A 116,750-nucleotide genomic window follows, 5' to 3' on the forward strand; every position below is an offset into this window, starting at 1 on the left:
GGGCTGGTGGGGGGAGGGGGGAAGGCTTCTTTACCCAGCAGCCAATCTTCTAGTCATCATAGGTGGTAAACAGAGCTGGAAGGTTCCACAGAGAGCCTCAAGCCTGATGAATCAGCAGCCCATCGACTAAGAGAGATTTCCCATAGGCCACTTCCTGGCAGACTCATGGCTTACTCAAGACATCCTAATGGCCCCTGGGGGCATTGACTATGAAGTCAATTCCAAGAGGAGATACCCAAACCAGAGGGGAAAACTGTAAAAAGCATCCTTGGGAAGGCAGGAGTGGAATATTTCCGAAACTCCCTTTTTTCCTCCCTTGAAAGGACTAACCCGACAGAGCTGGCCAAAGGTCTGGCTATTATATCCCTCAGAGTGGGGAGACAGTGTGGTATAATAGATTTGGAGTCAAAACATCTGGGCTCGAATACCATCTCTGCTACCTGTTCCTGTATCACCTTGAACAAGTCACTGCCCAAAACTGGGACTTAATTTATTCATCTGTATAATGAAAGGGTTGGAATGAATGACCTCGGAGGTCCTTTCTTTGACCAGTAAAACATGGAAACAGCAGCTATTATAATGCCAATTAAAAACACCCACAGTCGATTTTTTTTTAGACAAATGAAGTAAAGTTGACTTTCCCAGGGTCACATGGCTAGTAAGAATTCAGATCTTCTTGATGCTAAATCCTGTGCTTTGTCCACTTAGCTGCCAGCTAGAAGAGAATAATGGCCTTTGGATATCCCCATCTTTAGGAGGCTAGAAAAGGTAAGAATAATAAGTGCACCTACTTTCCAGGGTTGTTGCAAGGATAAAATAAGCCAATATGTATAAAACGCTTTACAAACCTTAAAGGGCTGTAGAAATGCTAGTTGTCGTTGTTATCATTGGATATGGAATACTGCATATACTGTCAGACTTTTCCCAAATGCTGCTTGGTGGTCTTTTCCATCTTTTTTATTCTTTATTATAAGGGATTACTCTCTGGGAGGGAGAGAAAGGATGGATGCCTTCCTTCCAACCATCCATCCTTCCATCTATCCTTCCATCCTTCCATCCATCCTTCCTTCCTTCCATCCATCCATCCAGTTTGGTGATATGAAACAAAAGCTATTAATACACATTGACTTTTTCAAATATTGATGGAGGCAGATCCCAGCTGCCAGTTGGGATATTGATCAAGTTTCTTCAGCTCTCTGGGCCTCAGTTTCCTTACCTGTAAAATGAAGGGATTGGACGACATGCCGCTGGGGAAACTTCCAGCCTGATCTAGAGCTATGAGGTGAAGATGCATTCCTCAGAGGACCCCTCCCCCACAGGAGTTTCTGGGTCTTAGTCCGCTCTCTGCTTTGATTTTCACGAAAGATCAATGCTACCCTTCGAGCCCAAGGGAAACCATGGTGATTCAGGTTCTCAGAACTCTTTCTTGAGGGGGTTTCTTGGCATGGCCCCCCGACGAGGTTCAGAGGCCCATTGGCTCTAGAGCTATGATCCCACCACCCTAAATAACTGAGGCAGAGAGTGATTACGTGCCTAGCGTCACATACCAAGTGTCTAAGGCAGGATTTGAACCCCAGTCTCTCTGATTCCAAGGCCAGAGTCTATGTACTACTACACCATTCGATCAGTCTCATCTTGGCCTCACTGGCATCTAAGGTGTCTTGCAGGTCTAAATGACCCGGTGGTCTTCCTCTAAGAATGACGTTTTTCTCTATGTTCCAAAGGTGCATTCGCTGTTCCAGGCCAGCCCTACCACAGAGAGATTCAAGCCCCTGGAAAGCCAGAGCGATCCAAACAACTAGCCCCTCAAGGAGCCAGGTACCAGACGGACCCGTTAGGGATTTGTTTTCTCACGCGGTCTGGTCAAGATAGCGCTGAGAAAAAGACTTTCACGCCGAGCTTGGGCCCGAAGCTTGTTCTCGCAACATTGTGGCCAGGACAGTGGTGGTTTCCCATGGTACAGAACATGCGGTCGGGGGCGGCTAGGTGGCGCAATGGATAAAGCACCGGCCCCGCATTCAGGAGGACCTGAGTTCAAATCCGGCCTCAGACACTTGACACTTAGCTGTGTGACCTTGGGCGAGTCGCTTAACCCCCATTGCCCTGCAAAAAAATAAAGAAAGAAAAGAAAAAGAAAAAAAAAGAACATGCAGTCTCCCTTCTCTGAGACTGCACAGACTGCGGCCCCCGTTCCGGTCGTATACTCCCCCCTCAGCTCTGCCTTTTGGAAGCACTTGCTTCCCGTGAAGCACAGCTCAGGCGCCAAGCCTCTCCTGATGCCCCTCCCGTGGTAGCGCTCCCTCCATCTTGAAACGACTTTGTGTTTAGTATTTTGTGTTCATGTAGGACAGTATGCATTCAGCGCCCGCGGGAAACGTTGCCTTAAGTTAGTGGAGCCTCAGCCCCTGGGAGTGCGCTTTCTGAACAAGCCACAAGGTGGCGCACCAAGTTCGAGTTCTTCTAGTGGAATCCTAAACCAAGGAGAGCAACTTCAGGACGCCACTCTCCCCCAAATTAAGGACTACCAACTGAGCGTGCTCAGGTCACAGCCAAACAGAGGAGTTCTTTTTTTCTGGTGGCAATAGGGAGCCATTGAAGTTTCTTAAGCAGGGTACTAAATATGGAGAGGTACTGGATGGGGAGCCAAAGGTCTTCCCCAGCAGCCCTGGCAATGTCATACAGAAGAAAGGGAACTTATCCCATAGGCAAGAGCAGACCCTCCGTTACATATTACTTAGGTGTCCTTAGGACTCTCTGAGCCTCATTTCTCTGTGAAATGGATATGATAATCCTTTCACTGGGGGTCTGGAGTCAAAAAGATCCGAATTCAAATCTAAAAAGTCTAAGACCCTTACTAGCTGTGTGACTTACCTGTTGCCTCAGTTTCTTCATCTGTAAAATGAGCTGGAGAAGGCACTCCAGTATATCTGCCAAGAAAACCCCAAATGGGATCACAAAGAGTTGGACACAAGTGAAATAAACGAACAATAGTCCTTTCACTTGGTGCCTTATTTCCTAGGTTAGGTATGGTTTTACTGCAAGAAACAGAAAAATAATAAAATGTGGTCCAGAGAGCCCCAAGCAGCACCGGAACTGGTAGAGTGAAGGATGAGGCATCCCCATGACTGGGAACAAGGCAGCGTCATTAATGACAGAGGTCACATATTGTCTCTTCCCAAGGAAACAAATATTCTCTCTTTGAAAACTTAAAGCAACACAAATACAGGATGATTGTTGTTAATAATTATCGCCATCATTGTTGTTGTTGTTATTATTATTATCATTAAAGCATCCCACACTGAAACAACTTACATTTTCCCTTTGAAGCAGTGTTATTAATGGTGGTGAGGGCAAAGGCTGTTTTTCCTTTGGTCTTTTGTGTCCCTTGTGTGTAACAAATGCTTGTTGATTGGCTGCTTGATTAATATTAATACTTCAGCTTGTGGTGGTAGTGGTGGTAGTGCAGAGCTGTGATTTTATTGGTGTAGGGACAGAGTGAGGAAAATCTCCCTTCAGACCTGAAGTCGGAGGGAATTTCAGAGGCCATCCAACTCATCCCCCTCATTTTATGGATTAAAAACATTGAGGCAGAGAGAGGATGTGATTTGACTTATCAAAGTCATACAGGTCTGTTATTTGAACCCACTTCCCCAAGCTGGTAGCACAGGGCTTAGAATGCCAACTGGACAGAGAGTAGGCTGAGTAGCTATCCCAGCAACCCCCTTTTTCAGTGTCAATGTTGAGTAAATCCCCCAGCCAGTGGAAGACACACCTACCCTTAACCAGGATAAGCAGATTTTCTAGAGGCAGCATGATGTGAATTGAGTGCTTGGGCTGACAGTCAGGGAGATGTGGGTTCAAAGCCTTTCTCTGATACTTCCTTTCCGTGGGATAACTGGACATATCACCTCACTGTCTTGGGCCTCAATTTCCTGATATCAGGGGCTGTGCGGGGCTTGCCTCGTAGGGAAATAGAATAGACATCTTTAGACTTCATTCTGCTGGGAAAGGAAGCAGGAAGACTTGCGGCCAGAGCCTAGTCACTCTACTCCCCTTGAAGAGGGGGGTTCTAGGGCTCTAGGCTGTGATGTTTAAAAAGTTCAAGAGAGGGAGCAGCTAGATGGCGTAGTGGATAGAGCACTGACCCTGGAGTCAGGAGTACCTGAGTTCAAATCTGGCCTCAGACACTTAACACTTACTGGCTGTGTGACCCTGGGCAAGTCACTTAACCCCAATTGCCTCACTTAAAAAAAAAAAAGGTCAAGAGACACAGTAATTAATCATTTTGTTAATAACACTAGCATGTTATTAATAAAAGGAGTCAGTGGCACTCTCAAATGCCAAAGACCAATCATGGAACCTACTCAATGTTTGGAAGAGTGGGTGTTCCTGAGGCTGGCAATTGACTCTGATTGGTTAACAAGTAATGAGAGAATAAATATAATGAGATGTGGACCTATTCTAATGGGGGGGAGAGGGGAAACTGTGACTTTGATCACAGTCATTTACTTCCAAATCACCCCCAGATTTAAACAGTTTAATCAAAGAATTTATTTCCACCCAGACCTAAGTAGAGCACAGTGGGCTTCCCCATTTGGGTGGGGTCTGGACAAGATTGTTAAGAAAGTTATCAGCGATATCTTCCAGAGACTGACCAATCTACCGGCTTCTGAAAAAAAAGTCCTGGGCCTAATTCAATAATTGATTATTAATATGAGAGATAAATAATCATTTCTCTCAAGGCTGATATGATATCTATTGGCTCCCTTAAATATTCTTAATCTAAGGATGTAATTCTTAGGTGCAAGGATCACTCTTTCATTCATGGGGAAAGGAGACCCCCCCAAGCTTTATATGTAAGGTCTTACTTCCCACCAAATGCCAATTCCACAATGAACACATATAGTAAATAGGAAAGAATTTATCCAAGTTAACAACAAAATAGAAATCAGAGAAACTATACATCTGCAGATATCTACCAGACAATACAGAGTGATGGCGCTCTCCCATTGGGATTGAGGTAACTGAGCCCAACCAAGTGAGAGAATCCCAGATCTCATCCAAGGGGGAAATTCCTCAGCGGTCTCTGGTATAGCAAGCTGGGGATGGTGACATATGGAAACTGCTAACTCTTCTCATGCTGGCTTCTTCCCAGGGTCTATTTTTCCCTTTAGTGTCCTGAAGAAGGGTTGGCATCGACCATCTTCTCTTTCAAAGCTGGAAGCCAGAAACACCCAAAGAAACTGAAGAGGCAGGATCTCTCTTCTCTCTAAGTCCAGCCCACCCCTCATGTGGGACACTGATCTCCACCAATGAGGAGAGAGCCCCATACAAGTGGGCTTTGGGGCTTGGGTTACACAAAGGATGAAGTGGTCTGAGATTCCATCCAACTCTAGACATAAGACCCTATGGTCTCACTTTCCAGCTATGTGAGCTGGGGCAAGTCGCTTCACTTTTAGGTGCCTTGAGTTCTCTCTTAAGTCCCAGATGACTTGAGGGATCTACATTAGTAGTAAAGAGAGTTTCTACACTGGGTGCTACTGCTTTGCTACTTTAAAGTACCGCATATATCTTGAATCATTCGAGCTTCACAGTTTCATTTTGTTTTGGTTTTTTTGTTTTTTGGAGGGGTAATGAGGGTTAAGTGACTTGCCCAGGGTCACACAGCTAATAAGTGTCAAGTATCTGAGGTGGGACTTGAACTCAGATCCTCCTGAATCCAGGTCTGGTGCTTTATCCACTGCGCCACCTAGCTGCTGCCACAATTACATTTTAAAGGGAAACACAACAGGTATTATCGTCCCTTACAGAGGTCAAATGTCTTGCCCAAGACAACACACCTACGGTCATGGGATTATAGATTTAGGTCTTGAAAGAATATTATTGGAGGTCAACAAGTCTAACCACTCATTTTACAGATGAGGAAACCGAGGCACGGAAAGGTTAAGTGACTTATCCAAAGTCACACATAGCCAGTAAGTAAAAGAGGAAAAAGTTAAACTCAGGTCTTCCTGACTCCAAGTGTAGCTATCTATCCATTAAAAGTTCCTGCATTTACAGTGATGGGGGGGAGGGGGGAAATGATGAAAAGAGGACAATTTAAACCTGGCATAAGGAAATTTGTCCCTAGCTTCCCAAAATGAAATGTGCTGCCTCAAGGGGTGAATTTCCCATGGCTGGAGGGCTTCAAACAGAGGCTGGAGGATGACTTCTCCAGGGTTCTACTGAGGGGTTGAGATCATCAATAAATGATAAATAAATTGCGATCGAAAGATGTTAAATGAATTAACCAGGGTCACATAATTAGTAAATATCTGAGGTAGGATTTGAACTCAGATCTTCTTGACTCCATATCCAGTACTCTATCTACTAAGTCGCCTAGCTGTCTCTAAGATCCCCTCTATCTCTATCTCCAGAAGTGGCTTTCCTGTAATGAGGGGATCAGTTATTTGCACTTGACACATTCCTCCAAGCATACCACTACCTCCAGATGGGAAGCTAGCATTTCTTAGAGGCAGCTAGATGGCACAGTGGATAGAGATCTGAGACTGGGGTCAGGAAGACCTACATTCAAATCCAACCTTAGATAGTTACCAGCTGTGTGACTCTCTGGTTATCCCAGGGGCTCTCATGTGACTTGATGGACCCAGGTAAAATTGGGAAGAACTTAACAATTCTTTGGCTTGTTGCCTCTACTCGGACAATCTGGGAATTTTACACCCCAAAAGCACCCAGGATATTGTCACTGATTCTTCTTACAAGCACATAGATCACAAGACTCAGAGAGTGAAAAGGTTACTTAACAGAGGATTTTTAGGGAGGATCTTAGATGATAGAGTAGCAGGAAGAAAAAAAGGAAACTCACCCACCTGTACCTCCAAACTCCTCCAAACAGATCTAGAAAATGCTCTGGAGAGCAATTTGAAACTATGCCCAAAGGGCTATAAAATTGTGCAAACCCTTTGACCCAGCAATACCACTATTAGGTCTTTATCCCAGAAAGATCATAAAAAGGGAAAGGGACCCACATATACAAAAATGTTTATAGCTACTCTTTTTGTGGTGGCAAAGAATTGGAAATGGAGAGGATGCCCATCAACTGGGGAATGGCTAAACAAGTTGTGGTATATGAATGTAATGGAATACTATTGTGCTGTAAGAAACGATGAACAGGAGGAGTTCAGAGAAACCTGGAAGGACTTAGATGAACTGATGCTGACTGAGAGGAGCAGAACCAGGAGAACATTGTACACAGTATCAACAACATTGTGTTTTGATCAACTGTGATAGACTTGATTCTTCTCAGCAATACAATGGTCTGAGATAGTTCCAAAGGACTCATGATGGAAAATGCTCTCCAAATCCAGAAAAAAAAGAATTGTGGAATCTGGATGCAGATCGAACTATACTGTTTCTACTTTTTCTTTTTTGAGATTTTTCCTTTTGTTCTGATTCTTCTTTTACAGCATGACTAATGCAGAAATATATTTAATCTGATTGTACATATATAATCTATATCAGATTGCTTGCTGTCTTGGGGAGGGGGAAGGAAGGAAGGGAGAAAAAATTGGAACTAGAAATCTTATAAAAACAAATGTTGAAAACTATCTCTACATGTAACTAGAAGATAATAAAATAGCTTTTTGATTTAAAAAGTGAAAGAAAGGGGCAGCTAGGTGGCGCAGTGGATAGAGCACCGGCCCTGGAGTCAGGAGGACCTGAGTTCAAATCCGGCCTCAGACACTTGACACTTACTAGCTGTGTGACCCTGGGCAAGTCACTTAACTCCAATTGCCTCACCAAAAAAGAAAGAAAGAAAGGAAGGAAGGAAGGAAGGAAGGAAGGAAGGAAGGAAGGAAGAAAGAAAGAAAGAAAGAAAGAAAGAAAGAAAGAAAGAAAGAAAGAAAGAAAGAAAGAAAGAAAGAAAGAAAGAAAGAAAGAAAGAAAGAAAGAAAGAAAGAAAATGCACCTGACTAAACCCTGATTGGGAAATCCAAGAAAAAGTCCCAATGAGTCATTTTTCCAGTCCTGATCATTATAGGGAAACAGAGAGGTTTATGGCTGCTGGGGATGGGCTCTGACTGGGAGCATCACATTGAGCACTCCAGAATCCAGAAACTAGAAGAAGACCTAGGCTATGCACCAGGCTTAGATGAAGTCATAGACGTACACCAGACCATGGCACCTCTTGCTGGATGTTGCAACAGGTGCCAATTGGCAGCTCTGTTGCTCACAGTTCCCGGTCACAGATCCAGGAAGGACTGAAGGGGAATAGGATCTGGGCCAAGGGTAAGGGACCATTCCAGGGTAAGGAACCCTTGTAGGACCTACATTGTACTGATCTAGGAACAAGCTCAGAACCAGGCAGCAGAGCAGGGTCTCAGTTCCTATTTCTAGCCCATTCTGAAGCCTACAGAAGAATAACCAGGGCAGGAATCTAGACCAAAGAGAAGCCTCTATTTCCATCGCTCTGAACCAGCAGCAGTCTTTGCTGGAGCTCCAAAATGGGCAAGCCCACAAGCCTGTTATTCAAACTCAAACCCAGGTTGGGAACTTGCAGAGTTCAGAGCTTGGGGTCAGTACTCAGACTTGCCCCAGATCAGACCATTTGGGGAGCGCTAAAAAGCTTGCAGGTCCCCAGGCTGAGCTGTCCCCAAGAGCCTGGAATAAACACAGCACCTAGTACCCCAAGAAAGCAAGAGCAGGGTCATCCCCGACATTTCCTCTGACCCTAGCGAAAAATCCAAAGGCAGGAAGCAGGCTGCAAGAATGAGCAAATTTTTTAAAAAAGAAAAAAAAGAACCCTACCATAACAAGCTATTGTGGTGACAGGGACATTCAAAACACAAATGCAGAGTGTGCGATAGAGGGATTCCTGCCAAGAGAATTTGAGTCGTTTTGAAAGGATTCTGGAAGGCCCTCCTACATGCAGAGCAGAATAAAAGCCCCAGGCTTCAGGCCTTGATAGTCTGACATAGTGGGGTGGGTCGTTACCATGCCTAATTCTTCCTTCATGGTGGACTTCAGAATCCCCAGGGAGATGGGGGAAAAGATGGAGTCAGTGCTGGCAGGGTGGGGGCGGTCTCTGGCAAGAACTTGAGCCACAGATTCTGGGTACCAGGATTCTTCCATAGACTATAGCTGCCTTTGTAGTCATAGATTTGGCAGGAAGCCTGTTCTCTCTCCTCTCCATAACTGAGCTCATCATCTCAATCTGCCAGAGACAAGCTAACGTGGCAGCAGAAGGGAGTTTCACGTGAGAGCCTGGGCCCCTGTTTCCCTCTCCTCAGCAATCCATAGCCAGAAAAAGCCTCTGCTCCCCGCCCCCAGGCAGCACACCAGCCCCTACCAAGCACTGCAGGAGCCTTCATTTCTGAATAGAGCTGGGGGACAGGCAGCAAGATCACAAAATCAGAGAGTTTCAAAAGTTCAAAGGTGCCCCAGACTCATCTAGTCCAACCTGAAAAGAATCCCTGCTATCACCTAACCAACATGGGCCAGGCAGCTCTCTATGAAGCAAGTCACTACCTGCTAACTCATTTCACTTCTGCCCAGCTTTCATTGTTAGGAAGCTTTTCCTGACATCCAGCCTAAATTACCTTCTTTGTAACTTTCCCCACTGCACCCAATTCTGTGTGTGTGTGTGTCCGCGCACGCACACACGTTCTTCCCTCCTTTGATTAGTTCAGATGAGAGAGTGAGGTTCAAGTGTCAGCCACTCATTCCTACCCCTTTCTCCAGGAGTATAGACATCTGACTAGAGCAGACCATTATATAACAACCTTTTTCTTCCTTTCAGCCTAGTGTACTTCTCTTCCTCTCCCTTTCCATTCTTCTCCTGAGACCATCAATACACAACAGAACCACTCGCAGTCCTTCTTTCTCATTTGTTGTAGCTGTTGTTCAGTTGGATCCGACTCTACGTGACCCCATTTGGGAAAGGCAAACCACTCCAGGATCTTTGCCAAGAAAGCCCCAAATGAGGTCACACACAGCGAGTCAGACACGACCGAAGAGTGACTAAACAACAACAAAAATCGAGCTCACCTCAAAGTGTCCACAGAAGAGGATAAAAGGGTCCCTACTTCCCCTGCTCTCTAACTCAGACCTAGAATGCGCATATGGCACAAAACTGACCAGATTCAGAAAACGCATAAAGGAATCCAAGGAAGAGGTCACTTAACCTCACTTACCCTCTCAATTTCCACATCTGTAAAATGGGTTATGATAAGGATTATACACGATAATGTATGGAAAGTTCTATATAAATGTGAGTGATTATTTCACTCCCAGGAGGCCACTCTAGAGACCTAAATCAGCCTTGATTTGGGGGTATTTGGGTCTATAATGACATGTGTGACCTTAAGTAGGTTGGAAAATAAGATGTTTGGGGTTCAAATCCCAATTCTGCTTTTTACCACTTAAGATCATGGAGCTAGAGGTGGTAGGAGCCTCAGAAGTTATTTGTTCAGGGGCAGCTAGGTGGGGCAGTGGAAAGAGCACTGGTCCTGGATTCAGGAGGACCTGAGTTCAAATCCACCCTCAGACACTTAACACTTACTAGCTGTGTGACCCTGGGCAAGTCACTTAACCCCAATTGCCTCACCAAAAAAAAAAATTTTTTTAAGCAAAAAAAGAAAAAAGTTATTTGTTCCAACCCATCATTTATTTATTTTTTTTTTTGTGGGGCGATGGGGGTTAAGTGGCTTGCCTAGGGTCACACAACTAGTGTCAAGTGTCTGAGGATTTGAACTCAGATCCTCCTGAATCCAGGACTGGTGCTTTATCGACTGCACCACCTAGCTGCCCCCAAACCCCATCGTTTTTTTTTTAGTGAGGCAACTGGGGTTAAGTGACTTGCCCAGGGTCCCACAGCTAGTAAGTGTCAAGTGTCTGAGGTCAGATTTAAACTCAGGTCTTCCTGACTCCAGGGGCAGTGCTCTATCCACTGCGCCACCTAGCTGCCCCACATGTATTGGTTTTTCCTTTTTTGTGTGACAACCCCATCTTTTTAAAGATGAGGAAAAGTGAAGGCCAGAGAGATGATGGAATTTGCTCAAATTAACACAAGTACTAAGTGGCCAAACCAAGATTCGAACTCACATCCTATAACTCCAAGTTTAGCAGGAAAGTTCATTACTCTTTCCTGTGTACCAGATGCCTTCCCATGTGATCTTGAGATTCCCCCTTTACAAAGAGATCTTCAAGCCACAAAAATGAAAAATGAAAATAAAAATGGACCACTTATCAGGGTTATATTTCAGAAAAGGTTCTCAATCAGATACACTTTAGACTAGATGATCCTCAAAGCGCTGCTTTACAATCATCCCCCTTCCTGCGCTTCAGTTTCCTCTTCTGTAATAGGAAGAAATAAATGGGATGATCTCTGAGGCTCCTTTTAGTTCTAAATAGAGGATCTTAGGAAAACCCTTAATCCAGGTTGTACCTAACTTTTTTTTTAGTGAGGCAATTGGGGTTAAGTGACTTGCCCAGGGTCACACAGCTAGTAAGTGTTAAGTGTCTGAGGCCGGATTTGAACTCAGGTCCTCCTGAATCCAGGGCTGGTGCTCTATGCACTGCGCCACCAAGCTGCCCCTTGTACCTTACTTTTTTTTTTTTTTAATGTATGAGGTATTTTATTTTTTCCGTTACATGTAAAGATAGTTCTCAACTTTTGTTTATACATACTTTACAATTTCAGATTTTTCTCCCTCTCTCCCCTCCCTCCCCCCTCCCCTAGACAGCAGGTAATCTGATATAGGTTATATCTATATATCTCTATACATATACATATAGATATATATATATACACACACACATATATATATATATACACATAATAACATTAATCCTATTTCTGCATTAATCCTGTTACAAGAGAAAGAATCAGAGCAGTGATGCAAAACCTCAAAATAGAAACAAAACCAACAGCACCCAAAACAAAAGAAATAATATGGTTCAATCAGCATCTATACTCCACAGTTCTTTCTTTCTTTTTTTTTCTTGGATTTGGAGATCCTCTTCTATCATGAGTTCCCTGGAACTCTTCTGTACCATTGCATTGGTGAGAAGAAAATAGTCTGTCACAGTAGGTCAACACTCAATGTTGATGATACTCTGTACAATGTTCTTCTGGTTCTGCTCATCTCACTCATCATCAGCTCACGTAAGACCCTCCAGGTTTCTCTGAACTCTTCCTGCTCATCATTTCTTACAGCACAATAGTATTCCATTGTATTCATATACCACAACTTGTCCAGCCATTCCCCAATTGATGGGCACCCCCTCAACTTCCAATTCCTTGCTACCACGTAAAGAGCAGCTGTACCTTACTTTTGATGGAGATGTTCAACATCAAAGACTCCCAAGCTCGCATTTGACAAAGAACAAACTTTTAAAAGGGGTTAGTAACAATTTATAACCACTGTGACAACTGGCTTAGGTGGCTGATGCTTAAGCCTCATCAGAATATGCCACAACTCACAGGATTGCTAATTAAGCATTTTACATTTCACCTCAGCTCTGTACTGTCCAAGCAGTGCCTCATACATACCTCCTGGTAAAACAGCCAGGCTTGGTTCAGTCATCTTTCCGGTGGCTGTCTTCTCTGATGGAGAAGCTTCCCCTATAGCCTGTCATCTCCAGCCCAAAAGAACTAAGTCTAGACCTCTCAGACTCACAAGGAGGCCTTTAAGCCTGCACACATCTATTTCAGGATAGTTGCATATTCACCTAAAATCAGGAAAGATAAAGAGGCAACACAAATTCAGGCTGAGTCTTGCTTGCCTGGGCAGAACATGTGTTTTAAATGCCATGTGCTTATGGCCTCATGGAGGTTGGGGCGAGGGATAAGAATAAGTCATCCTTCTTTCCATTTTTCTTTTTCAGAAGAAGCCTGAAACAATCTTGACACAGTTCACAGCCAGAAAGGAAGAGAGAGTGAGGGGGCTGGTAGCCCTTTTTGAACATCTATGAATTTTTAGGTCTTCCTGATCCACAGCCAAAAAAGAAAGGCTACATTATCTCCAAGTGTATGCTCCTCAGGGATAAATCACGTGTGTCCAGAAGCAGGCCCTCCAACGCTACCATGCAGTTCCCTTAAACCAAGATTGCATGTCCAGAGTTTCTCCTGTGGGAGAGCCTCAGAAACTGCTGTAGCTCTAGGAATTTTTCACCTTGCTACTGCCTGGCATTGCATCCCACAATCTAGCACTACCCTACATCTCTAACCTTGTGCCCAAGCACCTTCAGGCTGGTTAAAATACCTTCAGGCCACATGGTAAAGCACGTTAAATGTGAAACAGAGGCATTTATGTGTCATCACAAAGGCAATAGGGAACCACAGAATTTTCTTGAGCAGGGGAGTGACATGCTCAGGTAGTGGAAAGAGCATCAAAGTCAATAGATACCAATTTTTTATAATTACTAGCTTTATGATATCAGGCAAGTTCCCTCTGTACTCTGGTCCTCAGTTTTGTCTGGTGTTTTTTAAAAAAAAAAACAGGGCAATGAGGGTTAAGTGACTTGCCCAAGGTCACACAGCTGGTAAGTGTCAAGTGTCTGAGGCAGGATTTGAACTCAGGTCTTCTTGAATCCAGGGCCGGTTCTTTATCCACTGCGCCACCTAGCTGCCCCCTGGTCCTCAGTTTTTTCAAGTGTGAAAGGACATAATAGAATACACCTATTGCTTTTACTTCACAGGGTTGACTTTTGTATGGACATGATGTGGTCAGACCTGAAGTTTAGGAAAATCACTTAGGTGGCTGTCTGCCAGTCAGCAAACATCTTAAGTGCCTACTATATTGGGAAAGGCATACCATCAGACCCTTTAGAAAGGAGGAGCTATAGCAAGCCTCTCCCCATAAAACTACTCCACCCACTAGACCAAATCCTCATCAGGATACCCAAGAAAAAGTCACCGTGAGTTCTATTTTTAACCTGAGTCTCCATAGAGACAGACAGAGGGTCTATGGGTACTGGGCACAGAGTGCCCCAGCCAGGGGCACCAAATGGAGCATTGCTCCAGAACACAGAGCACTGTGACCTCATGCAGGATGCTGGGACAGGTACCAACGGGCATCTCTGTTACTCACTCCCTAGTTGAAGGTCACAAAGACAGAGAGGAATGAGGAAGGGAGCCATGCCTAGGAGCAATGTTCTGGAGTGAGAGATCCCAGACCTTGGCTGTGTACCAAGCAAGGAGCAAGCTCAAAAGCAAGCAGCAGTTGTGTGGTTCTGACCCAAGGAGCAGAGAAAAGTCACATCCAGGACAATCTGAAACCTGCTGGGGAATCACTACAGCCAGAATCCCAGACCAAAGGGAAGTTGGCAGTTCTGTCTCTCTGAACCAACAGAGCTTTAAGATGGAGGATAGTAGCTAAGGACAATAGCAACCCAGCTGAAACTCTAACCAGAGGCAAGCTGTTACTGTGTATAATGTTCTCATGGCTCTACTCATTTCACTTTGCATCAGTTCATGTAACTTTTCCCAGGTTTTTCTGAGAGCATCCTGCACATCATTTCTTATAGCAAAATAGTGTTCCATCACAATCATATACCACAACTTGTTCAGCCATTCCCCAGTTGATGGGCATCCCTTCCATTTCCCATTCTTTGCCACCACAAAAAAGAGCTGCTATAAATATTTTTGTGCATATAGGTCCTTTTCCTTTTTTAAAATTTCTTTGGGATACAGACCCAGTAGTACTATTGCTGGACCAAAAGATATGAATGGTTTTATAGCCCTTTGGAATAGTTCCAAATTGCTCTCCAGAATGGCTGAGTCAGTTCACCATTCTACCAACAATGCATTAGTGTCTCAATTTTCCCAAATGCCCTCTAACATTTGCTATTTTCTTTTTCTGTCATATTAACCAATCTGATAGGTGTGGAGTGGTACCTCAGAGGTGTTTTAATTTTCATTTCTCTAATCAATAGTGATTTAGAACATTTTTCATAGGATTATAGCTTTGATTACTTCATCTCAAAACTGCTTGTTCATATCATTTGACCATTTATTAATTGGGGAATGACTCATATTCCTATAAATTTAACTCAGTTCTCTATATATTTAAGAAATAAGGTCTTTATGAGAGAAACTTGCTGTAAAGATTATTTTCACAGCCATGATTATTGTGTATTTCCCTCCATCCTTTTTCCTCCTGTTTATCATACTCTTTCTCTGTACATCCACCCTGTCCATTCTCAAAAGTGTTTTACTTCTGACTACAGCCTCTTTCAATCTGTCCTCCCTTCTATCTGCTCCCTCCCCTTCTCTTCTCTCCCTCCACTCCTAATTTCTTGTAGGGTAAACATGCCGAACTGAGTGTGTATGTTATTCCCTCTTTCAGGGAATTCCAATGATAGTAAGGTACAAGAGCTCCCCCCACCCCTTATCTTCCCCTCCACTGTAAAAGCTTTTTTGTCCCTCTTTTATGTGAGATCATTTACCTCATTCTACCTCTCCCTTCCCCCTTCTCCCAGGGCATTCCTCTTTCTCTTCCCTTAATTTTGTTTTTTTTTATATTATCCTGTCATATTCAACTCATCCCTATACCCTCTGTCTATATACATTCCTTCTAACTGCCCTAATATTGAGAAAGTTCTCAGGAGTTACAAGCAGTTTTAACTTTATTGAATCATTTTGATTTATCTTTCCTGTTTACCTTTTTGTTTTGGGGTTGTTGGTTTTTGTTGTTGTTGTTGTTGTTTTCAAGGCAATGAGGGTTAAGTGACCTGCCCAAGGTCACACAGCTAGTAAGTGTCAAGTGTCTGAGGCTGGATTTGAACTCAGGAACTCCTGAATCCAGGGCTGATGCTTTATCCACTGCGCCACCTAGCTGCCCCACCTCCAATCCTTTAATGTAGAAGTTCTAAATCTTGTGGTATGCTAACTACAGTTCCATAATATTTGAATTATTTCTTTCTGGCTCCTTGCAATAGTTTCTCCTTAACCTGGGAGCTCTGGAATTGGACTATAATATTCCTGAGAGTTGTCAATTTTTATCTCTTTCAAGAGGTGATTGGTGAAAAATTTAATTTAAAAAAGAGGTAATTGGTGAAAAAAATAATAAAAAGAGGTGATTGGTGGATTCTTTTAATTTCTGTTTTACCTTCTCGTTCTAGAATATCAGAACAGTTTTCCTTGATAAAAATTTCTTAAAATATATGATGTCTCCATGAAGCATGAGATTAAGTATTTTTCTGAGAGGGCAGGTAGAGAAGATAGCATGGGTGACTTGAGGAGGGAAGAGAAGGTTGGGAACAGCCACTGTGGTGAGTAGGATGTAGAATAAATTAGAGAAGAGTAAATGCAGTGAAAGCCCAGTTGAGATAAATACATAGTATACCCCATCAGTACAATTGAATGTGTTCTTCCAGCTCTGTTCAATAGCACCTGAGTGGGAGTGGAGAAGGCAGGTAATAGGAGTAACGTAAGACTGGGGTTTATCCAGGTGGGAACAGCAATAGACAAGAAGTGGGGGATTTGAGCAGGGAAGATGGTGGGGAGTTTAACTAGTTTGGGACTGTTACGGTTGGGGAGGAAGGAGAGCAGAAAGGCAGCAGGGGTGATGGCCTGGGAAAGTCCTGAGAGGTGGAGAGAATAGAGGCACAGTGACAGTCAGGAGTCAGGCTAGAAGGAGTGAGGTGTAGGGAGAGATGGAACGATAGGAGAGGATGATCAGATAAAAGGCATTTCAGAGTTCCCCATCAAGGAAGTGGAGCATTAGTGATGATGGCCAACTCAAGGGTGTGCCCATCCCTTTGGGTGACTGAGGTGGAGTGGAGAAGTGAGTCATGGAATTGGAATAGATTGAGGAACTGGAGGCTTAGAGTATTTGACTGAACATAAATGCAGGAAGGTTGAAGTCCCCTGTTATGAGGGCAAAGAAGTGGAGTAGAGAGGAAGACTGAACTTGTTGAGAAAGGAGGGAGAAGGTCCTGAAGACTGTTGGATAACAGCCAACAGGATCTAGGAGCTATGGCCACAGATAGTTCAGGAAGCTTTCTTAGACGCAGAAACACCCACACCCTACCTTGACCCAGGTTTCTTTCACCTCGGTCTGGGAGTTTAAATTTGCACATATTTCATAAATGCAGTGTCATCTGAGGAGACGAAGGTCTCTGTGCGTGCCAGAGGATAGAAAGAACACAAGCTGAAGAGGTCTAAAGTGAAGGGAAGCTTGTTAATTATGGGATAGGAGTTCCAGGGAGCACAACATAAGAGGCAGGAAAATATTGAGTGAGACATTTTAGGGGCAGTGTTGAACTGGATGGGATGAGAGAATGGGAAATGTGGGTTGGGGAAAGGTGTGGTTACTCTTGAATAGTCAAAGATTCAGTATAACTGGGATTGGGAAAGTAGGAGAGGAGTGGGAGTTTGCTAGCCATTTGAGGATAAATCCAAGCAGAGGATCGGGAGGTGGGAGCAGCCTCACTGAGAAAAGTGCATGAGTCAAACAATCCAGGCCACAACTCCATCTCAGCTCAGCCGTGACCTTGGCACGGTCATAAATTTATCACAAATTGGCTCATAAAGTTCCCGTCCTATTAAGATTTTGATGTCCTTCCCAACTCAGCTTGACCCAAAAGGAAAACGCATTCACATCTTTGTCTAAAACACATTCACTGCATGAAATCAAAATCACAAGGATACAGTATTCAGCCCCTGTAACACTCATCATGTGCAAATGATTTGTTATGGAGCCCTCCTGTGCCCTGTAGATGGAGAGTCCCAAGGAGGAATAATGGAAAGAGTCGGAGGCCCGTCGGTGTTGTTGCTCAGCAGTTTCAGTTGTGTCTGAGTCTTTGTGGCCCCATGGACCTCTACCCATGGGATTTTCTTGGCAAAGATACTGTAGTGGTTTGCCATTCTTTTGTGTGTGTGTGTGTGTGGCAATGGGGGTTAAGTGACTTGCCCAGGGTCACACAGCTAGTAAGTGTCAAGTGTCTGAGGCTGGATTTGAACTCAGGTCCTCCTGAATCCAGGGCCAGTGCTTTATCCACTGCGCCACCTAGCGGCCCCCGTGGTTTGCCATTCTTTTCCCCAGTGGCTAGAAGTTAAGTGACTTGTGCAAAGGCATGTAGACAGGAAGTTTTGAGGCCTTCCTGACTCCAAGTCCAGCACTCAATCTACTGCACCACCTGGATGCCTCAAGAGGCTCCTAAAATCATGGAATTAGAGAGCAAGTGATCTCAGAAACCACCTACTCCAACCCCCTCATTTTACATATGAGAAAACTGAGGTCCACAGTGATTAAATGACTGTTACAAGGTCACCCAAGTAGTAAGTGGCAGAGATTTGGACCTGTGTCCTGTAACTCTAGTGATCTTTCCATCGATCCACTCTGCCTCTTTTTTTGGCAAGAGGAAAGGAGCACCCAACCAATTCTCTCCTTAACATCCACTCCTACACCCACAATTCAGGATACAAGCTCACCACCAAGATTATATCTCAAGTGAAGGTTCCCATCCTCGCAGTAGCAGCAGTCTCTGAGCTGCCAGCCCTGACCCATGGGTCAGACAGACAGACAGACAGAGGAGAGGAGAGAGAGGGAGGAAGACAAAGATAGAAGAGAGGAGTGAGGAAAAGAGGGGGGAGAGAGAGAGAGAGAGAGAGAGAGAGAGAGAGAGAAATCCCCTTGGGTTTAACTCCTCTACCAGGGGAAAGATTCTGCAGCAATTCTATTTCGGGACTTCCTCCTAGCCCCCGTCTTGGGTCCTTGTAGTGTGAGGTGCTGTGGTCGCCAGAGACACGCAATCAGCCAGCCCTCACCAACGGATGCTTCACTAAGCCCACAGAATGGCAGATTGCAGGGAGAAGGCTCTGGTCCCTGTATTTGTTCAGTTTCCTCTGCTCCAATGGGGAGGAGACTCCAGCCTGGTTTACTTGGCTGTGACAGCCCAAACCTGAAGGAAGAGATTTCCAAGAGTTGGCAGATTTGTCGTCGAGCCTCTTCTGCTTGAGTCTTCTTGGCCCTTGCGATGGCAACAGGCATCCATCGCTCCACCCAGCTGCCAAAGTACATTTAATCTCACATGGATCCTGGGATTAACCTCTCTAATGGAAAACGGTGCTTGGTGTCGTGTTTCCATCCTCTGACCCACAGTGGACTACAGAAGGCCCTTGGGGAACTCTTAGACGGCAACAGACAGCCTTTCCCCAACTACCCCTTCCAGCTCCTGGGGTAGATGCCACCACACCCTTGTGGTCGGGCAGGGAAGAGGAAACCCATCATCGTACTGTATAAACTGTATCTGATTGCCTGTTGTCTTGGGGACTGGGGGAAGGGAAGGGAGGGAGGGAGAAATATTTGGAACTCAAAGTCTTACAAAAACGAATGTTGAAAATTATCTTTACATGTAATTGGAAAAAATAAAGTAAAATACTATTAAGATGAGAAGATAAGGGGCAGCTAGATGGTGCAGTGGTTAAAGCGCTGGCCCTAGATTCAGGAGTACCTGAGTTCAAATCCAGCCTCAGACACTTAACACTTACTAGCTGTGTGACCCTGGGCAAGTCACTTAACCCCCATTGCCCCGCAAAAAAAAAAAAAAGATGAGAAGATAGCTGTGTGACTCTGGGCAAGTCACTTAACCCCAATTGCTTCACACACACACACACACACAAAAAAAAAAAAGATGAGAAGAGGAAAATCTCCTTCTATCCTCAATATTTTTATCACTTCCCTCTGTTCCATTCAGTCAGAACTAAAAAAAAAAAAAGCCTTTATTAAGTGCCTATCACATTTACAAAAAATAAAATTTTAAAAATAAAATGAATGGGGGCAGCTAGGTGGCGCAGTAGATAGAGCACCGGCCCTGGAGTCAGGAGGACCTGAGTTCAAATCCAACCTCAGACACTTAACACTTACTAGCTGTGTGACCCTGGGCAAGTCACTTAACCCCAATTGCCTCACTAAAAAAAATAAATAAATAAAAATAAAATGAATGTAAAAAAAATTAAGTGCCTATTGTGTGCAAGACACTGTCCTGTCCTGGTTGCTGGCAGCAAAGACTATAGAAAACCTACTACTTCCCTCCAGGAACTTACATTTTACTGAAAAAAATACATGTGGGGCAGCTAGGTGGTGCAGTGGATAGAGCACCAGACCTGGAGTCAGGAGGACCTGAGTTCAAATCCGGCCTCAGACACTTGACACTTACTAGCTGTGTGACCCTGGGCAAGTCACTTAACCCCAATTGCCTCACAAAAAAAAAAAAAAAACATGTACAAAAATAAGAAGATAAGGCATAATTTTAAGTAAATTTGAGGGAGAGCTCGATAACCCTTGAGGGGAAGGGTGAAGAAACGACTCCCAAAGGAAGTATCACTAGAACTGAACCTCAAAGGAAGCTAGAATGAAGATGAGGAAGGAGGGCATTCAAGGTCTGAGGAACAGCATGTGCAAAAGTGAGGAGGTGGGAAATGGAGAGCAAAGCTCAAGAAACAGAAGCTAGGCCAGGTTGGCCAGAACGTGGACCACACGAAGAAGAGAGATGGACAATAAACCTGAGAAAGCAGCAAGGAGCCAGATTGTGAAGGGTTTTAAATGCAACGGGAGCAATTTGTCTTTGATCCCAGGGGCAAATGGAATTCCAGGATCTCCAGTGGCTCCCTATTACCTTTCAGGTTCACCCTGTCCTCCTGGGCCGACTGGCCCTCACAACTTTCTCTTGTACCAGTTTCTGTTTCCATTTCTGTTCCCACAGGAGGTCTCTTCTTGTTTCCGTTATAACAGACTCCTCTACCAAGCTCTGTTCTTCTACAGAGGTTATCTTGTCTATGGACAATGCCCTCCTAGTCTCTCTCCATCGATTTGTGTCCCAAACGTCCTTCAAAAACCTGCTCAGGGCTCTCCTCTGGGAAGCCTTCCCGGAAACAGACGGGCTCCGGATGAATGCTTGTCGGATTGAACTGGCTGCTGGGAAGATTATTGGATTTGGAATCAGGGAGGTAAAGCTCCCAGGAATACAGAGGTGAAAGTCCCACCATCTTCTAGCCTGGTCCGACCACACCTAGAGCCTGTCTTCAGGTTTGAACCTCATCATTTAGGAAGGATGTTGAGAAGATGGAGAGTGGCCACCTGAGAATCAAATAAATAAAATGAAAGTTCCTTGAGGACAGAATTAGTTCATTTGTCTAGCATTTTCCACGGGGCTGGGATAACTGTCTGTGTGTGTAACAAGGACCATCCTATGGAGTGTGTTGACAGTTACCCTTTCCACTTCCAGCCAGCTCAGCTTTGGGGAAGACCCAACCATGCCCCAGCTCAGTGCCAGCAGACACGGGTGCTTTGAAATGATGACTGGATCCCTTCACTGGCTGCTGGGGCAGAGGAGCCAACGACTCAGTGATTGAGCTTCCAGCTCATTCACAGCCAGGAGCTCTCCCAAACTGGTGAGTCCTGCTTCTTGTGTCCTTACTTCCCAGGAGCAGGGAGGGTGAGCATCACTCCCTCGTTTTGGAGACCCCCTCGCATGGCGCATGGACTCAGCCAGGCAGCCTTGTAGAGTCATTCCCATTCCTGAGTAGGTGACCAAGCACCCCTTTCTAGGAGGTCAAGTGCAGATTGGGAGGAGCTCCAAAGAGCAGAGCTGACTGGTGTCTTCTCCGCATCAGGGAAAACAACCACTGCTGAGAGGAGGCGCCCGAGCCATTGGCTTTCCTGACAGAAGACATGGACTTTGAGGAAGATGGAGTAGCATCAAGGTGAAATATAAAATGCCCCATCGGCTACCCTGAAAACTGCTTTATGTCCCAATCTTAGAATCATAGAAATAGACTAGGCACCAGAAGGGACCTCAGATGCCACTCCTCTCATTTTACAAACAAAAAGCCAAGTGACTTCCCCAAGATCACACAGGTATTCATTACTAGAAGTGGGATTGGAACCCAGTGGATAGAGCACCCAGCCTGGAGTCAGGAAGACTCATGTTCCTGAGTTCAAATCTGGCCTCCAACACTCCCCAGCTGTGTGACCCTGGGTAAGTCATTTAACCCTGTTTGCCTCAGTTTCCTCATCTGTTAAATGAGCTGGAGAAGGAAATGGCAAACCAGTCCAGGATCTCTGCCGAGAAAACCCCAAATGCGGTCACAGAGTTGGGCACGACCGAAATGACTGAACAATAACCTCTGGCTCTAGAGTAGGGCTCATTCTGCTATACCAAAGTGCTGAATCAAGCAGAGAGCAACAGTGGTTATTAGTTAAATGACTGACTGATGTTCTAAGTCATTCTGTCAATGTGAGTTATGAGTCCCTTGGATCTTTTAACATTTCACTGAGTGGAGGCATTTGGGTTTAAAGGCATAGTCAAGTAATTCCATCTGAATCCCAACGGGCTTTATCAAAGCCTGGTTTTTCAGAACTATAGTTCAAGAAATCGATTGGTTGCTGCCTTGTGGAAGGGGCAAGGAAGGAGGGAAGGAGAAAAAACTGGAATTCAAAATCTTATAAAAATGGATGTTGAAAATTATCTTTACCTGTCACTGGAAAAGATCAAATACTATTAAGATCAAAAAATAATTAAATAAATTAATGGATAAATAGATTGATGATGCTGTTCTTGTTTGTTGTTGGGGTTTTTTGGTTTTTTGGTTTGTTTGGTGTTTTGTTTTGTTTTGTTTTTTTGCAGGGCAATGGGGTTAAGTGACTTGCCCAGGGTCACATAGCTAGTAAGTGTCAAGTGTCAGAGGCCATATTTGAATTCAGGTCTTCCTGAATCCAGGGCCAGTGCTTTATCCACTGTGCCACCTAGCTGCCCCCAATGATGCTGTTTTTAAAAAAAGAAATCATAAGTGAAAACTACATGAGACAAAAGAATTGATTGTCCCAGGTTTTTTCAGAAAAAAAAAACAAAAACAAAACCCAAATCACTTCTGGCTTTCACTGATTGACCAATCAATAATTGGTTACAGCCCAAGATTCACTCGCTCATTGTTTGGGTTTTGATGGCTCAGAGCCAGCGTGAATAGCAATTGTTTCTGTTCTGGCCAGAAACCCTAAGGGTCTTCCCCTCCCAGACTGATTCTTTGAAAAAATCCAACTAAGCCATCTTTTGCCTTAATTCTTACCTATCCTTCATCACAGAATGGGTGTTGCTACAGATAAACTGAGACCTGGGAAAGACCTTAACCTAAAAAGGCCAAGGTCTCCCACTTCCTTGAGTCCATTTCCAGTCATCCCGATCTATATCCTGCCACTAGATTCCGAATGACTCTGGAGGGGAGAGTGAGGCCGGGTGACTTTGCACAGCCCTCTCTCACTTAAGTCCAATTCACTCACCTGATGTCATTGTTCCTCTTCGAGAATAAACGACAACAACAACAGGAGTGGGAAATATCTGTCACACACCTGATTGCTAAGGTACGCTGCATGCTTTCCTGCTCCCCCTAGCTGTCCTTAAGTCCTGAAGCTCACTGCAATGGTTCCTTGAAGTTAAACTGGTATATGAAGAGCTGTCCTATGGAGGAGGGATTGATTAGCTTTGCTCTGTTCAACCCCAGAGAGCAGAATGGGGGTGGCAGACAAGTGCAAAGGGCAGATTTGGAGATTTGTGTTAGATGGTAAGGACAACGTTCTAATGAAGTCCAAAATTCAGAAATAACTGCCACGGGAGGTAGGGAAGTGACCCCTGCTGGAGATCTTCAGGCCAAAGCTATATGGCTGCTTGCCGGGTATGCTGGACAGGGCGCAGGTTGGGCTCTGTAGCGGCAGTCTAGTAGGCCTGGATCCAGTTAGGGATACTCTGGCCTCTACCACCGTGAAGAAATAGGGTTGATCACCTTGCTGGGGTCACTTAGAGACTGCTCTTCTCCTGGAAAAGCAAAGTAGTTAATTAACCAGCTAGTGGTTAGTCCAACAGGTAACAAAGCCAATGTGTCACGGACACCCAAAAAGCCGGCTGCCTCAAAATTTATAGCATGAGCCCAACTGGGAGCCAGCTGTGTTTGCTGTGCGATTAGGACCAGGTAGTGACAAGAATCTCAAGTTAGGAATGTGGCCTATTTACCATTCCACGTATCCCACTCACCAATAGCTAGCATCCTCATTCCCCAAACAGCTGTAACTTTTCAGTCCTAAGTCCCTCCCCCCACTCCCTTCTCTCCTCTATAAAACTATCATCTTCTCCTTTGGGAGCTAAAGTTGAGACTTCTTCTCCCTGACATACCTCTCTGTGCCAAATAATAAAACTTTTTACTTAAATTTAGATTGGATCATGTGTGCAAGTAATTCTTTGATAGAGGGATATTTTCAGATCCAGTTTCTCAATGTCAGGCTCCATGGCCTCAGAGGGCCCTCTCGGGTTTAGATATAATCTGATCCTCATTACTCCTGTATCCTGTTTATCAGCATATGTTGCTTTGGAAATGTTCTTGGAACCACTCTCCAATAGATAAAGGGCAAAATGGCTAATATGGGAATTTGTTTGCATGACGATACATATTTGTGATGGGTTTTTGTTTTCCTTGCCTTCTCAATGGAAGAATTCAGAACTGAAAACCAAATTGAATTTTAAATTTAAATTTTTTTTCTTAAACAGATAAATCATCAAAGAAGAGGAATAGGCAGTTTTCAAAGGAAGAAATTTAAGTTATCAACAGAACGTGTGAAAAAATGTCGCATATCATAATAACTAGAGATATGCAAATTAAAACAACTCTGAGGTTCCATCTCATATCCACCAGATTGGCAAATAAGACAAAGGAGAAAAATGACAATGAAGGGAAGGGATTTGTCGGCACATTAATGCACTGTTGATGGAGCTGTGAATTGACCCAGCCATTCTTGAGAGCAATTTGGAACTATGCCCAGAAAGCTACTAAACTGTGAGTACCTTCTGACCCAACAATACCACTACTAGGCCTACACCCCCAAAGAGATCAAAGAAAGAGAGAAAGGAGTCATGCGTACAAAAATATTTATAGCAGCTCATTTTGTGGCAGCAAAGAACTGGATGCTAAGAAAGTACCCATCCACTGGAAAATGGCTAAACAAATTATGGTAGGTGAATGTTATGGAATATTACTGCGGCACAAGAAATGACAAAAGGGATAGTTTCAGAGAAAACTAAAAAGACTTCTATTAACTGAAGCAAAGTGAAGTGAATAGAACCAGGAAAACCAGTGATATACTAACAACAGCTGTATAAAGATGAATGACTTTGAAAGACTTAGGCACAATGGTCAACCATTGATATGATGAAGCCTGCTAGCACCTCCTTTCTGAGAGATGATAGGTTCAAGATGCAGGATGAGACATAATTTTTTGACACAGTCTGTGGGAATTTGCTTTGCTTGACCATCCACATTTTGTTGTCGAGGTTTCCTTTTCCTGTTTTAAATTTTTGTTCAATTAGGGAGAGAGGTGGGAGGGAGAGAAAATAATGCTTATTAATTGCAATAATTAATTTATTTTTTTCAAAGTAAGAAGGATTGCTGGTCCTTTCAAACCACGAACCTTCTGAGCCAGGAGGGATCTTAGAGACAGAACTATCCTCTTTTCAGGAGAAGGAAACTGGAGCCCAAAGCAGGGACATGGGAAATAAAGATGACACACTCTGCACTTCTCACATAGTTACCAAAAGATTCAGCAGAGGGAACAGAGAGAAATGATCCTTAACCAGCACTGACCAGACCAACATGACCTATGAATGCACGCACACACATGCATGCACACACACTCATACACAAACACACACATGCATGCACGCACACTCATACACACGCGCATGCACCCACACACATGCATGCACACACTCATACACAAACACACATGCATGCATGCACACACACTCATACACACACACACACACACACACACACACACACACACACACACACACCCTCCTCACCTTTCTTTCCTGGTTTCCCTAATGTTCTCTTCCCACCTACCCCTCTTGTGTGGGTCACACCAGCCCCATGAGCTGTGCCCACTTTAGCCCCTGAAAGTCTCTGCTGATAAGACCCACAGGGTGGTTGTAAAGGTTTCCTCATTTGCTCAGCCTGTGGCTGTTTGTGGGTCTGGCTGGCTGGGGGTGGCATGCCTGCCTGCTTGCTCTTTGGGTGATGAAGGCAACAGAACCCACTTCCCCAAAGACCTTCACTCCCCTCCGGGTGTGTTGTTGCTGGTCCTAAAACCAGTTTTTGGTTGGCTTCCCACTGAATGTGGAGTCCACACATGTGGGTTGGTCAAATCCTTTTGGGGCAGCAGGCAAAGGAGTTCCAAGGGGCTGGCTGGAGTCATGACTAGGAGCAGAGTAGTGTCCAGTGGGTCCCATCTGCTCACTGAAACTTCAGCCCCCTGTGATCCCTGACAGCCTCCACGTGTGCACCTTCCCCCCTCACCTTTCTATCTTCTGTGATGCACAGATCCTCTGGAACAGCCACCCAGTGTGCCAGGCACCTTTCTGCGACACCGGTTCCAAGCCTGGGCTGCCGGGCCATTCCCTCTCCTTCTGCCTCCAGGACCCCCCCTCCTCACTTTCCAAGAACTCCTCTCCAGGGCACTCTCTCCCCACCCCCACGTCTTGCACATCTCCGCCATGGGTCTCTCCAACCCCCTAAGGGCCAGAGAAAATTCGAATTCCTCAGGATTGTGCTGTTTCAAGACTCACAGCACTGAAATTATTGCATTTTGACTGCAAAATCTCAAAGGTTCACGGGTGGGCTTTCATTCCCAGAAACAATGAAGCAAACTGCTCCCAGTGCCTGGCACAGGTCAGGGTGGTATCCTGGAGAGAGTGCTGGTCCTGGGTTCAAATCCCAGCTCTTTTACTTGCTGACTTGGACAGTTGGTCAGTCAATAAGCTTCAATTAAGCTCCAGCCAGGTGCCAGGTACCACGTATGGTACTAAGTGCTGGGGATACAAAGAAAGACAAAAACGGTCCCTGCCCTCAAGGAGCTGATTGGGAGAGACACATGCAAATAACCATGCGCAGTTGTAGGATAAATCAGAAATAATTAACAGAGAGAAGGCACTGGAATGTCGAGGGGTTAGGGAAGGTCTCCTGTAGAAGATGAGATTTTAATTGGGACTTAAAGGAAGCCATGGAGTCAGAGGGGAGGAAAGAGAGTGACTCGGGCAGAGGGATCAGACAAAGAGAAAGCCTGAAGCCGAGAGAGGGAGGCTCTTGTTTGTGGAACAGCCAGGAGGCCAGTGTCACTGGATCAAAGGGTATGTGTCAGGGAGTAAGATGTAAGAAGACTGGAGAGGTAGTGAGAGAAAGAGAAAAAGTCTCCCACCAGAACAATGCTGTTACCTCAGAAAACGAGACAGAGAAGGAGACTAGGTAAGAAAGGAGGATTGAGGCAGCTAGGTGGCGCAGTGGATAGAGCACTGGCCCTGGATTCAGGAGGACCTGAGTTCAAATTTGGCCTCAGACATTTGACACTTACTAGCTGTGTGACCCTGGGCAAGTCACTTAACCCCAATTGCCTCATTTAAAAAACAAAAACAAAATAAAAAACATGGTTCCTGGCTGACTGACTTCCAAACACCAGTTTACTTACCCCTTTGCTCCATGAGCTCAATACCATTTGGGTATCAAGTGGACTCTGTATGGTAATTGTGGGAGAATGTGTCCCAGACCCTTGGGACACATGTACCCACTGCCCACTAATTTAGTAAATATCTATTTCTAAAAGAAAACCAATTAATATCAACTGATAATGGGGGAGCACACCGATGGGGGATTATAGATACCAGTATCAGAAAACACACACCCGCTTCTTGGAGAACCCTGAGGAGATAAACATTTAGCTGACCTCTGGGAACCCAATCTACTAGTCTGAATTGGCTTGGAAGAGTGAGCCCAAACCCTCTAAACTATCTATAGAAATATAAATATAATACATAAAATATATTATAAATATAAATATAGTATGTGGTATATAAATATTAATATAAACATGAATCTATTCTATATAAATATAAATCTATATATGTAATAAATGAGATACGATCCCTTGCCTAATTGAACTCAGGGTTTCAGGCTTCCCCAGGAGCCTGCAGAAGTTCTTACTCAGCACTCCTCCATAACTAAATAGGGTTAGACAGCTAGATGTTGTGGGTGTCCTGAAGGAGAAAGACCAGAAGATTAGACAGACCATGGGACAACAGGTTGTTATACTAACCCAGCATCTTCCTGAGGGCCTGGGGTGGTTCCCACTCCAAATATCATATGACTCACACCAATAGTTATTGGGAAAGAAACAGGACTGATATCCTAGAAGTACAAGCCAGGCTACTTCCAAGACAAAGACCTGGGTCCCTCCCATCCCACTCATCTTTCTGGGAAATTTCCATGTAACATCCTTCCAGCAGCCCTGAATAAAACAACCAAGCTCTCAAGGACAGCAAGAGAACCAAACGTTGGCTTTGGGTGAGGGTGAATCGAGGTCAGAATGAACTACAATGAAAACCTGAAAATGACTGTAAGATCCTGAACTATCATCTACCGACCTGTAAAAGTGACCCAATCTATACAGTCTGTACACTGGCTCCCTATCGCCTTGAGGATAAACTATAAACGCCTTAGTCTGGCATTCAAAGCCCTCTACCACCTGTCTCCAAGTTACCCTTTCAGCATTATATAACTCTGTGTATTACATATTGTGTACATGACACAAGCTAGGTGGCACGGTGCATTAGAGCACTGGGCCTCGACTCAGGAAGAACTGAGTTCAAATCCAGCCTCAGATACTTACTAGCTATGTGACCCTGGGCAAGTCACTTTGCGATGTTTGCCTCCATTTCCTCATCTGTCAAATGAGCTGGAGGAAGGGGCAGCTAGGTGGCACAGTGGATAGAGCACTGGCCCTGGAGTCAGGAGGACCTGAGTTCAAATCTGGCCTCAGACACTTGACACTTACTAGCTGTGTGACCCTGGGCAAGTCACTTAACCCCAATTGCCTCACTAAAAATTAAAAAAAAAAAAAGAATTCAAATGAGCTGGAGAAGAAAATGGCAAACCAGTCCAGGATCTCTGCCAAGAAAACCCCAAATGGGGTAACGGAGAGACAGACAGGACTGAACAACCACTAAAGAAAAATGACACAAAGGCTCTAGGCTCGCTCTGTGGAATTTCTCATTTTCTGGTTCTTTGCCCCTACCCAGAAAATTGGGGGAAACAACTACTAAGCCCCATACTCCTTTACAAGCAAAGAACAAAGTAACAAAGGAGATTTCTGTTTAGTGGCAACTGGAAGCCCAAACCAATTCAATTCAACAAGCATTTTCTTTCTTTTCTTTTTTTTAATTATAAAAGTATTTTATTATTTTCCAGTTACATGTAGAGATAGTTTTCAACATTAGTTTTTATAAGATTTCTAGTTTCAAATTTTTCTCCCTCCCTCCCCTCTCTCCCCCACTCCCCAAGACAGCAAGTAATCTGATATAGGTTATATACATACAATAACATTAAGCATATTTCTGCATTAGTCATAAGAGAAGAATCAGAGCAAAAAGGAAAAACCTCAAAAAAGAAAACAACAGCACCAAAAACAAGAGAAATAGTATGGTTCAATCTGCATCCATATTCCACAGTTCTTTTTTTTTTTTTCTTTCTGGATCTGGAGAGCATTTTCCATCATGAGTCCTTTGGAACTATCTTGGACCATTGTATCGCTGAGAAGAATCAAGTCTATCACAGTTGATCAACACATAATGTTGATGATACTGTGTACAATGTTCTCCTGGTTCTGCTCATCTCACTCATCATCAATTCATGCAAGTCCTTCCAGGTTTCCCTGAACTACTCCTGCTCATCGTTTCTTACAGCACAATAGAATTCCATTACACCCAACTTTCAACAAGCATTTTCTAAGAACTGTACAAGGTATTGGGGATACACAAAATGAAGCCACCCCTGTCCTCAGGAAGCTTACATTCTGCTGGGAAATAAAAAAGGTCAAAAAGCAAATCTGTACCTCACCAGAGTAAATTTTTCTCTATCATTGAACCCCATACCCACTGACTCTAGGGGAAAAAAATCTCGAGAGCCCAGCTTCTTAAACTGTGGGTTGCAACCTACTATGGGGTCGTGTAACTGAACGTGGGGATGGTGAAAAATTTGGCAACAGTAAAAGGCCATGTTTCCCTATTTTATATATCTATATGCCTGAGGTCATGAAAAGTTTTCTCAAGCAAAAGTGGGTCACAAGTGGAAAAAGTTTAAGAAGCCCTGATGCTGGTGTGGTAGTGTGAGAATATTATTACCAGGGATGTTTAGTTTTACCCATCACAGTATGTTAGGAGACCCAGTTTTTCCTGGGCCACAAATCTAGTAAAACACCACCAGTTAAGAGAAGAGGCAGTGTGATAACAGAGGTTTATCATATTATAACAGATGGCACTAGTTTGGGAGTCAGAGGTCCTGGGTTCAAATCCTACCACTGTGACTAACTGTGACTTTGGGCAAATCATCACATCACCTCAGTTTTTCTTTCTGTAAAATGTCTTCAATGATCTTTGGTTTTCCTTCTAGCTCCAGATCTATGATTCTGCCTCTCGCTGAAGCCACTGCCACCCCTTCGACCTTTGGTTTCACACACTCCTGCCCAGGAAGGAGGAACCGTTCATCTGTCTTAATATCAGAACCATGCCAGCTTTGGATGTGATAGCTTCAGGTCTGACTAGACTTTCTCCCTCAGACACTTGCAAGGGGGCATGGGTGTTCCCACCCAAATAAAGATTCAGAACTTCTTAAAGCTCTGACAGAGCACCCCAAATTAATAATTAACCAGCCAACATTTACATCATGCTTTAAGGTATACAAGGCACTTACAAATATTGTCTCATTTTTAATCTCACAACAACCCTGAGAGGTGGGTGTTCTCGTTCTCATTTTACAAATAAGGAAACTGAGTCAGGGAGAGTTTAAGTGATTTGTCCAGGGTCACACAGCTAGTAAATTCCTGAAGCTGGATTCGAAAGTAGGTGTTCCTAGACAGTGCAGACATCTAGGAGGTGCAGTAGATAGAGCACCAGGCCTGGATCAGGAAGACCTGAGTTCAAATCCAGAAGCAGATATTTCCTAGCTGCGTGACCCTGGGCAAGTCACTTCACCCTGTTTGCCTCAGTTTCCTCCTCTGTAAAATGAGCTGGAGAAGGAAATGCAAACCACTCCAGGATCTCTGCCAAGAAAAACCCCAGATAGGTTAGACACCCACTGAACGATAAAAACTTCCTCATCCCTCAAGGCCTCTTTACTCCAATTTCTCCCTAATTATCTATTTAAATCCTGCAGAAATGCAAGAAGAAACTGCCTGTGATTATTCAAATCACCCTAAGCTATATAAAGCCATATTTCAAATGAACGAAATGGGGAGGAGAAAGGTCCAGAGGGAATCGGGGGTGGGTTCCAACAGGAGCAAACCTCAGAAGAAAAAAGGAGGGAAAGATGGTGCAGACCCAGTCCTTGGCAGCTCTATTTCTTCCACCAGTGAAAAGATTTGCGTTCCCTACACCCTACACCAAATCCTAGCTATGGCATAACACCTACATTTCACTCCTGTAGCTACTGGATTGTATGTATGCTCGTGTGTGGTAGATGCCCGAGGAGTGATTCGATCACTGGTGGGCCATCCTTCAAAAGCAGCATACTGCTGGGTGGCCTGTAGCCACCACCTCCACCCCACCTTGGTATCATCCCTGATCATTACTTCAGGGCATCATAGACGTTCCAGGCACGGGGAATCATAGATTGAGAGCAGCTTTGGATCTTGGAGACCATCTGATCCACCTCCCTCACTTCACAGAACAGGACTTGCCAAGGTCACACAGACAGAGAGGGGCAAAGTGGGGATTTGAACCCAGGTCACCTGATTCTAGATCCAAAGGGGGGTGATGCTGTCCGAATTCCCTCTCTTGCAGGGCCGTTGTGAGAATCGGGTGAGATCATGCAGGCCAAGCGTTTGGCAAACCTTAAAGTGCTCTAGAAAGGGTGTTTTTTCGTGGTATTAATCACGGGGACAATGACAGCTGCAGGATAAAGTTAATGCCCTCTCCATAGCTGGCACCACGGATGCCTTCAGGGAGTCTACAGAGAAGGAGCCAGCATCCCAACTGTTTTATTCAACTGTAAGAAGGTGGTTATTTGATCCACCTGTGCAATAAATAGTCCATAAAACACTGAATATCAAGGAATTACCACGAAGCAGAAGATGGATTTCTCCCAGACCTGTTTCTATCTAAGCCTCTCATTCAATCCTCCCCACAGCCCTGCGAGGGAGATGTTATGATTATTACTTTCATCTTACAGTTGAGGAAACTGAGGCAAATGGAGGTTAGTATCTGAGGTTAGATTTGAACTCAAGACTTCCTGACTCCAGACCCAGCTCTCTATCCACCGCACCATCTCACTGCCTCCAAAGAGCTTTGTGGGCTTTGCCCAGGCCAGCGGCTTAGAAATGGTCTCCTGAGCTGTGGACACTGGGCTCAAACTGCTAAGGCCAATAGAGGGTGCAGTGGATGGAAGGCTAGTCTTGGAGCCAACAAGAACAGAGTTCAAATCCCACTTTGGGCCCTATTAGGCTGTATGACCCTGGGCAAGTCACTCGGTTTCTTCATCTGTTTCAAATAAAGACATGTCTCTCAAGGTTGTCACTTGCTTCCGATAGCTCATCATCGTCAAATGCATTTGTATCTCTTTTATTTGAGCAGATTCTCCACTCTGCATCCACTGCCCTGCCTGCTTTCAACTCCATCCCCCACCCCTCCCACTTTCCTGCCTCCTCTTGTGTGTCTCCCCCCATTAGACTGTAAGTTTTTTGAGGGCAGGGCCTGTCTTTTTATTAGTTGTATCCCCAGCGTTTAGGACAGTGCCTGGCATAAAGTGAGTGCTTTAAAAATGTTTACTGGACAGGAGTGGACAATATGTGCAAAACGCTCAGGAAATAACGAGGCTGTTCTGGTTCCAGCTGCAGGGGACGGGGCTAGAACCCCCTTTCCCAAGTATTGTCCTAAACAGCAACAAGGACACCTTGAGCTAGCAGGTGGTGACAACTCCCCTGTGGCTGCAGGACCACCCCCACCCTCCAGGGACTGACCGGAGCCAAGCCAAAATTATCCCTGGCTGCCTGCAGGACTGACCTGTCCTGAGTAGCCCAAGCAGGCCTGTCTGCTGGGTCAGCCACACCAGGCCCTGAAACCTCCAGCCACAAGGCCCAGGCCCCTGGGGCCTAATCAGCCTTCTTGCTAGCATGACACACCATCTCCTGTCTCCATGCTTTTGTCCAGGCTGTCCCTCGTGCCTGGAGTGCCCTCCCTCAGCACCTCCACCTCCAGCTTTCTGCCAAGGCTGATCTCCCCCATCCCAGCCACCAGTGCCTCCCCTAAAAAAATTAAGTTGTATTCATTGTGTATTTGTGTGTTTTGTATGTTGTATGTCGGCCCCACCCCAGAAACTCTCCAGGCTCCTGGTCAGGGACCCACGTTTGCCGCTCCAGCCCCTGCTCCCTGCCCAGGAGGGTTTGCAACCTGAGCCAGGGTGAGCATTAGTCTGGGCCTCATCGCCTGTGCTTCCTGCATCTCTCTGCCTTCTAGACCTCCTCCTGCCTGGCTCCCAGGACAGCCTCTCCCAGACCCTGCCTTGGGGGCCATGCACAACAAAGGGGTGCTTCCCCCCAAGTTCCCAGGGCCAGATGCCCGGGTCTCCCAAGGAGCCAGACCCCAAGGCAAACATCCCTGAAGTGATGGGCAGGGTGATGGCCTGTTCTCCGCAAAAAGAACTTTCCAGCCTCATCCTTCCACCCGGCTGCCATTGGGGACATATCCTGTGCCTCATTTTACAGCTGAAGAAACTGAGGCTCTGAGATGTTAAGTGGCCTGCAGATAGTTCGTGGCAGAGCCAGAACTTTAACTCAGTCCTTGGATGCCAGATCATACCCTCGGTGCCCCCTGTGCCCCCCTGTGCCCGAGGGGAGCAGAGGCCTCTGACCCCAGGAGTGAAGGCCCCACTGTTCCCTTCTAGACTCAAGGCCTTTGGCTGGAAGAAGGTCCATGGTCAGCAGAGGGCTCAGATAAAACTTCCCCTTTCCCATCACTTCAAACATCTGAGAACATCCCAGAGCCAGGACATCCCTGCCCTGCCCTGCCCTACCCTCTGCAGAGCCCCCTTCACACAGAATAGCCAGGCCTGTGCACCCCCAGCTACAGAATGCCGCCCAATGTCCCCAAGTACCAGACACACACACACACGGGCACACACGTGCGCACACACATGCACACGCACACGCACACACACACTCCACAAAAGAGAACACACAACCAGACATTGGGATGGGATTTTTATTTTGAAGTCAAAGGCACGGCCTGGACCGGCTGAGGCAGTGACCAGATAAGCAATGTGGGAGCCCCCTCCCACCAGCCCAGCAGCACTCCCCCACCCTCCCCAGCACCCCTTCCCCCAAGCCTGGGGAAGCTGCGCAAAAGCAGGGGGCAGTGTCAGAGGGTAGGACCCTCCCCCAAGAGGGACCTTCTTCCCCACGTCCCTTCAGCTACTCCAGGAGGGAGGCCCACCCAGCCTGGTGGGGGAGGGGGAAAATGGGAGAAGGCCCACTGGGGGGCTGGGATAAGGAGGGGGTGGGGAGCTCACAGTGACTCTCAGCACCCCTCTCCCTACCCGGGGGTGCAGCGGCTTCCACGAGACTTTGAGTCTTTGGTGGAGAGAATTGCACAGACGCCCCATAAATTGACAGTTTTGGACTTGGGGCAACATCCCCTTCCGAACAACAGGGTCCCCACATGACCTGCTCCCCAAGCAGGCAGGGAAGGGGAGCCCCGGTCCTCACTATGGCCACTCAGCTCAGTGCTTGGAGAAATGGGAGGGGGGAGAGAGGCAGGCCTAGGCTCATCAGACAGAGAAGCCTCACACCTGCCCCTCTCTCGGGCCCAGGCCTGGCTGGCTGCAGGCCAGGCTGAAAAGGAGCCGGAGGAGGGCAGGGCTGGCCAAGCACACCCACCAAGCAGGCTGCATGAACAGCCTGGCCCGGCCCCCCCAACTCCGAAGCTGCCACCACACCAGGAAGTCCTGGCAAAGAGGCAGAGGCAAGAGGGGGGACGTCAGCAGTCCCTACTGCCCCTCAGCTCCCCTCAGAATCCCTGCATCACTAACTACCTGGAAAGACATAAAAAAAAGTTCTGTTTATAAAAATACTTCTGTCTCAGTCTCTGGGAGGGGTGGGGGGCTCAGTGGGGGAAGGAACAGGGACTGGGCTGGGAGGGCCTTCAGGGGCAAGATGGATGGGAGGATGCAAAGATGTCAAGGAGGGGGGAAGGAGCAAGATTGGTTCTGGAGGAAATGGGGTGGGGGGGCAGGGCAAAGGGTGAGGGTGTTCCCCCCATGCAGCTCCCCCAGACCCAATGCAGAGTCACATCCCTCCTGCTTCTTCCTCCCAGGTCAGTTTCCCTCCCCTTGGAGCTGACCTCTCCAACCCCCAGTTCACAGTGGACCCCAAGCAGACGGCCTCCCTCACCCAGCTCCTGTCCACCCCACTAGGAGGGAGGGAGGGGGCCTTGGCTCGGCGAGGAGCCCCCTTGGCAGGTGGGGCTCCTCGTCCCTGGGTGGAGGGGGCAGGGGCCGGGGGAGGGGGCCGGGGAGCCCTTGCGGGCTGGCTCGGAGCTGCCTAGCTTCATCTTCCGCCGTTTGGGCCAGGGGGGCGTTCTCTACGCTCTTCAGAAAGAAGCCCTCCCTTCTTGCCCCGGTTGAAGCCTGGTGGAGAAGGGCAGGAGAGAAGAGATGAGTCAGGCGTCCCAGAGCAGGCGGCACCCTCATCCCCAGCCACCGCCTGGAGGCCAGACGGCTCTTCAGGTCCCCTTCCCCTCACTTCCTCGTTTCATATCCCTTCTCCCCTCCTTCAGGCCAAAAATAACACCAAGTCACAACAAATGGTTTCTCCTCCATCATGGCGGCAGCCCTCTGCACTGCCTGTCACACTGGGGATAACTTCATTGCAAGCATTCTCCCGAGAGAGAGAGAGAGAGAGAGAGAGAGATGTCATGCCTGGGAACCAGAAGGGGCCTGCAGACCTGGCCTCCAGCCCCGACTCCACGCACCATGCATGACCTTAAGCCAGGGACTTCCTTCCTCTCCCTAGTCCCCAAGCAAAAGAAAGAGGAAAGAGTTGGAAGAGATGATCTCTGAGGTCCTGTCTAGCTCTGAGATTCCGAGATCTGAAGGAAGAAGAGAAAAGCTGTGGCCGACTAGACTTCCTCAGATGGAGTCTTGCTGGTAAGAGGATTCTTGCCTGAGACCCTCATGCAGCTGACAGCCCGGGGAGCCCTGTTCACTTCCCTAGTTGGTATCTGCAAACTCTGATGTTGAAGAGTGGAGAAGATAGGAGCTACCAGAAAGAAGGACAAAGGGCTGAAGACCTCACTTCACAAGAAACTGAAGAAAGTCTGCTTCATCGATGTTCACGCCAGTACTGAACAATCAGCTTTGCTCCTAGAGTAGAGTGAATGTAGTGGTGTGTTGGGCCAGCAGGTAGTGCAGTGGATAAAGCACACAGCCCTGGATTCAGGAGGACCTGAGTTCAAATCCAACCTCAGACACTTGACACTTACTAGTTGTGTGACCCTGGGCAAGTCACTTAACCCTCGTTGCCCCACAAAACAAAACCAAAAAACCTGTCAAAAAAAAACTGTGCACATGATACCCTTTTAAGTTTAGTTTGCATTAACATTCCTCCTTCATCCTTTAAGCCTATATGACCAACAAACGATAAATCAAGCCCTGATTTATAACACTTGCTGATTTCCAAAGTATAAATGCTCACAACGAACCTTTAACAACAGTTTTTATAGATTGTAATTTGATACAAGTTGGCTCCAGTATACCTCTGGTGGAATGCCTATTGTACTAAGGGCTTCGCAATTATCTTATTTGATCCTCACAATAACCCTGGGAGGTAGGCGTTATTATTATACCCATTTTATAAAGAAACTGAGGCAAATAGAGGCAAAATGACTTGCCCAGAGTCCATAGCTAGTAAATTTCTGAGGTACATTTGAACTCGGGGTCTTTCTGACCTCACTGCTAGCACCCTGATGACATCTTGCTCACAATGAGGTATTCCTTGATGGATGGATCAAATGAGATAAGATATGCAAATTGCTATGTAAACCTTAAAATGCTATATAAGATTGTTGTGCGAATGTTAGCTGTGAACGTGTTAAGAAACTCTCCTGCTGATCCATGAGAGGTCAAATTATACCCTTCAAAAAAAACCTCACCACAGTCAACTGACTTTGATACATTTGATGAAATTCAAGGCAAGAAAAACGAAGCCCTTTGTGGTATTTTTGTTCACGGCTGTCAAGTGAAGACAGGGGCTTCCAGAGGGGAGAGAGTTCAGGCAGTGAGCGCTGGCTAAGAAGACAGAATCTTCAAGGACTTGGATTCCGGGACCCGCCTAAAACGTAAAAATGACAAGCTCTTGGCCGGGGATAGGGTATCCTAATGAGGGTGGAAGAGTATTCCCTGGAATCTTAAAAATCTGACAGAGAAGGCTTTAAACTGAAAATAGAAGGGAGGGAGGCACGGCTCACATACGTGCCATGAGCCAACCCCCAATTCTGGGAGGAACAGCAAGCACAACAGAAGACAGGGAAGAAGAAGAAAAGCCCGTTAATTCATAGTCACAATACTCAAGAGTCCGTCACAAAACCCTTGGTTTTAGATGTCTGCACACAAATGCACAAGGCGAGGCATTAGGCTGGGTAAGCCACCCACCCCAAGGCAAAGAAGCAAATTTGACTGAGCCTGGGAGAGCCCAGACTCCTGCCTGGAATCTGGTGATGGTGAAAAATGACGTCAATGAAAACATATCACAGCCAGCCTAGGAAACCTCGGGGTGAAGCATGGAGGAGAATTAGGTGAAAGTCAATGGAGGAGGAGGAGGAGGAGGGAGAGGTAATACTGCTCGGAACAGACTAGAGACCACTGGTCCAGATGAAGGAAACAGACCACAAACTGAGCCCAAAGCACCAGTGATTATGATGGGACTTTCAACCCTCCAAAACAGAGCCCTTAATCAATTCCTAATCTGCCTGAAGGACAGTTTTCTTCTTCAAAGGGGGCAGGAAATGACAAGAGAACTGTGACTGGGGACCTGAGTCTCAGCAGCAAGGAGGAACTGAAGCTGAAGTAGAAATGCTGGGAATCTGAGAGGCTAAGGCCCCTCCAGCTGAGAGTCCGTGACAGAGAAGGAAGAGAAACCTGGCAGAACAAAAAGTTGGGGGAGGGCAGCTTGCAATTGGTTCTGAGAAAGAAGCAGAATCCCAAGCCAGGAGGGACTGGAGGCTCGCAACTATGGAGTTCTGAAAACCCAAACAGGTTGAGATGCTGATGAGAGAGAACAGTCAACAAGCATTTACTAAACATCTAACTATGTGCAAGCATGTGCTAAAAGGGGGGGGGGCAGCTAGGTGGTGAAGTGGATAGAGCACTGGCCCTGGATTCAGGAGGACCCGAGTTCAAATCCGACCTCAGACACTTAACAATTACTAGCTGTGTGACCCTAGGCAAGTCACTTAACCCCAGTTGCCTCACCAAAAAAAAAAGAAATGCTTTGGGGCAGCTAGGTGGCACACTGGATAAAGCACTGGGCCTTGGATTCAGGAAGACCTGAGTCAAATCCACCTCACCAAAAAAAAAAAGGAAGGGGGGATATTTTACATTTCAGTCAATCTAGGTGTCCAGAAACATCAATTGAGATTCCCAGGAACAATTATCAATTTAGTTTTTCCTTTTTGTTTTGTTTGGTTTGGTTTTTTTGTTTGTTGTTTGTTTGTTTTGTGAGGCAGTTGGAGTTAAGTGACTTGCCCAGTGTCACACAGCTAGTAAGTGTCAAGTGTTTGAGGCTGGATTTGAACTCAGGTCCTCCTGACTCCAGGTCTGGTGCTCTATCCACTGTGACATATAGGGATGGAAGCCAGGGCAAAAAGTTAAAGATCAACCAATCAAAATGCAGTTATAAGCTCCTATTGTGAACTAGGCAAAGATATAAAAATGAAGCCGTCCCTGCCCTCACTACTACATTCTACTGGGAAATAAATACCAAAGCTAGGAGGACATAGTATCAGAAGGATGGTTTTGCGAGCATTTAGAAAGGGAGGCAGCGATCCCAACGAGACAATCCACTTCATCAATAACAGGATATACTAGACCGCTCACAGTAGATACAGCTTACCCAGATTTTAGCTGAACATTTGACCAAGGGTCTCTCACAATCCTCATGGACAAAATGCAAACAATGTGGGACAGATGGTTGTATGTTAAGTATATTCAGAAGTGGGTGCCCAACTAAACAGTAAGAGCTAGAATGAGGTGATGCCAACTTGGAAGGAGGTTTCTGGTGAGTATCCTAGGACCATGAGATTTAATGTTTTTATCAAACACATAAATGATTTTATCACTTTTGCAAAGAACACAATCCTGGGAGGCACAGAAAACAAACCAGATGAATTCAGAATCCAAAGTGCAACATTGCAAAGCTGCAATCCTGGCCAAACGAAATCAGATTAAAATGTAACATACTTCACTGGAAAATACTATGTTTGGGGTCCAAAAAGCAACTTCACAAGTAGAGGAAGAGATGTGAGTAAGTAGGAGTTTTATGTGAAAAATGCCCAAGCGCAGGGCAGCTAGGTGGTGCAGTGGATAAAGCACCAGTCCTGGATTCAGGAGGACCTGAGTTCAAATTTGGCCTCAGACCGTGACACTTACTAGCTGTGTGACCCTGGGCAAGTTACTTAACCTTTTGTTGCCCCCCCAAAAAAATGTCCAGGCATTTTAGTGGACCCCAAGGTCAAGGAATCAACTCCCTACCAAAGGGAGCAACAATGCTAATGGATGCTTTAAGAGGGGTGCAGCCAGGGGCAGCTAGTACAAGTGGATTAAGCACCAGTAGCTGGATTCAGGAGGACCTGAGTTCAAATCTGACCTCAGACACTTGACACTTACTAGCTGTGTGACCCTGGGCAAGTCACTAACCCCCATAGCCCTGCAAAAAAAAAGAAAAAGAAAAGAAAAAAAAGAGGGGTTCAGCTTCCAGGACCAGAGGGATGGAGATGCCACTGGTTTCTCCCACCACATCTGGGTTTGGCGCTCATAGGCCACCCTCAAGAAGGAATTCCAGGATAAGGACAAGCTGTGAACACATGCAGCATTGTGAAGGGCCTCAAGACCAAGCCGCATAAGGATCAGTGGGAGAAACCGGAAAAGTCTGTCCAGGAGAAGACTGAGGGGCACCTGAGAGCTGCAGGGTGTCCAGTAGAAGAGGAAAGAATCAGGCACAAGGGAGGAGGTAGGGGAAGGTGCAGAGAGCTGGCTTCAGGATCAAAAGGCAAAAATACTCCACAATCAGCTCCCTCAGGAGGTAGTGAGATCGCCCATGACTGGAGGTCTCCAAAGAGAAGACTACACGACCCATTAGTTGGACAGTCACTTTTCAGGGATATATGGGCTGGGGCAAGGTGATCTTTGAGATGCTTCCCTCCTCTGAGAGTCTCAGATGCTGTATATGACACCTCCCAGCCACACACACACACACACCACACCTTTCAACTGGCCTGGCCATCTACCCTTAAGCTCCACCCCTTTGTCCTGGAGCTCCCTCACCATAAAGTGCATTGACCCCGTAGCGCACAGCAGGGCCAGCAGACTCTATACATCAGTGGGTCCTGAGGGAGGGGAGGAGCGGGCACTACATCCTGCAGCCAAGTGCTGCCCGAAGGTCAGCCAGCTTCAGCCGCTTGGCGGGGGTCCACGTCAGGTCAGTCCTGGGGAGAGGAGAGGATAGAGTCGCTGTTGGGAAAAAAGGGGGGCTCGGGAGGGGTGAGGTGGGGCTAAGGGCCTGGGGTGGAGGGAAGCCTTGTCTCTGCCCCAGAGGAGCCTACAGTCTAGTCTGCCCCCACCTTCCCAGAGCCCCCATAGGCTGCTTCAAAGCAGGCCTAGCCCATGGCCCCTGCCAGCTCCCAGCCCACCCAGGGCCTCCCCTGCCCTGCCACCGAACCTCGGACCAGCTCCTTGGCCTCCTCTGAGACACCCTCGCCAGGCTTCCCCATCCAGAGAGAATCGGCCCTCCCGGATCTTCCGCATGATCTCAGCTGCCTGGCTCTGTCCCCCCCGTCCAGGCCCTCCTTGGAAGGGGGACCTGCCCTGACAGCATCATGTACTGGGGAGAGAGGGGGCAAAACCAGGTCAGGTGCCCTCCCTCCTCTGAGGCCGAGCCCTGCAATCCACAGAAGAAACTGATGACAGATACCATTTACAGACAGTCTGCTATGTGCTAGAGGCTTTACAAACATCAGCTCACTGGATTCTCACACACCTTGAGAGTTGGGTGCTGTTATTACCCCATTTTAACAGTTGAGAAACTGAGGCAAGCAGAGGTTAAGTGACTTACTCAGGGTCACACAGTTATTAAGTGTCAGAGTCTGGATCTGAATTCAGATCTTCCTGTTCCAGGCCCCAGAGCTCTAACCCACCGCACCACCTAGCTGCCTTTGATGTTCCCCAGTCCAACTCTAGTGTTATCAGGTGCCCCTCACTCTTTGCCCCTTGGCACTGCCCCCATACCAGGATGACCCCAAGGCTCCAGAGGTCACGGACTTCATCATAGCCCTGGTGGCAAGCAGCTCGTGGGCGGCATACTGTAGGGTAAGCAGGGGGTCTGCATGTGGCCCCTGCAGGGCTCTGAGGCCGTAGTCGGGCAAAGCCAAAATCGATAATCTTCACTGGGGCTCCAGGGGCCTCATCAGCATACAGATGTTCTGGTGGGTCAGGAGAAGGAGAGAAGGGGTCAGTGTAGGCTGCCAGTAATCCCCAGAGTCCCCCCCACTTCTGACGTTCCATGTTCTAAGGGCCATCCCATAGTCGGACACTTCAGAGTGGCTAGGGGAGGGAGGGAAGGGTAAGATGTAAGGTTCAAGGAAGGTCCACGATGGGGCAGGGTTACTTGCTCCCCCATCTCCAGCCGTTCTCAGAACCTTCTTCCGCCTCCAAAGCCCCTGCCCGGGGGCCGGGGACACAGAGGATGGAGGGACCTCAACCTCCTGCGCTTGAGGTCCCGGTGCACCACCCCGGCCTCTTCATGCATGTAGCTGACAGCCGAGACGAGGCTGCGTAGAATCTGGCTGGCCTCCGACTCACTGAAATGCTGCTTCTTGCGGATGTGCTCCAGCAGCTCCCCACCCCTCAGGAGCTCCAGCACCAGGTATGTGTGGTACTGGGAGGAGAGAGGGGGTCACGGCATCAGCTTCCAGCAACAGCGCCCCACCCGGGGGCTTCCTCTCCCAGACCCATCAGCTGCCCTGAGCCCCAGCCCCTGCCTGAGGCCCCTGACTGGGCCAGAGATGGGCGGGCAGAGGTTCCCTCTCAAGTGTCCAGGTGGTCCTGACCAACAGGAGCCACTGAGAGTCCCCGGGCTTTCAGAACCTGCCCATTCTTGCCATCCCCCCCTGTGGCTAAGCCCTGGGCCTCCCCCAGGGCCTGCCTGGAGCCTGGCTCCCTGCCCACAGAGTGGGGGTGTGCTTGGCTTCTGGGAGGGCCTTAGCAACCCAGACTGGGGCAAGACAGTATCAGGGCAGCTACCCCAACTTCCCACAGAGGAAGCACGGACCCACAAACCCACCTTCGAGGGGGCCACTTCAGAGTCACAGACTCTGCAAAGAAATGGAGGCCCCCTCCCCCATCAAACAAGACCCTCATCCTTGGCAGACGGGGCTCCCAAGGCGACCCAATGACTTCGATGAGGCCAAGTTTCTCCCTGACGCTGAGCCAAATTCAGCCTCTGTTCTTATCTCCAGGTCCCTGCCCAACCCTTCTTCCAGGGGGCGTGCCCTCCGGGTCCCCGAGTCACTTTACAGCTCCACCCAATGAGACCCCTGCTCCCAGTGGTCACTTTCCTTTTTTGATGCTGCCAACATGGCAGGTGTGAGCTGTGCCCTGTGCCTTTGTCGTTTCTCTTAGCCAGGACACTCAGTTCCTCTAAGCTCTCCCCGTCCTGGTCTGGGCTGGTTTCTAGTCTCACCATCCCACCTGCCCTCTGCTGGATCAGCTCCAGGCAAAAAGGGGAAGGGCGGGGGGTGGGGGGAATAAACTTCCCAGGGGGCCAGAGAGCTAGCGGGCCGACTCCTCCCAGACCCACCCCTCACCCTGTGGCTGTGTTGTGGTGGGGTCATGGTGGGGTCTCACCTGGTTCATTATGCACTTCATGGAGTTTCACAACAAGTAGGTGTGACTGGCAAAGCCTCAAGGCTGCTATCTCCCTCTGGGTGTTCACCTCTAGCCTAAAGGGTGGGGAAGGAACAGGGGGGAGGTAAGGCCATTTTAATGACTTGGTGTCAGTTTCACTTTATTTTAACTAATTATTCTAATTAACTGAGATGCAATTCGGAAAAGTGAATTAAGAGCTAAGCTGGGCATCAGGAAAACCTAGGCAAGTCATTCTCAGTGACCTAGTGACCCTCTGAGACTGGAAGACCTTGCAAAGAAGGTGGCAATCTACATTAGTAAGGGGAGTTACTCACTGGGAACTCTCTATGTCAGTAAAATCACAGGTCCTAAAAAAAAATTGGAGCTAACTAGGTTGCTAAGCGCTGTTATTTTCTATACTGCTGAAGGAGAAATTCCGTGCCCTAGGACAAAGCTTCATCACCCCCACCCTAGTTACAACAATGCCAAGCTGCCCCACCCTGCCACGGACTCTTCCTACAACTGTCTCAGACCACCACCACCACTGCCCACATACCTCGGCTGAGGATCTTAACAGCAAACTCCTGTCCTCACTCTGCCGCTGGCGACAGCGGCGACACACAGAGAAGCTACCCTGGCCCAAGGCAGGCTCCGGAGGTCCTAGCTCATAGAGCTGGAAGAAAGGGGAGTCCTGGAAGGAGAAGAAGGCGGCCAGTTCAGAGCTGCGGGCCCTGCGAGAGTGGGGCCCCAGAAAGCGTGGCACTCATGACGCCCCCAGGGCCACAGAGCCCGTGAGCTTCCCGAGGCCACATCTTCCCCCAGCTCGCTCCCATCCTCACTGGGCTTCGAGAGTCACAGGTTATCTGAGCTGGGCAGGCCCCCAGAGCTCATCTATCTAACCACTCACTTTACAGATGAGACAATTGAGGCCCATAGAGAGAAGTGACTTGTCCAAGGTCACAGGGCAAATGAGTGACAGGCCCAAGCCTAGACCCCAGGTTTCCTCTCTCAGCCCTAACTCTGAGAGAGAGAGACAGAGACAAAGATAGACAGAGACAGGAGAAGGAGGAGAGGGGGGGAGAGACAGAGAGACACATGAGCTGGGTGATCCAAGCTTGCGGCAGATATCTCACCTGCACCACCAGGGCTGGGACGAGGCCCCACCTTGCCCTTGCACCCTGGTTCCACCAACCATGTCCTGCCCCATGGAATCTCCCCACACTCAGCCTCGTCCAAACTTCTCCATTTCTGCCCCAGCTCCCCCATCCTCCCCATCACCAAGGTTCCCAAACTCCATCCGCCCCCCAGCTCCTCTGTCCCCCTCACTCCACATGTGCAATCAGCCGCCCCGTGTTGTGAATTGTTTCCCAAATGTCCCTTTCCTCCCACCATCACCTGTTTACCTGGGCCAATGCAAAAGCATGAACACTCGGTCTCCCCGCCTCAAGTCTGCCCCCTCTCCCATCCACCCTCCACACAGCCCCCAAGGTGATCTTCCTAAAAGGATTCTCCACACCTCAATCTCCAGTGGCTCCCTCGTGCCAAGGGTAAGATTTAAACGCCCACATTTGGCATTTAAGGCCCTCCCTTCATTATCCCCCTTCACATGCTCCTTTCTGTCCCTCGGGGACAACATCCCATATCTAGCCTCCGCGCACATGCTGGACACCCCAGCTGGAACATGCTCCCCCCTCCCCTCCACTTCTAAAATCCTGAGCTCCCTCCGAGCCTTGGCCCAAGGCCTCTCCTGCACAAGGCTTTTCCTGATCCCCATCATCGGCACGCCCCCACCTTGCCCCAGAGAGGAGTCTGCAGGTATAATTCTCTGGGCATGGATTGTTTCCCCCAAAATGTAAACTCCTTGGGAGCAGGGACTGATTTTTTCTGTCCTTGTGCCCCCATGCCCAGCACCATGTGCCCCAGAACACAAAAAGCTGAATTTGATTAAACCTCAGCCCATGGAACATGCCCAAAGAGCTGCCCCCCTAGGTGTGTGTGCCCATACAGCTCAGTCGGCATGTTAATTCATGTTTGGTGGGTCCTGAAATTCACCTGAGGCCAGCTGCAACCCCACCACCCTGTGTGCCCCGACCAGGCAGCACCCAGGCCTAGCCTCTGCTCTCCCTGAACTGTCCCCTCCCTCCCGGCCTTCCCCCAACCCGGGAGCGTCCCCCACCTGCATCATGGCACTCCTGGCCACAGCTGCCCGGCCAGGCCGGTCCCCGCCCCCCGGCAGCTCCAGGACATCGGTCATCACGGCATTGTTCCGGTCAAAAAGGATGGAAGGGGCTACGAAGGAGTAACCCTGCAGAGAGAGAGGCAGCGGGTAACGGCAGGGAGGAGAGGACGCAGCCAGCGGCTGGCAGGCCAGGAAGCCCCTGGGCTGCAGGGAAGAGGGGGTCTTCCTGCCACCCCCCTCCCCAGGAAGACTGACCTGGAAGATGCGGGGGTCCCCGGGGGGCGGGCTGCCAGGGGGTGAATAGACAGGCTCCAGACGGGTAAATTCTTCTGCAAAGTTGCCCACGTCCAGCTCCGAACGGATCTGGGGCCGGAAGGGGGCCGGGACTTTCCTGGCAGCCAGGGCTGCCCAATCCAGACCCTGGGGAGAGGAGATCGAAAGGTCAAAGGTCACCGAATGACAGCACCAGGTGAGCAGGAGTCCCCTCTATGGCCAGACCGGACCAGTGGCCCCCAGCCTCCCCTAAGCGGCCTCCAGAGGCAGCCCATCCCCCTCCAGCCAGCTCTGACCACGTGGAAATTGGCCCAAATCTGCCTCTTTGCAAACATCCACCCTGGGCTCCAGGTTCCGCCAAGCAGCGATGGACAATCCCTTCTGAACAAGACACTCCTTGAAGACAGATCGCCATCCCCAGGGGACCGGGGGCTCTGCTCCATCCCAGTCTCCAGGCTCTGGCCACATGTCGGCTTGCCTGTCGTCCTGTCCTAAAATGTGGTTCCCCAAACTGGCCTCAACACCCTAGATGGGCCAAAGGTCAAAGGTGAAGGAGAAGTCCCAGGCCGGCCTTGCTTCATTCAGATCCACCTATGGCTGGAAATAGTTAAACCTCGAACTGCCTGTGACATTTTGGGCTTAAGAGTCACAGCCCGATGGGGCAGCTAGTTGGCTCAGTGGATAGAGCACCAGCCCTGGAGTTCAGGAGGACCTGAGTTCAAATCCAGCCTCAGACACTTAACACTTACTAGCTGTGTGACCCTGGGCAAGTCACTTAACCCCAATTGCCTCACCAAAAAAAAAGAAAAAAAAAAAGAGAGTCACATCCTGTGCTATCTCAAGGCCAGTGGCCAAAACATCCTGTGATTGCTCCAAGAGGCGCCCACAGTCCCTGATCCTGAGATCGGCCCTGGGATCTTCCTGAGGGGAACATTCCTTCCAGTGATAAAGATCTCGGCCCAACCATGACCACCATGGCATGGGGTCTACCACACATGAACTTCTACGAGTTCAACACAGGGGTCCAGCCCATGGACCAGAGGCCTTCCTCTAAGCACAGACCTTGCCCTTACATAACCAGGCATCTTCTTTTCTTCAGCACTTTTCTCTTTCTGACAACTTTCTCAAAGCTTTAAGCCACAGCTCCCAGATCCGTGCACTCAGGCATCCAAGACCAGCCACTCCGGCCCTCTGCCCCTTCCACTGCCGGCTGGGTCACCTGGGACTCCTGCTCTTCAGAGGCCGTAATGAGCCACAGGTTTCAGCAGGACAGCTTGATAAGGACATTCCCATTCAAACACGGACCTCTGTTTTCCACGATATGCTCGAGACCCGTCCAGTCGCCCAATGGCCACCCAGCCTGCTCTCCACTTCCTGCCCCCTTCTGGCCCCGAGCCCCCAAGTCCGTCTGTAGCACAATCCAGGTTCTCCTCAGGAAGCAAGCACTGAGACCTTGGAAACTGGAGACTACAGGCTCGTCTCGTCAACAGCCGGGTAGTGGGAGAAGGTGACCAGAGCAAGCATTTAAAGAGCAGTCAAGCTGCTTCTAACCTTTAACCCAAGACACGCCACTATCACCCAAGGAGGTCACTAATAACAGAGAGGACCTATGCATATAAAATGGTGAAAATAATAATTATTATAATTTAGTACTTCTTATATTTGTAGAAGCATCCAGAGTATGGTGGACAGAGAGATGACCTTAGAATCAGAAAGTCTTGGACTCTGACCCACAGTGGCCGTGTGATCCTGAGCCTGTCACTTAACCTCTGAACACTTCAAGTCTCTCAGTTTTAGAGAAAGAACCAATTTTCATGGTAGAGGGGCAGCTAGGTGGCGCGGTGGATAGAGCACTCCTGGAGTTAGGAGGACCTGAGTTCAAATCCGACCTCAGACACTTTAACACTTACTGGCTCGTGTGACCCTGGGCAAGTCACTTAACCCCAATGCCTCACAAAAAAAAATCAAAAACAATTTCGTGATAGAATTTGCTCATCAGGAAGTTCCTTTATACTCATGAAATTATAGCCTTTGTCCCTATCCTAATGTGTTTTATATCATTATAATTAATAGTAACAATTGCTAATGTATGATTATTATTTTAATTAATCAGATTATTGCATTTTGTAATTACGTTATTTATTATTACATTTTATTAATTAAAAGCAATTAGGGATAATCTCTTTAATGTTAGCAAAGATATTTTAGCTCCTTTCCTGGACACTTGGGGTTGTGGGAGGAGGCTCTTGGGAATGAAAAGAACAAACCACGCACTACATTCCGGTGCTCTGATGCCTGCCCCCATGCTCACCCCGGGCCCCTGAATCTGGCTAGATTCCCAGGGATGTGCCCACCTCTCCCCAGGAGCGGAGCAGGTGTGACTGAGAGCCACCTCCCACAGCTTTGGGGTGGCAGGGACGCCGGAGATCTCCTTCCCATCACATGCTCCTAAACTGAGAGTTGGAAGGTAGAGACTCATCCTATGCCGACTGGGCTGGGAAGCTCACCTGGAAGAAGGGGTGGTCCTTCACCTCCTGGGCCCCCTGTGGCCCTGACCCCAGCCGCTTTTTGGGGTCTTTCTCCAGGAGCCGCTTCAGCAGGTCCTGAGCAACTGGCCCAATCCGAGAGGGAAAGGGAGGGGTACATTTCAGAATCCGCCTGGGAACGGTGGAGGAGAGGGGGCCAGGAGAATCACAGACAGCCCTCCCCCTCTGCTGCGCTCCCACAAACCCCGCCCCCCTGCCGTGCCTCGGCACACCCTGCTTGGAGGGGGCCTCAGCTGCCGACCCCCTCAGCCCTTCAGCCCCAAGCGCCTCACCGGGAGACCTCAGCCTGCGTGTTCCTCTCGCCCTCCAGGGTGAAGGGGGATGCCCCGGTCAGCAGCTCAAAGAGAAGGATGCCCAGACTCCACCAGTCTACAGACTAGGGGAGCCAGAGGGGCGGAGGGGTGAGGTCAGGACCCAGGCCAGCTGCCCCACACAGCCTCCTCTCCCAGCCCACACCCCAGCTGACCTTGCCGTGGCCGGATTTTCCTCGGATGATCTCGGGAGCCATATACTCGATGGTGCCACAGAAAGAGAAGGTCCGTTCTTTCTAGGAAGGCAGCAGGGGGCAGCACAGAGTCCCACAGTCAGAGACGGAAGGGACCAGAGAACCCATTCCATCAGCCTGCCCCTCCCCCTCTGCCATTTCACAAATCTGGTCCCAAGACTCGCCCACAGTCATGCAGCTAGTGTCTGAGACAGGCTTCCTGATTCAGTGTCTAGTGTCCTATCCATCACACCACACTCTTAGCACCCGAGGCAGCTGATGGCACAGTGGACAGAGTAGTAAGTCTGGAGTCAGGAAGAGCTGGGTTTGAATCCTGCCTCAGACACAAGTGCCTGGACAAGTCACTTAACTTCTATTACCTCAGTCTCCCCAGCTATAAAATGGGAATTATGATAGAACCTACTTCCCAGGGTTTTCCAGAGGCTCAAAGGAGATGTTTGTAAAGCCCATAGTAGGCACTATATAAATGCATATTCCCTTCTCTTCCCGCAGGATCAAGCTATCAACAGGCATTTCTTAAGTGCCTATACAAAACATAAGTATTCCTTTTCCCTCCCACAGGATCAGTCAATCAAGGGTCATTTTCATTAAGCGCCAGACACTGTTTGAAAGGAGTTTATATTCTATCTAGGGAGACACATTGTGTACAATGGTGCATCCCAGATCGACCTAGATTTCAGACCTGGAAGGAACCTTAGATCTTTAGTTCAACTATACTCCCTCATTTGAAAAATGAGGGAACTGAGGCCCAGGGACTCGCCTGTGGTGGCCCTGACTCCAATTCTGGGGCTCTTTCCATACTGTATGACCCCCATCTCTCCCTGTCCCTTAGGCCCCTCCCAAGGGCTGACCCAACCCTGAGCCTGGGCCTGAACCATCAGTCACTGGGCCGGCCCCAGAACACCCCTAGTCATCCAGGTCATACCACAGCTGCCCAGTGGGGTTGGAGACCAGGGAGGCCTGGGTGGGGTCAGGGAGGAGGGAGTTCCTGGAAGAAGGAGGGTGCTTGTCCCAGGAGGAGGCCTGAGGAGAAAAGTTAACCCTTTGCTCACCTCCTCAGACAGGAATTCCTTGCTGAGGCCCAAAGTCGGTGGAGGACGATATGACCTTCCGAGTCCAACAAGACATTCTCCAGCTTCATGTCTCGGTAGATGATGCCCAGCTTAGGTAGAAGGAGAGATCCTGGTCGGCGGGACCTCTCCGGAGACCCTGCCCAAGCTCCAGCCCAAGCCGGGATCCCAACCCATCCCATCCCCTTCCCCCGGGGGGACATCGCATGGGGAACAGCGCCGTGGCTCCCGTGGCTCCCGTGGCTCCTGTGGCTCCGGCCGGGCTGAGGCCACCCTGAGCCGCTGGGTCTGTACCTTGTGCAGATGCTCCAGGGCCAGCACGATCTCGCCCCCATACACACGCACTTCGGCCTCGGTGAAGTGTTCCCGCTGGTAGAGGTGGGTGAACATCTCCCCCCCACTCACGTAGTCTGGGAGGGGCAAGTTGGGGAGCGGTCAGCCCGCCGGGCAGGGCCGGGCCGCCAGCCCTCCCCAACCCCCCCCACCCACCCCAGTCCCATACCAAGGATTGAGGTGCAGCTTGGCGTCAGTCTGGAAGGCGTAGTGCAGCGTGACCAGGAAGGGCGCCTGGCGCACCAGCTCCAGGACCGAGCGCTCGGTGCGCGTGTGTTCCTGCGTCTTGGCCCGCTGCACAATGGCCGCCTTGCGAAGCACCTTCATGGCGTACAGCTTCCCCGCATCGTGCCCGCCGGCCTTCCGCACCAGGAACACCTTCCCGTAGGCTGGGGAGCAGAAAGGGAAGGCGAGGTCCGCCGGGGCCTGCATGGGGGGTGCACGATGGGTGTGCAAACCCAAGGGGAACCCGTGCAAAACCAAGGAGGAAGCGTGAAGACCCGTGCACCGAGTGTGCCAGCCCTTGATTGCTGGAGGGGAGGGGTGGAAGTGTGCAAAGCCCGAGGGCTATTATGTCAGCACCCCCCCCCGCGGGGCCCAAAGATAGAGGGGTGTGCAGAGCCAGGATAAGAATGTGCAAACCCAGAGAAAGAGGATGCACAAGCAGAGGAGGAGGGTGCAAACTCAGAGGGGAAGTGTGCAAGCTCTTGGTGACAGTGCAAGCCCAAGGAAGGAGTGGGAGCCTACAGAGCCGAGAAAGAATCCAGGGCCAGGAATGCTACAAACCAGAGAATGGGTTTGCACACACAGGGGCCTTGCACACAAGGCAAGCTTGCGGCCCTGGAGACCAACCCCGAAAGCGGGCAAAGCAGCATGCTTGGGGGAGGGTGGCAATGCCAGGCAGGGGAAGTCTGTGTCCCAAGAAAGAGGGTCACCCCCCCATTGCTTGGGCCCTGGGCTATAGGCCAGAATGCTGCAAAATCGACGAATGGGAGGCCTGACCATAGACCCCACCGCACAGACCGCCGGGGATGCAGGCCAGCGTGCAAAGGCCGGGAGGTGGCCCGGGAAGGGGGCTTGGTACCAGCCCGCCTCTGGAGGAAGCGCGGGGGAGAGAGGAGACTTAGCCAGGGAGACTTGGGGCTAGGAGCACCTCCTCTGGGCTGGGAGCCTGGGGAGTGGAGAGGGGAGGATCGGAGAGACCGGGAGGGCTGCGGCGGGTGGCGGGTCGCGGCGGGCTGGGGGCCGCGGGGGCGGGGCCAAGGGGGCATCCTCACCTCCCGTGCCCAGCACCTTAAGCAGCTCGAAATTCTCCACGCTCACTTTCTCCTCGTGCCCGGTCAGGTTGGCTGTGGACACAGAGCGGGCAGCGCTCGGCCTGGAGGGCCGGACCCTGCGGGGCAGCGGCGGGCGCCCCCTCCCCAGCCCGGCGCCCCCCACCCTCCCCTCCCAGGCGTGCCGGGCCCTCCCACGGGCGCACCGTCAGTGATCCGCAGCTCCACGGCGCAGCCCTCATCCTCGTCCTCGTCGCCCATGGCTGGGGGCTCCGGGGGGGGGGGCGGGCTCCGGGGGCGGCGGCGGCGCTGCGGGCTCCGGGCGGCGCCGGTTACATGGCGGCCGAGGCCGGGGCGGGCGCTTCCTGGTGCCGCCTCCCGCCCCGCGCTGCTGCGCCAGCCCCGGCCCTGCCCGCCCCGGCCGGCGCGCCCCGCCCCGCGGGGCCTGACTCAGGCCACCGGAATGTGACAGGCCACTGAAGCGACCGTGGCGGCCCTGCGCAGCCCACGCCCCGCCGGACCCCCTGCTCAATGTGAGCCCTGCCTCTCCAACCGTGCAACCGAAAGCCCCCGCCTCATTAAACCCGCTCCCTTACTTAAGCAGAACCATTCGCCCCCAACCCCTTCCTAACCAGCTGCATTTCCCGGGCCCTCACCCCGATGGAAGAACCTGGGCAGGCCCCCCATCCAGCCCAGTCCAGTAGCACCACCCAAGTGGTCTTGGGCTAGCCCCGGTCCTAACTAGGACAGCCTAAACCCACCATGCTTAAACAGGGATTGGCCCCTGGAGCTGGACTCCTCTCAGCCCCATGATGCAAACTCCCCCAACACGAAACTAGAAGGAGGCCTGACATGTGGGAAACTGTTTACCTGGAGATCTCCCAGGGAGGCCAGACCCATTAAACCTCGTTAAGCAGGTTAAACCGAGGACTGGACAGCTCTGGCCCCCAGGATCCAGGAGGGCATGACCAGGACCCCTTCCCTGTGGGCCTTGGAGCTGAGACACCTGGCACCTCACCTGGCCCTTGCCTAACTAAGGCCCAGGCACTCTTACCCCCACACCACCAGGACCCCACAGAGCCAGGACTAGGCACCCCCAGTCACACAGAGGACCTTGGTCCTGATGTTTCTGGACCCTAGCTGAGCCAGGGCCCAAGAGCTCTCACCCCTAGCCACTCCCATGATCTCCAACCTGGGGCAATGGGGTCCAAGAACCTCCCCACCCCACCCCAGCTGGCTTCAGCTGAGCTAGGCACTGACCTGCCCAGAACCTGACCATGGTACCTGCTTAACCGTGAACTCCTGGGATCTTAAACCTTGTCCCAGGGCAAGCCTGACCTCACACAGCCTCCCCAGCACCCCTGGACCTCAACCAGGACCTTGTACCTGGAATTTCAGCCAGTACCCTGGGGCTCTGGGCCCCAGTTTAACCAGGTCTGTAGCCCCGGGGCCACTGATATCACCAGGGCCCTTGGGCCCCCAACCATGCCATGCACCCTGGGCCCCTGCTCCTGAACATTGTTAGCCTGGAAGTTCCTGCCTGTGAACACAGGCTGGTATCTAGCTCCCACGGTGGCTCACTCAAGGCTCTGAAGTAGACACCAACATCAGGAAGTAGAGGCCAAAGTCAGGCAGACCCAGAACCATGGTAGGGTGCCCCAGAGCTGGCCCCCAGACCAGGCCTCGAAACCCCGTGCTGCCGGCTCAGCACAAGCCTGGAACGCAGAGGCCAGCCTGGGCATCGTCTCCAGACCAGGAGCATCAGGGCTGGGGCAGGAGAGGGGGAGATGGCTGGGATGGGCTGCACTGGAGGCCTGGACAGCCCCTCAGAACCTGGAGGGGACAGTGTCCCCTCCAAAGGAACCACAATAATGTGCATCTTCTCTGCTGGTGCTTTGTAGCTGTGCCAAGTGATTTCCCATCATCATCCATCAGTCAACAAGCATTTGGTAAATGCCAACTGTGTGCTGGGCACTGTGCCAAGTGCTGGGGGTACAGTAGGAGGCAAAAGACAGTCCCTGCCCTCAAGGAGCTCAGAGTCCAATGGGAGAGACAGCATGCATGCTACAGGCTGTTACATGCCATATGCAGGAGGAGCAACCAGGTGGTACAGTGGTTACAGCACTGGGCCTAGAGTCAGGAAGACCTGAGTTCAAGCCTAGCATCTGACACTTTACTAGCTGTGTGACCCTGGGTAAATCATTTAACCTCATCTGTAAAAATGAGCTGGAGAGCAGGGCAGCTAGGTGGCGCAGTGGCACAGGCCCTGGAGTCAGGAGTACCTGAGTTCAAATCTGGCCTCAGACACTTAACACTTACTAGCTGTGTGACCCTGGGCAAGTCACTTAACCCCAATTGCCTCACTAAAAAAACAAAAAAAAGAGCTGGAGAAGGAAATGGTAAGTCAGTCCAGTATCTCTGTCAAGAAAACCCCAAATTGGGGGTGGGGGGGGGCAGCTAGGGGGCTCAGTGGATAAAATACTGGCCCTGGATTCAGGAGTACCTGAGTTCAAATCCGGCCTCAGACACTTGACATTTACTAGCTGTGTGACCCTGGGCAAGTCACTTAACCCCCGTTGCCCTGAAAAAAAAAAAAAAAAAGAAAACCCCAAATGGGGTCACAGAGTCAGACACATTACTTGTGCAGGATAAATGGGAAAGTAATTGGAGAAGGCTTCCTTGGAGAAGCCAGGGAGCTCAGTAATTGGAGTGAGGGTGGGGATTGTTCCAGTCTTAGGGGTCACCCGAGATGGTGTCATCAGATGGAAGAAGACATGGCAGGGAGTAGAGTGTAAGAAGAGGGGCTGGGTGATGAAGGGCTTTGAAAGTCAAAGGACTTTGTATTTGCTCCTGGGAGCCATAGGGAGCCACGGGAGGTCATCGAGTAAGGGAGTAATGTTGTCAGATCTGCACTTTAGGAAAATCGAGTAAGGGAGTAATGTTGTCAGACCTGCACTTTAGGAAAATCCCTTCGGTGGCCAAATGAAGGATTGACTGGAATGGGGAATGACTGGGGGCAGGCAGACCCCCAGCAGCCACTGCAGTTGACCAGGGACAGAGGAGGAAACTGAGGTCCCAAGTGTCTGAGGCTGCACAGGATTCTCCCCTTGCCGCTGAAGGCCATGGAGAGCTCCTGATGTGAACAACAATCACTGTGTGACTCTGGGTCAGTCCCTTTCCCTCTCTGGGCCTCAGAGGGCTGGGGTTGGATTCATCTATCTCTTGGGTCCCCTCTATCTCTGCTCGTGTCTCCACAGATGATTTTCTGTCCTAGAGCCCACCTAGTGACAATAGAGAAAGCATGACGTAAACCTCAAAATCCTGTCAGGCCCCTAGTGTCAGGATAGGCCTGGATTCAAATCCTACCTGTGACAACCTTGGGTAAGCCCTTACTCTCCAGGTGTAAGTTCCCTCATCTGTAAAATGGGAGTGTGATAAAGATAGCACGGCACCTTTTCAGGTCTTTGGGCACTTATATACCTGCACCAGGGGCTGGGGGAGGATGCCCCAAATCCCACAGGAGATTTGTCAAGAGCCAGAGGCTCTGAAGGAAAACTGCCAGGGTTTTGCCTAGTCTAGGGCGGCCCCTCAGGAAAACAGGAGTCTGGCCAGGCCTAGGTCCAAGGTTACACCCTGTGGGGGGCAGCACCAGAGAAATGAGGGCCATGCCCCACCCCCATCAGGGTCAGGAGCCGAATGCTTTTCTCTCCAGCAGGGGGCACTGCTGGAGAGGGCACAGCAGTGGGGCTAATCGAAGCCAGTAAGTCATCACAAGAGACATCAGAGATAACCCCCTCCAATCCATCCTCTTACATATGGGAAAGAGGTCACCCTGGTGGCCCCCTGTATGATGAGAAGTCAGTGCTAGGACGTAACAGCTCACTTAACCCAGCCCCTTTTACAGATGGGGAAACTGAGGCCCAAGTTGCTGGGCACTGCCCACGGCCCCATAGGTGATAGGGCGGTCTGCTGTATCATAGATCAGAGCACCACAGACAGAGAGGGAAGGGTTTGTCTCGGTCCTCTGGGCCAATCCCCTCATTTTAAGAAGGGAAGGGGCCTTGCCTAAGGTCCCACAGTAGCAGAACTGGGATCAGAAGACAGGGCTCCAAACCCCTAGCTCCTTCCACGACACCTAATTAAGGGGCACTGGCCAGGGTGAGCTCCTGGGAGGGGGCTGGGAAGGAAGCCCAGAGTGCAGCCGTGATTATCACCTCCCCCATCCCCCCCCCCACCTGGGTCTTTTGGGAAGCTTTTCTCCAGGAGGTCCTTAGAGCTCAGGAGGGGAGGCCTTGGGATGCTGATGACAGAGAAGCCTGTGCTTGGCCAGCAAGCACCATCCGCCACCCCAGACACTGTGGCTCCAAGAGACAGGAGGTCATAATGCTCATTATAACTCAGTGCTCATTCTTTTCTATTGACTAAGGTACATATCTGTCGTTTCTCGAATTGCGGATAAACTTCTGGTGGGAGGCTCATTGAGCTGACTAGAATCAATCGATAAGCATTTATCAGGCTTGTGCTCTATACTGAGGGTTGTGCTAACTGCTAGAGATACAAAGACAAAGGACAAAAATAGAACTTCTTGGCCTACATGTTCTCTAAAGCTCCTCCAGGTCAAGGAGCCCGTGCCACACTGTGGGAAGAGCATTCCCTCTGGGTTCCGGAGGCCTGGCCCTCATGTGACCTTGGATAAATCACTTCACTTCCCGGACTCTCACAGCATCAAAATGAAGGCCTTGCAAATGCTGCAGAGGGTATGGGGAAACGGACACACAAACGCCCTGTTGGCAGAGCTCGGAATCGGTCTGGTCATTTTGGAATGCAATTTGGAACCATCTCCCAAAGTTACTCATTTGTACCCACCCCTTGACCCAGCCATGCCACTACCAAGCCAGTACCCCCAAGAAGATTAAAAAAAGAGAAGGACTCATATGTACAAAAAATATTTATATCCTGGGCAAGTCACTTAACCCTCATTGCCCTGCCAAAAAATATATATTTTTTAAAAATATATTTATAGCAGCTGTTTTTGGGGATGGTAAAGAATGGGAAACAGAGGGAGTGCCCATCCATTGGCGCATGGCTGAATGGGTTATGGCATATGAATGTGGTGGAATCCTATGGTGCTGTGCAAAATGATGAAGGGCCTGGTTTCAGAAAGGCATGGGAAGGCCTATGTGAACTGATGCAGAGGGGAGAGAGGAACCAGGAGAACAGTTTGGACAATAACAATATTTGTAAGAACTCTCATCATTGGCTTGACCGACCACAATTCCAGAGAACCCTTGAGGAAGTACAATAGCCCAGCCCCTGCCTAAGAGATCAGGGGCTCAAGATGGAGGAGTCAACCTGCATTTGTGGATGTGGCCAACGCAGGAATTTTTTTTGTTTGACTGCACATTTGTTGCAAGGGGCTTTGTTATTATTTTTTTCCACTTGGGGAGAGACAAGAGGCAGAAAGAATAGATTTCTGTTCGCTGAAAAAATTCAATTTTCTTAAAGATTTGGATTTTGGGGTCCTTTCTATCTTAAAATTGTATATTTCTTTACAGGCCAGTTTCCCAATCCAGCTAATCCTAAAACTTCCTTCCCCGCCCCAATCCCAGCTCCATTGCCTAAACAGGCCACTCCCTGCTAGATGTTAAACCAGCCCTATACTCCAGTCATATCCCTGGGCCCGCCAGGGGGTGTGGCCACACATCCCAGGGATAATAGCTCCTTCCCATCTGGACAGAAACCAAGAATGGGCAGCTAGCTCTGTCAGAGAGTGGCTCAGTTACAAGACGGTTCAACCAATTAGCGTAGGCCTTGCTCAGAGCCAGCCTGGCCTCTGTGGCCTGCCCAGCAGGGGAACACAGTGCCAGGCCTGTATGCCACTCAGACAGATGGGGTGACCTTTGCAAGTAAGGACACAGAGAGCTGGGAAAGGGGCAGGTTTTGGGGGCAGGAGGCCTTCCCCCTTCTCTGGGGTGATGAGGCTCTCTCAGCCTCCTCCCTGATTGCCTGAACCAACCTTTGGAGACTTAGGAGAAAGAGGCTGTGTCAGTGTTTCTCGGGGGCTACCCTCTCTGGTCCCTTCCTGCTTCAAACTTGCCATCATCCCATGGTTCAGGGAAAGAGAATTTGGAGACTGAGAAGCTCAGAAAGATGAGGACAGTCTGGAACGACTGAAGAGTGAGTGTAGTAGGGATAATTCCAAGATGGGCTGAGGTCATCCCTGCTCCTTGGGACCCTGAGCTTTCCTCTAGGTCTGTCCTGGTCCATCTTTGTTAGGGCTCTCTCCCCATCAAAAATACTGCGTTATTCACTTTGAGACGTTTTGTATTTGTTGCTCCACCAAAAGCTGCCCGAGGTCAGGGACTGTCACATTGTTCACATATGGTAGGTATTTGACAAATCTTCTGTTTATCAAAGGGGCAACTAGGTGGCAGCAATAAGAGTGCCAGGCTCAGAGTCAGGAAGAGTCATCTTGAGTTCAAATCTGGCCTCAGACATTTACTAGTTGTGTGATCCTGGACAAGTCACTTCACCCTACCTGCCTCAGTTTCTCATCTGTAAAATGAGCTAGACAAGGAAATGGCAAACCACTCCATTGTCATTGCCAAGAAAACCCTAAATGGGGCCATGAAGAATTGGGCACACCTGGACAACTATGAAACAGAGGGTTGAGAGCAGCATTTCATAGCTTGTCACTTTTTTTGTATTAATAAGGGAAAAGATTTTTTCCCCATGATCTTGTTATCTTCCCCTTCTTCCAATACCCTGCGAATTGATCCCTTAGCACCATCAAAGCGGCAGCACCTCCAGCATGGACTCCCTCTGTGTCTACTTGGTATAATCTACCTATTTCTCCTGCCTTTCTTCTCTTTAATACTATTTCCACTCCCTCTAGAGGCTCAACCAAGACTATGATATTAGAGTCCAAGTATGGTGGCTCTCAGAGCCTCAATGATGAAAAAGGTTTGTTATCTAAAAAAACAAAACTCTGTAGATCTTTTCTGCTTGTTTGCTCATCTACCTTCTGTTCCCATCCTTAAGTGCCCTCAGGATAACTTGGCTCAGTTGGATCCTCCACTAAGCTTCCTTTCAACCCATTTTTCCCACTACTGCTTCCCTGTCTTATCACATAATGCTGCTCTTTTGTGAACAAGTGTCTATTATAAACTAATATTACCTTTGGCCACCATATTTCTCCATTCAACAAGTCAACCTGATTTTTCATGACTAAGGTTCTTTTTTTTTTTTTAAGGTTCTCATTATGGTCATTGATTCATTTCAGTTCAATTTCTGGGTAAAATGATTTTAATCTGGTCCAATTCCTTCTTTTCTTTATTACTCATTTTTGGTTTGAATCGGTCAGGATTGATTTGTTTCAATTGCCTGCCGTGCCTTTTTTTTCTATCTTTTTTTTTTTACTCTTTCTTCTAGCCTTTTCTAATTTTACAAGTCCGTGGTCTTGACCACAGTGTATTCAGGAATCAACTCCCACATTGGTAATGAGTCATTTCCCGCTTGTTAAAATAGAATGTTTGCAACGTTACTCAGTTCATACCTCATGGCGACCCCACCAAAGCTTTTCTTGGAAACAAACACTCACAATCTATAGAGGTGAGGTTTCTTCCTATGTGGTCTGCCCCTCTTTGGCCCATCTCATTCCTTCTCCTTCTAATATATTTCTCACCATCCTTCCCTATCCCTACCTTCATACCAAAGTCAGCGATATCAGACTAGATATTGACTGAATTTGGAGGGCCATAGTGGATTCTTCAAAGAATTTCTCCACTTCCTCCTTCTCTGCAATTCTTTTCTTGCTGATTTAAATACTCACAAATATTTATCTTGAACTCTTCCTTATGAGATGGTCAAATGTCCCATTGCCTTTGGATGCAGCATTGAAGCAACTCCACCTACTCCATCCATGGCCTCTGTCGAGAGAGCCTAGGAGCCAACCTTTCACTGAGCTCCAGTCTCCTTCTTTCTTCTGGCTTCATTTATAGGGAGAATGTCCAAATCAATTCACCTTCTCCAGTAGTACCTGTGTGTCCTTGGGCAGGTTACTTAGCCTCTCTGTGACACCTCATTTTCACCATATGAAGAACAAGAGGGTTGGACTAAATGTCCTCTTTCTAAGGCGGAAATAGTAAATGCATCCCTCTCAGATCATGATGCAATAAAAATTACATGTAATAAAGAGCCATGGAAAGGTAGACTGAAAATTACATTGGAAACTAAGCAATCTCATCCTAATGAATGAGTGGGTCAAACAACAAATCATAGAAACAATCAATAACTTCATCCAAGAGAATGACAATAATGAGACAACATACCAAAACCTATGGGATGCAGCCAAAGCAGTGCTTAGGGGAAATTTTATATCTCTAAATGCTTACATGAACTCCCTAAGAAAAAAACTCCAGGGCCATATGGGTTTACAAGTGAATTCTACCAAACATTTAAAGAACAATTAATTCCAATACTATACAAACTATTTGGAAAAATAGGTGAAGAAGAAGTTCTAACAAATTCCTTTTATGATGCAAATATGGTGTTGATACCTAAACCAGGCAGAGCCAAAACAGAGAAAGAAAATTACAGACCAATTTCCCTAATGAATATCGATGCAAAAATCTTAAATAAAATATTACCAAGGAGATTACAGCAAGTGATCACCAGGATAATACGCCATGACCAGGTGGGATTTATACCAGGAATGCAAGGCTGGTTCAACATTAGAAAAACTATTAATATAATTAACCACATACATAACAAAACTAACCAAAATCAATTATCTCAATAGATGCAGAGAAAGCATTTGACAAAATACAACACTCATTCCTATTAAAAACGCTAGGGGGGGGCAGCTAGGTGGCACAGTGGATAGAGCACCGGCCTTGGAGTCAGGAGGACTTGAGTTCAAATCCAGCCTCAGACACTTAACACTTACTAGCTGTGTGACCCTGGGCAAGTCACTTAACCCCAATTGCATCACCAAAAGAAAAAAAAAAGGAAATGTTTGTCAGGGGCTGCTAGGTGGCGCAGTGGATAGAGCACTGGCCCCTGGGCAAGTCACTTAACCCCAACTGCCTCACCAAAACAAAACAAAACACTAGAGAGCATAGGAATAGGTGGAGCTTTCCTTAAAATAATAAACAGAATCTACCTAAAACCATCAGCAAAAACATTATATGTAACGGGGATAAGTTAGAGACATTCCTGATAAGATCAGGGTGAAACAGGGATGTCCATTATCATCTCTGTTATTTAATATTGTGCTAGAAATGTTATCTATAGCAATAAGAGAAGAAAAAGGAATTAAAAGAATTAGAATAGGCAAGGAGGAAACAAAACTTTCATTCTTTGCAGATGATATGATGGTATACTTAGAGAATCCTAAAGAATCAACTAAAAAACTGCTTGAAACAATTAACAACTTAAGCAAAGTTGGAGGATATAAAATAAACCCACATAAATCATCAGCATTTCTATAAATGACCAACAAAGCTCAGCAGCAAGAGATAGAAAGAGAAATTTCATTTGAAGTAACAGTAGACAATATAAAATACTTGGGAGTCTACCTGCCAAGACAAACCCAGGAACTCTATGAACACAATTACAAAACCCTTTTCAGACAAATAAAATCAGATCTATGTAATTGGAAAAATATCAATTGCTCATGGATAGGCAGAGCTAATATAATAAAAATGACAATTCTACCTAAATTAATTTACCTTTCAGTGCCATACTGATCAGACTACCTTAAAAAAATATAGATATAGATATAGATATATTTTGTAGAGTTACATGTCCTCTTTCTAGCTCTAAGCTTATGACACTGGGAATGCTCTGATCCTCGCGTCCACCCTCTGTCCAGACCACTGGACAAAGCTTCCATTTAGTGTGCCAGTGGCTGACTTAACATCCACTCAGATTACAGAAAATGATTTTTTGCCCCCCCCCCCCATGATCACTGCAGAAGGGCAGACAGGACAGAGGGTCATATGTGTTTTTCCTTCTTCTTCCAGTCATCATGGCCTGGTCCTCACTGGTTTCTGGAACTCCACTTGAGCTTTTCCCACTAAGCCAGAGCCCCGCCAAGCTTGCAGCCATCTGGCAGAGCCTCAGAGAAGCCAGGATCACCCCTGGGCCATGCTGAGACGCTGGAGGACTCCTCGACTATTCAGAACCTGGGCCAGAGACAGCTGTGTGGCCAAGGGCTGCCAGGTCAGACTTGTCCCCATGCTTGGGCAATGGTCTCCCCTCCTAGCCCATCTCCAAGGAAGAGAGCCCTGAACATTCATGCCAAACCCCTGCCCATACCTATCTCCCACCCTAGAAGGAGCCTCATTCTCCATACATACCACACATACACACACACACACACACACACACACACACACACACAGCCAGGCACCGGGTTCTAAGCTCCTCCTGGCTCCTACACCCCCCCCCTTAACTTAAAATCATCCCCAAACAGACAAAACAAACATTTTCCTGGGGCCAGAGGCCCATCGTGTCCTGTCGCACTGTCTGGGGAGAGGCCAGCAGCAGAGCCTCGTTCAATCACAGGCTTTATTCTTATCTTGCCAAAGACAAAGCAAAGGTTTAAATAACAGAAGTGGGGCCTTGGGCAGGGTAGGTGCGTGGAAGCCAGGCGAGCTTCTTCTCAAGCCCCTCTCCTCAAAGGCGCCTCTTCTGCCCATGTGGCTGTTGTTCCTCATGCCAGGGACGCCAGCGCCTCCTCCCACCCTTCCCAGGATCCAGGGACACCCCCCCCACAGAAGCCTGTGGCCTGGGGCTGCCCTCCCGACACACTCACGCAAGCAGGAGGGCCCAGCAGCCTCCCCCCAAGCCCCAGGCCCCAGGACGAGCCAGCCACAGAGAGAGACCCTTCCCCTCCGGGCCGTAAGCCCCGTGGCCATGGGCCCTCTGGGGTGCTGCTCTGTGCTGCCTCCCGGTCCAACGGGCTCCTGAGCGGCTCGTGGGGTCACTGGCTGAGGGATGACGTGAGAGGAGCCTTCTTGGGCTCACGTTCCAAAGGACCTACAGAGGGAGAGGACTTCGTGCTGGGAGGGGCCCTACGGGGGCAGGCTTTGAGCCGCCCACATTATTGCAGCTGCCCCTCGCCATCCATACTCTCCCAAGCCAGCCTCCCTTCCCCTCCCTGCCTCTCCCCCATTCCCGCCTCACCCTCTCGGGCAGCAGCAGCTTCCGGCCCCTCCGAGACGTCACCTGAGCCTTCCCATCCTGAAGGGGACAGGGAAGTTGGGTTGGGAGCAGGAGAGGCCAAAGGAAGGAGTGATGGAGGAGAAAGAACGGAAGAGGGAAGAAGAGGCCAGAACAGGGAATGGGAGCTCTGTCCATTTGCCAGGGCTCAGGAGAGAGGCCCCGCTGGGGCCGGCTTCCCTGCAGCGTCTGCAGTGAAGGACCGTGGCCATCTCACCTCTGCTTCCAGAGCTAGGTGCCCCTAAAGGTCCAGGGCGACGCTGACGGAAACGCTGGCGCGGCGAATCCCCGGGGCTGAAGGATTCAGAGCCCCGAACCACAGGGAGCCGGGAGCTGAGCCTCCGCCGCTGCCCACCCGACGAGGTCTCATCCTGAAGGCAGAGAGAGCTCTGGGCCCTGCGCATAGGCCCGGGGGAAGCTAGACCAGGAGAAAGGCAGAGCTGTAAGGAGCCGGACCGGACCACAGGGCAAGGGCGGGGCAAAAAGAGAGAGGGCGAGACGGGGACAGGGAGCCGGGCAGGCTCTACAGACCCAGTACCTGCACCCAAGGTGAATCCTTCCCCGAGCCATTCAATCCCACTGAGAACCTGCAGGGTGTCCAGGCCTTTCCCACGTGGGATGATGAAGATGAGGATGATGGGGATAAGGGTAGAATGACGACAACTTCTAAATTATTGGGAATTGACAAATCTCTCGCAGAGTGTAAGCTCTTTGAGGGCAAGGACAATTTCGTCCCCTAGGAGGGTGCCTTGCACATGGTAGTTATCTAATAAAGGTTTATGGCATTGAATTCAATCTACTAGCAAAGGAGATGAATGGTTTTTAAAAGAAGAGATGCAATCCATCAAAAACCATAGAGAAGGGGCCGCTAGGTGGCGCAGTGGATAGAGCACCGGCCCTGGAGTCAGCAGTACCTGAGTTCAAATCCGGCCTCAGACACTTAACACTTACTAGCTGTGTGACCCTGGGCGAGTCACTTAACCCCAATTGCCTCACTAAAAAAACAACAACAACAACAAAAACCATGGAGAAGACTGCTTCAAAGAATGAATAATAAAAGAACACATTAAATCATCTCTGTGATTTTTCCTCACACCCCTCAAGTTGGCAAAGATGATAAAATATAGAAACAGTCCATGTTGGAGAGGCAGGAGAAAGACAGGCACACCCTAATATGGAGTTGATAGAGCTGTGAATTGGTCCCACCATTCTGGGGGGAAAATTGAAAATGTACTAAAAAAGTGACTGAGCAACTCATGCCCTTTGACCCCACAGCACCATAAGGGCCTTGAAAGCATGGACTATTTAATTTTTTGTCTTTGGATGCCCAGCACCTTCTAGGGTTAGACTGTGAGCTGGAGGGCAGCTATTGCCTTTTGTCTTTCTTTGTGTCCTTACTGCTTAGCATAGTGCCTAAGTAGGTGCCTAATAAATGTTCGTTGAATAACTATAGTGCCTAGTGTGGAATTGGCACTTAATGCTTACTGGATGGAATTGGATTGACATAATCCAGTGATCCTACAACTGGACATTTACCCCAGCTCAGTTGAAAATAGAAAGTAAGATTTTTTTAAGTAAACAAAAATTTAACCACAGCTACTTTGGGGAGGGGATGGTAACCAAAAAACCCCCAAACAAACAAAAAATGAGAAACAAGTGGGTGTCCATTGTAAATGCAATGAATGGCTAAAGAAAATATCAGTTATGTAGGTATCATAAAGTTGCATTGCCCTATAAGGGCATGTAAAGGAATAGGAAGGATTCATAGAAGCATAGGAAGACTGATATGAACTCATGGAGGGCAGAATCAAGATGGTGGAGTAAGAGGAAGCCTTTTTGTCTCGCTCACCCAGCTCTCTTCCTCCACACTGACCTAGAAAATACACCAGGGGCAGCTAGGTGGCGCAGTTGATAAAACACCGACCCTGGATTCAGGAGGACCTGAGTTCAAATCCGACCTCAGACACTTGACACTTACTAGCTGTGTGACCCTGGGCAAGTCACTTAACCGTCATTGCTCCACCAAAACCAAAAAAAGGAAAAAAAAGAAAATGCACTGGACCAAATTGTGATCAGGAAAACCAAGAAGTCACAATGAGTCATTTTCCCAGCTCAAGGGGACTTAAGGAGACTGAGAAATCTGCAGACACTGGGGAGGGGGTCTAGCCAAGAGTGCAACAGCAGTAGGGGTTATTCCCCTGCACAGAGATAGAAAGAGGGCCAAGCAGAGCATGAGGGCAGCACACCAATGCAGAAACAGATTTCAACCCCCAAATTTTTTAAATGATTATTAATTTTTTACAGGTAATTGAGAAATATTTAGTGAAATAAATAAAAAAATTAAGAGCTTTGGGGGGCAGCTAGGTGGCACAGTGGATAAAGCACCAGCTCTGGATTCAGGAGGACCTGAGTTCAAATCCAGCCTCAGTCACTTGACACTAACTAGCTGTGTAACCCTGGGCAAGTCACTTGGCCCTCATTGCCTGCAAAAACAAAAGCAAAAGAAAACAAAAGAGCTTTAGGGGATCACTGAACTAGCTTTAGGTGAAAAAACAGGTATCATCTGGAAGCTCTGTCACACATCACCCAATTCTGGACCATAGGTCCAGGGTGGAAAGTAGTGGTCCCAGTTGCAAGGGAGCAGGAGCCCTCTCCATGTACTAAGCAAAGAATAAATTACAGAACCACAGAGGAAGGACAGTTCTAAGCTTTAGCCCAGCACAAAAGCCTGCAATGGAATAAACCAAGGCAGGAAACCAAGCGCAAAGGAAAGCCAGCACTTCAGTCACTCTGAACCTGCAGAACAGTGACTAAGTCCAGCAGCTGTCTACAGAAACTCAACCACACACAAGCCCAAACTCGGGTCAGAAACTTGCAGAGTTCAGACCAGGAGGACAGTGAACAGATCTCTCCCTGGATCACACCACTCTGTTTTTTGTTTTTGTTTTTGTTTTTTGGTGAGGCAATTGGGGTTAAGTGACTTGCCCAGGGTCACACAGCTAGTAAGTGTTAAGTGTCTGAGGCCGGATTTGAACTCAGGTACTCCTGACTCCAGGGTCGGTGCTTATCCACTGCGCCACCTAGCTGCCCCCGATCACACCACTCTGAAAGCTTGTAGGCCCCCAGGCCTTGCTGTGAAAGCAGCAGAAGGACAGAAAAGGACAGAAATTCAGGTCAACTCCCTCCCCTCCCCCCAGCCAGAAGTGTGCAAAGCTCAGCACTGACACTGAGTCCAAAATCAAGACATAGACTGGAAGGATGAGCAAAGAAAAAAGAATTATTTTGGTGACAAGGAAACTCAAGATACCAAGCCAAAAGAAGAAAATTACTTGAAAACATCTACAAGCAAAGCTCCAAAGAAAAATGAATCCTGGACAAAAGTCCAACAAGAATCCCTAGAATAGTTAAAGCAAGAAGTTCTTGTTTTTAAACCTAAAAATGGTTTTTAAAACCAAATGGGGGGGGGCAGCTAGGTGGCGCAGTGAATAGAGCACCGGCTCTGGAGTCAGGAGTACCTGAGTTCAAATCCGGCCTCAGACACTTGATACTTACTAGCTGTGTGACCCTGGGCAAGTCACTTAACCCCAATTGCCTCACTGAAAAAAAAAAACTTTAAAACCAAATGAGGGGCAGCTAGGTGGCACAGTGGATAAAGCACCAGCCCTGGATTCAGGAGTTCCTGAGTTCAAATCCAGCCTCAGACACTTGACACTTACTAGCTGTGTGACCCTGGGCAAGTCACAACCCCCATTGCCCCGCAAAAAAAAAAAAAATTTAATTAAAAAAAAATGAGAAGAAAGAAAGGAAAAGAAGAAAGGAAAAGATCATTAACAGTTTAGGAAAGGAGATTTTAAAACCTTACCAAAGAAAATAACTCCATAAAAATTTAGGATTGTCTGAGGGAATGGCCATCAATTGGAGAATGACTGAACAAGTTGTGGTATATTAATTTAATGGAATACTATTATGCTGTAAGAAATGATCAGCAGGCTGATTTCAGAAAAACCTGGAAAGACTTAAGTGGACTGATGCTGAGTGAAGTGAGCAGAACCAGAAAAACATTGTACCCAGTAACAGCAACATTGTTCGATGGTCAACTGTGATAGACTTAACTCTTCTCAGCAATACAATAATCCAAGACAATTCCAAAGGACTCATGATAGAAAATGCTCTCCACAGCCAGAAAAAAAAGAACTATGGAATCTGGATGCAGATGGAACCAAACTGTTTCTACCTTTGGGGTTTTTTTTCTTTTTTGATGTTTTTCCCTTTTGTTCTGATTCTTCTTTCACAACATGACTAATGTAGAAATATGTTTAATGTGATTGTACATATATAACCTATATTAGATTGCTTTCTGTCTTGGGGAGCGGGGAGGGAAGGGAGAGAGGGAAAAAAATTTAGAACTTGAAATCATAAAAACAAATGTTGAAAACTATCTTTACATGTAACTGGAAAACAATAAAATATTTTTATGATTTTAAAAAATTAGATTGTCAAACAGAAGCTAATGATTTCATGAGATGTCAAGAAATAATAAAATAAGGTTAATACATGGTGGGACAGGGCAGGGATAGAAGAAAATGTGAAATATCTCATAGGAAAAAAATGATCTGAAAAATAGATTAAGGAGCGATAATTTAAAACTGAAAGCTATGAACAACAACAAAAAGAACATAGATATCATATTTCAAAAAGTCATAAAAGAAAACTGCCCAGATATCTTAGAAATTGAGGGCAAAGTAGAAACTAAAAGAATCCACTGATCACCTCATTAAAGAAGCCCCAAAATAAAAACTCCCTGGAATACTATAGCCAAAATCCAGAACTCCCAAGTGAAAGGAAAACTACTGCAAGAAGCCAGAAAGAAAGAATTCAAATACCATAGAAACACAGTCAGGATCACACAAGATTTAACAGCCACCACTATAAAGATACAGAGGGCTTGGAATATGATATTCCAGAAGGCAAAAGATCTAGGTTTCACCTGAGAAAAACCTACCCAATAAAACCAAGTGTAATCCTAAAGAGGGGGAAAATTCATCTTTAATGAAATGAAGGGCTTTTGAGTATTCCCAAAAAAAAGACCAGAGCCAAATAGAAAATCTGACATAAAAACACAAGACTCAAGACAAGATAAAAAGGTAAACATGAGTGAGAAATCATAAGGGACTAAATGATATCAAACTGTTTTCATTGTTATATGGGGAGATGCTATTTGTAACTCCTCAGAACTTTATCATTACCAAGGGTCTTAGAGGGAGTTATAATTAAACAGAGGGCCTTTGTATGATTCTATTATGTTTAGATGATCTATAAAGAAGAATGGAAGAGTGGGGAAGAAGAATGCACTGGGAGAGGGAGAAAGGGAGAGGAAGAATGAAGAAAATTATCTCACATGAATAGGTTATACAGTATAATGTAGGCAGCAAAGAAGACACATAGAGCATTGGCCTGGAATTGTTAGCAAGACCTGAGTTCAAAACTAGCCTAGGAAAGCCACTGAAAAAAATCTGTTTGCCTCAGTTTCCTCAACTGTACAAAGGGATGATAACAGCATCTATCTCATAGGGTTGGGCAGTTAGATGGCACAGTAGATAGAGCACTGGCTCTGCAGTCAGGAAGACCCAAGTTCAAATCTGGCTTCAGACACTTACTAGCTATATGACCCTTGGCAAGTTGCTTAACCCTGTTTGCCTTAGTTTCCTCATCCATAAAATGAAATGGAGAAGGCAATGGCAAATCACTCCAGTAGATTGTCAAGAAAATCCCAAATGGGGTCACAAAGAATCAGACATGACAAACGACTAAATGACAACAACCTCATAGGGTTGTTGTGAGGATTAAGTGAAATAATATATATTTGGGGGGTTGGGCAAAGTTAAGTGATTTGCCCAAGGTCACACAGCTAGTAAGTGTCAAGTGTCTATGGCCAGATTTGAACTCAGGTCTTCCTGAATCCAGGGCTGGTGCTTTATCTACTGCACCACCTGGCTGCCGTGTGAAATAATATTTTAAAGTGTTTAGCACAGTACTTGATACATGGTAGGCATTATATAAGTGCTTATGCCCTTCCCCTTTTCTTTCCCCATTTCCAGTGGGGGGAAACAGTCAACACCTGAACCTTACTCTTATTTGAACTGGTTCAAGGAGGGAAGAATACACATACACACAATTTGGTACAGAAATTCATCTTACCCAACAGGAAAGTGGAAGGAAAAAGAGTTAAGGGAAGGGGAGCAGGGGTGGTTCAAATAAAAGGGAAGATAGATTAAGGGAAGCAGTAATTAGAAGCAAAACAGACTCTTAAAGAATGAATTGGGGAGGAGAAGGAAAAGTATAAGAGAATAGGATGAAGGGAGATACATTATAAATAATCATAACTGAATGTGAATGGGATGAACTCACCCATAAAATGGAAGGGGATAGCAGAATGGATTAGAAACTAGAATCCAACAATATGTTGTTTACAAGAAACACACTTGAAACAGAAAGATATACATAGAGTTAAAACAAGGAGTTGGGACAGAATCTTTTGTGCTCTGTCTGAAATAAAAAAGACAGGGGTAGCCATCATAATCTTAGAAAAGCAAAAATAGATCTTATTAAAAGAGACAGGAGCAGCTAGGTGGCGCAGTAGATAAAGCACCAGCCCTGGATTCAAGAGGACCTGAGTTCAAATCCAGCCTCAGACACTTGGCACTTACTAGCTGTGTGACCCTGGGCAAGTCACTTAACCCTCATTGCCCCACAAGAGAGAGAGAGAGAGAGAGAGAGAGAGAAACAGGGAAACTATGTTTTGCTAAAAAGTAAGATAGACAGTGAATTAATACCAATACTGAACACATAGGCATTAAATGGCAAAGCAGCTAAATTCTTAAAGGAAAAGTTAAATTAATTACAGGAGGAAATGGATAATAAAACTGTAAGAGTGGGAGACCTCAATTTATACATCTCAAACATAGATAAATCTAATCATAAAATAAACAAGAAAGAAGCTAAGGCGATGAATAGAATTTTAGGAAAGTTAGACATCTAAATAGGAATAAAAATCAATATACTTATTCTCAGCTATGCATTACACTTCCACAAAAATTAGTCATGTATTAAGGTATGAAAACTTCACAAACAAATGCACAAAAGCAGAAATATTAAATGTATCTCTTCCGACCATAATGCAATAAAATTACATTCAATAAAGGACCTTTGAAGCATAGATTAAAAATTAATCAGAAACTAAATAACTTAATCCTAAAGAATAGATGGGTCAAAGAACAAATCAAAGAAATATTCAATAATTTCATTAAAGATAATGACAACAATGAGACAACATATCAAAATTTGTGGGATAGAGCCAAAGCAGTACTTAAGGGAAAATTTCTCTCTCTAAATACTTACATCAATAAAAAAAAAAGAGGGAAGTGAGTTGACCAGAAGAGCAATATACTTAATGACTACAATAACAACTGAAAACAACACTGAAAGGCAAGAGGATTCTGACTAAATGCAGTGGCCAAGGTTGGTTCCAGACAGCTGAGATCAGAACACCCACCCTTCCTTCTCTGCTAAAAAAATGGTGCATTTGGAAGAATGCAAAGGTGCATGTGCTCCTGGGCACAATAATTTCATTAATAGCTAGCATCTCTATAGCACCTTAAGGTTTGCAAAGCACTTTTCAGATATTCTCTCATTTTATCCCCAAGCAAATCTCTGAGGAAGGTCCTATATTTTACATTTATGGGCAAAGGGCCATAATCACCCAGATAGTCACTATCAGAGATAGGATTCAAACCCAGCTTGTCTTGACTCAAAGTTCAACTCCCCTAGCCTCATTTGCCACATGAAGACATGAACTCCCCTTATACAAAGTTAGCCTCAGAGAAGAGCTGAAGAAAAGCATCTTTGCAGAAGTGTGGGACTAGGGGCATGGAATACTGCATACACTATCAAACACTGTTAATAGGTGGGTTGGTTGGTTGCCTGTGATTAACTGATGTTTTCCTCTTCTTTTTTAAAGTCTTGTTATAAGAGGTGGCCCACTAGGGACAGGAGAGAGGGAGATGTATTCGGAAATGACAGTGGCATAAAATCAAACGATAATAATTAAAAGAAGATTTTTAAATGTGCATATTAACTTTTACCAGACAGTAGCAACACTGGCTCCTTTGTTCCCTGACCCCCTTTTTTAAATTTTTTTTTTTTTGGTGAGGCAATTGGGGTTAAGTGACTTGCCCAGGGTCACACAGTTAGTAAGTGTTAGGTGTCTGAGGCCGGATTTGAACTCAGGTCCTCCTGACTCCAGGGCCGGTGCTCTATCCACTGTGCCACCTAGCTGTCCCTCCCCCCCTTGACCCTCTTTTTATCCTGTGTATTTCTCTGGATTGTGTTGATGTCATTATTGTTAACAGATTGCCAGCTGGCCTTGGAATCAGGAAAATCTAGGTTTACATCCCTCCTCTGACACACAGTGATTGTGTTACCTTGGGCAAGTCCCTGAAACTCTCAGTGCCCTGGGGAGATCTCTTAAGTCTCTAATCTGCAGAGAAAATATGGACCTGCGTTGCTAGAGGAAATTTTTTGTCCGCAACTCCAATGAAACCATGGCATCAGATCCCAGAAAATATTAATTTTGTGGATGTAGTCTGATTTTTTCGGCACAGCCTTTACACATTTCACCCCAGTCATCCAGGATCTTCTTCAATTCCTTCACTCCGAGCTTCTTCAGGTCCACTGTGCTCAGGTCAATCTGTTTATCATATTTGAGCTCACAGACTTGACTGTCTTTCTTCTTTAGCTTCTCACAGATCTTCTCAACAGGAATGTGGTGGCTAAGAGGCTTGGACACTTCATTGATGATCTTGGTGGCTGCATCACTGGTAGCTCCAATGTAATAACACAAATGGTTTTCTTTTCCTTTTGCATCACTGCAAAACTTCATAAGTTCATTTTCTTTTCTTTCTTTCTTTTTTTTTTTTTTGGTGAGGCAATTGGGTTAAGTGACTTGCCCAGGGTCACACAGCTAGTAAGTGTCAAGTGTCTGAATCTGGATTTGAACTCAGGTCCTCCTGAATCCAGGGCCAGTGCTTTATCCACTATTTTTTACCTAGCTGCCCCTCATAAGTTCATTTTCAATGCTGCTTGGGGAAAATGTGACATCCTGGTCTTTAAGGCCTTGGTAAAATTTTCCCAAAAAAGAAATTCATACTTTGCAGTCCCCGGCCACAGGGCCGGCTCCCGCCCCGCTGCACAGTCAGGGCCAGCGCCACCGCCAGCCCGTGAGTGGCCAACATCATCCTGCTCCCACCACTGCTCAGACTCCATCCCAGAAAATATTACCATTATTATTGGTAATAATGGCACATTACTGGTAATTCACCAAATGGCAAGTTATTATCATTATTGTTGACACTCCTGCCTCTGATGCCTGGATGAGTCTGCTTCGGGCAAGTCTCTAAGTTGTAGATGAGCCACAGTCTACACTGGTGGCAAGAGTCACAGCTCATAGGGTCCAGTTCCATGAGCATTCTTGCTCATAGATACTGGGTTTAGAGTGAAGGAGACCTAAATCGGAGGCCATGATAGACTGATTGATGGTAATGGGAACAGATGGTGAGATCAGCCCCTGCCCCCAGCCCCAACTCAAACCTACACACACCTGTTTCTTTGGCTTCCCTGCCCTCGGGGAGCTCCACGTCCAGGGGACCACCCAAACTCTCTGTGCTGCCGGCTCCTTCAGCCCCAAGTCGGGGTCCTCCATGCAGACCCCCTTCCCTCTTGTGCCTCATCAGCTTTTTGACTTTGTCTGCCAGCCAACTGCTCTTCCTTGGAGGGAGGAAGAAGGCACAAAGATGGGGTCCAGGGAATAGGGTGGCCAAGGGCCCGAGGGGCCCAGGGGCAGATGAAGTAGAGCAAAGGACCCCAGGTTGTGGGCATCTCAGGCCAATGACATGTGGGATGCAGAGAGAATCAAGAAGAGGGTCAAAGGGTGAGGTCAGGATCAGAGGGGAGCACTCACTTGGTCCGGGGCAGGGGTCCCGGCTCAAGTACTCTATATTGGTCCATGATCTTTTCCACCAACTTCTGCTTCTCTCGTCTCAAAGCATTGAGCTGGTCCCTGCAAGAACAGAGAAGTCCTAGGGGGGCTCAGAGAGCAGGAAAAGGTCCCAGGATCACAGACCTGGAGCTGGAAGGGACCCAGATCCTCCTTTTACACGTAAGGAAACTGAGGCCCAGAAAGGAGAAGGATTTTAGAAAAGTTCGACCTGATAGACCCCTCTCAAACAGAGATAGCAAGTATCCATGGTGGGATTTGAACCCAGGTCTTTCTGACTCCAGGTCGTGTGTTCTCTTCGCTATACCCCAACTTCCTAGCGGGGAGTGGGAGCCAGGCAGGGTGAGAGGGGAAGTCTAGAGATCTGGGCAGGGCCAAGGAGGAGGTGGGGAGAGCAGGGCAGGATAGGGTAGGGCTGGGGCAGGGGGCCCCTCACAGGTACTCCCGTTGCTCTCTGTGCAGGTGGTCTCGGCTCTCCAGGCTCCGCTCCATGAGACCTCGGTTCTCCCGGCTCAGCGCCTGCACCTCAGCCAATAGCTGCCGATTCTCCTCCTCTTGCGCGGCCCGCAGCTCGGTCAGCAGCTGCCCCCCAGCCCAGCCCAGAAGGGATGAGTGAGGTCTTGGCCCCACGGCCGGCTACCCCGAGGCCCGGCTCCCCCAAGGCCCTGTGCCCCACCTGGCACTGCGTGGTCAGCCGGCAGACACTGAGGTCCAGCCTCTGGTTGGCCTCCCGGAGGCCCTGAGCCTGGGCCTCTAGCTGTGCGCGCTCCAGCTCGAGCCGTGCCAGTCGGCCCCGCAATTCACCACGCTCACCCTGGAGCTCCCCTCGTTCCCGGGAAAAATCGGCCAAGGACACCTGGGCCCTGCGAGGATAAGGGATTGGCAGGGAGCAGCACTGGCCCTCTCCCTTCCCCTCACAGCAGCCCTCAGCCCAGCCTCCCACCGGACAGACCCAAGGGGAGGGGAGGGCTCCAGGGAGGGGGCAGGGTCCTCATCCCGGGCTAGCACCTCTCATGCTCGCTCTGCAGCCGCCGCAGCTCCTCCTCCAGGCCCTTCTGATGCAGCCTGTCCTGAGCCAGCCTCTCCCGCTCTGCCTGCAGAGTCACCTCCTGGGCCTCCACCTGGGCCCTCTGGGCCTGCAGCTGCTCATGCCTGCGCAGGCGGACGGGGGTGGAAACAGGTGTGTGAAAGAAGCCCCCACCCCCACGGATGGGGTGGGGGCCAGAGTGGGGTCCTGTCAAGGGGCATGAGGGCAGGACCAGAGCCAGCCCCAAGCCTCAGTTTCTCCATCTGTCTCAGGAAAGTAGACTCAATGATAACTGACATCTCCCAAAGCATGTGAGTTACTTGAGGGGAGGGACTGTGTATTCTCATTCCTCTATATCCTTAATGGACAGTTAGGGGGCACCACAGTGCACAGAGCCATCTTCAAATCTGGCCTCAGACACTTCCTAGTTGTGTGACCCTGGGCAAGTCACTTCACCCTGTCTGCCTCCATTTCCTCATCTGTAAAATGAGCTGGAGAAGGACACGGCAAACCACTCTGGGGTCTCTGCCAAGAAAACCCCAAAGGCGTCATGGAGAGTCAGACACGACTGAAATGGCTGTGCAACAATGTATCCTTAGTGCCTAAGACAGCCCTTTGCACATAGCAGGCTCACAATAAATGCTGGCGGGACCAGCTGGTACATTGAAATCATGGAGATTCAATGCTGGAAAGAGCCTGAAGAGCCATTTATTCCAACCTCCTATTTCTACAGAAGAGGAAACTGAGGCCTGGGGGGAAATGACTCACCCAGGGCCACACAGTCATAATTGTTAGAAGCAAGAGTCGAAATCCCTTTGTGACCCCAAGTGCAGCTCTCCTTCTGGCCCCCAGCTCTTCCTTTCTTGGCAAACCACCTGCTCAGCTTCTCAAAGCTGCCAACGGTCACCCGATCACCCTTCCCAACTTCTTTGCAGCCGTCACCACTGGTCCCTACTCCTTGATCCTCTCTCCTCTCTAGGTTTTTGGGAGGCTGCTCTCTCTGGGTTCTCCTCCTACCTGCCTGACCCTTCCTCCTCAGTCTCGTCCCCTGGATCTTCATCCAGATCACACCCATTGATCACAGGTGTCCCCCAAGACTCTTTCCTGGTCCCTCTTCTCTTCTCCCTCTAGTGACCTCATCAGCTCCCCTGGGTTCGAGGATGCAGATGGCCCGGGATCCACACATCCAGCCCTCACCTCTCTCCTGAGCCCTGATTATGCTCACATCACAAAGTGCTGAGTGGACGTTTTAAACTGGAGGGGTCTCATAGACATCCCAAACCCAACACAACCAAACCCTAACTCACTGTCTCCCCCATTGTCACTCCTGATTTCCCCGTGACTGCCAAGGGTATGATCATCCTCCCAGTCACACTGCCTCGCAGTCATTCCCCCCCTCTTCAATCTCGCTTCCCTATGTAGTCGATCCATGGCCAAATTCTCTCGATCACAGTCGCACATCTCCTCCCCACTCCCAGCCCAGCCTCAGCCCCTCCTCACCTCCCGCCTGCACTTCTACAATGGCCTCCTAACGGATCACCCTGTCTCAAGCCTCTCTCCATCCGCCCCCATCCTCCACCCCGGCTTGGCAAACTCCCGCGGCAGCATCCCACCTCCGGGATCAAGCGCAAACTTCTTTGTTACTGAGAGCTCTTTGCACCTGGCCCCTTCCTGTCTTTCCAGACTTCTTAAGCATTATTCTCCAGAGCGCCTCTCACTCGTGACACCTCTGCACGGGCTGTCCCCCCTCGCCTGCACTCTTAGAAGCCCCCTGGCTTCCCTCAGCTAGTTCGAGTGCCACCTTCTGCAGGGTCTTTCCTGATGCCCCCACGGCCAGCTGCGAGTGCCCTCCCCTCTGCAGCCACCTTCCCTTACACGTATGCTGACTCCTCTATATGTTGTCGCCTCCACAGGGCAGGGACTGGTTTGGCCTTTTCTCGAATCCCCAGAACCTACCTCTTAGTTTATCAATGTTTGTTGATTGACTGACTTATTTTATTTCCCCCAGGGGGACACCCGGTGGCCTCTGAGGTCCACAAGGAGCCTGGGGAGCAGGAGGCAGATGGGGGACAGGGGGACAGGAAGGGGCCCGTGGGCTTGGTTCACCTGCCCTGCAGTTCTTTGTGGGCCAGCTCCAGCTCCCTCAGCGTGGCCTTCAGCTCCCGATGCCGGCCCAGGAGCCCCTCCAGCTCCACCTCCTGCCGCTGCTGTAGGCGCCCCAAAGCCTCATGGTCCCTCAGCAGCGCCTGGTGCTGGACCCGAGCCTCCTCCTGCTCCTGCCGCACCCCTCGTGCCTCCTTGTCCAAAGCCCCCAGCCTCTCCCGCAGCTCTTGGCCCTGTGTCTCCAGCACTGCTTTTTCTGCCTGAGGATGAGTTAGGAAGGAATGGGAAGAGGAAGAGGAGGAAGAAAAGAAGAAAAGGATGGGGAGAGAGACTAGTAGGCCCACAGATGGGGAAACTGAGGCTGCAGGAGGTAAACTGACTGACAGAAAGGCATCAGGTAAGTGGACTCACTGATCTCAAGCTGAGAGGAGCCTCACAAGCCATCAGCCCAAACCCCTCATTTTTCAGAGGAAAAAACCAGAGGTTCAGTTAAGTGCCCGGGGTTACATAGGTATTAAGTGTCAGAGATGAGATTGAAGCCCAGTAGACTAATAAGGAGACTCTAAAGATCACGCACTGTGACCAAGCTGTATTTATCCAAGGAATGCAGTTGGTTCGACATAAGGAAGACAACAAATATTTTAATAATAAATAATAAAAATAATAAACCTATTTTAATAATATACATTTTTAATCAGGATTATAAAAACAGATGCTGAAAAGGCTTTTGACAAAATCCAACATTCATTTCTATTAAACCCATAGATATAAAGCCCCTTTTCCTTAATAGAGCAAGTAGTATTTCTCTAAATCCAAGGGCAAATGTTACATGGAATGGAGAAAAATTAGAGACCTTCCCACTCAGATCGGGATAAAGTGTGGACGCCCATTATCAACACTAGTGCTACGAGTGCTAGCTACAGCAAAAAGCCAAGAGAAAGAAATTGAGGGAATAAGCATAGGGAGAGAGGAAACAAAATGATCATTTTTGCAGGTGATATAATGGTCTACTAAGGGAACCTTTGAGAGTCATCCAAATATTAATTTAAATAATTAATAACTTCAGCAAAGTTGAAGGATGTAAGATAAATCTACAGAAATCATCAACATTCTCATATACAATCAACAAAACACAAAAAGAGGAATGAAGAAGAGAAATTCTATTCAAAATAAATACAGAGGTTATAAAATAGGGGGCAGCTAGGTGACACAGTGGATAAAGCACCGGCCCTGGATTCAGGAGTACCAGAGTTCAAATCCAGCCTCAGACACTTGACACTTACTAGCTGTGTGACCCTGAGCAAGTCACTTAACCCCCATTGCCCCACAAAAAAAAAGAGAGAGAGAGAGAGTTATAAAATACTTGGAAGAGAATCTTACAAGATTCACCAAAATGCTATAGGAATCAGGGGCAGCTCAGTACTGCAGTGGATAAAGCACCAGCCCTGGATTCAGGAGGACCTGAGTTCAAATTCAGCCTCAGACACTTGACACTTACTAACTGTATGACCCTGGGCAAGTCACTTAATCCTCATTGCCCCACCAAAAAATAAAAAATAAAAGAAGAGAGAAAAAACATCTTCAGAGACTGTCAGACTGGTACAGAGGTCAATGGGGCTGACTGTCCATCACCTTTATTTCTGGATTCTGTGCTTCCTTTGATGGAGAGAGAAAGGAAGAGGGAAGCAGGAAAAGTTGGGGAGGAGAGGGGCACACAGATGGAGGAGGTGAAAGGGAAGGAAGGAAGCTGAAAGCCGAAGAGGATCACGGAGTCATAGACTTAGGGCCAGAAGGGCCTCCAGAGGGAGGCCCATCAAGATGCAGCCCGAAGGTCACACAGGAAGCAGAAGCCGGCTCCCCTGCCTCCACTGTGGGGGGAGTGGGAAGAAAGGAGGCTGCCAGCCGACCCTAGGGCAGAAGGGTCCTCCCTGGGGGGGGGGGCAGGAGAAGGGACGCACCTGGAGTTGGCTGCTGCGCTCCTGGGCCTGATGATTCTGTAGCTGCAGCTCCTGGACCCTCCCCTGCAGACTCCCCACCTGGCCCTCCAGATGCCTCAATTGCCCCTGCAGAGCAGTCTTCTCTGCGGCCAGAGCCGCGTTCTGTCCAGGGAAGAGAGGCGAGGTCAGGGCACGTCAACTCACCTGTGCCAGCACAGCCGTGCCCAGGTGCCAACTCACACTGCGCTCCACCATGATGAGTCGCCCACTGAGGCTTTCCGGGACCACCTCCACTGCAGCGGGAACCTCCCTGGCTGCCCCTGGCCCGGGGGGGTCCTCGGCCTTCAGCCCCGAGGAAGCCTGGCACTGGAGCTGCAAGAACAGCCCGCGGGGTCAGCACTAGAGGGCAGGAAGGGAGGCCTCCCCAGACCAAGATCCCTGCTTGAGAATTGCCCCTGCCCCCACCCCCTCCACTCCTACCTGCCCAGGTAAGGAGGAAATCAAGGTGGGGGAGGGGAGACCATGGGGTGGGGGGGCACTCTCCCGTGGCTTCTCACCTGGCCCTCCAGGGCCTGGACCCTGGCCTTTAGAGCCATCATTTCCTCATCCTTGGCGACCAGGGCAACCCGCCTCTCTTCTTGCAGACGCTTTTCCAAAGCCTGATATGTCCTGCCCATGGACAAAGGGAGGAAAGACATCACACCCCTCCTCATGCTCCAGCCCAAACCTCAGCTGTCTAAGGCTAAACTCTCTGCTATCCCCCTCCCAGCCTGAAGCGCCTGGCCCAGCGAACCTCAAAGGCCACTGAATCCAAGTTATACCTGGCCAGGAATCCCCTCTCGAACATTCCCAGTGAGTGTCCATGCACCTCTGCATGAATACCTCCAGGAGCAGGGAGCTCCCTCCCTCCTGAGGCAGCCCACTCCACACTGGGACAACTCAGATGGTTAGAGGTGTATGCTGATGTCAAGTTGGAATGTGCCCTCCCTTGGTGGCAGCAGCCCGACCCTGCCCTGTCACCACCTCTCTGCCTCCCCTCCCTCCATCCATTCTCCATACCCCCTCACCCCTCCCCCACCTCTCCTGGCTCTTCTCCTTCTCCCTCAGCTGCTGCTCCCGATCCTGGGTCACCCGTTCCAGCTCCGACTGCACCGTTTCCAGCTGGGTCTTCAGCTTCTGACTCTCCACCACTGCCCCCTGAAGCTCCTAAGTGACCAAAGCCTAAGAGGTCAGGACCAGGAAGGGGACGGACCAGCAGTCATACATTCCATGCAATTTAACTGAGGGGAAGGGGGTCAAGGAGATCCTGCTAGAAAAAAAAAAAGAGGCCAGGGGGCAGCTAGGTGGTGCAATGGATAGAGCACCAGCCCTGGATTCAGGAGGACCTGAATTCAAATCTGGCCTCAGACACTTTACACACTTACTAGCTGTGTGACCCCGGGCAAGTCACTTAACCCCAATTGCCTTTAAAAAAAAAGAAAAAAAAGAGGCCTGAGCTCAGTGGGAAGAAGGCTGGGAGGCAGCTAGGTGGTGCAGTGGATAAAGCACAGGCCCTGGATTCAGGAGGACCTGAGTTCAAATATGACCTCAAACTCTTGACATGTGCTAGCTGTGTGACCCTGGGCAAGTCACTTAACCCTTATTACCCTGAAGAAGAAGAAGAAGAAGAAGAAGAAGAAGAAGAAGAAGAAGAAGAAGAAGAAGAAGAAGAAGAAGAAGAAGAAGAAGAAGAGACTAAGATGGTTAAGGGCCAGAGAGGGCTGGGAGCTGGGAAAGCCTTGGACTGGACATCTGGAGACATGGCTCACGGTCCCAGCAGGACCTTTACCATGAGCCTCCAGGGAGCCTCACTTCCCGATCTTTTGAATGAGAAGCTGTGGCTAGATGTTTCGCCAAGGTCCCTTGTGGCCCTGACATTCTATGACCTTCAGAGTCTGACTTTCCCTGTCTATAAAAAGAAGACAGTAGCCTCTGCCTTGTTCACCTCACTACCCATGAGGCCCAAGCAAAATATCAGCACTGAGCACAGTGCCAGGCACACAGTAAGGACTTAATAAATGTTTATTGAATGAATGAATGAATGAATGAATTAAGGGAGGGAGGAATAGGGCCTTGTAAACTATGAAGTGCTACAGTGTCATGGTAAGAACAATGAATCTGGTGCCCACAGACCCAAGTTCAAGTCCCAGCTCGGCCATGATTTAGCATGTGGACTCTCAGGGAGCTGTGAGGCATCTGGGCAGAGCCTCACTTGACCACAAATCCTCTCTCCAGCAGCCCCATCAAGTGGCCAGCTAGCCTCTGCTTGCAACCCCTAGAGAGGCAGCAGCTACAGAATCCCTTAGACTCTGGAGACTTAAATTCAAATCCTGACCCTGCTATTTAGTAACTGCATGAACTTGAACAAGTCATTTCCCCATTAATATGTCTCAGTTCCCCTAAGTGGAAGAGACTTTTTCTGCTTAGACCCAGAAGGCAGAAGGGAAAGGGGGAGGGCAAAGAGGCAGATTTCCCCTCTGCAGGGAAAAGCTTCTGAATAATGAGAGTTGTACAAAAGTGGGATGGAGGTAGAGGAGAGAGGAGGGAGGGGGAGAAGAGGGGAAAGAAGAGAGGGAAGGAAAGGAAGAGAAGGTAAAGAGGGTCATTGACAAATCTACTTTTTAAAATACAGAAGAGAAAGAGAACTGAGGGAAGGCCAGAAGGAAACACAGACTAGGACAGCTTGGAAAGCTACTGAATTTATTATATACTTAAAAAGAAAAGACAGGGGGCAGCTAGGTGGCGCAGTGGATAAAGCACTGGCCCTGGATTCAGGAGGACCTGAGTTCAAATCCAGCCTCAGCCATTTGACACTTACTAGCTGTATGACCCTGGGCAAGTCACTTAACCCTCATTGCCCCACCAAAAAAAAAAGAAAGAAAGAAAAGACAAGACAAGCTATATAGAACAAGAGCTATGGAGTTTTCTGCACAAACTTCTTGTTCAGTCCTACTATGTATATGGAAATGCCAATTTTCTTTTAGTATGTTAAGTTCAGAATGAAAAGACCTTTTTTTAAAAAAGAACTAGTCCTCCCCAATTGAGAAATAGTCAAAGGATATGAACAGGCAGTTTTCAGATGAAGAAATCAAAGTTATCTATTGCCATATGAAAAAGTGTTCTCAATCACTATTGATTAGAGAAATGCAAGTTAAAACAACTCTGAGCTACCACCTCACACCTATCAGATTGCCTATTATGACAAGGAAGGAAAATAATAAATTGTTGGAGAAGCTGTGGAAAAATTGGAACACTAATGCATTGTTGGTGGAGTTGTGAACTGATCCAACCATTCTGGAAAACAATTTGGAACTATGTCCAAAGGGCTATAAAACCACATACCCTTTGACCCAGTAATACCACTACTAGGTCTGTATACCAAAGAGATAATAAAAGGTGGGAAAGGACTCACATGTACAGAAATATTTATAGCAGCTCTCTTTGTGGTGGCAAAAAATTGGAAATCTAGGCACACAAGAGCCCCTGTGGGCCTCAGGGCAACATCAGTGCAGTACCAGGTAAACAGCCAGGGCCTACAACCCCTGGCACAAGAAGCCTGAGACAGTGCCCCTACCACCAGATCAGAGCTTAAATTTAAAAGAAAGGAAAAAGGCCAAAAAAGATGAGCAAAAAAACAACCAAAAAAGAATCTTACCATAGAAAGTAATTGTGGTGACAGGGAAGATCAAGACACAAACTCAGAAGAGGACAACAATGTCAAAACAACTGTGGGCAAAGCCCCAAACAAAAATGGGAAGTGGTCTCAAGCCCAGAAAGAACTCATGGAAGAGTTCAAAAAAAAGCTTAAAAATTATATGAGAGGTAGGGGCAGCTAGGTGGTGCAGTGGATAGAGCACCGGCCCTGGAGTCAGGAGTACCTGAGCTCAAATCCGGACTCAGACACTTAACACTTACTAGTTGTGTGACCCTGGGCAAGTCACTTAACCCCAATTGCCTCACCAAAAAAAAAAAAAAAAATTTATATGAGAGGTAGAAGAAAAATTGGGAAAAGAAATGAGAGTGATATGAAAAGGGGGCAAATAGATGGCACTGGCCCTGGATTCAGGAGAACCTGAGTTCAAATCCGGCCTCAGACACTTTACACACTTACTAGCTGTGTGACCCTGGGCAAGTCACTTAACCCCAATTGCCTTAAAAAAAAAAAAGAAAGAAAAAAAGAGGCCAGAGCCCAGTGGGAAGAAGGCTGGGATAAAGCACAGGCCCTGGATTCAGGAGGACCTGAGTTCAAATCCAGCTTCAGACACTTGACACTTACTAGCTGTGTGACCCTGAGCAAGTCACTTAACCCTCATTGCCCCGCACAAAAGAGAGAGAGAGCGAGAGAGAGAGAGAGACAGACAGATTATGGAAAAAGAGTCAACAGCTTGGAAAAAGAAAACTGCTTAGAAAGGAAAATTGGCCAAAAGAAATATAAAAGCTAGGGGCAACTAGGTGGTGCAGTGGATAGAGCACCGGCCCTGGAGTCAGGAGTCCCTGAGTTCAAATCTGGCCTCAGACACTTAACACTTACTAGCTGTGTAACCCTGGGCAAGTCACAACCCCAATTGCCTCACTAAAAACAAAACAAAACAAAAAAAAAAAAAAACGCTAACTGAGGAAAACAACTTAAAAGTTAGAATTGGGCAAGTGGAAGCTAATGACTCTATGAGACATCAAGAATCAATAAAAAAATTCAAAAGAATGAAAAAGATAGAAGAAAATGTAAAATACCTCATTGGAAAAACAACTGACTTGGAAAATAGATAAAGGAGAGACAATGTCAGAATCATTGAATTACCTGAAAGTTATAATCAAAAGGAGGACCTGGATAGCATCTTTCAAGAAATTATCCAGGAAAACTTCCCTAATATCCTGGAACCAGAAGGCAAAGTAGGCATTGAAAGAATCCAAAAATCACCTCAAGAAGAGATGCCAAAATAAAAACATCAAGGAACATTATAGCCAAATTTCAGAACTATTGGGTCAAGGAAAAAACACTGCAAGTGGCTAGAAAGAAACAATTTAAATATCAAGAGGCTCCCTCATTGCCCTGCAAAAATAAATAAATAAATAAATAAATAATCAAGGGGCCACAATGAGGATTGCACAGGACTTAAAAGTTGCACAATTAAAGGATCAGAGGTCATGGAACATGATATTCTGGAAGGCAAAGGAGCTAGAACTATAACTAAGTCACAAACCTGGTAAAATTAATCATAATACTTCAAGGGAAAAATTTGTAATTCAAAGAAATAAAATGGTTTCAAGCTTTCATAAGGAAAAGACCAGAACTGAACAAAAAAAAAATTGATCTCCAATATCAAGACCCAAGAGAAAACAAAAAGGGAAAAGAAAACATAAGGGATTCAGTGGAGCTGAACCATTTATATCCCTATATGGGAAGAAGATATTTGTAATTCTTAAAAATTGTACCACTATACTGTGTACACAGAAACCTTTTTTTAATTTTCTTGTTGTGTACATGGCAATGTCTTTTTTTCTTTTCTCACTTTGTATTTTAGTCTAAAATAACTTTGAAAATTTACATTAAAAATTTGTCCCACTAATCATACAGCTAGAAGGAATATACACAGAGGGTACAGATATACGGAAGGAATGACATAAAAAATAATTAAGGGATGAGAAAAGGGGTACATTGGGTACAGAGGGAAGGGAGAGGTAGAATGGGGTAAATTATATTTCACATGAAAAGGTGAGAAAAATTGATTACAGTGGAGGGAAAGATGGGAGGTGGGCGATGGGCATCTCTTGAACTTTACTCTGACTATTGGCTCAAAGAGGGAATAATATGCACAATCAGTTGAATATAGAAATCAATCTTACCTGATAGGAAAATAGATGGGGAGGAGATCAAGTAAGGTGGGGCTGGAGGTAGGGGGGAACTGACAGAAGAGAGATCAGACAGGGGAGGCTGTAGACAGAAGCAAAACATTGTCAAGGAGGGAAAGGATGAAAGGAAAGAGAGGACAAACAGGAGGAAAAATCAAATGGAGGGAAATACACATTTAGTAATCATAACTATGCATGTGAATGGGGTCAACTCTCCCATAAAATAGCAGTGGATAGTAGAGTGGATCAAAAAACAGAATCCTATAATATGTTGTTTACAAGAAACACATTTGAAGCAGAGAGACACACAGAATAAAGATAAGGGGCTGGAGCAGAATCTATTATGCTTCAGCTAAAGTAAAAAAAAAAGCAGGGGTAGCAATCCTGATCTCAAACAAAGCAAAAGCAAAAATAGACCTAATTAAAAGAGATAAGGAAGAAAACGACATCTCACTAAAAGGTATCATAGACAATGAAGTAACATCAATATTAAACATATGAACCAAGTGGTACAGGATCCAGATTCTTAAAGAAGTTAAGTGAGTTACAGGAAGAAATAGACAGCAAAACTACAATAGTGAAGGACCTCAGCTGTCAGCTCTCAGAACTTGATAAATCCAACCAAAAAAATAAACAAGAAAGAAACTAAGAAGGTGAATAGAAAAGTTTAAAAAAAAGAAAAATGTTTTAAATTTGAAAAAAGAAAAAAAAGAAAAGTTAGATATGATAGACCCCTGGAGACAACTGAATGGGAACAGAAAGGAATACACATTTTTCTTAGCAGCACATGGCACCTGTGCTGCTAAAAATTGACCATGTATTAGGACACAAAAACCTCAAAATCAAAAGTAGAAAAGCAGGAATATTAAATGTATTCTTTTCAGCTCATAATCCAATAAAATTACATTCAACAAAGGGCAGTGGAAAGATATATTAAAAATTAATTCAGGGCAGCTAGGTGGCGTAGTGAATAAAGTACTGGCCTTGAATTCAGGAGGACCTGAGTTCAAATCCGGCCTCAGACACTTGATACTTACTAGCTATGTGACCCTGGGCAAGTCACTTAGCCCCAATTGCCTCACTAAAAAAATAAATAAATAAATAAATAAATTGTAGAGTGGCAGCTAGGTGACATAGTGGATAGAGCACCAGCCCTGGATTCAAGAGGACCTGAGTTCAGTTTTGGGGGGTTTGGAGGGTTTTTGGGGGGGTGTTTTTTTGTGAGACAATTGGGGTTAAGTGACTTGCCCAGGGTCACACAGTTAGTAAGTGTTAAGTGTCTGAGGTCAAATTTGAACTCAGATCCTCCTGAATCCAGGGCCAGTGCTCTATCCACTGTGCCACCTAGCTGCTCCAGGAGGACCTGAGTTCAAATCCTGCCTCAGACACTTGACACTTACTAGCTGTGGGATTCTGGGAAAGTCACTTAACCCCAATTGCCTCAAATAAATAAATAAATAAAGACCATATAAAATACTTGAGCATTTACCTGTCAAGACAAACCCAGAAACCATATGAACACAATTACAAAACACTTTTCACACAAATAAAGTCAGATTTAAACAACTGGAAAAATATCAATTGCTCATGGGTAGGCTGAGTCAATATAATAAAAATGACAATTCTACCTAGGTTAATTTACTTATTCAATGCCATACCGATCAAACTACCAAAAAATCATTTTATAGAGCTAGAAAAAATAACAACAGGGGGCAGCTAGGTGGCGCAGTGGATAGAGCACCGGCCCTGGAGTCAGGAGTCCCTGAGTTCAAATCCGGCTTCAGACACTTAACACTTACTAGCTGCGTGACCCTGGGCAAGTCACTTAACCCCAATTGCCTCACTAAAAAAAAAAAAAAAAAACAGAAAAAATAACAACAAAATCCATCTGGAAGAACAAAAGGTCAAAAATATCAAGGGAAGTAAAGGAAAAATGAATCTCGATGCAAAAATTTTGAACAAAATACTAGCAAGATGATTACAGCAATGTATCACGAGGATTATACACTATGACTAAGTGGGATTTATGCCAGGAATGCAGGACTGGTTCAATATTAGGCAAACTATCAGCATAATTGACCATCTCAATAACAAAACCCACAGAGATCATATGATTATCTCAAAGGATAGGGGGCAATTAAGTGGTGCAGTGGATAAAGCACTGCCCTGGATTCAGGAGAACCTGAGTTCAAATCTGGCCTCAGACACTTGACACTTACTAGCTGTGTGACCCTGGGCAAGTCACTTAACCCTCACTGCCCTGAAAAAAAAAAGTAGACTGTTGACTATCTCAAAGGATGCTGAGAAAGCTTTGACACAATAGTGCACCCATCTGAGCCCAGTGTTCTTGTGTCTACACCACATGGCTTTGGTCAGTGAAGGGAGAGAGGAGAGATGGCTAGTCTAGTCTGTCTGGTGGAGTCAGTGGCACCCAAGAAAAAGACAAACAAGAGCCAGAGGGGGTCGACCAGGGGAAGGGATGATGGGGTTGCATTACCTCTCTCATGACCTCCATCACCTGCTGCTCCTTCTCAGCCTGATCCCGCAGGGTCCGCCCTTCACTCTCCAGGTCCAGCAGCTTCTGCTCAGCGGCCTCTGCCCGGGCCCTCAGCCTGGGTCCCTCCCGTTCCCACTGCCTGCGCTCCCGCCCAGCAGCACCTAGAGCCTCTGTCAGAGCCTCTCGCTCTCGCCCTGCAGCCTCCAACTCCTGCCCGGCAGCCTCTAGGGCCTCCCGAAGCGCGTCTCGTTCCCGGGCCTCAGCTTTGGCCTCGGAATGTGCTTCAGCCTCAGCCTTCCTAGCCTGAGCCAGCTCCTCCCCAAGTCGGGCAGCTTCCTCTCCCCGGGCCTCCAGCCTCTTGCCCTGGGCCTCCAGCTCACCCCGAAGGGCCTCCCGCTCATGCTGAAGGCTCTCTAGCTCCCTTTCCAGAGCCTCCAGCCTCTGCCCCTGGACCTCTTGCTCTTCTCTCAGAGCTTCACGCTCCTCACTCAAGGCCTTCAATCTTTGCTCCCCGGCCTCCACTTCTCCCTTCAGGGATTCCCGCTCCTTCTCCAAAGCCTCCCTCACCCTCTTCAGAATCTCAATCTCCTCTTTCAGAGCCTGCTGTTCCCTTTCCCAGGCCCCAGCTTCTCCTACTTCCCCCTCTTGAACTGACCCCTCCTCAGCCTGGACCCTCACCTGACACCGGACCGGAGACTCACTGTCTCCATGTTCCCCCTCTCCCTCCACCCCCTCCAGTTTTAGCCTGGGAGGCTGACCCCCTGGCTGCTCTTCATGCCTCAGTGCCAAGGGTTTATGCTCAGCACTCAAGGCTCCAGCCTCAGCCTCCATTTCCCCTTCTAGCCTCTTCCCTTGGAGCTCTCCTTTGACAGCCTTCCCTTCTGTCTGCTGCTGAGTCGAGACCAAAGCATCTAGGTCCTGAGATGGGGCTGGCTTCTCTGCTTCCCCAGAGGCATCTGGGTGGGCCGCCGGAGAGTCTGGGGGCCTGCAGCGTTCAAACACAGAGCCTTCTGAGTCTGGGACAGATTCTCCATGACTGTCACCAGAGGAGTCCGACTCTGGTGGGGGCTCAATCTTCAACGTTGGAATATCTGGGAACCCCAAAGGCTTGGGAATTTCTGACTTTTCATCTTCTACCTCAGTCAAGGGAGGCTGGAAAAAAACCATAGCAGACAAGACATCAGAGAGGAAGGGTAGAGAAGGAAAGGGCTCAGGGACCAGGACTTTGGCTGAGGACAGATGGGATGTGGGGAGGCTGAGGGCCACTGGCATACCTGGCTCCACCTCCCTGCCTGCAGTTCCTGAAGCCGTCCTCGAAGCTCCCGGTTCTCCTGCTCCAAGCTCCGGAGTCGCCCTACCTCTACCTCCCTGACTTCATCCTGCAGAGAAGGGGCCCAGCAAGGCTGGGGTCCTGGGGGAAGAGAAAGGGGGCAAAGCCAGGATCTCAGATCCACAGCCCCACTCCTCTGAGGCATCGTCCCTCCCTCTGCCCACAGCTGCAGCTCTCACACCCAAAGATGAGCAGAGCCCTTGGTAGCCATGTAAGGAAGCCCCGGCCAGGACAGCGGGGCTCTGATCAAAATGTCTTCACCTTTCTTCACTTTGGCTAGGGCAAGAATGGGAGGATCACAGACATAAACACAGATATAGGCAGAGCTAGGAAAGGGTGACGCACGCTCTGTTCCAGAGCACCAAAATTTAGCAAATGCAAAAACTGAACATCGCCCTCCTGCCACTTTAACCCAGCACCTGACACATAGTAACCACTTAATGAATTCTTGTTTACTGACTGACAACTCTAGAAACAATTGAGTTTGACAACTAGTGAGTCCACTAGTCAACCAGAACAATTAGTTAAAAAGAAAATGAATATTGCTCCTGATACCCAGCTGTGAACCACTATGGTAACCTATGAATCACTATTGCAATTGACCTTACCTCCTGAAATTGCCCTAATTACTTCTAGTGTGATTTTTTTTCACATTGTAAGTTACAAAGTTGATTTCAGGACTTGCTGTTTGCCCTGGATGCTAAAACTACTGTTTATAGCTCTGGCTGGAAACTGAGGCCAGAAGTGGTTAAGTGAATTGCCCAATGTCATACAGGGGGAAGGAAGTAGAGATGAAACAGACCAGCACCTTTGGTTCCAGATCCCACCATCCCTCCCACTCCCTCACCCTCTAGAGACCCCTCTCACCATCCCCAGGAGAGCTGGGGCTTGGCTGCAGGGTCCGTCTCAACTCTGCCTCCAATTCCACATTCTCTTCCACCAGCTGGTCTAGCTGCTGTCGGGTGGATTCCAACTCCTGGGGAGCCCCAAGAGAGAAAGAAGTCCTTACCCCCACACACAGGGCACACAGGAGCCTGTAGGTGTCTGGGCCAAGGGGTCATGGAGTTAGAAGCCTCTCAGTTTGGAAGTCACCAGGGATCAGGGGTTAGGGGTCACCTTGCCCTCACCACTTGGGACTCCCCGAGCCGTGCCCGAAGCAAGAGGTTCTCCCTCTGGGTCTCATGGAGACGAGAGCAGCGCTCCCGGGCAGCTTCTAGCTGCCCCTCCAGCAGTGCTCTGGCAGCCTCCAGCGCTCCTGACAGGGCTCGCTCCTCCTGGGAAAGAGGGAACATATCAGGGATAGGCCTCGTCCTAAAGGGCATCTACTGTAAGCCCCTGACTACAAGAAGGGGAAACTGAGGCCAAGAGCAGTTAGGACTTGTCCCAGGTACTAAGTAGCAGAGTCGGGATTCGAATCCAGTCTTCTGGCTTCAACTCTTGTGCTTGCCCCAGGTCGTAGGTTCCATTTACCACCCCACCTGTGCCTAGATGTTAGGGGACTTCTGCAGTCTCACACAGCTAGTATGAGTCAGGAAGTGACCCCATGACTTGCTTACTACCCATGAGAGCACGCTGCCTCTCAAACCCTTAGCCAGAATCCTATATCTGAGAGAGGGAGTCAGAGGACCTGATTTCAAGTCCCAGTTTGCCACTTATTAGCCATGTGACCTTCAGCAAATCACTTCTTTGGGCCTCAGTTTCCCCATCTGTCCAATTAAGGACTCCATGGAGTATAAAACCCTTCCACCTCTCAATCTACGATCCGTCCCCAGACCGCACTTCACGGGCAGGCCCCGCCCCCAGACCGCACTTCATGGCCAGGCCCCGCCCCTTGACTCTGCTTTCTCTTCTCCCCCAACCTCCCTCACCTCCAGCTGACTCTTGTAAGCCTCGGCTACTTGGAGCCTCTCTCGGCACCTCCGCAGTTCCTCCTGCAGTCGGGGCAGGCGCGCAGCCCGTTCCCGAAGCATCTCTGCTTCCTCCCGGTACAGAGTAGCTCTCCTGGCCTGGCCCGACAGCACCTGGGCCTGCAGAGCAAAGAGACCGAAGATGGGACGGGGGCAGAGGGGCACATCCCCTCAGGCCCAGGGAGAGCGTGTAGGGCGTTGGATGTTGGCAAAGAAGATGCCGGAGCCCAGAAAGAAGGCCCGACGTCCAGCAGCGGGGGCATGCAGGGTAACCCGGGGGGGAGGGCACCTCAAAGGTAGAAGCACCAGTGGAGACCCTACCTCCTGTCGCAGCCTCCGAATCTCAGCCTCCAGCCCCTGCACCTCCCCTTGAGAGTCCAACAACTCCTCAGCCTTCTCTTCCCTGGAAGAAGAGGGACAGAGGAGGTGAGGGGACACTGTGGTCATGGGAGGCCCCCGATAATTCACACCTCAACCCCTCTCACTAACCCTGCCCATCCCCCCCTCCCCCCCCCCCCCGCCTCCCACCCTTCCCAACCATCCCAATCTACCCCTCCCCAGCGCCTCCAGCCGGCACCCTGCCCCCAGCTCTGGCTCCCCTCCCTCAGCTCTTCCCAAGAGCAGCATCACTCACAGCTCTTGCCTCAGCCTCCTGAGCTGGGCCTTGGCATCTGCCAGCTGCAGAGTGAGGTGGTGGTGAGGTCCTTCTGGAGACACCCTCTGGGGGGGTTCTGGCTGGAGGGAGAGCACCTCTTGCTCCTGCAGCATTTCTGCCAGGCGCTGAGCGGGTGGGAATGGGCGAGGTCAGGAGGGGTCACCGTGCCCTTCTTTCTCCCCACCAAACCCACAACCTACAAGCTGACCCCCAAGTCCCAGCCCCACCCTCCCAGCACCTGGGCCCCCAGGTCCCATTCCCGGGATCCAGCTCCCTCTGCCCTCTGGGGGCCCTGAAGTAGGTCCCTGTTGCTTCACCTGAGCCCCACTCCCCTGAGATAAGATGCCCAAATAAAACATCAGTATCATTATTCTCACTGCTGTCACAGCACCTGCACAGTTCCAGCCCCCTCCTCCACTGGGCCCAGCTCCCAGCTGGCCCAAGGCTCCCACACCACAATCCACCCCCACTCCACCCCCGCAACTGGCCTGCCCCTGCTGCTGCCCCTACCCCTGCCCACAACCCAGGCGGCCTGGACTCTGCCTCATACCTGGGCTGCCCGGTCCCGCTCCCTGGCCAGCTTCACTAAGGCCTCCGTGTGGCTACGGACCAGCAGCTCCAGCTCTGGGGTGGCCAGCTCCCCTGGTTCAGGCCCTGCCAGGGCCAGCACCATGCCTGCCCCTGGCTGGGTCACCTGGGGAGGGGGGGACAGGTAGGGAGAGCAAGGTGTGGGCTAGCCTGCAGAGGGGGCCCGAGAACCTCAGCCTCTGCCTCTGGGGGTACAACACACCAGCCGGGCATGCCCCCACCCTAGGCTGGAACACAAAGCCCTTGTGCCTCTTCCTTGACAGTCCAGCTCAGTGCCCCCTCTCCAGAAAGCCCTCCCTGGTTCTCTGGCTGAGACTCCCTCTCTCCTCCGGCTCATGAGGCTGGACAGGGCCTCAGAGGCCACAGGGTCGAATCCCCCATTTACAGATGAAGAAATGATTTAGAACCATCCATTTTAGAGGGAGAAGGCGTCCTTCAGTTCAGCCTCTCGTTTGTTTGTTTGTTTTTGTTTTTGGTGAGGCAATGGGGGTTAAGTGACTTGCCCAGGGTCACACAGCTAGTAAGTGTTAAGTGTCTGAGGCCGGATTTGAACCCAGGTCCTCCTGACTCCAGGGCCGGTGCTCTATCCACTGCGCCACCTAGCCGCCCCTCAGCCTCTCGTTTACAGATGATGACACTGAGACCCTAGAAGTGCCCCGAGGCTACACAAGTAATTAGCAGCCAAACTAGCACTTGAACCCTGCTCTTTTCCTTCAGACCCCCTCCATCCTTGGGCCCAGCCTCCCCATCCCTTCCTGCCTTGTCTGCGGTGGACCCTCCCAAGGGAATGGAAGACCCTCGGAGGCAACCCCCAGGTTTATGCCTGGCACATGGCCTAACATCACTGGGGTTTATTTGGGAGGCAGCGGGGTGCAGGGGAGAGGGGAAGGCATTGGCTGAAGAGTCAGAGAACCTGGCTCACTCCCTGTGCCACCTTCCTCTCTCTGGGACTCAGTATCCCCATCTAGAAAATCAGGGGCAGACAAGATGACTCAATCCTGCCCAGCTGGGACCCTCGGATCCTGGACCTTGGGGGAGGGGAGAAAAAGGGAAGGACAAGGCCCTGCCGGGGCCTACCTCCTGGATGGTGGCTGCCAGCTCACTCTGCGCAGCAAGGCTGAGGCCTTGGATGTGCCGAATAAAGAGCTCCCGGTGCTCACACTGTGGTGGGGGCAGAGGGAGGGAGATCCCATTGATGGGTCCTCAGTCAATCCACCCCTTCACTTGGCCCCTCAGGCTCCCCCTCCTCCCTGCCCCCCAGTCCCTCACTTGGGCCCCTAGGCTCCCCCTTCTCCCTGCCCCCCAGTCCCTCACTTGGCCCCCCAGGCTCCCCCTCCTCCCTGCCCCCCAGTCCCTCACTTGGTCCCCCAGGCTCCCCCTCCTCCCTGCCCCCTAGTCCCTCACTTGGGCTCCCTGTCCCCCCTCCCTGCCCCCCAGTCCCTCACTTGGGCCCCTAGGCTCCCCCTCCTCCTTGCCCCCCAGTCCCTCACTGGGGCCCCGTCCCCCCTCCCCCACCCCACTGTCTCTTACCTGCACGGAGGCCCCCAGCATCAGCTTTAGGATCCCCTCCAGTCCCTCTACGGCCTCCTCTGCAGGTATCCAGATAACAAGAAGTCACCAGGGAGGATGGGGAAGATACCACGGTGGGAGGGGGCAGGGGCAGGAGCAGGGCCCTGGGTACCTGAAAGGGGCTCGAAGCCCAGCATCTGGAGGTCCGGGGGCGGCACCAGGATCAGCAACTGCAGCTCCTCCTAATGGGAGAGAGGGTGAAGAGCTTGACTTTGAAGCTGGAGGGATCTCAGGCACCACCCCCTTGGGCGACAGCTGGGGAAACAGCCCAGAGAGGGCTGGGGTTTGCCTGGCCTCACCCTCAGGCTTCCCCTTCATGGCCCACGGAGGTGCCCGGCCCCACCTCTAACCTGGTAGAAGTCTCTCAATCGAGCTTGCAGGTGGCTCAGACGTCTCACCCGACGAGCCCCAGGGCCCCCTTGAGCTCCAGGCCGGAGGCCCCCTCGGGAATTGGGGGCTCTGTGGAGAGGGGGGCAGACATCACCCAGAGCCAGGGACAGGCTGACACAAGCTGTTTCCTGCTCCACCCAGCCGCACACAGCTACCACCATTGGTCTTTTCCTTCCCACCTCCCCCAGACCTCCACCCAGACCTCCTCAGCCTACGCCCACTCTTACATGAGACCCAAGACCCGGTGCAGCAGAGCCCCATCGCTGAGCCTCAGGAACCGATCCTCTAGACTCAAGGACTCCTCTTCTTCCTCTTCCCCATCTTCCTCCTCTTGGCCCACCCCAACCAACTCTGCCAGGCCCTGCACCTGTTGGGGAGAAGATTGGTCACAGTCTTGATGAGCCGGACCCCCCCTTTGCCATCCCCACAACTGGGTCACACGAGCCTGACCACCACAGTGAACAGCCTGGATCCCCCTCCTCCTGATGCCCTGACCTCCTTGGGTCCTTCCTCCCCCACCTCTACACCACAGCCCCTCCTTGTCCTCTCTCCTCCTTTCTTCCTCACCCAGGTGGCCAGACTTCCACTCAGGAAGTCCCTGAGCCGGGGCCCCATGCCCCCAGCCATTCCTGGGGTCCCAGGCGTTCCGGGCCCTGCCACAGCTACACCTGCCCCAGAGGAGGAAGAGGAAGTCCCCAGGGGAAAGGGGACACCCAGTCTGCCTGATTCTAGCAAGGCAGCTTCCTCCTTCCGGTGGTGAGACACGGCAGGCCGCTCACCCTCGATCCCATCCCAGGTTTGAGGGGTCAGCTGAGCCTGCCATGTACACCCCTCTTCCAAGCTCTTCCCCATCCAAAACATTCCTCTCCCCTCATTCCTCACATCTAAATAGTGTATACCCTCACCCCACACCACACCCCAAAAAGTGAAGACACAGGAGCATCCCAGGGGCCAGTCAGGAGACCCTCTGAGAGACCTTGGACCCAGTGTAGCCGGCAGGGGAAAAGACACTTCTGCCTCTCCCTCCACCCCACCCCAAACACCAGCTATGGGGTCTAGAGATCATTGAGTCCAACTGAGGCAGAAAGGGGAAGTAAAGTGCCCAAAGTCACAGCAGTACCATGTGACAGAGGACAGATTTGAACCCAGGTGCTCTCTCCAATTGGGGCTTTTAAAATTCAATTAACAGGGCAGCTAGGTGGCGCAGTAGATAGAGCGCCGGCCCTGGAGTCAGGAGTACCTGAGTTCAAATCCAGCCTCAGACACTTGATACTTACTAGCTGTGTGACCTTGGGCAAGTCACTTAACCCTCATTGCCCTGCCCCCCCAAAAAAGAATGTATTAAATACAAATCAGTTTGATAGTTCAACTTAAAGAAAACACTGTGATAAGATTATATGATTTTAAAGGGGTTTGTCAAGGACAAGGATTCCCAGAAGTTTTTTACAAGAATGGTTAGAGAGCCATAACATCTACTTATTATCCTGGGGAAAGAAGTTAGTAGATGGGGATTTATCTGCTAGCTATCTGGGTTCAGTTTGGAGTTCACTTGGAAGGTACTTTGATCTTATTGATCCAAGGCTTCACAAAATTATTTTGGATAATAAGGCAGCTCCATCAAATACAGGTGGTTTATATCTTCATTGTAACAGAAGTGACAAGGGGGGAGGCTCCCAGAAAAACCTGGGAAGATTTACAATGAACTGATGCAAAGTGAAATGAGCAGCACCAGGAGAGTATTGTACATAGTAAAAGCAGCCTTGAAGGAAGATCAGCCCTGAATGACTTAGCTCCTCTCAGAAATACAATGAACCAAGACAATTTCAAAGGATGGAGGAGAAAAATGCTCTCCATCCCTGGAGAGAGTCTGAATGCAGCCCAAAGCAGACTTTTTTAACTTTCTTTTTCTTGTTGTTGGGTTGTTTTGGGGTTTTTTTTTGTCTATGGTTTCTTTCATAACATGACTAATATGGAAATATGTCTTGCATGACTGCACATGTATAGTCTGTATCAAATTGCTGACTCCTCAATGTGGAAAGAGAATTTGGAAGAACTCAAAATTATTTTTTTAAAAAGGTTAAAAATTCTTTTCACATGTCATTGGAAAAAATAAAATATTTTTTAAAACCAAGCATTAAGTGCCTACTATGTGCCAGGTAGGACATTCCTCCAGGGATATAAAACAGTCCCTGACTTCAAGGAGATTACAATTCAATCCTCTGTATTATACACTTTTTTCCCTTTTTTCCTGCCTTTCCCCCCTCTTACAAATGGGAGGGGACATCCACCTAGCTTAGCAAGGAGCCAAACAAGGAATTGGGAGACCCTGGTTTGGGCCCCAGTTCCCAAGCTCTGTGTTTTGGGGTAGACCTCTTCTCTCTCTTTGCCTCAGTTTCTTTCTCAGTGAAATGGGAGGGATGGGCCTAGATGCTCAGGAAGGCCCTTTCTAGCTCCATGATTCTCTGTATCTATGGACCCAGCAGGTGAGGCCTTTGGCTTCCTGTGGGAACTGGTTCAGGAAGGGGAGTCTATGATGTAAAAAGAGGCTGGGTGTTGTAATGAGCTCCCTGGAGGAATGAGGAGGTGGAAGGGGACCTCCCTAGGGGATGGCAGGAGACAGCTCCAGGTTGTGGGCACGGAGCCAAAATGGGAAAACAGGAGATAATTCAAGGGTCTTCTTAGGACTGACACCAAGAGGGCAAGAGGGAGACCAGGACTGGGCTCCAACCAAGCAGGTACAAGAAGTAGCCAAGGCGGGGGCGCCCCAGCCCAAGGGTGCTGAGTCATGCTTACCTCACCCCTTACTCTGAAGTCCTTCTTACCCAACCTGACTGTAGTCACACCCCTCCTTCAGTTCCTCAAGGGGAAGGGACTGTCTCTCCCACTGCTTTCACATCCCCTGTACCTAGGACAGTAGATGCTCATTAAAAATTGTTTTCTTCTTTAACGTTTTGTTGATGACAGGGGTTTTTTTTAAATTTTTTGTTTTTATATCACCTATGCTTCCCCATGCTTCCCTTGTCTCCCCAACACCCACCTCCAGTCATTCCTTGTGATAAAGAATTTTAAAACAGGAAGAAAAGGAGTTTGCAAAAATTTATCAACATATCAGATATCAGGCAGCATTCTACACGCATAATCCGCCACCTCTGCCAAGAAAGGAGAACGAGACCTTCCCTAATCTCTTCCGGGAGCCATAGGTGATCATAGTGAACCATTCAATTTCAGTTGTTTCTTTCTGCTTTCCATTACCATTTCACAGGGGGCTAGTACATGTACAGACCTCAGCACTCCCCATGGCCCATGCTCGGGAGCTGCTTCGGGGGGAATTGGGATGTCTGCAGCATCCAGGGATCTTCTGAAACTGGGTCAACTTGGCCCCCCAAGACAAGGCAAGTCCATGTGCATTTAATAAGTGCTTATTGAGTGCCTGGCAATGTGCCAAGCTCTGGGTTACAAGGAAAGACAAAAGAATCCCTGCCCTCAGGGAGCTCTCAGTCTAACACAAGACAACATGCAAACAACTTTATAAAAAAGAGAGTGGATGGAAAGTCTTTTTTTCATTGGCCAAGCATCCCGACCCATGAGTGTCTTCAGAAGCACCTGAGTCAGCAAGGTGACACCTTCACTTTCTGCATCCAGGGAGACCATAATGCCCGGAAGCACAGGGTCTTGGGTCCTCCTTCCTTCACTGAGGCCCCATGGCCCCATGGGAACCCCAAGGAACAAGGCCTTCTTGGCCAAAAGACCAAGTTATCTTTTTCCATTCTAGAGGTACGGAGTAGAAACCTCAACCTTGGGAGTTTCAAAGATTGGTGAGAGAGCCATGGGGGTGCCAAAGTCAGAATCCAGACCAGCACAACTTGGGTACTTCAGGAAATAGGGAACAAGGGGTGATCTTTGGGAGTGACTGCTGGGACTTCAATCCAGCAGCAAGACTCATCTGGCAGCAGTGTCCCTGTGGATGGGAACTTGCAGGGGCCAAGGGGAGGGAGGCAGGCACTGAATGAACCATATTGTGAATCCAATCCCCACCTGCCCTGGACCTAATTGATGTAGGAAGGATTAGGCCCCTATGGTGTTAGGGTCATTTGAATGAAGTGAGCAGGACCCAGAAAACAACCTACCCCCGCCATGATTACAACAAAGGAAACATTAGCTAACATATGTAGAGCACTTTGCAAATCTTTAAGCATTACAGAAATGTCAGCTGTTCTTGTGCTTGTCATTATTGCTGTAATGCCCCCTTAGGGCTCACTGAACCAATGCAGGCTGCCTGTCACTGGCCACCCCAGAGGGGTGGCAATCACTACTTCCGGTGCCTTAGGCCTGACCCTCTTAGTCTCTGGGATAGGGCTAGCCTCACAAACTCTGCCCATGTGATCTTATTTTAATTTAATTTATCTGTTTAACATCTAATAGCTTTCACCAAAGGATATTTACTTCACAGACAGAGCAAAAACAAAGGTTTCACAAATCCAGCAACATCATTTTACAAATGAGGAAACTGAGGTGAGGGAAGTTAAGTGACTTGTCCAAGGACAGGTGACTAATAAAGAGCTGAGACAGGATTTGAACTCAGATCTTGTTGACTACAAGTCCAGTACTCTATTCACTGTGCCACCTGACTGCTCAACTTGCGAGAGGGAGTTTCTTTAAAAAGGAGTGATGGAGGCGGCTAGGTGGCACAGTGGATAAAGCACTGGCCCTGGATTCAGGAGGATCTGAGTTCAAATCTGGCCTCAGACACTTGACACTTACTAGCTATGTGACCCTGGGCAAGACACTTAACCCCCATTGACCGCAAAAACAAACAAACAAAAAAAAGGAGTGGTCACCCAAAAAAGAGTGATAGGGGATCAGGACAATCCACAACTGAATCTGGTAAGGCTTCTTAAAGGGAACAAGAGATGCTCAGGTGGGAAGGGAGGGCACTCCAGGGAGGGGGAACAGCATGGGTGAAGGCATGGAGATAAGAGAATAATACATTGAGCACCTGTCAGGCACTGTGGTAGGCACTGGCAAAACAAAAGCAAAAAATGAAATCATTCCTACTTTCATGTAGTTTTCATTCTAAGGGGACAGACAGAAAACACACCTTGAAGTTCCAGTGGAAGGGATCCACCTCCACCCCAATTAACCCTGGAAGACCCAGGAATCTCAAAAGAACCATTCAGAAGGAAAGAGTGTGAATTAGTCCTGGATGAATTTCAAAGGATCATAGTGGCTTTGGGTCATTGCATGAAAATAGATGATTAAAAAAAAAAGAAAAGAAAAGAGATGATTCAATACAGGAAACATCTTGGGATTGTAAAGAATTAATTGTGATTTGAGGTTTGTATGACCCCATCTTTTGGCTAGGATTGGAACCATTGGCACACTCACTGCCTGGGGCTCAGGTGCTGCCTGCTCCTTACCTGGCACGGTGCTCCACCCACTGGCTGTAGCCATTGCCATTGCACTGGCAGCTTACATCATCACCATGGGCGATGCCTACATGGGCCTGGCAAAATTATAATAACTGGAAGCCCAGTGAGGGCAGTCATGTGACTGTCAGTCAGGGCTGCCAGTCAATTGGCCTGGGGCTGTGTGTGGTCAGCCCAGGGTTTGCTGGGAAAGAGAAGGGAGGAGATTTGCCATTCTGGTGTATCAGCTAGAGAGAGATGGGAGGCAGCTTTTTGCTCTGCTGAGACCCGGACGGTGGTTCGATCGCAGGTTGTATCATTTTCCTTTCCCCATTCCCTTTTTTCCCTTGTCCTTAATTCTACTAATCTTACTTGTGTTCTAAGTTCGTTCTTGTTAATAAACCCTGTTCTGTTTTTGAAAGAGGCTGTTATTCTTCTTCCTTGCCCCAATATTGTGGCCAGCTGCCTAATTAACATTCCCCAATTAAAATTTGGCCCCTACAGGATAGATTGAAGAGAATCAGTAACACCCTGTGACTCTCAGTTGAAAAACAAGCTAGCTCAGAGCCATAATGGATCAAAGGCTCCAAATGTTGAGGCTGAGGATCACAAGCCCCTGAAAGGAATCACTTGGAGGGAGGAGAGAAGGGAAAAGTGCATCTCTGACTTCCTACCCCTCCCCACTTCTGTCACTTTAACAGAAATGCTGGACCAAGCATCCATCTGCTGGGAGTAGAGATGTGCGAAGAACAGAGAAGTTATGCCAAGAAAAGATAGTCAATTATCCAGAGACAGAACTGATCAGATTAGGGCCTTGTGAACTTAAAAACTCAGTGGACATGGAGGTCTTATCAATTTTGGTGGCGGTGTCCACCAAAGAGAGCAGCCCCACTATGAGAAACTGTGGTTGTTGTCTGAGTCTGCATCAGGAGCTGGTTGGTTGTTGTCCTTCATGTTCAAAGAAGACCACAATGACGTCACTATGTTGGGGTCAAGGTTCAGCATGTCAACTGTGGCTGATTAGGCCAATATGATCTCAGAAGGTCCTACCACAGGTCTGGACAAATAGTCCATATGAACATTTGGAGTGGAGAGGTCTAAATTTGCACATCTTTTGAGCTACTGCAATTCTGCTTTGTTCATGGAGTAAAATACCTTCTTTGATGCCGGCACACCATGCTAGATAGGTCCTGTGCCAGTGTCTCCCATGTCTCACAATTGATTCCAAAGTTCTTCAGAGAGACCTTGAGAGTATCCTTGTATCGCCCCTTCTGACCTCCATGTGAGTGCTTGCCTCAGGTGAGTTCTCCATAAAATAGTCTTTTAGGCAAATGTACTTTTGGCATTCAGATAACGTGGTCCCCCCCTCACAGTTGTGCTCTCTGCAGTTTAGTTTGAATGCTTGGCAGTTTAGCTCAAGAAAGGACCTCATATATTTAGAGAATCAACTAAAAAACTACTTGAAACAATTACCAACTTTAGCAAAGTTGCAGGATATAAAATAAATTCACATAAATCATCAGCATTTCTATCCATGACCAACAAAGCTCAGCAGTAAGAGATAGAAAGAGAAATTCCATCTGAAGTTACTGTCGACAATATAAAATATTTGCGCCAGGACAAACCCAGGAACTCTATGAACACAATTACAAAACACTTTTCACACAAATAAAATCAGATATAAATAACTGGAAAAATATCAGTTGCTCATGAATAGGCCGACCTAATATAATAAAAATGACAATTCTATCTAAATTAACTTATTTATTCAGTGCCATACCACTCAGACTACCTAAAATTTATTTTTTAGAGCTAGAAAAAATAATAACAAAATTCATCTGGAAGAACAAAAGGTCAAGAATATCAAGGGAGGGTAACTAGGTGGCACAGTGGATAAAGCACCGGCCCTGGATTCAGGAGTGCCTGAGTTCAAATCCGGCCTCAGATAATTGACACTTACTAGCTGTGTGACCCTAGGCAAGTCACTTAACCCCAAATGCCTCACCAAAAAAAATTAAAAATAAAAAAAGAATATCAAGGGAACTAATGAAAAAAAATGCACAGGAAGGTGGGCTAGCCATACCACATCTGAAGCTATACTATAAAGCAACAGTCATCAAAATTATTTGGTACTGGCTAAGAAATAGAGTGGTGGATCAATGGAATAGGTTAGGCACAAGAGACACAGTAATAAATGACTATAGCAATCTACTATTTTTATCCCAGCTTCTGGGATAAAAACTCACTATTTGACAAAAACAGGTGGGAAAACTGGAAGATAGTATGGAAGAAACTAGGCATAGACCAACATCTTATACCATATACCAAAATAAGGTCAAAATGGATACATGATTTAGACATGTACCATAGGTGATACCATAGGTAAATTAGGAGAGGAAGGAATAGTCTACCTCTCAATCTGTGGAGAGGAGAAGAATTTATGACCAAACAAGAGATAGAGAATATTACTAAATACAAAATGGATGATTTTTATTACATTAAATTAAAAAGGTTTTGTACAAACAGAAGCAATGTATCCAAAATTAGAAGGGAAGCAAAAAGCTGGGAAACAATTTTTACAGTCAGTATTTCTGATAAAGTCCTCATTTCTAAAATATATTAACTAAGTCAAATGTATAAGAATGCAAGTCATTCCCCAATTAAGAAATGGTCAGAGGATATGAACAGGCAGTTTTCAGATGAAGAAATCAAAGCTATCTATTGCCATATGAAAAATTGCTCTAAATCACTATTGATTAGAGAAATGCAAATTAAGACAACTCTGAGGTACCACCTCACACCTGTCAGATTGCCTAATATGACAAAAAAGGAAAATAATAAATGTTGGAGAAGCTGTGGAAAAACTAATGCACTGTTGGAGCTATGAATTGATCCAACCATTCTAGAGAGCACAGTTTGGAACCATGCCTAAAAGACTATAAAACTGTGCATGCCCTTTGACCCAGCAATACCACTACTAGATCTATATCCCAAGGAGTTCATAAAATATTTATAGCTGTGATGGCAAAGAATTGGAAATTGAAGAGATGCCCATCAATTGGAGAATGGATAAACAAGTTGTGGTATCGGAATGTAATGGAATACCATTATACTGTAAGAAACAATAAGCAGGCAGATTTCAGAAAAACCTGGAAAAACTTAAATGGACTGATGCTGAGTAAGATGGGCAGAACCAGGAGAACATTGTACACAGTATCAACAACATTGTGTGATGATCAACTGTGATAGACTTAGCTCTTCTCAGCAATACAATGGCCCAAGATAATCCCAAAGGGCTCATGAAGGAAAATGTTTTCCACATCCAGAAAAAAGAACTGTGGAATCAGGATGCAGATTGGACCATACTGTTTCTACCTTTTTTGGTTTTTGAGGTTTTTCCCTTTTGTTCTGATTCTTCTTCCACAATATGGCTAATGCAGAAATATGTTTAATGTGATTGTACATATATAACCTATATCAGATTGCTTTCTTCTTGGGGAAGGGGGAGGGAACGGAGGAAGGAAGAAAAATTTGGAACTAAAAAAATTTTTTTTTCAGCAACAAACATTTATTTGATTTTCCAGTTACATGTAAGGGTAGTTTTCAACATTCATTTTCATAAGATTTAGAGTTCCAAATTTTTCTCCCTCCCTCCCTTCCTTTCCTCCCCCTTCACAAGATCGCAAACAAGTTATACATGTACAATCCACAAGTGTTCTTTTTATCAGTTCTTTCTATGGGGTGCATAGTAAGCTTCCTCGTTAGTTCCTTGGAATTGTCTTGGATCATTGCACTGCTGAGAGTAGCTAAGTCATTCACAGTTGCTCATTGAACAATACTGCTGTCACTTATGCACAATGTCCTCCCAGCTCTGCTCACTTCACTATATATCGATGTTCATTAGTCTTTCCAGGTTTTTCGGGGATCATCCTGTTTGTCATTTCCTGTAGCACAAGACCATTCCACCACAATCATATAACACAGCTTCTTCCATCATTCCTCAGTGGATGGACATTCCCTTGATTCTCAATTCTTAGCCTCCACCAAGAGTTGCTATGAATATTTTTTGTACAATTTTCCCCCTTTTCTCTTTTTCATAATTGCTATTGTCAATTGTTTCCCTTCCATCCTATTCCCTTCCCCATGATATTTATTCTATTATCCATCTTCTTTCATCCTATCACTCTTCAAAAGGGATTTGCTTCTGTCTGTCCCCTCCCCCACTCTGCCCTTCCTTCTTTTGCCCCTCTCTCTTTATCCCCTTCCCCTCCTATTTTCCTGCAGGGTTAGAGAGATTACTCTACCCAATTGAGTGTGTACATTATTCCCTCCTTGAGCCAATTCTAATGAGATTGAGGTCTTTGAGCCAATTCTGATGAGTGTTAGGCTCATTTACTGCCCAGATTAAACAGATTACTCTACCCAGTTGGGTGTGTCTGTTAGTCCCTAGGTCATTGAGCCTTTTCTGATGAGTGTAAAATTCATTTACTGCCCTGCTCCTCTCCCATCTCTTCCCCAACTCCATAAGCCTTTTACTGTTACTTTCATGTAGGATTTCACTTCTGCCCTTCCCCCTCCCCCAGTGAATTCCCTAAACCCCTCAATTTAACCCTAAAGGTGTCATCATCTAGCTAAGTGGCACAGTGGACAAATCATCACCCCTGGACCCAGGGGGATCCCAGCTTAAACCTGGCCTTAGACACAAGACAGTCACCCACTGTATGACCCCAGGTATGTCCCCCAGCTCCAATTTTTTTTATGGGTCTTGTATCTGGAAGTCTAATTTGCCATTCAGTTCAGGTCTTTTCATCACAAATATCTGAAAGTCTTCTTTTTCATTAAAGTCCCATTTTTTCCGCTGAAAGATTATGCTGAGTTTTGCTGGGTAGGTGATTCTTGGTTGTAATCCCATTTCCTTTGCCCTTTGGAATATCATATTCCATGCCCTCCGGTCCTTTAATGTAGAAGCTGCTAGATCTTGTGCTATCCTGACTGGGGCTCCACAGTACTTGAATTCTTTCTTTTTGGCAGCTTGCAATATTTTCTCCTTGACCTGAGAGCTCTGGAATTTGGCTATAATATTCCTAGGAGTTTTCCTTTTGGGATCTCTTTCTGGAGGTGATCAGTGGATTCTTTCAATTTCTATTTTAGCTTCTTCTAGAATTTCAGGGCAATTTTCCCTGAGAATATCTTGGAAGATGGTGTCTAAGCTCTTTCCTTAATCATGGTTTTCAAGTAGACCAATAATTTTCAAATTATCTCTCCTGGACCTATTTTCCAGGTCAGCAGTTTTTCCCAGAAGATATTTCACATTGCCCTCTATTTTTTTATTCATTTGGATTTGCTTTATTGTGTCTTGGTTTCTCCTAAAGTCACTGGCTTCTGTTTGTTCAATCCTAATTCTTAGGCAGTTATTTTCATCAGAGAGCTTTTGTACCTCCTTTTCCATTTGACTTTTCAAGCTGTTGACTTTTTTCTCGTGTCTTTCCTGCATCCCCCTCATTTCTCTTTCCATTTTTTCCTCTACCTCTCTAACTTGATCTTCAAAGTCCTTTTTGAGCACCTCTATGGCCTGAGACCAATTCGTATTTTTCTTGGAAGCGTTAGATATAGGGGCCCTGATGTTGACATCTTCCTCTGAGGGTGCCCCTCGGTCTTCCTTGTTACTGAAGAAACTTTCTATGGTCCTCACCTTTCTCTGTTGGCTCATCTTGCCTTTCTTTTACTTGACTTTTAGCTCCTTAAAGTGGGGCACTGTTTCCAGGCTGCAGTATCCCAAGCTTAAGAAGTCCCAGGTGGTATGATTTAAGGAGAATCAGGTTCTTCACTCACCCGGCCTGTTCCCTGGTCCTTAGATGACCCCAGACCAACTTGCTAATCAACCAGCTTTGTGTGGTGTGGTTGTCAGCTCTGAGGAGCCTGTGCCCCTCCCCAACCTGACCCACTGCTACTCAAGCCCACCTCCTGGTTCTCAGCAGGGGTGTAGAATCCAAGTTCTGCCTTAGCACCAGCATAGACCCCTGTAGTCTCCCCCCTGCCCAGGGCTCAGCCCACTCACCAGACTGTGAGCTTAGTTCCAGACAACACTAGCGCTTCAGCTGATTCAGAGGCTCTGGGGGTCTCCCTCTCTGGTAAGGCCTTCCTGGGACTGGATCTGTGTCAGGATGACTGTGGGATTGGGCCCGACTCCTGTCTCAGCACAGCAGCTCCCTCCTTCTGACCTTCCAAGCTGTTCTTGGTTAGAAGATGATTTCAGCACATTCTTCTGTGAGTTTTGCTGCTCTGGGCATTTTCCTATGGCGTTATTTGGATGTTTTTTGGAGCGATCCTGTCATGAGTTCGGGAGCTCACTATCTTGGCTCCGCCCCGGAAGTCCTGGAACTAAAAATCTTATGAAAATAAATGTTGAAAACCATCTTTACATATAACTTTACATATAACCTCAGTGTCTTGTACCTTATCCTGCCAGGTGATCTTCCGAACCTTCCTGAGACATTTCAAATGGAAGTGGTTCATTTTCCTGGCACCACGCTGGTAGACCGTCCAGGTTTCACAGGCACACAGCAATGAGCACAATGGCTCTGGAGACCTTCAGTTTGGTTGGTGGTCTAATATCTCTTCTCTCCTACACCTTCCTTCAAAGCCTCCCAAATGGTGAGCTAGCTCTGGCAATGTGAGAATCAAAATCTATGTGCACATCCCTGGAAAGTATACTACCAAGGTAAGTGAACTTATCCCCAACATTCAATATTTCACCATTTGCTAGAACTTATGGTTTCACGTATAGATGGTGTGGTTCTGGCTGGTCTTGGTGTTAATCATTAGGCCAAAATTAACACAAGCAACAGAGAATCCAGACCTAAGAGATTCATCAAGGACAAACCAAACACACCCCAAAAAAAGACAATTTCAGGACACTATAAGGTTACCAACCTTTGGCCCTTAGCAACAAGATTTCCTAAGGGGAATTTAATGAGGACCCTACAAAAATAGAACAGGGGGGCAGCTAGGTGGCGCAGTGGATAGAGCACCGGCCCTAGAGTCAGGAGTACCTGAGCTCAAATCCAGCCTCAGATACTTAACACTTACTAGCTGTGTGACCCTGGGCAAGTCACTTAACCCCAATTGCCTCACTAAAAAAAAAGAAAAATAGAACAGTACCTCCAATAACCAGGAACTGAGTTACCACATGCAACATGACTTCCCTACACATTTTATACTATTTCCTTACTGTTTTACTATAAGTTTGAGTCCACTATCCCCAAGAAAATTATGTGCAAGTGTAAAGAATTAATTGTTATTTGAGGTTTTTATAACCCCATCTTTTGGCTAGAATTTTTTTTTTTTAAACCTTGGGGGAGGGGCAGCTAGGTGGTACAGTGAATAGAGCACTGGCCCTGGAGTCAGGAGTACCTGAGTTCAAATCCAGCCTCAGATACTTAACACTTACTAGCTGTGTGACCCTGGGCAAGTCACTTAACCCCAATTGCCTCACTTAAAAATTTTTTTTTAATTAAAAAAATTAAAAACCTCGGCACACTCACTGGCCTCTGGGGCTCCGCAAACAGCACAGTGCTCCACCCACTGGTTGTAGCCGTCGCCATGGAGTTGGCACCTCACATCATCACCACTCGCTGAGTCCTACATGGGCCTGGCAAAATTATAATGACTGGAAGCCTAGTGAGGGCAGTCATGTGACTGTCAGAGTGGCCAGCCAATTGGCTGGGGGCTGTCTGGGGTCTGCTGGGAAGAAGGGAGGAGATTTGCCATTCTAGCTGGAAGCTAGAAGGCAACAGGACGCCACTGTATATTCTCAGCTGATTCCTGGACGGTGGTGTTATTCAGGTTGTATAATTTCCCTTTCCCCATTTTATTTCCTTTCCCTTGATCCTACTGATCCTGTTTGTTTGTTTTTTTAAGTTCATTCTTGTTAAATAAATCCTGCTGTTTTGAGGGAGGCTGCCAGTCTCCTTCCTTGTCGCAGTATTGCAGCAAGCCACTTAGCTAACATTCCCCAATTAAAAATTGGTCCCCACATACGAATGGAGTATGCTCTAGTTTGGGGAGATTGTTGTTCTTGTTCTTGTTCTTATTATTTAAAAAAAAAAAACCAACCATCCTGGCTATACCTTCTTAGTAAATACCTTTTGTAAAAACTAAGTCTGGGGCAGCTAGATGGTGTAGAGGATAAAGCACTGGCCCTAGATTCAGGAGGACCTGAGTTCAAATCTGACCTCAGACACTTGACACTTATTAGCTGTGTGATCCTGGGCAAGTCACTTAACCCTCATTGCCCTGCAAAAAAACCAAAAAAAACCAAAAAACAAGCAAACAACAAAAAAAAACCTAAGTAAGTCTAACTGATAGTCAGTGACAAGCACACTGGTAGGGGCTCATGATCAATAATACTAGAAAACATTCATCCTTCTCAGGTTTAGCTCTAGAATTCCAAGGAAGGTAGTAGTTAGCTTCTTTCTGGAGACCAAGCTGTGGATACAAGTAAAGTTTGGAGAAGTAAGGCCCGAAGGGGTTCTTCATACAGAATCAATATAAATAAAATAAAATAAATACAATGTCGTTTAGAAGGGAGAGCACCAGCACTTGGGGGCGGGGGGTGCACAGTCAGGAAAAGCTTCCTCTAGAAGGTAGTGCTTGAGTTCAGTGCTGAAGAGAGGCATTCTTTGAAGTGGAGGTAAGGATGGAGTGCATTCTAAGCATGGGTAATGCCTAATACAAAGACAGAGATGAGAGTATTGTACCTGAAGAACAGAGAAGGACGGTTTGACTGGATCACAGTGTGGAAAGAGAGGTTGGAATCACCTTAAAAGCTAAATGGGGTGTTTATCATTTATATTAAAGAGACTAGGGAGCCCCTGGAGTTCATTAAGTAGGGGTGGTCAGATCTATACTTAAACTCTAGGGGAGCAATGTGTGGGATGTAGTGGGGTCAGGATATATTGGAGGCAGGGAGAACAGTTAGGAGGCTGTTGAACTAGTCCAGAAGAGAAGGTGATAAAGGCCTGGAATAGAATGTCTATAAAAGTAGAGAAGAGTCACATACAAGAAAGGCTATAAAAATAGAAATGGTGAGATCTGCCAATTGAGGAGATATGAAGGGTGACAGGGGTTAAGAATAAGACAAAGTGGAGGACAGTTAGGTGGCACAATGGATAAAGCCCCAGCCCTGGATTCAGGAGGACCTGAGTTCAAATCCGGCTTTAGAAACTCGACACTTACTAGCTGTGTGACCCTGGGCAAGTCACTTAACCCTCACTGCCCCACAACAACAACAAAAAAAGAATAAGGCAAAGTGGAATAACGGCGGGGCCTTTGACAGAAATGGGGAACTTTGGAAGAGGGGTGGGTTAGGAGGGAAAGCTGACAGGTCCTGTTTTGGACTTGCTGGTGTTAAGACATCTCTGGGACATCCAGTCTGAAATACCCGATAGGCAGCTGGTGATGAGGGACTGGAGCTCAGGGGAGAGACTGGGGCTAGATTTATAGACCTATGAGTCAACAGCACAGAGATGATAATGAGCCCCAAGGGAGATCGTGACATCACCAAGAGATGGAAGAGAAAGAAGGCCCAGGAAGGAGCCTTGGGGAACTTGGATAGACTGGGGGGGGGCAGGGATGCTATAGCTGGAGAGCCAGCAAAACAGATGGAGAAGTGGTCAGAGAGGTAGAAAGAGAACCCAGAGAGGAAAGAATGCGGTCAATAGCCCCAAATGCCACAGAGAAGGATGGGGACTAAGAAGACATCCTCGATGAGGTAATTTTTTTTTTTTTAGTGAGGCAATTGGGGTTAAGTGACTTGCCCAGGGTCACACAGATAGTAAGTGTTAAGTTTCTGAGGCTGGATTTGAACTCAGGTACTCCTGACTCCAGGGCCGATGCTCTATCCACTGCACCACCTAGCCACCCCTGATGTGGTAATTAAGAGATCCTTGGTTACTCTGGAGAGAGTGGTTTCAGTTGAGCCATGAGGTAGGAAGCCAGATTGCAAAGGGAAAAGGAATAAAAGAAAGGAGAGGAAGTAGTAGTAGCAGCGGGTATAGACAGCTTTTGTCAAGGAGTTTGGCTGAAAAGGGGAAGAGAGGCTGGGGACAGTAGCTGGAGGGAAGAGGAGAGGGTGTCAAATGTGGGGAACAGTGTGTGGAATGTAGCATGTGTGAGGTGGCATCATGCATAACATAAGGTATACTGTGTCAGTGTTCACTACTTGGCTGTGTGATCTTGGATACATCTCTTTCCCTCTGTGGGCCTCAGATTCCTCTGTTACATGAGGGGGTTAGTTTCACCAGAATAGGTGGAAAACTATGGTTGTGGAACAGTGAATATTCTGTCAGACTCGGTTGACCTGTTAGTTAGTTTTTTTGTTGTTGTTGTTTTTTAGTGAGGCAATTGGGGTTAAGTGACTTGCCCAGGGTCACACAGCTAGTAAGTGTTAAGAGTCTGAGGCCAGATTTGAACTCAGGTCCTCCTGACTCCAGGGCTGGTGCTCTAGCCACTGCGCCACCTAGCCGCCCCTTGTTGGTTAGTTTTTTAAATTTTATTTTACTGTAAGGCATGGCTTACTAGGGGAGGGAAAGTAAGATATTGGGAAATTAATGAAATAAAAAAACAAAAGATATCAGTGAAAGTTTTAATACCTGAGGGGCTGGCTTGGGTGATGTCTAGGGTCTCTCCTGGTTAAAGGACTTGATGATTCCATGGTTTCGATAAGGTCCATGAGCTAGGAGGCTCAGTCAAAGGTACCCAGTGCTGGAAGGCCAAAGGCCAGAGACCTAAAATTCAAGGGAGCCAGGTCAGAAGACTAAAGTCAGGAAACAGAAGACCCAAGGAAAGTGAGACTGACATGGTCAGGAAATCCGTTGTGGCTTCAACACTGACTGAAGGGAGTGGGCCTGGAAATGGAGAGGGAGGGATGTGTTGGGTCAGAGGCAACCACATGGAATTGCCCAACAGGGAGTTGGAGATAGAGACCTGGAACCCAGGGCAAAGGACAGGACCATGGACAGTGAGGGGAGACAGAGACAGAGAGGAGAAAAGTCCAGTTAGGAAATGGATGGTGGAAGAGGAACCCTCCCTGAGGGGCAGATGTAAGAAGAGAAGCAGATAACGACACCGCAAGAGCCAAAGAAGAAAAGGGTTTCATGATGGAGGGGATGATCAGTGGTGTCACATGCTACAGGGAGGGCCAGGATGTCTGGGAATCTGGTGTCCGAGATAAGACAGCAAGAGCAGATGAGGGCCATTTTCTTGATCTCTGTTCTGCCTTTGAAACTAGTGACCGTCCCATCCACCTGCATCCTCTCTTCTTCCTTAACTTCCAAGATGCTTCACTGTCCTAACTCTCCTAACTGCCTGATTTCTCCTCTTCCTCTGTCCCCTTCACTGCTCCCCACCCCCCAGTCTTCCCAGGACTCTAAAATTCATTGACATTCTATCTTGGGCCCTCTTCTCTCTGTCTCTCTCTGTCTATCTCTGTCCCTCTGTCTCTGTCTCTCTCTGTCTCTCTGTCTTTGTCTCTCTCAGCAACCTCATTCACCCCCATGGGTTAAATAACCACCTGCTTGCAGCATCATTCCAAAGCTCCAGCCTGGACTTCTCAGATCTCCAGACATAGGGGACATCCCCGCCCCCATATCCCACAGGTATCTTAAACTCAACTTGTCCAAAATGAAACTTTTGGCCTTTACTGCTAGGTCTGCTCTGCTTTTGATCTTGTTTTGTACCTCCGTCACCACCGCACCCCTGGTCTCATCACTTTAGGTTCCTGTCTCTCACCTCCCACATCTACTCAGCTGTCAGGGCCTGTGAATGCAAAAATCTCTCCTCTCTCTATTCCCACTGCCCACACTCTGTCAGGAGCAGAAGGACGATGAGACAGTGGAAGCTGGGTATTCAAACGAGCTCCCTGGAGGGATCAGGAGGTGGAAGGGGATGTCCCCAGGGGGAAGGGAGTAGACAGCTCCAGGCTGTAGGTGGGTGCTAAGATGGGAATGCAGGGTAGGCCAATTCAAGGAGCTGGATGTGCTTCTTATGGAAACAAGAGGCTGCCCCACACCCCCCAACCCTGTCCCCCTGCCCCCCCCACTCCCCGATCAGGGCTCATCTCCTCTACTCACCTCTGCTCCTGCCTATCCTTCTCTTTGATGCCAGACCAAGACAGTGACTGGCTCATGGTACCACCACCCTTCAGTGGCTGGCTCTTTGTCTCCCACCAAATTAGACTGAAACTCCTTAGCCCTAAATCCAAGGCCCTCCACTACCTGGCACTGCCCTACCCACCTTCTTGCCATGCCAACTTCCCTTCATGGCCCAGGCACCCCCTGCGTATGCCCCACAATGACCCCCTCTTAACCTTTGCTTGGACTGTTCTCTGTGGCTACAACGACCTCCATTCCCAACACAGCCTATTGAAATCATACCCATCCTTTGAGGCCCAACTCCAATGGCACCTGCTCTAGGAAGCCTTCCTTAACCCCTCTCCCCATCAGTAGAGGTCCTTCCAACCTATATGAACTGAGGCAAAGAGAAGGAAGTAGAAACAAGAAAATAACTTTCACAGTGATCCATTGGAAAACAGGCAAAACCATGGACACGGAATGCAATAGCCAACTCAGGTGAGGGGTGGGCTCTTTGGGCTGAATTGCTTCATTTTTTCTTTTTTTATTCTTAGTTGTGCAAGGAAGGGAGGAAGGAAGAGAGAGAGGGAGGGGAAAAAAGGATTCATTAGGTGATGACTATGTACCAGGCACTATTCACAACACTTTACAAATATTATCTCATGTAATCCTCATAACAACCCTGAGAGATAGGTGCTGTTATCATCATATTTTACAGATGAGAAAACTGAGGCAGAAAGAGGTTAAGTGACTTGCTCAGGATCATACAGCTGGTAAGAGTCTGATATTGAATTTGAACTCAGGTCTTCCTAAGTCCAGGTGCAGCGGTCTATCCACTGAGTCTCCTAAAGTAGGAAGGGATATATTGTGAAACAAAGGTGATGTGTTGATACCTTTAGTATCAATAAAATATGTATTTAATGCAATTTTACCCCATTCAACTTCAAAGAAGACTAGTCCCCTTTAAGACACTCACCATATATCATTTATTTGAGCATATGTCCTTTCCCCTTACTGTGAATCCCACAAGGATAGAGATTGTTGTGTTTCTTTGTAACCCAAATGCCTATCACAATGAAAGGAGGGGGCTGGGCAGTGTCAAAGGCTGCAGAGAGGTCAAGAAGGATGAGGATCAAGAAAAGGCCATTGGATTTGTCCATTAAGAGATTATTGGAGGGGCAGCTAGATGGCGCAGTGGATAGAGCACCGGCCCTGGATTCAGGAGGACCTGAGTTCAAATCCGGACTCAGACACTTAACACTTACTAGCTGTGTGACCCTGGGCAAGTCACTTAACCCCCAATTGTCTTACTAAAAAAAAAAAAAAGAGAGAGAGAGAGAGAGATTATTGGAGGGGCAGCTAGGTGGTGCAGTGGATAAAGTGCTGGCCCTCAATTCAGAAGGACCTGAGTTCAAATTCGGCCTCAGACACTTAACGCTTACTAGCTATGTGACCCTGGGTAAGTCACTCAACCCCAATTGCCTCACCAAAAAAAACAAAAACAAGAGATTATTGGAACTGATATTGAACACAGACTGAAGCATGCTATTTCTCACTTTCATTTTTTCTTTTATTCAAGTCTTCTTATACAAAATGACTAATATGGTAATGTTTTACATAATTGCACATGTATAACCTATATCTGATTGCTCACTGCCTCAGGGAGGAGGGAGGGGAGGGAGGAAGAGAGGGATAGAATTTGGAATTCAAAACTTTAAATAAAAACGCTTATAATTTTTTTTAAAAAGAAAGAGATTATTGGTAATTATGGAGAGAATGGTTTCAGTTGAGTGATGAGATTGGAAGCTAGACTTTGGAGGGTTTATAAGAGTGAGGAAGAGGGAGCAGCTAGGTGGCACACTGGCCTTGGATTCAAGAGGACCTGAGTTCAAAATCCAGCCTCAGACACTTCACACTTAGCTGTGTGACCTTGGGCAAGTCACTTAACCCTCATTGCCCAGCCAAAAAACAAACAAAAAAAAGAGTGGGTAGGAGAACTGGAAGCAATGAGTGTCAATGGGTTTCTCAAGAAGTTTAACCACAAAGAGGAAGAGAGATATAGGATGATAATTTCCAAGGATGCTCAGATCAAGTGGGAGGGTTTTTTTTTAAAGGTGGGAGAGACACAAGGGTGTTTGTAGGCAACAGAGCCACAGCCAGTAGACAGGGAATGATTACATATTGGGGAGAAAAAGTGGGTATGGAAGAGGGCAAAATCTGATGAAGATGATGAGATAAAATGGGATCCCTTGTGAATATAGAAGGGCTTACCTTAACCAGGGAAAGGACACCTCCTTGTTTGAAATGAAGGAAGAAATAGTGGCAGAAGGCCTTTGGGAGCTGTAAGTTAAGGAGGAAGCTCTTGGTTCAGGGCCTCTGTTTTTTCAGCAAAATAGAAAGCAAGCTCTTTGGGTGAGATGGTGAGCAGGGAAAGGACGTCATGGTGAGGGGCTTGAGGAGGGACAAAAAGGTTTGGAAGAGCCCTTGTGCTGAGTGCGAGAGTGAGTCAGTTATGGAGGTGTCAATGGATTGCCTTTCTCTAGTGAGAGCCCAGTTGAGATTATATAACATAAATTTGCATGGACCCAGCCAGCTCCATTTCATGATTTTCTCCAGCCCCATTCAGGAGCACCTGAATAAGAGCAAAGGTGGCAGAAGAAGAGAGTAATCCAGGGCTGGCATTTAGCAAGACACACTCTATAACAGGACAAGGGGGTGTGGAGTTCAAGAACAGAGGAGAGGGGCAGCTAGATGGCGAAGTGGATAGAGCACTGGCCCTGGAGTCAGGAGGACCTGAGTTCAAATCTGGCCTCAGACACTTAACACTTACTAGCTGTGTGACCTTGGGCAAGTCATTTAACCCCAATTGCCTCACCAAAAAAAAAAAAAAAAAAGAACCGAGGAGATCATGAAGTTGAACTAGTTCACCAAGGAGTACAGATAGGGGAGGGAGAAAAGTGTAGCCAGTGCAGAGGTGATGACAACCTAGGAAAGAATCTGGGTGAGATGCTTTCACTATTTGAGGATTAGAGAAGGAGGAAGGAAGGATTAAGCCCTGAGTGGTGAGGTTACAGGTCATAGCTTGGGGGCAGGTCCAGGCTTGTCTGCCTTTTATTTTTTTTAAGCAGATGCCAACTACTGATGGTCCCTGTGCAGCCCAGAGCTTAGGGCACTGGGCACCATGGATTATATACAGATGAGGCTCAGAGAGGCTCCTGACTTCCTCACCTCCTCACAGATTGGGAACAGCAAGTGCCAGCATTTGAACCAAGGTCCTCTTGAGCTCAGCACTCTATCTACCAAACCATGATGCCTTACTTTGTGCTCAGTCTTCCTGGCTATCTGAGCTTCCTCCAGCCACGGAGATAATTCAGACTAGAAAGTTTGGGGTGGGAGTGGGAGTAGAAAGGCACAGTACAGGGAGAAGGAAGAGGGAGAGCAGAGCCTAGAGGATGTCTGATAAGGGCAAACACAAGTCAGTATTTGGTAGCAGGATCTCCAAGAAACACTTAAGTGCACTGAGAAGCAGAGCTAGGGATCAGAGTGGACCTAGTCTGACTCAGCAGCCATCCTATATGGAGCCCTTTTACTGACATAGAGCAAGGAACACAGGGCTATGAAGTCATCCTGATGCTATTGGCAGGGCTGGAGAGGCTGGGGATGACACACCTTCTGAATAAGACCGCTCTTTTGAAGTGTTTATTTATTCAACACTGCTTAAGCACCCAGGGAGTACTGAGTGTCCTGTAGTGGTTGTTTGTCTTTCCTTCTCCATGAAATCTTGACTTACTTGCAAATTGGATTTAAGTGAGGTTGAGCAAAGTCATCTACCTCACTCCCTGGTCCAAAGTTATTGGAGTCCAGTGGAAAGACAAGGATCAAAATGTTATGGGGGGAAAATGGGTATGGGGTTTGGGGTAGGGGTTGGGGTTCTTAGGAATTCCTCTTTAAAGAATTACACCCTCTTGCACACAAAAGCAGTTAGAATAAAATGGTAGTTTATTTAGGGGAAGGGGAAGGGAGGGGAAGGGAAACCATGAAAGAAATCCTTGGACTTCTCATGGGGAGAGAGGTATGGAACAAAGCACGTGGCTCTGAGGTACCAATCTCCTCGAGCAGGAGGCTGGCAGGTACTTTTATAGGGGACTGATGGGGGTGACCATCTCATGGTGGAAAATTCCTTTAGTGAGGGAGGACCATCCCCCACTGATGCTGGTGGCTGGAGGAGTTGGGTGAGGGGTGGCTGCTGATCTTTCTAGCCATCTCCTCAGAATACAAAAGAAGCAGCCATACCTAATCTTATCTCCCCAGGGGTAAGGGAGACCAGAATGAAGGGTGGAGGTCCCGAAGCTAGCTCAGTCCTATCTGGTTTCGTTGGCATATCTGTCCTCCGGTTTAGTTTCTCAAAGAGAAGTTTCCTTGATGTGCCCCAGAGAACTTCTGGGGTACTCTGGGCCCCATGACAAAAACAACCAGTGATGGCCCCACAGAGAACTCTGTGCTCCAGCCTTGGACTATCTTCACCTTACAAAATAATGGGAGGGAGGGGCAGCTAGCTGGCGCAATGGATAAAGCACCGGCCCTGGATTCAGGAGGACCTGAGTTCAAAGCCGGCCTCAGACACTTGACCCTTACTGGCTGTGTGACCCTGGGCAAGTCACTTAACCCTCATTGTCCCCCCAAAAAACAAAAAACCAAAAATAATAATGGGAGGGAAGGACAATTGCATCAATAACCAATTTTTTTTTTTTTGGTGAGGCAATTGGGGTTAAGTGACTTGCCCAGGGTCACACAGCTAGTAAGTGTTAAGTGTCTGAGTCCGGATTTGAACTCAGGTCCTCCTGAATCCAGGGCCGGTGCTCTATCCACTGCGCCACCTAGCTGCCCCATCAATAACCAATATTAAGGTAATGGACTGAACCTGCGACTCCATCAGCCTACTAAATCCAAATAAGAAAGCTCCCTCTATTAGTTCAAAGTACCTGCCGGGCAGCTTATGGTCTTAGAAAGCCAGCCAGGCCACTAACAGGTCAAATGACCTATACGGGGTCACCCAGCCACAACGTGCAGAGACAGTATGGGAAGTCAGGTTATGCTGACTCAAAGGTCACCCTCTCGGGTAACGTTAGGCATGATGCTTCTCAATATGATATTCCCTCCCAATTAAAAGAATTGTTCAGTCATCCAATCGTGTCTAACTCTTCATGACCCCATGCACCATAGCACACTAAGTCCTTCGCTGTCTCTCAAAGTCTGTCCCAGTTCACATTTGTTATTTCCACGACACTATCTATCCGTATCATCCTCTCCATTCCCTTTTCCTTTTGCCTTTAGTCTTTCCCAATGAAATTAAAAGACAATTGCAGGGGCCGCTGGGTGGCGCAGTGGTTAGAGCACCAGCCCTGGAGTCAGGAGGACCTGAGTTCAAATCCAGCCTCAGACACTTGACACTTACTAGCTGTGTGACCCTGGGCAAGTCACTCAACCCCAATTGCCTCACTAAAAAAAAAAAAAAAAAAGACAATTGCAGACATTTAGATAAAGAGTTAAGGTTTGCAGAGTGCTTTATGTAGTAACAAAGATGACCAAAAAAAGGAAAATTATTGTGTTGGGGGGGCTGTGGAGAAACAGGCACATTGATACCCTGTTTGTGGAACTGTGAATTACTCCAACTGTTCTGGAAAATACTTTGGACCATTCTGGAGAGCAATATATGAACTGATGCAAAGTGAAATGAGCAGAACCAGGAGAACGTTGTTCATGGACCAGCAATAGTGTAGCATTATTAACTATGAGTGACTTAGCCATTGTGATAAGTGCAATGATCTAAGACAATTCTGAAGGATTTATGATGAAAAATGCTATCCACCTCCAGAAAAAGAACTGATGGAGTCCAGTTCCAAGATCCAAGCAGAATTTTTTCACTTTCTTCATTTTTCTTGCTTTTTTGGTAATATGGAACTATGTTTTGCATGATTTCACACATACAGTTGATATCACATTTCTTGCCTTCTCACTGGGCAGGGAAGGGTGGGGAGGAAGGAGAGAATTCAGAACTCAAAATTTTTTTAATGAATTTTAGAAATAAATATTTATAAAAACAAAAAAATTACTCTTTGGGGGTCCTATGCTGAATGAATATTTAATTAACTTATTGTGTTCCTATGTTTATATAATTCTTAAAAGAAAATTCTTTGGAATGATACACAAAAATTGACTAAACAGTACATGTCCTTTGAGCCAGGAATACTCCTGCTAGACCTCTACCCCAAAGAGATCTAAGAGAAGTGTCCTATTTGTACAAAAATATTTACAGCAGCAGCTCTTTTTGTAGTGGCAGAAAACCTGGAAACTAGGGGGATGCCCATCAATTAGGGAATGGCTGAACAAAAGTTGTTTCAAGTCCTGTTGTGCTGTAAGAAATGAGGAAATTGATGTTTTCAAAGACACATGGAAAGACTTGTGTGACCTGATGCAGAGGGAAGTGAGCAGAGCCAAGAGAACCATTTATCTGCCTTTAATATCAACATTATAAAAACAAAGAAGTGTGCAAGCCACAAAGACTCCGACCCACATAATGACCTCCTCTGATTACAGAGGACCCATTGAGGAAGCCAGCAACCCACAAGAAGAGCCAGACCTTTGGGGACTCAGCCAACAAGGG

The 116,750-nt window shown here is 47.8% G+C and overlaps 2 protein-coding genes across 2 annotated transcripts; both read right to left on the minus strand.

Moving 5' to 3' along the window:
* Positions 1 to 34,398: 34,398 nt before the first annotated feature.
* On the minus strand, positions 34,399 to 51,696 carry RPS6KA4 (ribosomal protein S6 kinase A4). Its single transcript, XM_043972066.1, is given in 25 exon segments — positions 34,399 to 35,591; positions 35,593 to 35,649; positions 35,651 to 35,806; positions 37,412 to 37,415; positions 40,095 to 40,262; positions 40,714 to 40,810; positions 41,019 to 41,055; positions 41,057 to 41,155; positions 41,157 to 41,180; positions 41,585 to 41,785; positions 42,066 to 42,237; positions 43,207 to 43,296; positions 43,754 to 43,791; positions 43,794 to 43,892; positions 45,378 to 45,506; positions 45,636 to 45,800; positions 48,161 to 48,311; positions 48,472 to 48,575; positions 48,666 to 48,746; positions 49,757 to 49,795; positions 49,798 to 49,866; positions 50,069 to 50,184; positions 50,260 to 50,496; positions 51,385 to 51,456; positions 51,588 to 51,696. Coding segments are annotated over 25 exon segments (2,679 nt in total). The 5' UTR covers positions 51,643 to 51,696; the 3' UTR covers positions 34,399 to 35,372.
* A 10,200-nt stretch (positions 51,697 to 61,896) lies between these two features.
* On the minus strand, positions 61,897 to 93,230 carry CCDC88B (coiled-coil domain containing 88B). Its single transcript, XM_043969645.1, has 27 exons — positions 93,118 to 93,230; positions 92,778 to 92,917; positions 92,511 to 92,619; positions 92,273 to 92,342; positions 92,122 to 92,180; positions 91,669 to 91,752; positions 90,554 to 90,697; positions 89,983 to 90,128; positions 89,670 to 89,751; positions 89,310 to 89,468; positions 88,569 to 88,715; positions 88,309 to 88,417; positions 87,386 to 87,522; positions 86,112 to 87,263; positions 78,804 to 78,931; positions 78,283 to 78,394; positions 77,966 to 78,097; positions 77,747 to 77,887; positions 75,792 to 76,048; positions 73,667 to 73,810; positions 73,335 to 73,521; positions 73,095 to 73,240; positions 72,623 to 72,721; positions 72,263 to 72,429; positions 62,825 to 63,025; positions 62,572 to 62,628; positions 61,897 to 62,424 (listed from the first exon to the last, which is right to left on the minus strand). Exons 1-27 carry the CDS (start codon positions 93,175 to 93,177, stop codon positions 62,369 to 62,371), a joined length of 4,425 nt encoding a protein of 1,474 aa, XP_043825580.1. The 5' UTR covers positions 93,178 to 93,230; the 3' UTR covers positions 61,897 to 62,368.
* Between the last annotated feature and the right edge of the window lie 23,520 nt (positions 93,231 to 116,750).

The sequence above is a fragment of the Dromiciops gliroides genome, chromosome 6 (assembly GCF_019393635.1).
Source record: "Dromiciops gliroides isolate mDroGli1 chromosome 6, mDroGli1.pri, whole genome shotgun sequence".
In the NCBI taxonomy this organism is placed as follows: Eukaryota; Metazoa; Chordata; class Mammalia; order Microbiotheria; family Microbiotheriidae; genus Dromiciops; species Dromiciops gliroides.

Excerpts from the sequence above, each read along its gene's own strand:
- CCDC88B (XM_043969645.1), bottom strand. The coding sequence starts at position 93,177 with ATGGCTGGGGGCATGGGGCCCCGGCTCAGGGACTTCCTGAGTGGAAGT. Across the intron at positions 89,752-89,982 it reads AGGAGGCTGAGGCAAGAGCT|GGAAGAGAAGGCTGAGGAGT; the intron begins GTGAGTGATGCT and ends CTCTTCTTCCAG. Across the intron at positions 88,418-88,568 it reads GGCTCGGGGAGTCCCAAGTG|GAGTTGGAATCCACCCGACA; the intron begins GTGAGGGCAAGG and ends GGGGCTCCCCAG.